The 126,258-nt window shown below is 41.6% G+C and overlaps 1 protein-coding gene across 1 annotated transcript; it reads right to left on the reverse strand.

Annotated features, from left to right (window-relative positions):
- Positions 1-47,407: 47,407 nt before the first annotated feature.
- On the reverse strand, positions 47,408-116,924 carry pcdh1a (protocadherin 1a). The gene is made up of 5 exons (XM_058412307.1): positions 115,986-116,924; positions 109,050-109,868; positions 106,407-108,593; positions 70,515-70,734; positions 47,408-51,257 (listed from the first exon to the last, which is right to left on the reverse strand). The coding sequence occupies exons 2-5, from the start codon at positions 109,839-109,841 to the stop codon at positions 50,902-50,904; spliced, it is 3,555 nt and encodes a 1,184-aa protein (XP_058268290.1). The 5' UTR covers positions 109,842-109,868; positions 115,986-116,924; the 3' UTR covers positions 47,408-50,901.
- Positions 116,925-126,258: the final 9,334 nt, after the last annotated feature.

The raw sequence follows: 126,258 nt of genomic DNA on the forward strand, positions 1-126,258 counted from the left end.
GTGATGAGTGGAGGTGTGTGTGATGAGTGGAGGAGGGTGTGATGAGTGGAGGAGTGTGTGATGAGTGGAGGAGTGTGTGATGAGTGGAGGAGTGTGTGATGAGTGGAGGAGTATGTTATGAGTGGAGGAGTGTGTTATGAGTGGAGGAGTGTGTGATGAGTGGAGGAGTGTGTGATGAGTGGAGGAGGGTGTTATGAGTGGATGAGTGTGTGATGAGTGGAGGAGGGTGTTATGAGTGGATGAGTGTGTGATGAGTGGAGGAGGGTGTTATGAGTGGATGAGTGTGTGATGAGTGGAGGTGTGTGATGAGTGGAGGAGTGTGTGTGATGAGTGGAGGAGTGTGTGATGAGTGGAGGAGTGTGTGATGAGTGGAGGTGTGTGTGATGAGTGGGGGTGTGTGTGATGAGTGGAGGAGGGTGTGATGAGTGGAGGAGTGTGTGATGAGTGGAGGAGTGTGTGATGAGTGGAGGAGTGTGTGTGATGAGTGGAGGAGTGTGTGATGAGTGGAGGTGTGTGTGATGAGTGGAGGAGTGTGTGATGAGTGGAGGAGTGTGTGATGAGTGGAGGAGTGTGTGTGATGAGTGGAGGAGTGTGTGATGAGTGGAGGTGTGTGTGATGAGTGGGGGTGTGTGTGATGAGTGGAGGAGGGTGTGATGAGTGGAGGAGTGTGTGATGTGTGGAGGAGTGTGTGTGATGAGTGGAGGTGTGTGTGATGAGTGGGGGTGTGTGTGATGAGTGGAGGAGGGTGTGATGAGTGGAGGAGGGTGTGATGAGTGGAGGAGTGTGTGATGAGTGGAGGAGTGTGTGATGAGTGGAGGAGGGTTAAAATCATCTCATTTTAAAGCTGTAGTGAATGACAGTAATAATGGAGGACTGTGTCACTCAGATTCACTACTAAATCTTAACACTTAGGCATAAAATGATCCATTTCTTTTTAGGAATCTCTTTAAATCCGTGTAGGAATCTGTACAAGATCCTACAAGAAGCTTCACAAGGATGAATCTCTGAAGCCAGACTTTCCAGCTCTCTGCTGGCTCTCACTCCCACCGTGACAAACATTTGCTCATCCCCACATTTCCTTTCGCACCATTAAACACTGCTCTCGCACCCTCAGTGCTGCATGTCAGGACTTTCAGGTGTTCAGGCCTCAGAGTTTCCTGAGCAACTCAATCAGCACTGAAGCACAGACCTTCCTCACTTCTGAGCTGTTTTGGAGGTTTGGATGGAAGCCAGATCTCACAAAAATAAATAAAAATAAAATAAAAAAAGACCTCCAAAAAAAAAAGTCACAACAACCTTGATAAGTAATGTTTTAATAAAAAAAAAAAGATATGTCTGGAATAAAAACTCTCTTTCTGCTCTCGCAAATATTTCAGCAACCTTCAACACATTTACACTAATTAAAATTCTCTAGCTGAATTAAAACATTCTCTCTCACACACACACACACACACACACACGGTTAAAGAAAGTCAGGCACAATTACAATTCAAAACTGACATTCAGCCTTTCATTTAGAGCAATCAGCGTGTTCGACGCTCTAAAGCAAACAACAATTATACAACCTCTTCATTCTCCATGTCCTGAACTAAAATGTAAACATGGCTGGAATTGATGTACTGTTTACTTTTCATATGGAAATCATGGCTTTTAAATATTTTTTGGGGGGTTGGGGGATGTGTGTAGATAGAGAATAATAAAAAGGTAATTACAAATTAAGTACTGAAGTGTCACCGGGCGTGAAGGTAATTTTATATAAAAAATTCCAATTTATTAATCTGTTACTCAGTAATATCATGTGCCGGGTTTGTAAACACGCACCCAATTCTCGGAACAACTTTCCTGCTTTGGTGAGCATTTGATTCAATGACACGTAAATAAAAAAACGTCTAAATTCAGCTTTTTAACGATTTTATTCACCGTCACGATTGAGGCATCATCGGGGGAAAAAAACGTGAGGGTGTGGATCTGATCCTGTGCCCTCTGGACGAGTGGAAAAAGTCGAGACGTCAAATTCCGGGAGTGAGGAAGAGATCAGAAAGATCACTCCGTCTCTGTGGGGCCCTATTCAGATGGGATCTGTTTACACCGGAGTCCATTTTTCTCCTTTAATTTCTACGCACTCTCGTTTTGTCAGGACAAATAAATGAAATGTTTAATTTCAAATATTTAAATAATAGCCTAAATGGTCATAAAAACAGTAGCATCACTGTAAAGAGATATCAAAAAGTGATAGGTTAAATCCGTTAAAGTTCAGGGAGACATGCTGGGATTCTGCTGCACTTCACTTTGTTTAGAACAAAAGTATTCGTCAACCGGAGAAAAAAAAAAAAAGAAAGAAAAGATTTTGAACGCAGACAAACCGACAACCTTTCCATCGAATAATCAGTTTGTTTCGCTGATGCTTGACTTCACTCCATTTAATTTTATAATATCTGCTGCACGCTCAGTGCGAATCGATGCTCTCACTCTTTCCACTTTATCGGCGTGTACAACAGCTTGTAATTCCCTCACGAGAGCGGAATACATGCTGGGAACAACAAGTCCTCCTTTCTGAAAAACCCCATGGAGGAATCAAATTCTTTGAATTGAAGAATGAGTGAAAGAAGAAAGAAAAGGGCAGAAATCTCTGCACCGAGGTCTGTACTGAAGATGTTTTGACCAAAAGCTTGACTTTATTTAATTCGGCTCGACACCTAATGATGATAGAGCACTGCAAAGGCCAGGTGAGATTGAATTTCACTGGAATCAGCCGAGCGAGTAATCACTTCAGATGCTATCTGATCATTTTCGGCTGTAATGCAGGATTACTCTATACGCCGTGTACAAGGTAAACACTTCACACTTTTAATGTCATTAATAAAGATGTGTATGTGTTTAGAGTACAACAGGAAACAATCCAAACTGACCATCAATCAGGAAAAATGATGATGAACGTCAAGCATATTTTCTCCAAGGGCTAATCACAGCTAAAAGACTAAAAAGGAATAAGGAACCTCACAACGAAAACCCCGTCCATCAGCCAGCTCATATCCCCTCAAAGCACTGAATGAGATATATTCACTTATTCAAGAGTTGTGAAAAGAGAGAAGTGAATCATAATCTTAAACTGATTCAAAGGCTTAAGCATTGACTGACACAGGAGTGTCAAAAGATTCATTGATCCAAAAACTGACTCAGTGTGTATAAAAGGAAAGTGAATCAGTTGTGGATTGATTCAAAGAGTGAAGCATTGACTGACAAAGGAGCGAAAATGACCAAAAGATTCACTGATTCTCTGAATAAGAGGAAAGTTAATCTTGATTCAGGGAAAAAATGATTCACTGGATTCAAAAACTGACTCACTAAATATTTGTGAATATTTGTTCTGGCACAAAAGATCCAAAAAAATGACAAAAGAGTGTCATCTCTCGTCTAGCAAAAAGATTCACTGATCCAAACACTGACTCACTGAATGAGGGGGACGTGAATCAGTTCTGAATTGATTCATAGACTGAAGCATTCACTGACACAGGAGTGACTCCCAGTTATAACCAAAAGATTCACTGATTCAAACACTAACTCACTGAATTAGAAGGAAGTGAATCTTGATTCTGGCACAAAAGATTCAGTGACCCAAAAAACTGACTCACTAAATGACAGAAGAGTGAATCTTTGTTCTGGCACTAAAAATTCACTGATCCAAAAACTGACTCAGTGAATAATAGGGAAGTGAATCTTGATTCTGGCACAAAAGATTCAGTGACCCAAAAAACTGACTCACTAAATGACAGAAGAGTGAATCTTTGTTCTGGCACTAAAAATTCACTGATCCAAAAACTGACTCAGTGAATAATAGGGAAGTGAATCTTGATTCTGGCACAAAAGATTCAGTGACCCAAAAAACTGACTCACTAAATGACAGAAGAGTGAATCTTTGTCCTGGCACTAAAAATTCACTGATCCAAAAACTGACTCAGTGAATAATAGGGAAGTGAATCTTGATTCTGGCACAAAAGATTCATTGACCCAAAAACTGATTCACTATATAAGAGGGGAACAAATCAAATGACTGTAAAGCCTTATTGACTCAAGGGGTGCAACGTAGGATCGACATATCGCATTTTCTCTCCTTAAACATGAAAGAATTTTCTGCAAATTCCCTAAAATCAATTTTAAGAAGAGGACAGGGGACATAAGCTATGTTTGATGTCAGAAAATCCTGTAAAATTTATGAGTAATTATAGAAAGAAAATGTCTAATGTAATGTTTGTTTAAAACTGAAATGACTGCAGCCCACAAAAATCAAGCAGACGTTATTTTCCGTTATTTTTATTTTTAACTCCATGGACGGCTTCGTTTCTCCATGGAAATCGTTCCACACTTGTTGCTTATTGTCCCTTCCTGTTGATCCTTTCAAAGGATTTATTTATGAATTAATGAAATGGTACGTGCCGAACATCTGTTTGCCTTTGCTATAAGCCCTGATGATGTGAAAACAGACTCGTGGCCAGAGGAGGACAGATTGCTGATGGCTCTCAGTGTAATTATGAACATGGAGTGGCTCGGTGAAAAGTGCGCCGCAATTTGGTCGAGTCAAAAAGCAACACATTAGAGCCATCTGGCCGCTGAGTGCGAATTAGCGAGCCCAAATGATGTTTTCGCTCCGAACTGTTAGCTGAATAAAGAGAGCGCGCTGTCGCGGTTAACTTTATTTGACTTCATTTTTATTTGTTAGGAGAGTGATGGAGATGTCGGAGGATTCCGGTCCTTCAATCATCCTGATGTGAAATGTAGGTTTTGATGGGATCAAATGAAGCCCTTGGGGAATTTCCTCACTCTTAATGCTCTCATAATATAGCAGCATTTATTTCATAACTCATCTCTTGAGTTTTAACCTCCTTTGATGTTAGCCGATTTACACTGTATGTAGGCATTTAATAAACCGAACCCTGGACCTGTATCTGTGTTTATTCACTTACAGTCATATAAATACAGCATAAAGCACTCAGTGACTTGCTGATGGAGGAAAATAATCAACAATGAGGTCAGGTGACGAAGCCAGAAGAAGGAGAGGACTTGTGACGCAGAAATTTACTAACAATTTAGCTAACCTATACATCGTACTGATTATAGCTACACGTAATGTGATGAAACATCATCGAAAACACATCATGTACGTTATAGCAACTACAGACAGTCGTTCCCTCATCCAAAAGACTGAAGTATCCCAGTCGAATCCCAGTCATGACCAAAAGATTTACAGATCCAAAGACTGACCCATTTAACAAAAGAATCGAGTGAAGTGAATCTCGGTTCTGAGAAAAAGATTCACAGATTCAAAACCCAACTCACTTAATGAATCACTCACTAAATTCTACACTGACAGAGAAGAGTATCTCAGTCATGACCAAAAGACAACTTACCAAAGTACATACATACACACAAAAAATAAATTTTAATCTGTTGGTGGGCAGCGAGTGCCTGTGAACGAGCCGTTACTATGGCAACGATCATACGTGCATGAATATATAAACCTGTGATTTTGTCAAACAAATGATTCGTCACCTTCTGACCAATCAGGGTTGAGAATTTAACAGCGCTGTGGTGTACAGTGATGAGTGTTCACTCACAGCACAGAAGTATCCTATTAGGAAGGAGGTGTGGCTTTAAGTTCTAGGGTGGAGCTGTATGTGCTGAGTATTTGGCGGCAGGTAAAAGGCCGCACTGTTCGTTATTTTATTGGCTCGGTGGTTTTTAATAGCACGTGACAAATTTCACTGAAGATTAAATCTCGCACGAGGCATCTGCAGCGTGTAAATTCTCGTACGCCCGAGCAAACATACAGCACATCATCGAGTTACGCTCCTCAAAGCCCAATTTGAGCTGGAAAAATAAACAGCGGCACGTCGGAGTAGTTATCACTCGGATCGGAGCCTGCGGTCGCTCATCTGTCTGAGTGAACATGAACGCATTAATCCTACATCACATCACATCATACGAGAGAGGCCTGTTCTCTGAGAATCTCCTCCATCAATCAGACAATATCTCACACTGACAGATGGACACACACACACATGCACACACACACACACACACACACTCAGGTATTTCCATACTCATGAGGTATTGGATATTCCAGCATCCTCAAACAGGTTAAAAAAAATCACACAGAAACAAACAGATGCATGCACATACACACACACACACACACACAAGCTGATGCTACTACAGCATTCCTTTACACAGGGTAAAAAATAAACAACAAAAAAAAAACAGATGCAGAAACAAACAGATGCAGTCATTACAAAATCAAACACACACACAAACACACACACACAGCATCCAGATCCCTGTTGTTTGGGATACCGTGTGTGTGTGTGTGTGTGTGAGAGAGTGTTGAGGCGTTGTGCTATCATAGGGAACGCCATCGTTTGTTTCTCTTGTTTCTCATTTTCGCCCCGTCACTCCAGATGTGACCAGCGCTCTGACATCTGTTCGAGTGTCTGCTCTCAGGGGGGAAAACAGCATGTTCGCAAACACACGGCTGAGAACTGAACTGCTGGCACTTTTATTCCACCCCACACACACACACACACACACACACAGCAGAGAGTCTCGCATCAAAGCCGATTCCTCTGACTGGCGCTGATTGAATGACTGCGAGATGTCAGAATTAATGAGAGAGAACAAACAGCAGAAGGAAAAACGATGATGTCTTCTCATAACACGCTCTTTCACTCTGTCGCTCTCTATAAAGAGAAACTTCCCTCACCTACTTTTTTTTTTCCTCCTCTTTCCTTTTCCCTCTACACTGAGCATCTAATGACTAAATAAGCAGCATGCTAGCTGCCATCTCCGTCCTCCTGAGACTTCTCAACTGCCAGTCGGCTTGCGGTGTAATCTCACACACACACACGAGCTGGACAGGAACGGAATATTATATTTGATTTTTCACCCCAGATGTGAAAACATGGCTCACGTGACTCGTCAATCAAAGCAACAGATGACGCTGCAATTTTGCACGGCAACAATTCCAAAAGGTTTCCTCAGATCGATTGCATGTGTGGTCTGCAGTTTCTTCAGTTCCCCACAAACTCAGTTCCCGCCTAAAATTGCTAATATTCTCAAAAAAATATATATATAAATAAATAAATTGTAAAAAAAAAAAAGAGAGAGAGAGAGAGAGAGAAAATAAATAATTTTATTAAACAATAATAAGAGGATTTCATTTAGTCAGCTAAGTTTTGTTGACAAAGAGGTTATAAAAAACTATTGTGTTTATATTCGTTAACTGGATAGGCCACGCCCACAAAACACACCCCTCACACTCGCTAGTGTGAACCTTAAGGATAATGAGTTGAGTGCGAAAATTTGTACGCGTATATTTACTCGTTTATCTTTAATACCTCGGTGAACCCGGAGCAGATGTTCCACAAGAACACAGGAAGTGAGGAATACAGGAATACACCTGAGGACTCAGGCTCATGATCAAACCAGGAACAAAGAGGAACTATTGATACCATTTTTTTTTTCTCTAAGGGTACCCAAACTTTTGCACTCATACCTTTGTAGTTGCTCGGCAACTCTGTGATTCATCACAACGTCAACGTCAGTGACCTCTGATTCAGCACAACCTCGGCTTTTCGCTCACGCCAGTTATCGAACACACATACTCGATGTAGATGATGACGATAACTTTGCACTGAAAAGAAAAAAAAATGGGCCAAAGTGCTAGCTTTGCTAAATTTGAATGTATAATCTGAGCAATCGAACATTATTAATTATGTGCACAAAATTTATTACAATTAAATTTACATTTTTGTTGTACAAAATAAAAAATTAACAACAAAAACGTGGATCATTTATTTTATTTACGCTGTAAACCTCACTGAAACATGTAACAAACTACAACAGTTACATCTAGTTGAAGCTCACTGCATGTATGTTGCTTTGCTAAAATCAGCAGCTGTAAAAAGTCTCATCAAATATCTGAAAAACTGCACAGGATTTCCCAGGAAATGTAGAAGCATTTTATATGAGTGCTATTGACACTGGAAACTCCTTCCAAAAATGTTCTGTGGTATAAATCTGTAGCTCTCACTGTCTGATTTCAATCAATCAATCAATAGGAGCTAAGAGATAAATAATAAAGATAAATAAGTGTGTATGCTCGTGTGTGTTGCATGTTCGGGATAAAAACCGAGGCAACAGGATGCAGGAAAAATCCACCATAACACAATTTGTGTTAATAGAAATACAAACCGCAATAAAAGTCCTTCGTCATGAAAAACAGCCAAATCTGGCTTGTAATATTTGATTGGAATCAAAGGGGCCATGTGACATGGAGCAGGCTATGAGGTCCACACACTCATACATGCACACACACACACACACACAGCACTCTCTCCAGCGCATTAGTCAGTGTTAGGCATTATGAAATGCACGATATAAAACGCAATAAGAGTCCTATTCACAATCCGTAATAAAGCTCCACTGTAAAAATTTAATTGCAAACAGCGGGGCTGTACACGCACATCACATTAGAGCTATGAAGAAACGCTCGGAGCGTCCTCGCCACTTGATGAGAGCATTACCAGAACTAATGGAGCAGGAAAAGCCAAAGCAAAAACCCCTTCAACGTTCAGAAGGTAATACATCAAAGTTCCACTGCTGCAAGAGTTTGAACTGAAAATCTGCAAAATCATGTGCAGTCTTTAAAAAAATGTAATAAACACACTCTATTTTATCAGCTAAAGATAAAATAGATCTAGATAAATAGATCTTACAAATCTAGCAGAAAATCGCAAACGAAACAAAATTTACAAATCAAATCAAACAGAAGCTACAGTTTTTTAAGTCACTTCCTGCTTTTAATGTCAAGGCCATGCCTCCTCCTCCTCCTCCTACACCACACCCACACACACACACAGAGTCCACCACCCAAGTCTGGCCTGTATTCAAAGTCAGTACTTTAAAACCAAAAGACACATGAATATTTACACAGGCAAAGTTCTGCGTAAAGACAGACGGATTACGCGAAGGCTTTAGTCGTTTTTTTCGGAGTGGCTCACTGAGGTTATGCAAATCTCCCACGTGCATTTCACACCTCTCTGCTTCCCAGAGACCTCGTCACAGGCCGGTTTTTTTCTCCCCACAGTGGCACTGAGCCCACAAGCATTTGCCTGTATACCTGGGGGGAAAACCTCGGGGATGGAAAATATGGAGCGGAAAAAATAATGAAAAAATTAATTAATATATTGATTAATATCAGTGAGTGAGAAGAGAGGGGGAATATGCGTCCACTGTCCTGATAATTTGGCATGCCAGTGTCATTTCCTGTCTTTTTTTTCCGGGGGTGGGGGGGTGGGGGTCTGGGGGGGGCTGGGGGGGTGCAACCTTGATCCAGCACATTATCATTTTAATTTTTTTTATGGTTAAATATATATTTTCGGCTCTGACAGATACTTAATGAAGCCATAAAGCAGTAAATCAAAGGGATATATATATATATACACCCACATTATATATATTTTTTTATATATATTTTCATATATATACACATATATATATATATATATATATATATATATATATATATATATATATATATATATATATATATATATATATAAATAATTCAATCCTGTAACTGAAACAAGACCCAAGACCCAGGACTGAATGATAAGCTGACCAAGCACTCTTCTGCTCCACTAACAGCTTCACTTTAATTAGGTTTATAACTTTAGCCATAAAACAAAACCATGAATCTGATTAAAATGTGAAGTGTCCTTCAATGTCATGCTGTATATTTATAAATAAACAAATGAATAAATTAATTTACAGTATCATATGAAAGTGTTTGTAGGAAAATGAGTGGATTTTTATTTTATTTCATTTATTTATTTATTTATTTTTCCTGAGTCCAACACTGAAATAGCTTTTTTGTTTTTTTTTGAAAAGGTGATACGGAGGAAAAGAAAAGAAATGGACACATAAAAGATGAAAAACAAGAAAAGTGCATTGTTCAGAGAAGCAAAAAAAGAAGTGTGGGAGTGAGGTAATGTTGAATATTTCACATGCAAATATTTTCATCACAGAAAGCACTATAAAAAGTAGGTCCTGAGCGTGTGGCATAGACATCCGAGCAGAATGAAGGAAGGTAGAGATGTAGGAAGGGATGAAGTTGAAGATGATGATGAGGAGGAGGAGGATGTGCACTCCACCACATCAGTCCAGCTGTGATAATGGAATTAGTGTGTTCTCCCAGGGAGACGCTCCTGGCAGGAGTTAATTCTGATAATAGCAGGCGAATCCGGCGGGAGGCCGAAAAGAGCGCTGAGAGCAGAGGCCAGTTGTGGGATGTATAATGAATGGACTGGGGCTGGGGGGCGACGAGCTCGTAATTGCTCTCAGAGCCGCTAATGTGCTGTAGTAAGAGAAGGCCAAGCCCTCAGCTCCAAGCAGCCTTCCATAAGAATGGCCCACGCAGGGCAGGGGCATTTGAGAATTAATAAAACATGCATGGAGACGGTTTTCTTCCTCAAACCAGGGCTAAATAGCATGGGATCGAAAGTGACGAGAAGAAATCGACGCTGGCAGTGACCGCAGGAGAATGTAGCTGAAATTACATCTGCTGCACCCAGCTAGCATCTCGCCTCATGTCGCTTAGTCACCATCACTTCAAATCAGACTGCGATGAATAAACTCATGTATATTAACAACGCGTCAAGCATTGAAGCAACAAAAACACACAAATCTGAGGCAGGGACACCTCCAGGCCACGCTGGGCGTCGCTTTAACACGCCGCAGCATCGCTCAACAACAGCAGCTTCAATAAAACTCTCCAGCTGAATGATGTGTCTATTAAATGCTGGCGGTGATGGTACAGGCCTCCGACTTGTGAGATTGAAACGAAACCCCCCTCCTCCTCTTCCTCTACCTCCCACCGAGAGCCTGTCCATCCCAGTGTTCTCACCTGTGCTGCTCCTGGGGATAATTGCCGTCCGAATTATTTCTGCACAAACCTCTGGTGATGAAAAGTTCAATTTACGGCTCAGAAATCGGCTCAATAAAAGACAATTGCTCCTGCAATAAGTTTAGACAGCTGAAGGAGCCCCGAGATCGTAGGAATAATGCCGTGCCTTACTTACTCAGAGGGAATGGGGTGGGGGAAGAAGCTCTGAAGTTTCGGAAAGGACATTTATTTATACATATATATATATATATTTATTGCTTCTTTAATGGCATGTCAGCATCAATGTGCAAGATCCAAGCAGCTAAAAAAACCCAACATACTGTAAATCTTCACAGTGCTTTCAACTTTTCAACATTGTCAAAAGCAATGACTATATAAATTCCTTCATGCTGAGACATCGTGGAACACTTATTTCCTGAATTAAAGCCTTGAATCACGGAGTTCTGAGTTTCTCCTGCATTTGGTAGAAAGTCTCCAGTGTCCAGTACAGTAATGCGTACAGACTCAGACGTTTTTGTAATCGCAAAGTGGATAAAAGTCACATAGTAGGAGTGTAAAGGTTTCTTGTGGACCAATTAGACAAGTTGGTTAATAAAGGCTTTTATTATATGATACTGGAAATATTCTGATTTCCAAAATGACAGCTCCAGGGTCAATGAACCCGGATTACTGACTGAAACCCTGTGGATAGAGGTTCATTATTAGGCTTAAGCTGACATTCTGGGGGAGCTCTCGAGCTTCGGAGAAAAGCTGCGAGGCATCCAGAAGGGAGGGAGAGAGAGAGAGAGAGATGCCAAACACTTCTCCGTCTCTAAACTGTTGCCTGTAATTAAATGATAAATGCCTGCCACAGAAATCACAGATTGTGCCTCGATGCAAAGCGAATAAATGGCTAAGCCGAGTCGTCGATGGCCGCGAAGGACAGATTAGCATTGCATCCTCACTCGTGGTCAATCCTATTCTTCATCAGTGCTCACGTGGCCGTGAATGAGGCTGATTGTCTCGCGGCTCGGAGTGGCAGAGACGCTCAGCGTGACTCGCTCGGCTCAGAAATCAGCCGTAATCTTCACCTCCAGTTAATTAAAAAGCCACCGAGCAGCCGCTTGTAGACCGCAGGAGCTCAGCGCTGCGCATTTACAGCTCCACGTTAATTGATTTAAACTGCAGAATGTCTTGCAGGCGTGACAGTCACTTCATCACATTATCAGATTCAGTATGAATCAGCGAACATCCGCAAATCACATTCACCACTCCCTCTGAAGTCTCTTTCTCTCTTGCAAACAAACAAAACAAACAAAATCAGATCACAGCATGTGAAGGCACCTTTTAGTCCACCAGCATAAATTGCACAAATATATCAGTTTCTGCTCTTCATCAAAGCAGCAAATAAACAATAACGTGCTGCTGCCTGATGGCGGAACGTGAAAAGCGTATCAATTTATCAGAGTCGGACGAAACAGACTTTCATCTGCGCTCGTTAAAGCGGACGTACGTGTGCACAAATGCCAATTGTCCTCGAGTTGAAGTGAGACTGATGAAATCATTCGGAATCGAATTCCTTTCAGGTTTAAGGCAGCAGAGATTCTGCTGACTTTTGCCTTACAGCAGACTCACAGATGTTCGCTTCCTTTTTTATTATTTATTCAAAAATCTTTTCTTCATAAAGAACTTCTGCAGGCAACGCCTTAACCAAGAACCCTGAAGTTCCATCTACAGTGGAATTAAAAGATCCGATCGCGATGGAAAGAATAACAGAATAACACATTCAGGGTCATGCGGTTACAGTAAAATAATCAGCGACAGATCTGTGCTTGAAATTTTTTGATTATTTTATAAAATTATTTAAAATTTCATTATTTTATATATATATATATTTAATATATAAATTTTATATAATTTTTTTTAAAAATCCATTTATAATTTAATGCTGCTAAATGTCTACAGAACAAGCTCTTGGTAATATTTATATAATAGCAGGTATAAACTTTTATTTTTGTTTAGATCAAATTCCTCACTGATTTAAAATAATTTTCTTTTGGCTAGCAGCGTATAAAATTATAAACATTTTTCTCATTTCTACGGACTGAAGCCACTTCTAAGAGAGATGGAGAATTTATTTTATTTTTTTTAAATGACGAGAAAATAAATGGTCATGTATATGTCAAAGGGGGAAAAATGGTACGAAAAAACAATACAAAGACAGAAAACCAATAGCACAGTGTGTGTGTGTGTGTGTGTGTTAGAGTGTGTGTGAGTCTGTCTCCAGGTCACATCTTTTTAAAAAGTGTCTATTTTAAAAAGATGTGGCCTGGAGACACACACACACACACGTTTTCTTTTCAGAAAGAAATAGAAAAATAGAAATTTTCTCCATTACGGCCACATAAATATGTTTTCCATGTAAATAGCTGGATTCTTACTGGTTGAAAGGAAAGTGAAGTCTTTCAAACCCAAATCCACATTTCATGAATTAACTCAGTTTTAGATGTGAATCAAGTAGCAGAGTTAAAGCTCTGCCTCTCCAGGAGGCAATGTACAGTACAGTGTGGCGTGAGGGAGCTGAACAGGGCGTGTTCTAATAAACAGCAGTGTGTGTGCGTGTGAGAGAGAGACTTGCCACAGTCGGAGTCGAGCCCGTACTGCAGTCATTACTCTTCAAAAGTGCTGACCAAAGTCAAGACACACACACACACCACCTGCTAGAGAAAAGCAAAGAGCAAAAAGAGCGAGTGCGTGGGTGGAGAAAGCGCGAACAGAACGAGACGCAGACGAGACACGGAGTTACGGAGAAAGCGACAGAAACATAGTGGAAGAAATTGTCATGAGGAACACGCTCCTGACCCGCCAGTCTAATCACGACCCCCAGTGAGAGCAGAGAAAAGACTGAGATTAATAATGTTGATGCATGAAATCGCAATGTTATGCCTCCAAATGCAGTGTTTGGAGAACCCTGAGCGTGGCTAAGTCAGGTTAGCGTCACGGAGCGCCATTAGCATAAATGCTTTTTAACACTAACGCCAGGAGTGAAGAGGCAACTGATGTCCATTTCAACTTCGTATCTTAACTATTGCAAAATATTACGTCAGTATTTCAGAATATGGCCAATGATTTAACAGAATATCTCATTATTTCCAGACATTTACTCATTAGCATGAACTTAATATCTCTTAGTTCTATCTCATTAACATAATTTGGCATTAATTCATCGCTATTTCGATACCTCAAGATAAAGTGCTAAGATTTTACAGAGTGACAAGGTAATATTTTAAGATACAAGATAAGACAAGAACGAGATAAGACAAAAGATCAAGATAACTTACAATTATGAGATCACTTGAAATAAGACATTAAATCAGAATGGAGATATTAAATGTATAAAAGGAGATAACAAAAAACGAGATATTAAGTCAAATGAACATATCTTGAAATAATGAGATATTAAAGGAGAAGCTCAATTCCAGAACAAAAATCTACAGGAAATTCCTCACCTCCTCGTCATCCAAGATGTTCATCTCTGTCTTTCTTCAGTCGTTAAGAAATGATGTTTTTTGAGGAAAACATTTCAGGATTTTTCTCCATATAGTGGACTTCAGTGGTGCCCGCGACTTTGAACTATATGGAGAAAAATCCTGAAATGTTTTCCTCAAAACCATCATTTCTTTACGGCTGAAGAAAGAAAGAGATGAACATCTTGGATGAGGAAGGGAGTGAGGAAATTATTTGTAGATTTTTGTTCTGGAAGTGAACTTCTCCTTTAAGTCGAATTTATGGGATGAAAACAATGTGGATATTAAGTGAAAGTAATCGGCTATGAAGTCGATGGAATTATGAGTTGAATTAATGAGATGTCTTCAAATAAGATAATTTACAATAACGAGATAAAAATAAGGAGATATCTGAGCATTAAGGATATTAATTCAAAGTAACGAGTTGAAATAGGATATCTTGAAATCATGAGCTGTATCCTGAAATGACGAGATAAGAGGAAATAGACATATTAAGACAAAACATCTTGAAATAAATGTGATATGAATTTGGATATCAAGTCAAAGTAACTGGCTTTGAAGTCAAAATAAGATTGAAATTAATGCGATCTATCTTCAAATAATGAGATAACTAAAAATAATGATATAAAGCTATGAAAATTGACATGGAAATGAATTCAATGTAATGAGTTAAGCTGAAATAAGACAATATCTTGAAATGAATGGAATCTATCTTGAAATGATGAGATAACTCAAAATAATGAGATAGCACTCATAATTACAGATATTAAGTCAAAGTAACAAGTGATTAAGTTAAAAATAACAAGCCGAAATAACGGTGTCCCGAAAAAAACTTTCATACTGGAACATTTCGCAAACTGAGAATCAGATGCTCCATGAAATCTGGTTTTATTTTTTTTAAATAAATCTTTACGAAACAATCAAATGCTTTACTTCACTTTTTCATTCACGTCATCATGCTGTACTTTATAATCAGATATTTTTACAGTTATAAGTCAATGTTTGAGTCGATGCAAGACTCATTCTGAAGAAATAAACAAAAATAAATATAAAACAAATTTTTTCAAAGTTATTTATTTCAATTCATTACGTTTAGCAAAATACAAATGAATTGATTTGGCAGATAAAGATATTGGATATAGATATTTATAAATGTTTTACAGTGGGAAATAAAAGCATTCACCACAAGTGTTGAATTTGTTCATTTATTTAATTAATTAATTTATTTATTTATTAATTTAGTATTTAGTAAAGGACAGGCTGTGGCAGAGCAGTGAGTGCAGCGTGTGGGGTTTTATTGTCCGTGGTGTTTTTGCCAGACTGTATTTTATTCATCGTGTTATTTGGCCATGTGGGTGTTGACAGGTAGCCATTTAACAGCGATGAGTGTTAGAAAATGAATGTTTACCTTTCATGTCTGTCTCTATGTGGGTGTCTGGATATCGCTTAAAGTCTGGAGGATTGGCTGTGTGACATTATCGGCTTATATTCTTCACATCTGAAAGCCGGAACCACCATTCTTTGTTTACGATGCGATTTCAGGGACGGGTTTGGGCAAAAGGATAAATATTTGATGAATATTCATAAAAGCCACAGAGCATAAACGTGGGTAATTGCTCTCCGAAGGAGTTCTGATGTCCAAATCTGAAGCGGAATGTCCTGTGAAATGAGCGGCCGCAAATAAACGATTTATTAAATAAATAAACGAGAGGACGTCAGTGTCGAATCCATCAGCGGGGTTTAAAAATAAGTAGCGTGAAGAATCTCACGATGACGCTGCAAATGGAACAATGTCCGTTTTTAACCCTGAAGAAACCTTCGATCCCTGCGGTGTTGCGCTAGCGTCCGCCTGTTTATTAGCTGAACTAGCATTCGGTAGCAACGCAAACCGGCGGGTCCATCTGACACGAACAACTCATTAACCTCAACCCTGTCGAACAACGGTGCAACGGTGTCACGTAGCCAGCGCCGGGTTTTAAATTGCGCCTCGCACGAGGCAATGTGCTGCAACGGCTGTCAGGAACAGGCACCTGAGAAGCCAATTATGTGGCCAAGAGAGAATTTATCCTGTCGTCGAAAGCCATTTGTAAGGGATTGCACCGATCCTTATTCTCAATGGTTTCCCATTAAACTAGGAAGCAAACAAGACATGCACGCTGGGAAAGGACTATTATTCCCAGCCTAAGAAGTGGCTATGCTGCAAAGCATCCTGAAAATTGAAATATTCCAGAAGACGGCTGACACAGTCGCGTACCGATTATCCAGAGGACGACCGGAACGTTCTGGAATAAACCGGAATTAAATGCTTTTTCCATGAACTTCTTGTGACCTGAGTTCTTCATTTCCGCTCTCGCTCAAATCCCTGTTACTGTCTAACACACTCGAGGAAAGTTTGTTCAGAAGGAAGGAAGGAAGGGAGGAAGGAAGGAAGGAAGGAAGAGAACCTCGTATAGGATGCAGAAAGGGTTAAAAATGACAAACAGGAAATGATGTATAGACAAGCATATATATATTTCAGCTTTCCGTTCTGACATTTCAATCAGCAGATAATCTAAAGGATTATATTAAAGCACTTATATTGTTTCCATAGCAGCAGCTCACTCACTTCTCGAGGGTCAGACATTAAAGAAGGAGTCTCCAGTCTCAGCACTGTGTGAGGTGAAGCCATAACGTTACACTGTCTGATGTCTTCATTACAGAGGAGTTTACGCTTCTTTGTGGTTTCATCAATAAAAAAAGACACAAGCTGTGTTTTATTTTATTTATTTTACAGAGTACAAGTACAGAGTAAAAGAAATACAGAATACAGAGAGCTGCTGAAGAAAAAACTATTTATAACTGCTGTAATGGACGTGACGTTTCTCAGATGTTCTACTAGGAAATAATGTACTGTATATGTAACTATAAATGGCTAAAAAATTGTCATTCTATATTATATCATTTTTTTTTAATTAAAATTACAACTTGATACAAAAGGAATTCTTTGGGACAGACTTTAGTACATTTTTATGCCAATTAGTGGACAACTTTTATTTTTTGAAAAGCCTAGAAAAATCCCAGAACAGTTCCATCACATCACGTTTCATTAGAAAGGTTGATCGTGTGAAAGGAAACGGGTTGTACTACACAGGAAACTGTATTCTGACTCAACACTTCTGAGTGATGAAGGGGTAAAAAAGGAAAAAAAAATATGCGATTGGAATGCAGGGAAAGGGAGAAGGATGGCATCGCGGTGTGTGTGTAATGTAATGAAAGCTGCTGCGTCTCTGTTGGTGGACCGAGCTTGGGAAAAAAAAATCTATAAAGCGAGTCTATAAATTACGCTTGGAGTAACATCTCATGCCACGCTGGTGACTGAACTCGCTGCTCGCTCAATTTCTAGCTGATGCACGTCGTCACCCGTGGAGCAGGAGGCTGGAAAAGTTGAAGCCGTGCTGCTAATTTTACATTCCGACTCCAGATCCTTATCCTAGTTATCTTTTCAGCCGCTGAACTGAAAACATTCGCTCATTGCTTTTCTTTTTCTCATTTTCCAAAGAAACGCCAAACCGATTTCCCTGGCGGTGAGGATGTCCGATCTCCAGAAAGGCACGGTCTGAAAAGGACAATCGCACTGGCTCTTACTCCTTCAGCTCCTCCAAAGCACTCTGGGAAATTTTTAATGAGCCCTAAGTGCCTAAAATATGGTGTGAGCATTCTTTATAGACATCCAAATGAGCTCAGAGAGTTCTGAAGTTTTAAAGAGGGCCATTTAGCTCAGTGCGGCTTGTTCGATGCTCGCTCTTTAGCATCCATTTGAGCTTTTTTCGGCGTTCTCGTGTGTCACTTAAAGCCTTGTGCGAGTGCATCGCTTCAGGGAGCGTAAATAAAAGATCGGCTGGACGTCCTGCGAAGAATTATTTAGCGACAAAGTAGGACCCGAGACAATACTGTCGGGTTTTCTTTAATGTGGAGGACAAACAGTTTTGGAGAATCGGTGCAGTTCGGAGACATGATACGATACGATATTCAAACGCATCCTCAATCGTCTCAGCTGGAGATGGACAAATAATCGATTCTAAGAGACATTCGCTCAAACCGATGCCACGTGACAAATGGTAACGAGGTTAGAGAAGGCGCTTTCATTATACTCGGCAAAACAAGCAAACGGATCCATGATTCTGTGCTGGAGTCATCTCCGTGTCTTCTCCAGCGCGTCAATTACCTCCACATCATAATCCATAGGCGTGAATCATGGACAAGCTGCTGCTTCTACTGACAGGGGAATGATGCGGCAGTGCTGGAGGAGTCTGACAGCCTCGGGTTCTCCTCTGCACAGGGTGAACTTTTGAGAATTTGTCTTTCTGGTCTTTCTTTCTGGAGTGTGTGTATGTGTGTGTGAATGAAAAGTCGCTGAGTCAGATCTGTCAGAAGGCTGGCGGAAATCTTTAACGTGTTCAACAATTAAAGCGTCCAACATGGAGTTTGAGAGAGCAAACAGAGTATAACTGAGTTACAACTATTTTGAGGGTTTTTTTCTCCTAAAAAAAATTGTGGGGGTTTGTTTATGCTTCAGAAATCCTGTAAGTACACGTGCAAACAATCGTCAAATAAATTTAAAAACATTTGAGAGCCAAGACAAGTTGGTAGAGAGCTTGACGCCATTTTTTTTTCCAGCTTTAGAAAAGAAAGAGAGGGAGACACAGACAGAGAGACTGAGAGAGAGACAGATAGACAGACAGAAAGACAAGGAGACTAATAGAAATAAAATGAGACAGAGAGACTGAGTGGGAGACAGATAGACAGACAGAGACTAATAGAAATCAAACGAGACAGATAGACAGACAGAGAGAGAGAGTAGAGAGAGACAGGCAGGCAGACAGAGAGAGGCAGAAAGAGAGACAGAGAGATATAGATAGATATAGACAGACAGAGAGACAGACAAAGAGGCAGAAAGAGAGACAGAGAGATATAGATAGATATAGACAGAGAGAGGCAGGAAGAGAGACAGAGAGATACAGATATAGATAGATATAGACAGACAGAGAGACAGACAAAGAGGCAGAAAGAGAGACAGAGAGATATAGATAGATATAGACAGACAGACAGACAGACAGAAAGAGAGACAGAGAGATATAGATAGATATAGACAGACAGAGAGACAGACAAAGAGGCAGAAAGAGAGACAGAGATATAGATAGATATAGACAGACAGACAGACAGAGAGAGGCAGAAAGAGAGACAGAGAGATATAGATAGATATAGACAGACAGACAGACAGACAGACAGACAGACAGAAAGAGAGACAGAGAGATATAGATAGATATAGACAGACAGACAGACAGACAGACAGACAGAAAGAGAGACAGAGAGATATAGATAGATATAGACAGACAGACACAGAGAGGCAGAAAGAGAGACAGAGAGATATAGATAGATATAGACAGACAGACAGACAGACAGACAGACAGAAAGAGAGACAGAGAGATATAGATAGATATAGACAGACAGACACAGAGAGGCAGAAAGAGAGACAGAGAGATATAGATAGATATAGACAGACAGACAGACAGACAGACAGAGAGAGGCAGAAAGAGAGACAGAGAGATATAGATAGATATAGACAGACAGACAGACAGAGAGAGGCAGAAAGAGAGACAGAGAGATATAGATAGATATAGACAGACAGACAGACAGACAGACAGACAGAAAGAGAGACAGAGAGATATAGATAGATATAGACAGACAGACACAGAGAGGCAGAAAGAGAGACAGAGAGATATAGATAGATATAGACAGACAGACAGACAGACAGAGAGAGGCAGAAAGAGAGACAGAGAGATATAGATAGATATAGACAGACAGACAGACAGAGAGAGGCAGAAAGAGAGACAGAGAGATATAGATAGATATAGACAGACAGACAGACAGAGAGAGGCAGAAAGAGAGACAGAGAGATATAGATAGATATAGACAGACAGACAGACAGACAGACAGAAAGAGAGACAGAGAGATATAGATAGATATAGACAGACAGACACAGAGAGGCAGAAAGAGAGACAGAGAGATATAGATAGATATAGACAGACAGACAGACAGAGAGAGGCAGAAAGAGAGACAGAGAGATATAGATAGATATAGACAGAGAGAGGCAGGAAGAGAGACAGAGAGATACAGATATAGATAGATATAGACAGACAGAGAGACAGACAAAGAGGCAGAAAGAGAGAGAGAGATATAGATAGATATAGACAGACAGACAGACAGACAGACAGACAGAAAGAGAGACAGAGAGATATAGATAGATATAGACAGAGAGAGGCAGGAAGAGAGACAGAGAGATACAGATATAGATAGATATAGACAGACAGAGAGACAGACAAAGAGGCAGAAAGAGAGAGAGAGATATAGATAGATATAGACAGACAGACAGACAGACAGACAGACAGAAAGAGAGACAGAGAGATATAGATAGATATAGACAGACAGACACAGAGGCAGAAAGAGAGACTGAGAGAGATATAGATAGATATAGACAGACAGACAGACAGACAGAGAGAGGCAGAAAGAGAGACAGAGAGATATAGATAGATATAGACAGACAGACAGACAGAGAGAGGCAGAAAGAGAGACAGAGAGATATAGATAGATATAGACAGACAGACAGACAGACAGACAGACAGAAAGAGAGACAGAGAGATATAGATAGATATAGACAGACAGACACAGAGAGGCAGAAAGAGAGACAGAGAGATATAGATAGATATAGACAGACAGACAGACAGACAGAGAGAGGCAGAAAGAGAGACAGAGAGATATAGATAGATATAGACAGACAGACAGACAGAGAGAGGCAGAAAGAGAGACAGAGAGATATAGATAGATATAGACAGACAGACAGACAGACAGAGGGAGTCAGAGACAGAAAGAGAGATAGACAGACAGACAGACAGCCTGAGAGCGAGCGAGCGAGAGAGAGAGAGAGAGAGAGAGAGAGAGAGAGAGAGAGCCCCCTTAAAATGGCCGACTCCTTGATCAGTGCCCTGACTCCTGAACTCGGGAGTGGATTGAGACACAGCCTGAGAGTGTGTTAGCGGATTAGCTAAGCCGTATGAAACAAAAAGCTAGAGGCAAGACGAACACTAGACACTAACGTTGCAGCCAAATTTGCATGTTAAGAGTCATTTAAATGTTACATTTCTAAACTCCTCACTGTGAATTATGGGTAGGACATGATGTCACTGTGATGGAGGAGCAAAACAGGGTGCAATAATTAATAATAATAATAATAGTTTGCTTTCATTTAAACCAATATATATATATATATATATATATATATATTATTCTTGTTCAGGAGTTTAAGGCTGATGTAAGAAACAATGGAAGCGTCTGAGCTCTGCCCCAGAGATGAGGGTCTACTGCTTCAAGAGATCAGCAAGATCCTTCAGCACTTTACTGCTTTAACCCACAGAATGGAGTCTCATCTGAAAAAGACTGAAAGGAACAGACAACCAGTGGAGCTGCAGTCAGTCCAGAAGAAATGTGCTGACTTTATTTTTCCAGCCCAGGACACTGATTACCGAACAAATCTTGTTACTGTGGCAACCAGCCAGCAACGTGCGGCTACGGCGCAGGCTATAAGTTATCAAAATATGTATAATGTGGTGTTGTTTTTTTCTCTCAGTGTTTGAGTTAGCTCATTTCTTTATTTTTCTCTCATGCTAAGCAGTTTTAGTTGGAAAATTTTCTTCACCTGGAAATGGCTCATTTGTGAGAGCGAAGTGGAACTTTTGACAGTCGGTAGATTTGGATAATTTCTGTGTAGGAGGCAAAGTGTGAATGGATTTAATACTGTGTCAACAAGCAAATTTACTGACGACACACACACACAAGTGCTTTCTTGCTTACTCTCCCTGTGGAGTAAACATGAATTCCTGCCAGTGCGCTTCGTTCGTTTGTCGTTAATCATTTGGAATCAGTGAAAGTCTAAACATCCTCATGGTGAACATTAATGCTGTACAACAACACGCTTTATCTCCAGTCCTTCACCTCCATATCTGAACGTCATCCAAAGATAGATAGATAGATAGATAGATAGATAGATAGATAGATAGATAGATAGATAGATAGATAGATAGATAGATAGATAGATAGATAGATAGATAGATAGATAGATAGATAGATAGATAGATAGATAGATAAAGGGTACAGGTACATAGAAACAAAATAAATAAAGCTATGGCAGATAGTATGTGCATAAGCCAGTTAGGAAATCAATAAATCTATCTATCTATCTATCTATCTATCTATCTATCTATCTATCTATCTATCTATCTATCTATCTATCTATCTACTGATCAGGCATAACATTGTGAGCACTGACAGGTGAAGTGAATAACACTGATGATCACCTCATCATGGCACCTGTTAGTGGGTGGGATATATTATGCAGCAAGTCAACATTTTTAGTTAGAAGCAGGAAAAATGGGCAAGCACAAGGATTTGGGTGGGGCCACATCTTTAAGACTGTAGCTCTTGAGGGGTGTTCTCAATCTGCAGTGGTCAGTATTTATCAAAAGTGGTGCAAGGAAGGCAACAGGGTCATGGGTGGCCATGGCTCACGTGGGGAGCGAAGGCTGGCCCATGTGATCCGATCCAACAGACAATCTACTGTTGCTCAAATTGCTGAAGAAGTTAATGCTGGTTTAGATAGTAAGGTGTCAGAATACACAGTGCATCCACAGTTTGTTGTGTATGGGGCTGCATAGCCACAGACCAGTCAGGGTGCCCATGCTGACCCCTGTGCACCACCAAAAGGGCCAATAATGGCCATGTGAGCATCAGAACTGGACCAGAGAGCAATGGAAGAAGGTAGCCTGGTTTGATGAATCACGTTTTCTTTTACATCACGTGGATGGCCGGGTGCGTGTGCGTCACTTATCTGGGGAACACATGGCACCAGGATGCACTATGGGAAGAAGGCAAGCTGGAGAAGGCAGTGTCATGCTTTGGGCAATGTTCTGCTGGGAAACCTTGGGTCCTGCCATTCATGTGGATGTTACTTTGACATGCACCACCTACCTACCATTGTAGCAGACCATGTACACTCTTTCATGGAAACGGTATTCCCTGATGGTTGTGGCCTCTTTCAGCAGGATAATGTGCTGTGCCACAAAGCAAAAATGCTTCAGGAATGGTCTGATGAGAATAACAATGAGTTTGAGGTGTTCACTTGGCCTCCAAATTCCCCAGATGTCAATCTAATCCAGCATCTGTGGGATGTGCTGGACAAACAAGTCCAATCCAGGGAGGCCCCACCTCACAACTTACAGGACTTAAAGGATCTGCTGCTAACATCTTGGTGCCATATCCCACAGCACACCTTCAGGGATCTAGTGGAGTCCATAGCTCGTTGGTTCAGGGCTGTTTTGGCAGCAAAAGGGGGACCAACAACCAACACAATATTAGGCAGGTGGTTATAATGTCACACCTGATTGGTGTGTGGGTGTGTGTGTAATATATATATATACACACACACATATACATATATATATATATATGCAAGTTGTATAGACATAGTATGTCTGCACAATATATACAATAACGAGCCTGAAAATAAAAACTAACTAAATAAATAAATAAAGTGCCCCACCTCATGCATCCAGCGCACCAAAGCCTCTGAGACCAGGGTCTTCATGCTTCAGATTCTGCCGTTAAAAAGACAAGACTAAGTTTAATGAGACTCAACAAGCAATTTCCTATAAATATGGAATATTCAGGGTCGTATTGATTAATGAAATGATCTCAAGGAAGCCTTTTGTTTGCCTCAATCCTCTAGTTTGCATGGAATCTTCACAAGACAACAAAACAACCAATTCTGATAAAAGAACAAACAACAAAGCCTTAATGGATGATTTGTTCTCTGTTTTTGACACATGGTTGTATTCTATGAGCCCACAGAGGCGCTTGTCTCTGAAGGGGCTGAATCGCTCTACAGGGCAAAACAAAGCTGTCAATCAAGAAGGCGTTTTGTTTTTGTAGATTTAGATTGTATGAGGAAGAAATTCTCTCTGTGTTGTGCTGCCCGAAGAAAATAATCACCAAGAGCTAACGGGATGATGAAGCGTAAGTTCAGTGGTGTCAGCTTCCATCACTGTGTATGGAGATGAAATTAAATACAAGCTCAATGATGGTTTAGATTTGAAGATATTCCCATTCAATTTGGGTAAATAGTAAAGGAACAGTACAGCCCTGTACAGATGTGACCCCGCCTCTTCAAGGGATCAAAATTTTTTTTTAGATAACCGGCAGTTGTTCTTGTTATTTTACTTAAGCAGATTAAAGATCTACAGCCGATTTCATCTCCATGGAATCTGTTCCTCTTAATATCAAGTCCTGTCACTGCCACTGATGCAAACTCAAATCAAAATAAACCCATCAGAGAAACAGCGAAAATACAAATTTATACAATGGTACCATGAGCTCATGAACATGCAAAGGTCTTTCTGAGAATTCTTTCCCTGATTCACTTCAAAACAGTTGGTCAGATCACCCAGGAGTTTGGTGGATCTGTGTAAAAGTCAACAACCAAGAGAAGATTTCAAGAGAGATTAGAACATTATGTAAAATCAGTGGTAAGCCTCATAAAAAAAATAAAGCTCAAATATAAGATTTTGGCAAGAACATAAAAAAAAAACAAGTCATACCAGACTGATAGGAAGAGAGGAGTATGGAGAAGGGAAGGAGCCGACCTACAGCACCTCATCACGGTGTGGGCTGCTAACTGCTAAGTGTATAAAGTGATATCGTCTGCTTGACAGTGCAGATGGACAGCGACTCAAAGCTAACTTCGAAGAGTTTTTAAAGGCACAAAAAGTTGAATGTTTTGCAGTGGCCATGTCAATCACATGAGCCGAATCCACCTGAGCTGCATTTTCCTTGCTGAAGGCAAAAAGCCCCAAGAACAAGCTGGCAGTAAAGTCAGCTGCAGTAACATGGGAAAGCTTCAGCAGGGAAGGAACCTGGTGCATGATGATGTCTGTGGGGTTCAGACTTCATGCGGTTACTGACTGCAATGTATTTGCAACCAAGTATTTAAAAAATGACAGTTTAATTTACGATTACGCTCATTTCTCTAATTACCTGCCCCTTTAAAAGGCAAACAGCATAATGCTACTCATAAACTGTTCACCTGATACATCGTAACTACCCTCAGGTTAGAGCTGAAAGTCTACACAGATTTAGGATGTTTAGGATCTCAGTACTGTGGTAATCAGGTGACTGTATGTACAGTGTGTGTATTTACACACCCACACCGCTACATTACTACTCTATTCATGGACAAATGTTGCTTAAAGCAATCATCTAATTCTCGGGTTCAGATACGCTGCTTGATGATAAATGACATCACAAATGTTTGCATCAGTTTCAAACACTTAACCTATTCACCTTGTTTGTGTTTTAGATACATATCTTTATTTGCTCCAAATATCCGCATTAGTCATTTTTCGGATTGGGCGTGGCCTAAACGATTTATTGAAATTTTTAATGGAATTCTATACTGTGCCACCTGCATGAGCAGCAAAAACCTCCTGTTGCATCTACTCACACAAGCATCTACAGCGGAGACAAACTTCCGAAAAGTTGCGCTTTAGTGTTTGGAAATGAGCCTGAAGCGACTGCATGAGCGTGGAGAAGCCGTATGGATTCCTCTGAAGATGAGGCTAGTTATCTGGTACACTGTGCGTTTCCATGGTGACAGTGAAAGACCGTCGCAGAGAACGAAGTGTGTGATGGATGCATGCACTTTCCTTGATGACACCGACAGACCCTGGATTGATTGTTTGTGTGCACGCACGTACAAACGTCCATGCGTGTTTGAATGCGTGTGCACATGCGTGTTTTGTAAATACATGCACCTTTTAACCACGTGGGCGGAATTGCACTTATGTGGCGCGTGTCACGACTCGGTCTGTGTGTGTGTGGCTGGAGGTGTGTGGGGGCCGCGCGCGTGTGTGTGTTTGTGTGCGCGTGTGGGGGTGTGTTGCAGCGGGAGCAGCTTTGATGAGCCCATCCATCAGTGCGAGCGCGGAGGACTCCGTCAGGCTCGCGCCGGGAGGAAGGAGGAGGGAGAGAGGGGATGGAGGGATGGAGGGTGTCACCCTTAAACAGGATATATGGCCTGTCACGGAGACACAAATTACAGAGTAAATACATTACAGCGGTGCCGCGCGACTCCTCCGCGCGCAACATCTCTCTACCAGACGCGTGCGCGTGCTCACACACACACACCACTCAGCGCTGCATACAATCACATTAGAAAGGCCTGCCAAGTTTACATACAGTTGCATTAGCCGAGGCGAGATGCGCGCGCGATTGCTGGGGAATGCGTAATAAACTCGCCGGACGCGAGTGATCGACCCGGGGGCGCGCGCGCGCGCACGCACGCCGAATGCAGCACTGTACCGACACAGCACGCGCCGTAATGATATCAATACCATGATTCAGCATGAGAGGGTCTGACTCGAGTCAACTAATCTATTTGATTTAGGAAGCAGACTTTCTAGTCTTCATTGCACACACACACACACACGCACGTTTGTCTTACTATCCTTGTGAGGACCTTCCACTGACATAATTATTAATGCAGTTAATAAACCTAATGCTACACCTGAGACCAACTCTAACCAAAAGGAAACAGTTCTGCCCTTTTAAAGCAATAACAAATAAACAATAAAAGCTGCAGTTTTTGTAAAAATAACCCTTTGGGGACGTTAGCCAGGTCTCCACCAAGATATAAAAACATGCCCACATCCGTGCCTACAGACATTATCTCACTTCTGTCTCCATCTCTTTCACCTAGTGCGTTTTTATTATTTACCCAGACCCCACTCACACACAGCTCTCAATAACTTGTAAATTAAATAAACAAATAAAAAACCCACAAAGCTACATCAGCTATTGATGAGGATCCTAAACCACAGCAACCTACAGGTGAACAGAAAACACAACACTTGTCCTCCAAACATCAGTAAACATAAACACCTATGATGTACCATGTTTTAACTTGGCTTGAATTGTGATGACCCGCTTCAGTGGAACTCCACTGTAATTGTAAAAATTACTCTAACCGAGAGCAAAGTAGCACCAGATTCTACAACAGAACAGAACTCTGACAGAAACTCTGGTTTTACTTCATTTTTACTCACAGAACAGTGGAAATCCTGCACATAAACTACATAAAATTCACTTTTACTGATTAAATAATTAGTGCTAAGAGAAAAGAATTAGGTTTGGTCAGGAACAGTGGTGATCAGTGATTGGTTTTTAAGTACAGTGGTAATCAGTGATTGGTTGTCGTGTACAGTGCTGATCAGTGATTGGTTGTAGAGTACAGTGGTGATCAGTGATTGGTTGTCGTGTACAGTGGTGATCAGTGATTGGTTGTCGTGTACAGTGCTGATCAGTGATTGGTTGTAGAGTACAGTGGTGATCAGTGATTGGTTGTCGTGTACAGTGGTGATCAGTGATTGGTTGTCGTGTACAGTGGTGATCAGTGATTGGTTGTCGTGTACAGTGGTGATCAGTGATTGGTTGTCATGTACAGTGCTGATCAGTGATTGGTTGTAGAGTACAGTGGTAATCAGTGATTGGTTGTTGTGTACAGTGGTGATCAGTGATTGGTTGTTGTGTACAGTGGTGATCAGTGATTGGTTGTTGTGTACAGTGGTAATCAGTGATTGGTTGAAGAGTACAGTGGTAATCAGTGATTGGTTGAAGAGTACAGTGGTAATCAGTGATTGGTTGAAGAGTACAGTGGTAATCAGTGATTGGTTGTAGAGTACAGTGGTAATCAGTGATTGGTTGTTGTGTACAGTGGTGATCAGTGATTGGTTGTTGTGTACAGTGGTAATCAGTGATTGGTTGTAGAGTACAGTGGTAATCAGTGATTGGTTGTAGAGTACAGTGGTAATCAGTGATTGGTTGTCATGTATGTTGGTGATCAGTGATTGGTTGTCATGTATGTTGGTGATCAGTGATTGGTTGTCATGTATGTTGGTGATCAGTGATTGGTTGTCATGTATGTTGGTGATCAGTGATTGGTTGTAGAGTACAGTGGTAATCAGTGATTGGATGTTGTATACAGGGGTGATCAGTGATTGGTTGTTGTGTATAGTGGTGATCAGTGATTGGTTGTAGAGTACAGAGGTGATCAGTGATTGGTTATCGTGTACAGTGGTGATCAGTGATTGGTTGTTGTGTATAGTGGTGATCAGTGATTGGTTGTAGAGTACAGGGGTGATCAGTGATTGTCATGTATATTGGTAATCAGTGATTGGTTGTCATGTATGTTGGTGATCAGTGATTGGTTGTAGAGTACAGTGGTAATCAGTGATTGGTTGTAGAGTACAGTGGTAATCAGTGATTGGTTGTAGAGTACAGTGGTAATCAGTGATTGGATGTTGTATACAGGGGTGATCAGTGATTGGTTGAAGTGTACAGTGGTAATCAGTGATTGGTTGTTGTGTATAGTGGTGATCAGTGATTGATTGTAGAGTACAGGGGTGATCAGTGATTGGTTATCGTGTACAGTGGTGATCAGTGATTGGTTGTCGTGTACAGTGGTGATCAGTGATTGGTTGTCGTGTACAGTGGTGATCAGTGATTGGTTGTCATGTATATTGGTGATCAGTGATTGGTTGTTGTGTACAGTGGTGATCAGTGATTGGTTGTAGAGTACAGGGGTGATCAGTGATTGTTTGTCATGTATATTGGTGATCAGTGATTGGTTGTTGTGTACAGTGGTGATTAGTGATTGGTTGTTGTGTACAGTGGTGATTAGTGATTGGTTGTAGAGTACAGGGGTGATCAGTGATTGGTTTTCGTGTATATTGGTGATCAGTGATTGGTTGTCATGTATACTGGTGATCAGTGATTGGTTGTTGTGTACAGTGGTGATTAGTGATTGGTTGTAGAGTACAGGGGTGATCAGTGATTGGTTTTCATGTACAGTGTTGATCAGTGATTGGTTTTCGTGTACAGTGGTGATCAGTGATTGGTTTTCGTGTACAGTGGTGATCAGTGATTGGTTTTCGTGTACAGTGGTGATCAGTGATTGGTTTTCGTGTACAGTGGTGATCAGTGATTGGTTTTCGTGTACAGTGGTGATCAGTGATTGGTTTTCGTGTACAGTGGTGATCAGTGATTGGTTTTCGTGTACAGTGGTGATCAGTGATTGGTTTTCGTGTACAGTGGTGATCAGTGATTGGTTGTCGTGTATATTGGTGATCAGTGATTGGTTTTCGTGTACAGTGGTGATCAGTGATTGGTTTTCATGTACAGTGGTGATCAGTGATTGGTTTTCGTGTACAGTGGTAATCAGTGATTGGTTTTCGTGTACAGTGGTGATCAGTGATTGGTTTTCGTGTACAGTGGTGATCAGTGATTGGTTTTCGTGTACAGTGGTGATCAGTGATTGGTTGTCGTGTATATTGGTGATCAGTGATTGGTTTTCGTGTACAGTGGTGATCAGTGATTGGTTGTAGAGCACAGTGGTGATCAGTGATTGGTTGTCGTGTATATTGGTGATCTGTAATTGGTTGTTGGCTTTTAAAATGTTACTCCCCAGCAGCTGTGCTAAAAGCTGTAGAAGAATATTAAATGCAGAAAGCTGCTCGAAAATGTTGCTAATTCTTTTTTTTTTTTCTTAAATAAAGGCACTACCAAGGTCTACAAAGTCACCAAATCAAAAGTTTGCAGCCCTGCTTCAGCAAATAACACGAGCAGACTACTGAGAGAAAAAAGGGCATAAAGTAGCAGGGCAAGCATAATGAATATCTTGAATAGATATTTAAAAAAAAAAAAAAAAAGAAAGAAAGAAAGAAAGTAGCTTGCAGGCATTTGCAGCGAGTTTAAATCGAAACGTACATCCTATTGATATGAAACCACAGTGCAAGCTTCCAGGAGACCTAATCAATTTAACAAGCAACTGCTAAATCCTGTGTTATGGAAGCGTTACCCAGACGGACCCTTGGCTCCTTGAAGAAGCAATTAGACACCCAGAGCTTAAACTGCGTCGTTTTTTTCTTTCTGCAGCTGCTTCTGCTCTAAACAACAGCGTGATGAGGTGGGAAGGAGAAGGTCAGTAAACTCACTGCTGTGGGACTAATAATGTGCGGCTGATGGGTGGAGGGGTGAAGAGGTGAGGCAGAGACGCCACGCAGACCTCGCATTCAGACGGTGCGAGAACGTGGTCCGAGTCAAAGGCTTCTGCTCTTCGCTTCTCTGAGCATTAAACCGAGAAGCTTCCCTCAGAACCGGGCTGGAGCTCACGCATGAACCCCATCAACCTTTCTGCAAAATAGAAAGCGGCACACCTGAAAGTTTTATGCAGCTCGGAAAATGTTTTCCACAAGGAGAATAAATGAAGAAACTAAGAGTTTAAACTTCCCCGATTTAAACTTTTGTGTCGATAGAAAAGGTCTGATTAGCATTCCGGCGAGGAGCGTGTCAAAATAAAAGCGCTTAAACAAAAAGAACTACAAAGACAAGCGCTAAAAAAGGAAAGAAGAAGAGGAGAGATAATTACAAGCTTGCTAGAAAAACAGCGTCAGCATGCAAGAGAGGATGCAAAACATGGTGAGAGCGCTCACGGACACAGACAAGAGACGAGCCAGAATTATTGGCACCCTTAATGAACACAGAGTGAATTATGCATGAGAGAAACTTTGAGTTTTAATGATATGGAGTTTGTTTGTTGCAAACTAATTATTGACGCGGTTTTTATTTATTTTTTGATCTTTTTAAAATTGATCTTTGAATCATCATTAAAACTGAATCCTTCTGTTCGAAAATTGAACAGAATGATTTGTTAGCAAATTGTTAGATAACTTTTGCAGCAGACTCTTCATTTTATTATTACATAAACGGCAGTAAAGTGACTCAGTGTTTGTTATAAACTGTGTGTGTGAAACACAGCCATCAAGAACAACTTGTTCGGGTTGGAGAGGATCTGAGCGGTTGAAGATGTTTTCGTAAAACGGAGATGATGCTGCAGCATGAATATTAACAAGCTGTGAATTTGCGACGGGGCGATTTCTTTATTCATGGGCAAAAAGTTACAGGCATGAAAAGTGATGAATCTATTGCTTTCGAAAGCTCTCGTAATAAACGCCTATGTGTCTATGGTTATGGGTTTTTTTGGACATGAAGTGGGATCAACACTTCAGAAAAAACAGGCATCAGATGGAAGCTCTGGTAATAAGCCGGCACTTCTCGAGCTCACAGGGAGAAAGAAGAGCACTCGTTCATGATATGAATCTCTTTCGAGTCAGACGTGTCGGCTGCTTTGCATGGACGGCCGTATCTCCGAGCTCCGAGCTCCACGCTGTGATTTGTCACTGGCTCCCAGTGTTCTCACTGCTCCACTCCACAGCACATATGAGTAAACGCTCTATATATCTGCATGCTCCAGCGGCACCGAAACAGCCCCAACCACAACAGGCCATTAAAGGTACCTCACCATGAAGAGAGATTAAGCTGCGGGGGGAAAGAGTGTGTGAGAAAGAGAGAGAGAGAGGAAAGACATTTCCTCACAGCCCTGGAGACAGACGGGGGGGGGGGGATCTTCTGCCTTCCTTCTTCACACAGGCAGAAGAGGGAAATGTAAAAAGATAGCGCCACTTATCTCATTCTCTGTCACTATTAATTGTTAGAGGAAAAGCAAACATCCTGCTCTTGAATAATTAGATATCGCTCTACTCATTTCCATTTTTCAGGCAAGAAAAAACCTGAGCAAGCCTGTCAGATTTTCACACACTCCTTTCTGAAAATGAGAGAGGAAAAAGAGAGAGAGAGAGAGATGGAGAACGACAGAGAGAGGGAGAGAGAAAGACAGTAAGCCAAGAGGTCCTTCCATTTCACGCGAAGGAAGAAGAAATACAAGTTTCGTCAAGCGTGAAGGAACAACTCATTATAAAACTGAAACATTTCAGTCCTGCTGTTGGAAATATATAAAAAAAAAAAAAAAAAAAAAAAAAAAAAAAAACAGAAGAAAAAAATGCCTCAACATAAGAAAATGGAGATAATTTAGAAATGAGTCTGACTTCCCGTCCTCCTCGACAATGGAACAATCTGAAGATGAACGATTAGCATTAAGCCTAAAAACGTCATTTTCACTGAGCGTTCAGAAAAAAGATGAGTTTCAGGGATCAGCTGGTTTATTGTCAGAGATTAAAAATATATATATATATTGAAGTGAACACATGCCACTGTGGGATATTCAGAACTTTGTATTTGATACTTTCACCTGCCAGGGTGATGATGTCATTCAGAGGTGTGATGAGGTCATTCAGAGGTGTGTTATTAGTTGTGTCCCCCCACTTCTTCTTCTCTCCAAGTGTGTCTCCACTACACACTTGGGAAGCTGCTCCTCTTGGGACCTGTGGATCCACCATCTGGTAGAAAGGAATCGAATGAGATGAAGGTGATGTGATGCTCCATGCTGGGCTCTGAATGGAAAGCCCAATTCGTAGCAGGGGAGCGAATGTACAGAACTGGAAATTGGCCGGCCAGTAAGAGAGAGCGAGGCACTGCTGAGGTGGTGAAGAAAAACTCGCAGCCTGAGGAGACAATGATCTGCAATTACCTTCGAGTCTCCGTCCAATTTAGCGCAGACATGAAAGACAGAATGGAGGGAGGGAAGGCGGAATTGTCTTCAGAGGAAACCTGTAACGAAAGGGTGGAATGTTTTTTTTTGGATTTTTTCTTCTCCGAAGCAGTGTTCATGTGGGATGATTTTCTTACGCGGATAAATGGATGGCGTACGGGCCGTACAGAGCGTAAGGGTACTAGGAAATTTTTAATTAGATGACGGACACACGGGAAAGGGGCATTTTAATTGGATGGGAATCGACTGGAGAACAGGAAAGAATTTATTGAGGGAGGGAGGGATAGGGAGGCCAGGAGCGAGAGCTAGTCTCTAATGAGAGGAGAGGATAAGAGCGAGAAATGGAGAGAGAATTTTTTTTTTTTCTTGAGGAAAGCTGCAGTGTTACTCACTGCCAAGGGAGTTAAGAGAGTGTGCCTATGGCAAATCTGCCGTTTAAGATAGCAACTAATGCATTAATGCAAGTTTTTCACAGCTGTGTGAACTGGGGACTATGAAACCTGTCCACACTTCAGCTAATAGTCACTTAATAGTTGGACAAAACAGGTAATTGAACGAAAGCATGGAAGAGCAGGAGACGGATCCGAATGCTGATCAGCTGGCTCGGAGCTCGGAGCTCGTCACTCCAGCGCTCCAGGTGTGTGGTTAATCAGAAGTGCCTTTCCTTTCGTTTTCAAATTGGACAGAAGGAACAGGTCCCCCAGGAGTCTCCTTGTCAGCATTCATCTTCTAAATGAGAATCTCTCCTCCACTCCATCATGTAGGCTGTCGAGGCGTTCTCTGGGAGGTGCCGGTTCCGCTCGTGCTGCCACTTATGCCGTTCCTCAGCTTTTTTCCTCACTGTACCTCCCACCAGCTTCGCCAAACATTGCAGTTATGAGGCTGAAAAATGGCCTTTTTCTGTGCACCAATATTTATCCATCAAACGTAGGCCGAAAATGCACCCGCCGCACTAAGGCTATGTCCGCATCACAAGCCCGGGTTCAGTCTCTCGGTCACTCTGTCTCTCGGCGGCTCTGGACTACCAAACAGAAGGTCAGAGGTTCTAGCCCCATCTCTGTCATTATGCCATCGTCAGGTCCATAAGCTCCAGGGGCGCTGCATCGCAACAGACCCTGTGCTCTGACCCCGGCTTCCTAACAAGCTGGCTTTACAAAGATAAAACACTCAGTACAGTATGTGCGCATGTGATGATAAAGGCTTTCCTCTTCTAATTTCTTACAACGTACCATTACACAATCCATCATCCGCAAGCAACAAACGAGTTCATTACTCGTTTACACTATTTTGCTCAGGTTGAGGTGGTTTTAGCTAGATGGTTTGCTGGAGACTAGCCAGCACTTATAGGACACACTTTAAAAGATTTCGAATAAAGAACAAGACAGTTTATTAAAGCAATTCGCAAAAGAGGCATTCTCGGAGCGAGCGAACACGTCTGCCTTGAGCTTCGCCGTAAGGATGTTTATTTGCAGGAAATAAATCAATAAGTGAACGTTTCTCTTGTAAACCCAACAGTAAGCATGTTTTTTGAAAGCATAGGCTTATGGGAGACAGTTTAGCCCAATGCACAACCCCCCCCCCCCAAAAAAAAAAAAAAAAAAAAAAAAAAAAAACCAAAACCAACCAAATCAGCGAAATGTTCTGTAACTGAACGATCATCAAATTGTTCTGTTCTTTTTTTCCCTTCCCGAGCAGCACGATGTCACTCTTCCACATTAGCCTGATGCTTCCTACCCCCTGGCCGCAGCTCTCAATAAAACTGCTTACCCCAACCACCAGTGTGATGTTTAATTGCACCCCCTGTGTCTCCCACAACAAAAGCTCCATCTTTGTTGTTTTCCTCCTCTTTCTTTTTTCTCCACTTGCACTTTTTTTCTTCAGCAACTGTTCATTCCATCCATTATGACAGCCTCCTCAGGAGGTTTCCCGCTTCTCCAGAGATGACTATTCTCAGTACGTTTAATAAGTTTTTTTTTAACGTTGTGTTACCATGTAACGGAATGGACATGTACAGCATTTTGGGGTGTGTATATTATATTATATATATATATATATATATATATATATATATATATATATATTATATTATATATATATATATATATATATATATATATATATATATATATATATATATATATATATATATATAAGAGAAATAAAGAAAGAGAAGTGTGTTTTTATTGCATGCTGTTACACAGAGCTGCAAATAAATGACTGAATGTGAGAAGAAATAATGGAGAGAGCATTATACAAACGACAGACTAGCAGAGCAGAAAGGAAGGAATGATTGACCATGAAATTGGATCTGAACAACTGACCATTAAAAAAAAGAGAACGACAGGAAAGGGTGCAGGGGGTGAAGGGATCTCAGAGGAAGCACGTAGTCCTAATTCTCTGCTCAACAGTGATGTGATGTGTGACAGAGGAGCTCCAGCAGTTACTTACAAACTTTCAGCTCCTTTGGTGATTTTCTTTCAGTTCCCCAGCGCTTCTGTGTTTTTGTATTTCAGGGAGTTTTTTTATGAGAAGGGAAGGGGAAAGATGAGAGGAAAAGGGAAGAGAATAGGAAGGTAGAAGAAGAAAGGGGAAAGGAAAGGGGAAAGGGAATGAGCAAGGTCAGAGGGATCAAAGGGAAGGGAAAGAGGGACGGGAAAGGGGAAGGGAAGGGAATGGGAAAGGAAAGTGGAAGGAGAGGAAAGGGAATGAGGAAGGAGAAATGGAAGGGGGAAGATCAGAGTCAGAGGGAGAGGGGAAACGTAATGGGAAAGGTAAGGGTTAGGAGAAAGGGAATGGGGGAGGAAGGGGAAGTGGAAAGAGGAAGGGAATGGGGAAGGAAGAGGAAGGAGAAAGGGAATGGGGAGGAAGGGGAAGAGGAAAGGGTCAGGAGCAGGAAAAAGGAAATGGAGAAAGGAGAAAGAAAATGTGAGAGAAAGGAAAAGTGTTTTGAATTGATTAGAAAATCTGCATGGTGAGCATGCACACTGCTCTCGGTCTCATCAGCAGCATGTGTAATTATTTGCGCTGGATATATATGTTGTAATTTATAACAGAATCCATAAAGGATCATGTCAGAAAAGGCTGTAGTACAAATCTGCATTCCTGTTCACCATGTCCAAATCCTCAAACAACATTAAACTTCACCAAATTACCTAACTAGCATGACTGGCCTTGACTCTACACTCCCAGACAGTGACAGATAAATACACTTCTTTCTTCTTCTCTATGGCCACCCAAGTCATACATTAACGTCTTTAAATTGATATGACATTTTTATTTAAGATGGCGCAGCAGGTAGAGTCGTTGCCTCACAGCCCTCATCCCTGGTGTCAGGTTCTTTCCATGCTTACACAGGTTACTTTCCTTCTACCTCCCAAAACATGGGGCGAACTGGTTGCCTCTAGGTGGGAATGTGAGCATGACAGACTGGCTGGATGTATTGCTGGATTGACTTCGGATATACTGTCCAGGATAAACGCTTTCATGAAGATGAAACCACAAGATTTCATCCAATCCTCGTCCTAGAACTTTTTATTCAGAACATTTTAGTATTTTTCCTGCTATAACCCAGTTCTGAGAGTCTCTCCGGATATGAGCATGTGCTGAACGCTGCAAATGTAAACGTTGAGCTTCCTGAAACCTGAACTCCGTGCTGTAGCTGAGGCTTAACACGCTGAAGGCAGTGTGTCCAGGTATGTTCCTGTCAAACACCAATCGATGAGCTGAAAGCAAAATCCAATAGCAAGTCATAAACCGAACACTTAAAGTTTTTCTCTTTTTTTTGGGTTGAGGGAAAAAAAATAGGAAACTTCTATTAGGTCTGAAAACCATGGAGTCATTGAGTGCCTTTACTGAAACAGCTTCTTCCCTCAGGCGATGTTCTGAGCACCTTCCTGCCTTCCACCTACACCCACCTGAACAGAACAAAACCCAATCAAACGCCACAGACTTTTATTCACACCTGCAATTTACAGCACAGCTTCACCCGTTTCCTGAGCTTCACTTCTTGAGCTTGTGTTTTCATCATTATGACAGATCAGACGCTCAGATTTTCCACATTATGCTAATGATCCAAATGATTTTTTACTCTGTTGGTGTTTTGATGATGATGATAATGGATAATTCTCGCCCACAAATCTCCAAGGTCCTAGCTTCAGATTCTGCTTTAGGGTGTTCATGCCCGGTGGATGGGGGTGGAGTCATGTTTGAAGAGACCACGCCCATTAAAATAGAAATCATCAGATTGGTCTGCAGTGATGATTCAGTCCAAGGGCACGAGTGGAGCCGAAGCATTGAAGCTACATGAATAAATGCCCCCTACAAGTGCATTAAGAGCTTCTCGTAATCATATCGTCCTGAGTATTGCGTTATGCCCCTAACGAGTGTCCTGTGAATAGTTTTTCTTTTTTATGTAAGCGTTCCACGCGAGCATAAAGCGCTGCTCGGAGAAAAAAAAGCTGTACACAAGCATATATAATAACCGTGATGTTTTTGCAGCACTTCTTTTCTGTAGAAAGCAAAAAGGTGATTTTTCGAGCCCTTTTCTCAGCTCATTGTGTGTGAAAGAGCACCAGTTGAAGCAAAAGCAAAACCCTGATCAGACAAAAGCAAGGCTGCAAAGAGCATCACATCAATATTGCGAAGGCGTGGAAGGCTGAATCGGTTAGCACTTATGAAAGAAAACCATGGCCTTCTCCAATTACTCTTTCCCTCAGTGCGACCGGAGTGCCACAGCAGCCTCGTGTTGCGATTGCCGTTTTCAATCCAACGTTATTGTCTCTGATTGAACGTCTCGTGGAACAGGAAGGTGATCAGTCTCCAGCAGCGCCGGGGAGACTTGATTATTGTAGAAGCACTGTGATCGTTGAGTAGGTGGCGTCGCTCTGATCAGTGAAGATTAACCAAAATGAAAACGTTCATCGGTGTAAAGTAGCGAGAAATGAGAGAAAATAAACATGACTCACACACTCGCAGAACGCACCATGATCCCTGGCTCATTCCTATTGTCAAAGAGGAATAATTACACAGGCTCTGTCTCAAATCGCAAATCCTGCCATATAATCTTTCACTAGAATCTCAACAATGGAAGGACCTGGGTTTTTTCTTTCCAGATCTCATCGGTCTGCGTTTCCTTACGCCTTCTAACCAAGACAACAACATAACCGGACATTTTGAATGCTCGACAATCATAGCCTAATTTCTGTCTGGGAATCCGTTTCCATAGTGACCGCTCATATAGTGTGAAACAGCAAGAGTCTGAGAGGAAATTGTATGGAATAAACATACAAAAGGGTAGTGCTTTAAAAAGGAAATTAAGCCAAAAAAAACCCCATATATACTTCTGGTTCTCTTGGCAGAACAGACAAATTCTTCTCTTTCTTGGGCTGAAACAACCACCACAACATGCTGTGCATCCGTAACTAGAGAGAATTTGGGATCTATAATCACGTCTTTACTTCTGTTTCCTTTCTCTCCGACAATACAGCTAGCACTACGAGCGAAAGAGAGAACACGTGTTGCTTGCCGGCGTGAACACAAGGTAACACGTTTAATTGACTCGTAGACTCTAAAAAGGTGACGCCTTGTTCCTGCGAAAATTGGAAAAGAAATACAGTAATACAGTATCAGAGGAGGCAACATCAATAACAAAAAACTCCTAGCAGGCAGAGAGGAAGGAATTAACAAATCATCGTAACACATCGTGACGATAACAAGACCAATACATCCGACATCAACAACTCAAACACTGCAGGTAAAATTAGCAAAGAAGCAAGGCAGACGCACAACTGGTTCAACTCTAATGGTTTTTACTAATCATTCATGTTAGCAAGAAGCATTTATATTCTGCACATGGGAGGAGAAAAAGAGATACATACAAATGAGATAAATCCAGGCAGCTGAAGCGATTCCTGGCACCAATCCCGTGACCCGACGTTACATCACTTCGCTACTCGCTCACCAAATATGCAAAAACAAACAACAACATCAACTCTGTAAACATATCTGTAGAGAAAGAGTACAGGAAGCTCGCTCTGCTAATCTGAGAACGCGGCATGAAGCCGAGCATGCAACGCTTTCAAAATGATGAGTGTTTTAGTTCATGTGTGGAACGAGTGACATTTAGAAGGTAGAAACTTGTGCATGTGAGTGTGAGTGGAAAAGGTCAAACACACATCACCAGACTAAATTAAACAAGACATACATGGAGAGATAAAACAAAGGGGAAAAAAAAAGTCTTTACTTACTTTGATTTTGTAAACTCCACATGTTTCTGGGGGGAAAAACCAGGAAGTCACCAGGAAATGCAAGTCAGAGATCATGCTACGATTCTGGTGAATGTGACCTCTGCTGGTGTGGAGGGGAAATGTCAACCACAATGACCACAACCACAACAATTAAAACTGCAAATACAAATAGAAGAACTACAATAACAATTACAAATGCAACAAAAACAACAAAAACATCAACTGCAAAAGCAACAGCTACTACGACAACAACTAGAACTGCAACAAAAACAACAACTACTGCAGCTGCAACAAAAACAACTACAACAACAACGTCTAGAACTGCAAATACAAATACAACAACTGCAACTGCAACAAAAACAACTACGAAACCAACTACTACAACTGCAACAAAAACAACCACTACTACTACGCAAATACAAATACAACTACAACTGTAACAAAACAACAACAACAAATAAAACAACATCTACAACCACAATAACAACAAATGCAACAAAACAAGTGCAAAAGCAACAACTACTAAAACTACAACTTCAACAACATCAACAACTACTACAATTACAGCAACAACTAAAACAACAATGACAACAACCACAACCATAAATACAAATATAATTACAACAACAACTAAAACAACAACAATTACAAATGCAACAAAACAAGTGCAAAAGCAACAACTACTAAAATTACAACTTCAACATCAACAACTACGACAATTACAGCAACAACTAAAACAACGACGACAACAACTACAACCACAAATAAAAAATAAAACTACAACAGCTAAAACAATAACAACAACTACAACCACAAATAAAAAATAAAACTACAACAACTAAAACAATAACAACAACAACTACAACCACAAATACAAATATAACTACTACAACAACTACAACTAAAACAACAACTACAAATGCAACAAAACTGCAAAAGCAACAACTACTAAAACTACAACTTCAACATCAATAACTACTACAATTACAACAACTAAAACAACAACGACAACAACTACAAATACAAATATAACTACAACAACAACTAAAACAACAACGACAACAACTACAAATACAAATATAACTACAACAACAACTAAAACAACAACGACAACAACTACAAATACAAATATAACTACAACAACAACTAAAACAACAACGACAACAACTACAAATACAAATATAACTACAACAACAACTAAAACAACAACGACAACAACTACAAATACAAATATAACTACAACAACAACTAAAACAACAACGACAACAACTACAAATACAAATATAACTACAACAACAACGACAACAACTACAAATACAAATATAACTACAACAACAACTAAAACAACAACGACAACAACTACAAATACAAATATAACTACAACAACAACTAAAACAACAACGACAACAACTACAAATACAAATATAACTACAACAACAACTAAAACAACAACGACAACAACTACAAATACAAATATAACTACAACAACAACTAAAACAACAACGACAACAACTACAAATACAAATATAACTACAACAACAACTAAAACAACAACGACAACAACTACAAATACAAATATAACTACAACAACAACTAAAACAACAACGACAACAACTACAAATACAAATATAACTACAACAACAACTAAAACAACAACGACAACAACTACAAATACAAATATAACTACAACAACTAAAACAACAACGACAACAACTACAAATACAAATATAACTACAACAACAACTAAAACAACAACGACAACAACTACAAATACAAATATAACTACAACAACAACTAAAACAACAACGACAACAACTACAAATACAAATATAACTACAACAACAACTAAAACAACAACGACAACAACTACAAATACAAATATAACTACAACAACAACTAAAACAACAACGACAACAACTACAAATACAAATATAACTACAACAACAACATCAACAACTATGACAATTACAGCAACAACTAAAACAATGACAACAACTACAAATACAAATATAACCAGAACAACAACTAAAACAACAATGACAACAACTACAACCACAAATACAAATATAACTACAACAACAACAACTAAAACTGCACCAAAACAACAACAACAACAGCTACAGCCATAAAAACAAATATAACAACAACAACTAAAACAACAACTACAACCACAAAAACAAATATAACCACTACAACAACTAAAACTGCAACAAAAACAACAACAACAACTACACATCCTCTCTTGTGCCTTTATCCACTTGTCTCTTGATACACAAATATGAAATGTCTTCACATAAAATGTTGTGCCTTTAATGATTTTTTTTTATCTTCCAGGTAAATCTTGTTTGTTTTTGACTGATATATTTAGCTGAATAATTAGATTTTTTTCTTTATTATATTGCGTCTTCCATATCACTGTAAAACCATAAATATTGGCACCCCTGCATTATACAGCTCAGATTGAAAAAAAAACAAAACAAAAAAACAACAAAACACCAACAACAAAAGTCAGATCCTGTTCAAACATATATGGAAATTCTTGTAAAACATTCTCTCTCTCTCTCTCTCTCTCTCTCTCTCTCTCTCTCTGTTTCTTGTGTTCAAAATAAAAATAATTAAACAAAAAACTGTTTCTTTCAAAGAACACGCCCTAAATGTGTAAAATTTATTAAAAAAAAAAAAAGTTTAAAATGCAAACCTCACAGTGTAAATTGTGTGTGTGTGTGTGTGTGTTTTGCATGTGCTAGAACTTTAACTTGAACAGGTTACTGTGTACTCTGTAATGTCTCTCTGATGAAGTTTTGCAGTAACTCCACCTCACTGTCACTTCTCATGTCTTCCCCAAGGTTATTTTTGGATTTTATACGTTTCATCCTGTCTAATGCCCACAGCGCAGCTCTCGACATTATTCTCTTGGAGACGTTTCGCGTAACCTTGTGAGGGAACGAGCCTGAAGAACCGGAAATCATTCGGATTGCTAAATTGTGGCTAATTGAATGGATCTGAAGTTGTCGTGTGGATTTTGGTAAAGTAAATGAGCAGCTTTAAGTGGGTGGGCTGGGAGCAGGAAGAGCCAGAGAGCTTTCCCGAAAGCTCTGGCACTCCTGCGGTCTCAGTCGCGTCACTGTGATTTATGTAATCCCGTCTTAATGGGCTGTGCAGCACGCACACACACACACACACACACACTGGCTTTTAGCTGCCAACATCAACAATAAGAGGCGAGAGATTTTTAACAATCGCTCCTTCAAGACCTGCGGCATTTAGCTGAGTCTTCAGAAATCCTTTCTTTTGTTTAAGAAATATCGACTGCTTTTATCAAATATTCAAGAGAAGGCCTCGGATTCAGGAAGTAAAAAAACAGCCTTAAATATATTCAGTCTTTCTTATTTTCTTCCCCTCAAAGGTGATGGTCGAAGTCTGTGTGAGATCATTGATCAGGTGTGTGAGGGAGAATGTGTACGAGCAGGTCGTCTGTAGGTTCTGCAGTGTCTTTGCTACCAGACAAAATGCAGGTGTGTGTGTGTGTGTGTGTGTGTGTGTGTGTGAGTCCCTGTCACTGCTGATGGATGGCTCTCAGGTATTTCTGGATCAGAGATGATTCAAAGATTGAGTTCAGGTGCAAGGCAATAGAGTGTTAAATGAGTTAGTGAGATGTTTCATAGACGCCATTGAGCAAGAGATGGCCACATTCTTGCCTTTGAAAATGAAAAAAAAAGAGAAAAGGACACGTGTGTGTGTGTGTGAGAGAGAGAGAGAGAGAGAGAGAGAGCAGTGTGCACAGTGGAGAAGTTTGCATGTGTCTATCATGTGACTGAAGTCTAATTATGGACTTTACTCTCGTCCTCCTTTAATGATGATGGCGTTTAAACGACACCATTGATTTAACACAGCCGTCACTTTCAAACCTGCAGCCTGCCTGGTCAGTCTGGTCAATCACGAGGGCGCAAATACAGACGGCTGACCGGGAGACTCTTCTCTTTAAAGATGTGTGATTTCTTTTTATTTGCCCTCGAGGAATCTAGAGGAAGGAGAATCTTCTGGAAAATAATTGGCGAGGGAGTAAGGTGATGAAGCTGATGATGTGATGGCTGCAGAGGGGTTGTTATTTTATTTCTTTTACATCAAAGAGATATGATGATTTATTTATTCATTTATGAAGGAAGCTTGTGTGTGTACTTTTTATCTGTTTATAGTTACAATGAATGATGTGAAATATTCATCCAATTGTTTCTGTTCTTGCTTATGTTATAGCAGCTAGAGTCTCACACTCTGTGTTCAACTCTGTCTGTCTCTCTCTCTCTCTCTATCTCTGTCTGTCTCTCTGTCTGTCTATCTTTCTCTATCTCTGTCTGTCTCTCTGTCTCTCTCTCTCTATCTCTGTCTGTCTCTCTGTCTGTCTATCTCTCTCTATCTCTGTCTGTCTCTCTGTCTCTCTCTCTCTCTATCTCTGTCTGTCTCTCTGTCTGTCTATCTCTCTCTATCTCTGTCTGTCTCTCTGTCTCTCTCTCTCTCTATCTCTGTCTGTCTCTCTGTCTGTCTATCTCTCTCTATCTCTGTCTGTCTCTCTCTCTCTCTCTCTCTCTCTCTCTCTCTCTCTGACACTGGAGACTCCTTCCAAATATGTTAAATAAACACACCAATCATTTTTGGCACACAGTCTGTTACTATAGCAAACATAACATATTAGAAGGAGCACATTAATATTGATTTTAATTTGAATATAAAAGCCGGGGTTTGAGTCAAAGCTGCTGACGAAAACAAATCAACCAATCAGAATCCAGGATACTTCAGAGCTACGCCCCGAAGCTGCGAGAGAGCAGAGAAACGAATAAGGTTAAAGGAGATGTGTATAATAACGAGCAAGCGTCAGGCTCCGTAGGCCTCGGGGCTGGAATTGCATCATCGACCTACACATTTTCATCATACTGTTTATTCCACACTTCTTTCTATTTTTTATTTTTTTATTTTTTTTAGAGGAGGAGAGGAGGGGGCTGTATGTGTTTATCATGGAGACAGGAAGTGCAGCCATGTGTGCAGGAAACAGAGGTTTTAATTGGAGCACAGGCTACAAGGCATGCAGGCTGTAATCTCTGAGCGAGCCGGAGTGTGTGCGTGGGTGATGGAAAGACACACACACACACACACACAGGGAAAGAGAGTGAGAGAGTGAAAGGTTGCCACAGCAACCACTGGATCAACAGCATGCATAGCCCAAGGGCAAGTTTTCGTCTTAGAGCAAAAAAACATGAACAAAACTCCCAATCTCCTCGAAACAACACGTGAGCCACTGACACCAAGTCAATCAAAAAACCCAAGACCTTCAGAGAGGAGGAGAAGCGAAAGACAAACAGAAGAAGACATCGTTCAAGCAAATGAGCACTCCCATTAGCACAAAGCACGCAGCGAGAGCATGAAAAGCGCTGGATCAGTGAGAAGACTTCAAATCAGCTCGCATTCCAGTACAACTTTCTCAAATAAAAGTTGATGTTTTTCTCGACTGCAGACGAATACGATATTTAGCTTCTGTTGGCATTTCACGTGTAGTGTTGATTAGCGCCATGCCTTCTGGGCTGATGAGCTTCATCATCTCTGTGTGAAAGGCAAGTGATTGGCCCACAGATTTATTTATTTTTTTTCCCTCCATAAATCATATCTTCTGCTGTTGTTTTTCCTTTTCCGCTGAAGTTCTTAGCCAGCTCACTGCCTCAGTCCTGGACACCACTGAACAAACCCTGACTCTGGGTTCCTGGATTTTTGTGGGGTTCTAACACCAAAGTGGACAAATCTTTAAATTCATTATCTTGCCCAGCAGACGAGTGAAAGCTCCAGTGCGCTTCCCAGGCTCACATTTCGCTTTCTGAGAAATCGAATTGACATGCTAAAATGTAATGTAATATCATATGGCGAGCATTTGCTAGTTAAGTGGATTAACGCAGACTAAGTGAAAGGATTATATAGCGTATATGAATTCCTGGAAATAGGAAGACTGTGTAGTCCTTATCCTCTTTCTCACAAACTTTCTCAAGTTGCAGTTTGTTTGCGTCTCAGACGAAGGAAGTTTGGGGTTATGAGCGCTGGGCTTTTCTCTTCACGCTGCAGGGAAACGATTAGCCGAGATGTTACTTCAGGGGGGACGAATCAGACAGAAAACTAATCATTTTTCCATCAATTGCAGAGAAAATAAAATATCTCACGGTCTACAGCCAAGTCCAAAAATCGGTGACTTCGCTCATTTCAATTTGGAGCTAAACTGAAATATTTGAGCTTTTTTCTGCACTATTTTTGGATGATGATCATGTCTAAAATGTCTAATCTCTCCTGCTGAAGTGTGAGATCAGGGCGACAGCGCCATCTGATCTGATGTAAACATGTAGAGGACAAATGTATGGAGTAAATATTGCAAAGGTTCTGCCCTTTTCTTTTTTTTGTTGTATTACATTTGAAAAGAAAACAAAATAGACACATTTTGACTTCTGGACCTGACTATGTCCAAAAATCTGTTCAGATTGTGATATAAGATACTGTTGGTGTCACACTTTATCAAACACCAATTCTAATTTTGCTAAATTTTACAACCTAGAACATGGATTTCATCTTAGTAAAGAACCATAAAAATAACCTTCTTGTCGTCTCCTTCCAGAAAAGGGTACTCGCTTCTGACTTCGGTGCCACCAAAACATCCGCAGCTTCAACGTGCTTCAAGTCCAGAACTTACGTCTTTCTTTCTAGTAACCGTACCCTTCATGTGTATGCAGTTGAAGTCTCTGTTTTTATCATTTGATCAGTCTAATCTGATCATTTACCCTCAACACACCATCAGTGCCAAGAATGTGAAATTGAACCCCAGAGGGAAGTCTTTGCGTTGGATTCATTAATCTTCTGCACTGAGATGAATGTGTAATCCCTCAGCTGCAGTTCTCCTGGTTACAGGTAGGGGCAGCGTGACCGCTGTCTCATCGTCTCACGTCCCTATCTCTCCTGCATGGCTTTCGCTTCCTCGACGTTTATTTCCATCTTCGGACACGAGCGTCGGCCGGTGCAGGGTGGTGTATAAAAGGCTGATTGATTTATCGTCTTCTATCTGCGGCGTATTATCTTTACTGCTTCGTCTTTATCTCGCTGTCAAGGCCTGCAAGATCTTTGGCCTAATATCCCACCCCCTGCCTTTTCAAAACACGCTTCCTGTTCCATCTCCCGTCTTCGGCTGCTATCTAAGCGCATTAACATTGACGGACATTTGGGGTTGGGTTACTTCCAGACGTAAGAGCTGCTCGCTTCCTTCAAACTCAATATAACTTTCGGCTTCCAGCTTCAGGTTCCGGCTGGAGTACAACCCAAACCCATGATGTCAGCAGGAGCAATGATACCACCGTGAGTCTGAGGTTGCTGCTCAGCAACCGAGAATATTTTAGATGATATACGCCGTATGAGTGAAAGTATGTGCACCCCTCATCACATTAACTGGAAGAACGTTGTGTGTCTGAGACGCTCAACCCTCAGTGATGTGAGCTGCGTCCCAAATGTCCTACGTCTAGTTTATGAGTTTTAGAACACTCAAAAGTAAACAATAATACTAAATCTTTTTTACTAAGGGTCAGTATAAACCATTTCCCAGTCTATCTTTCCCAGGTAACGTTAAAAAAATGATTAAAATTGAATTTAATAGATGTCTCGAAGTCGTCTCATACACCACAGTGTCGCCGGACATCTTGAAAATCGTGTCTCTTCCAGCATGACCGCCTGGTAGCTCCGCCCCTCTTTAGCTACGAGTGTCCAACATTCCACACGTGAAGAAATGAATCCTTAATGAATACTTCATACGTGTCTCACACCATTTATACCACAGAATGGAGTAGTGCGGCAGGTGTGATTTGGGACACATTGTGTTCAGGTTGTAGTGGATGTACTGGACAAAATGTACAGGAATTAATCGTTTATGAAAAATCTCTACCAGTTCATCGGCAGGACAGACCCTTTGTTCTATCTTATTCTTTCCATCATTCACCGAAAGCGAGTTTTCACTTAGAAACAACAAGTCCACACATGTTCATCTCTTTACTCATTTTATTACAAACTCTTTTTTTCTCCAAGAAGGACTTATTACAAGGGGTATATTCTCAACATGCGGAAAACAGAATGAAACATAACACACGGGAATCAAACGAACGGAGAGGATCGGACGGCCCACTGTTCACGATAAACGCAGAAAAGAGTTTCAGATGAAGCCCTGGGGAAGTGGGAGCCAGTGAAACGACTATGGTGCAGGCATAGAAACGGCCACATTCACACCGACTCAGCCAAACAATCGACTCGAACCAAGGCAAAGATGTGCACGTCTCAATAAACACTTTGTTTTTTTTTTTTTCTTTTTGTTTGTTTTTTTTGGGTATTTTTTTGTCTTTTACCGTTTTTATATGCCGTCGGCGTTTTTGTCGCGAGATTTAAAAAGCTTCACTTGCATGTACATAAAACTGTACAAAAAAACAGGGCATCACAAGCAGTTTTTATTCCTATATAAATATAACCAACAGTTAAAGATAACGATTTTTTTTTTTTTAACTCTCCTGTAAAATACATACTTTCAAGGCAGCTGTCTTTAGATTCATGTGAACAGTGAAGAGTGATGATGGGGCTGTGCGAGTGTGTGATTCGAGTTTTTTCGCTTTTTCAAACGGAGAGAGGAAAAAAAAAAAAGGTTTTTTTTTTCTCGTCCACCACTAACACCTCGGCGAAGAACAGCAAACGATTTCTACCGATTATCTTTGGAATTCATGCTAAATCGGCCGCAGGCTCGACGGCACACACCGGAGGGGGCTGAGAGGTCTATATACAAAACACCTTCTAGAGACGCTAGCCACAAAACAGCACTGCGTTCATCGGGGGAAAAAAAGGAAAAGAAAAAAGGATAAAACGTTCCTCTCTCACCACGACTGTATCACACCCAGAGTTCCTCAGCTACGGACACCGAACAGCAAGAGAGCACATGTCTAAACACCAGTTTTTTTTAAATAAACAACGACGAGTAAAGAGTTTTCACATTCGGCCTAAAGGACTAAAGAGGCGGCGTTCGAAATCGGATCGAACCCGTGTGTCGGAAAAGGTCTCAGGTCAGCGTGGAGAAGAGTCAGGAAACCTTTAAGGAAAAGTCCGCCTAAAACAGATGCCTTCAGGGCTGATCTGTTGGTTGGTGGTGTAGTAATGCAGCTAGTTTAAAATGTTTGTTGTTTTGGAGCGACGTCACGTTAATACGGAAATCCAGATCTGAAGTAGTAGAGACTCAGCTCGGCGATGATGATATCAGTGTGAAACATTCAGAAACAGTCTGTTTAAACACAACGTAATGATGAGGAGGTGAGAGAAACCGGGCTGAGTAAAAGACTAAAGCGCTGCTGCATCGCTGGAGATGTAGTGAGGGATCAATCCTGCTGCACTGCTCTGAGAAGGTAGGAAGTTCTAATTTCGTTAGCCGTTAATGAATATTTTAATAAAGGCGAAATGTTCATGGTGAATTTTTCCTTTAAGTGCAGAAACAGCGGCTTCTAGGCAGCATTAACACTCCAGCGCGATCTCGGTTCAGGTCAGAGAACTAGCGTTCAGCCACGTCAGAGCTGGGCACACAGAGAAACCAACAAGAAGTGCTAATTACGCCAGATCGTGCCTCTCGCTCGCTCGATTTATGTATTTATTTTTCTATTATCACAGTCACGAAATGGCTTCAAAGAAGAGCGCAATGTGCTTTTATTCCGCAAGGCGCCGTAACGGTTCGCCTTATTGAATCACAGTCGTGTCCATATGTTCTGTGTGTTAATTATTCTCCGCAAGGTGCCAGAGGGGGCGCCGATGAGGTAGGAGCTGTGAGTTAGTGTGGTGATCGTCGTCTCCCAGCTCTGAGGGTTCGCACACACACTTAAACACACACTCACACACACACTCCAGTCTCTAATTAGTTCTATGGTCACTGTACTGCAACTGCTCGCTCTCACACACACACACACACACACACACACCAAGGAGGTCACGTTAGCGTGGTGATGAAGATATAGTAATGCACCGTGACGCTCCTGGGCTTAGCAGCGTGGCTCGGATGACTCCTCAGTGTCAGACTGCAGTTTAGCTCGGGGAAAAGTAGCCACACTCGTCGTGTCATTTCCATAATCACACGTTAAAAGGGCAGTCTTTCCTGTAGCTGCACCGTCCAGCTGTTTATGCTAAGAGAAGTCGCCTTCGGAAATCAGTCCAATTTGAAGCAAGGACGGTGGGGTTGAGGGGGAAAAAAACGCAAGAATGAGTAAATAGATTGAGGCAATTTCGTTTCATTTCATGTCATTTCGCTTGTGACCTTTGAGTCACTCCTGACCGGAAACACATGCTCATGAGGTCAGGAAGGATTATCAATCGAAATCATCATCGATTATGATTGTTAGATACAATGATCTTTTTTTAAGGCATTGAAAAAACGTTCTGGAGACCTAAACAGGTTACAGAACACGAGGCTGTGACTATGGAGAAAAGAAAAACAAAAAAAAAAAACAGCCATGAGGGTGAGGCCCTGTGATGGACGGGACAGCAGATTGGCCCCGCCCTCTAATCCTTCTAAAACTCCGTGCACACAGAGGCTCAGTGCAGATATTTTTTTCCTGCTCGCCTCACTGTAGGCTGTGTGTTTGAGAAGCGTTACCTGCTTTCTGGGTGGAGTTAAGGGTTCACAGTGGCAAACATGCTCGCTTACACACACACACACACACACACACACACACACACACTAGTTAAGTCTGTGATAGTGTGCAGCAACTCCCAGTGTAATGTCAGTCTCATATACTGCAGTTCCAGAAGAAGTTTAGAAAGCCTAGCAAACACACACACACACACACACGCACACACACACACGCACACACACACAGACACACTCACACAGACTTAAGCTGAACAGGAGCTAAAGGTGAACCACCGACACCCGCTCCTCAGGCTGATAAAATTCGGAATGTACCATTTTTTTTTAATTTTTTCGATTTTTTTTTTATCTCAGCTCAAGCCTGCTCCTCGTATTCATATATACAGATCATAGAAATGTATTTACATCGCTGTACATGTACTAAGACCGCTCCGTGGTGACTCCCCGGTCCAGGAAGTGGCTCGGAGAGACTCGGAGAAGAAGTAGAAGAAGAAGAAGAAGAAGCCGAGCGAGAGCTTCAGGCTTATGGCACTACAGCACAGGTCACACTGTTCGGAAAGATCCGGTAAACATTCCACAGGCTAGCGAAGCTAAAGTCACTCAGAAAGTCCCCGAGCGCTTACATCACGGTTCATGGAGAAGAAGGAGGAGGAGGAGGAGGAGGAAGAGGAGAAGGAGAGGGGGAGGTGAAAAAGTAAAAGAAAAAAGCTCACAGTAATAAATAGATGAATTCATAAATAAATAGAAATATAAATAAACGTACACCTCTACCACACTTTTTTTTTTAAAGTTCACTAACAGCCCGAATTAGCGATTCGAGTGATATTTTCATTCCGTTCCTCAGTGCAGAGGTCAATCAATCGCCACTTCGTTCACAGGTATATTTCCCGTTTGGGGGCGTGGTTAGAGGTGGGACTAGTGGGCGGGAACTCGGAGGTGACACTCAGAGGCACCTCCTCCATCGGGACGTGATCGTTGGGGGCGTGGTCGCTGGGGGCGTAGGCACTGCGCGAGGGCGGGAGGCGGGGCCGGGGCTCACCGTTGGCCAGTCGTCCCAGAGTCCCTCCTCTCTCCTGGTAAGGCACGAAGGTGGAGAGTTTGGGCAGCGTGCGCGCCTTGCGGGCAGGTGAAGGCTGACCGGGCATCCAGCAGGCGTCCGAGTGGCCGAGCTCACTGCACTCCTGACTGCAGGTTCCCGTCATGGCCACGTCAGGAAGCGAGCGAACATCTGCCGAGAAAAGAAAGAGAGGAAAAAAACAGAAATTAACTCGGTTTCATCCAAACGTCAAGTAAATTTCCAAACAAATGATTTATCAAGCAGACGTCAATAAACCTTGCGCCATGATGGAGAGATTTAAACACGTTCATCACTCCATCACTCCATCATCCTGTGTCTCCTCATCTCTTTACACCTCACATATCTGTACGCTCACCATCACCCCCCCCCCCCCAACAGGTTTTTTGAATCGCTGCCGTTTCCATTCAGACTCACGGATATGCAAATCCACAAATTTGCATAAAGGCAAGTGTGTCACAGGGGAGAATGACAGAAAGAGAGAGAGAGAGAGACAGAGAGAGTAAAAGAGACAGAGAAAACGAGAGAGACAGAGAGACAGATACAGAGAGCGCTCCACCTCCAGCCACACACGATGATTAGGGAGCGGTTGCTAGGTGCTGTGGCAGCGTGGTCGCTATGTGCGGTGCAGCGGTTGCTATGCATCGTGGTGGTGTGGTCGCTATGTGAGGTGGAGCAGTTGCTATGCACTATGGCGGTGTTGCTATGGGGATCTCGGTGCAGCGGGGCTTTGATCAGCAGGTGATGGAAGAGAGCAGGTGATTCCTGTATGCGTGAGTCACATGCACAATGAAGTTCTGGACACACACACACACACACACACACACACACAAGAGTGCACTTAATGTTCACACACACAAACGGTGCACTTAATGTTCACAAACACACACACGAGTGCACTTAATGTTCACACACACACACACACACACACACACGAGTGCACTTAATGTTCACACACACACACACACACACGAGTGCACTTAATGTTCACAAACACACACACACACACAAGTGCACTTAATGTTCACACACACACACACGAGTGCACTTAATGTTCACAAACACACACACACACACAAGTGCACTTAATGTTCACACACACACACACACACAAACAAGTGCACTTAATGTTCACACACACACACACACAAACAAGTGCACTTAATGTTCACACACACACACACACACAAACAAGTGCACTTAATGTTCACAGACACACACACACACACACTTGTGCACTAGATGTATATACACATGCTTTAGTGCAGTAAATAGTTACACACACATACCCCCCCCCACACACACACATTCACACCTATTCTCAGACATCGTAAAACACATACTATGCACAATTACACACATATACACACACACACACACAAGAGTGCACTTAATGTTCACACACACACACACAAACGGTGCACTTAATGTTCACAAACACACACGAGTGCACTTAATGTTCACACACACACACACACACACACACATACAAGAGTGCACTTAATGTTCACACACACACACACACACACAAGAGTGCACTTAATGTTCACACACACACACACACAAACGGTGCACTTAATGTTCACAAACACACACACGAGTGCACTTAATGTTCACACACACACACAAGAGTGCACTTAATGTTCACACACACACACACACACACACAAGAGTGCACTTAATGTTCACACACACACACACACACACGAGTGCACTTAATGTTCACACACACACACACACACACACAAGAGTGCACTTAATGTTCACACACACACACACACACACACACAAGAGTGCACTTAATGTTCACATACACACACACACACACAAGAGTGCACTTAATGTTCACAAACACACACACAAGTGCACTTAATGTTCACACACACACAAACGGTGAACTTAATGTTCACAAACACACACACGAGTGCACTTAATGTTCACACACACACACACACACAAGAGTGCACTTAATGTTCACACACACACACACACAAGAGTGCACTTAATGTTCACAAACACACACACACACACAAGTGCACTTAATGTTCACACACACACACACACACACACACACACACAAACGAGTGCACTTAATGTTCACAAACACACACACACACTTGTGCACTAGATGTATATACACATGCTTTAGTGCAGTAAATAGTTACACACACATACCCCCCCCCCACACACACACACTTGTGCACTAGATGTATATACACATGCTTTAGTGCAGTAAATAGTTACACACACATACCCCCCCCCCCACACACATTCACACCTATTCTCAGACATCGTAAAACACATACTATGCACAATTACACACATATACACACACACACACACACGAGTGCACTTAATGTTCACAAACACACACACACACTTGTGCACTAGATGTATATACACATGCTTTAGTGCAGTAAATAGTTACACACACATACCCCCCCCCCACACACACACACACTTGTGCACTAGATGTATATACACATGCTTTAGTGCAGTAAATAGTTACACACACATACCCCCCCCCCCACACACACATTCACACCTATTCTCAGACATCGTAAAACACATACTATGCACAATTACACACATATACACACACACACACACGAGTGCACTTAATGTTCACAAACACACACACACACTTGTGCACTAGATGTTTATACACATGCTTTTGTGCACTAAATTCTCACCTACAAATGTGCACCTACATTCTCAGACATAACGTAAAACACATACTATGCACAATTACACACACACACACACACTTACCCACCCATGTACACAATCGCACACACCCACACGCAGAGACCCTAAAACACACACAGACTTGCAGTCTAATTCACTAATCTAGACAGTGCACACACACACATGCAGAGATTTATGGTTTAATATGAACACACACACACACACACACACAGAGTATAATTCAGTAAGCCGGACACATATAGTACATATGAAGCCTCGAGGGCACCCAAACACACACACATACGCTGTACATACACTCTTGGATACATGCCCACTCGTGACCACGCCCCCCTGTGTGTCCTATAAAGGCATGTGATTGGCCCTGGAGGCAGACGAGATGTTGGTGTATTGAGTGTCAGGGCTGAAATTAGCGCGCTACTGATTGCTCTCCATTTCCATCCCACTCTTCCTAATTAATTAAACACAGCCGAGAGCCGGTGACCTCATTCCAGCGAGTGGAGCCGCGAGCGCACCCATCTACTGTATCTACCGCTGTGTGTGTGTCCTCAAACAATCAAACTCTACTCAAACACACACACATGAAACAAAGAGTGCGCCGAAGCATGATGCGCTCCTCAACAACACATGTTCTCACAGTGTGTGTATGAGGACAAGCAGCGTGTAAAACGTGATGCTGTTCCGCACATCCAGGCTCCGAGATGCGGAGGAAGAAGAAGAAAAAGTCAAAGTTTCTTCCAATAAAGTTTACAGACGATTCACCACATGTTCGGTGTCTGACGATCGGGTCTTTAGTTTCGCGCCAGCATCAGTTACTGCGGTTAAATCATCCCCACAGAAGTTTCTGAATATATTATTTTTGAAAAATTTAATAAATAAAAATTTCCTGTCAGCAGAAGAAGAAGGAAAAAAAAAAAACTCAATAAAAACTTCCACTCTGGCCTGAATTCTAAATTCGGAAAATTAAGGCATCCCACGAGTGTCTGCCGTCTTTCCCGTCGTCTTTTAAACGCCTTTGGCTTGGAGGGAAATCACCAAATTACTGTCAAAAAGATAGAATAAAAAAATATATATATATTTTTCATACTTTCACACAGCTCTGACCCTTCCAGATAAATATTTATACATATTATTTCCAAAATTGTGTTAAAACGGGAAAATTGTGCAACACAACCTGAAGGTCACACACTCTGAGTAACAATCACACTAGGAGTGAGAACGCTGTTTAGATCCAGTGTTTTATAAAGAACAAAAACCTGATCGTTTTTATCCATTTACAGCTACGTTTCATGCTAGAAATCGGTCTGTGAACCTATTTGCTGACTCTGTTCCCACACCAGCCTTTCTTTCCTCTTAAAGTTACTCAGCTTAGATAAATTCTACATTACAGAGAATCTGCAGCTCCACCTCGTGTGTTACAAAGCGCTGAAACTGGAGACTCCATCCATCAAAATGAACTGAACTTCACCCTGACGGCGATGACATGGCCTTTACTCCGTTTCACTGGTGTGTCGAATGAGCTGTTGACGTGGAAACACTAACATCTGATGTAAACGTGCGGATTGAGCTACAATGAGAATGAACTACACCTTTAGCAGCATGTGTGTGTGTGTGTGGTGGAGGGAAAAGATGGAGGGATGCTGCTTTATATCACTCGCAGTTGTTTCATGATCGAATTGTAACACGAGTAAATCAGCTTCTAGTCTCCTGCTGTCTCCTCTGTGTGTGTGTGTGTGTGTATATGTGTGTGCGTGTTTGTGTGTTGGATATGAGAGTGTGTGTAACCACATGAGATGCAGAAATTGTGTGGACTGTGTGTGTGTGTGTGTGTACAAGACAGAGAGATGGAGGAAGTGACTATAACTCTGTGTGTGTGTGTGTGTGTACAAGACAGAGAGATGGAGGGAGTGACTATAACTCTGTGTGTGTGTGTGTGTGTGTGTACAAGACAGAGAGATGGAGGGAGTGACTATAACTCTGTGTGTGTGTGTTAGAGAGACAGAGAGAGAGAGACAGAGAGAGAGAGAGAGGAACTGCCAGAGGCTCTAAGCAGTAGCTAATGGGATTTAGTGAGCAGGTGATTGGGGGAAGACAAAGAAAAAGAAAAAAGAAGAAGAAGAAGAAGAATCTCTTCCATTTTCTCGCTCCACAACAAAAGCCTGAACACGTGCAAGTTGAAAAGCATGCTGTGGCATCAACCGAGAGAGAGAGAGAGAGAGGTAGAAAGTAAGAGAGGAAGAGGAGGAATGACAAGGGAACAGAGAGAAAGAGGAGAGGAAGAGGGAGGGGGTAAGAGACAGAGAGAGAGAGAAATTGAATTCTAACCAAAACTTTATTAAAACATATTTCTTAGCACCCAGCCAAAGCATTTCCATTATGATATGGTTAGTGAAGCATAGGGAGGGGGAAAATGAAAGAACAGAGAGAGAGAGAGAGAGAGAGACAGAGAGAGAGAGAGAGAGAGAGAGAGAGAGATTAAAGTGTTAAAGTGGGAAGAGAAGAAAGGAAATAAGATAAGGGAGACAGAGGAGAACCAAAGAAAGAAGAATGAGGAGAGAAGAAAAGAAATGAGACAGTGAAATAAAGATAGACAGTGGAGGGTAGAGACAGAATGGATAAACAGAATCGGAAGGAAAAAAATGTGATGAAGGGAAATATTGGTGAATGAAAAGAGATATCAGAGAAAGAGAGAGACAAGACGAGAAAGAAGCAACACAAGAAAGAAGAGAAAGAAAACAAACAAGAGAAATGATGAAGAAATGAAAGCAGGTGATAGAAAGGAGGGAGGGGCGGTAAATGAGGAATGGATAGACAGAGAAAAAGAAGAAAAGGGAAGAAGTACTGAATAAAGCAGCAAAAGTGTTGGGGGGGGGTAGACGGACTGAGTAAGAGAGGGAAAGAGTTGAAGCGATAGGAAGACAGAGTGAGAAATAAAGTAAAAAAGAAAGAAAGGTGAGTAGAGAGAATAGAGAGGAGAAAAGGATAGAATGTAGAGAAAAAGAGACAGGGCATGAGAGAAGACTGAGAAAGAATGGAAGAAATGAGAGTAATGAGAGAGAGACAGAGAGAGAGAGAGAGAGAGAGAGAGATAGAAAGAGTGTGAGACAGAAGGAGAGTGAGAAAGGAAAGAGTGAGACAGAAGGAGAAATAGAGAGAGAGGAAGATGGGGGGAAAAATGAGTGTGACAGAGACAAAGGTAGAGAGGCAGTCTACACACACACACACACACACATACACACACATACACACACACACACACATGTTGCGTGCAGTAGGTTTTGCAGTAGGCTTGCATCAGGCTCGTGTGTTTGTGACAGGTTTGTTCTCCATCTGATCTTCTGCTCAGGGGCACAGGAGGGCCGTTCTGTTTGATTCCTCTCTCTCTCTCTCTCTCTCTCTCTGTCTCTTTTTCCCTATCTTTCTCTCTCCACCTGCTGAGAGCGAGTGCTCCACCGTGCTCTAATCAACTGGAAGTTACAGCCCAGTTGGAGTCTCGAATGGGGAGACATCTGTCTTGATCCGCGGTCATTCACGCTTTTAATCCGTTGTGCAAAGCGTTTCTGAAATGAAACTAAACACGCTCTTTATTCCCTCCTCCAAAAACTCCAGGCTCCCTGCTGCTCGCGCTAAAGACAATGCTGTCGGTATGGAGATAATGACACGAGGAAACCATCTTGTAGGAGAAGAATGACACAAGCTGTGTGTTTTTTTCCTTTCTGGCATGCTGAGGTTGTTATCATATTCGGGAGCGGAGTCTAACAAGCTGACACCTCTGAGTACGTCATGTTCTCTGCCATTGAAAAAAAAAAAGAAGAGAGAGAGAGAAAACTCAGAGAGAAGTAAGAGAAGCGACTGGTGCACATGTTGGACCAGATCCGGGTGCGTCGACCTGCTTTGTCTTTATCTTTATCTTTATCTTCAGTGTGCCTGTGCTGCTTTTAAACATGTGCTGAAATACTCGGCTGGCATTTAAAGGAGACAGGTGATTCCTCTACGGCGGGAAATTATAGAACGGCCCGCATGCGGACGCCGAAGATGGCCTCTTTGTGTAAGCAGAGACACAAACAACAAGCTCTAATTTTCTCCACTGAGCCTCAGATACAAAAATAAAAGGTCTGTTCCGTGTTCTCGTGTTCCCGCCGGCTGCCAGGATGCTGAAGTTCCTGGACTGATCGAGGTCAGGCGGAGTGGATGATGGTATAAAGCCTACAAACTGGATAGAATAAAAGAAAAGAAAGGGTGTGGCACTGTCGCAGCAGGAAAGGGAAGTAGGGCTAGCGATGCGAGCTGATTAGCCTCACGGTGCTGCCAGCTTCTCCTGATCGCCTGCGATGCTAAGACCAGTGATCGTTTTCCTCTTGGCTGTGGAAGGCAGGCTCTTGGCTAAGGGGAGGTGGCACTGTGTTGGCCTTTATTATGGAGATGGCTGGCAGGTCCACCCCGCTTTGGCATGTTATCAGCTTGCTATTGGACTGTAGGGGAACAATTAAGGGGCTGGCACACTGCTGGATGGCTATATCATCTGTGTATATTAATGAACAAGGTAGTGGCAGTCGAGCAAAGCACGAACAGTCATAGCACAGAGAGGTGTGTAAAATATGGATGTGTGTATCAGGCTGCAGCTTGAGTTGTTGGCTTGAGAGAGAGAGAGAGAGAGAGAGAGAGAAAGAGAGAGAGTCAGATTGCCCTGTTCCTCAGAGCCCTGCGGAAAATAAGGGAAGTGCATGTGCATGTCAGTTCTGAGCAGCCCCAATCTCTCAAGTGGCAGCCATCATGGCAGGGCACCGCAGTACTTAGAGAGTGCTTGACTTGCTGTCTGCCTTTGTTCCTCTGCAGCGATGGAGGAAAATGCTCCAGGGTGTCTCCGTACCAACACGGCACACGGGAGACCCAACTGGGGCGGAAAGAGATCGGGCCACGAGCCAGCAGGATCCCTGAAGTGCCTGCTGTTTTACCTGCGCTTAAAAGCCAAGTCAGGATAATGGTATATGTTCACATTTAACATAACCATGCCTAATTACAGAGCAGAGGAAAAGATTATACATGTTGACGTTGCCGGTGATGTGCTGTTGTACAAAGCTTTTCATTCACCATTTGACATGTGGTTAGCTAGTTAGCCGCTAAAACCTCCACACCTGCTGCACATTTCTCTCCATTAGAACTTTGTTAGAAACATAATCGAATCTTTTGTTTCTTATAAAGCCTGAACTAGATAACTAGCTCATCATGTGTTATTAGGCATCAATTTGTAGCTTGGACACAATGGGGTTTTTACTTGCCTGACGAGTCCACTAATTAATTAACGATCTGTTCACCTGTGAATAGATTCATAATTTTTTCCTTTGCTGTCCACGTTTGCCACTGTTGCTTCCGCTGATCAAATTTTCAACTGCTGCTCCCCATCTTCTATCTGCAGCATCACCACGTTAGTGCTGCCGTGCTACCGGGCATATTTCCTCTTTATTTACTCCCGTGTATAAACACCTAGTCTTTTGTCTGAAGGCTCAATGTTTCAGACGTGGACAATAAACATCGGATTGACTTTATGATTCCTGGGATTGTCTAATTAACCCATTCTTTCACGTCTCCTGATGCGGCAATCCGCAGCTCAGGGCTACACCTGATGGAGAGACATTATTCTCCTGACCTCATTACGGAGTCGTACTGTCTTCAGCCGCTTGCTCGCTCTATAAAACACTGGCTCAGATAAACACAAGGCATCGGCTGAGGTTTTCCCCTGGTAGTAGCCTAAAGAATGCTATATAATACTCGCATTAATCTGAGAACAACAGCTCTGTTACTTCATACCGGAGAGGATATACGGAAAAGTAACCCGAGCCATATTAAGAGTGCAATATATTGGAAAGGTGATGCTATGCACGATGGAGGCTTGTTTAATACCATCTGGCTATGCGTAATTACAGGAAAGTGCACATACTATACATTACTTTAGAAGCTACTGTAGTCGACAGACCAGACTGGTGTCCTGATGTAGCTCATGATTTAGTAAATTACTAAAAATTCCAACCTATTATAAAAATGCAAATGCAAAATACCCTATTAGCCCTTGTTGCTTTGAATGACAGGGAAAGAGTGATTCCGATTTTACGAATAACGACCTCTCCACGATTAATGATGCGATACGACTCAAATGCGAAACGATGCAAATGCTTGGCTCAAATTAAAATACTCTTCCAGTGAAAGGCCTGTGGAGTCTCAGCAGTTGAGGCTTTGGTTACTGATCAGGAGGTTGAGGACTCAAGCCCCCAAGCCACTAAGCTGCCCCTTGAACCCTTGAGCGAGGCCCTGACCCCTCTCTACTCCAGGGATGTTGTAGCATCTCTGACCTATGCAAAGTAAAGAATTTCACTGTGCTGTAATGTAGTCTTCTTCTTTTCATGAGTATCTCAGTTGTCTCCAGTCTTGCCTTACTACTGAAACCAGCTGCAATCAGATGATGCCACATCCATTGATAAGAATCCAAAGATCAGAATTTCTTTGTCTGACTTCTAATCACACATGTCTGGCTCTTTATGTAGAGTTAGGATAGCTGCCTTTCAACATTTTACAGCTGGTGATTTGTAAAGGTACACTTTTCTGGTAACTTGAAAAACTTCTTGTTTGGGTCAGTCTTGTATTTTGATGCTTTCCCATGTGTACTCTAATTCTCTCTAAAATGCCAAATGAGCCTTGCCTGACAGTCTGATGTAACTTCTGGAAAACTGGATGTTATTTGGAGGACGCTGAACATAGGGAGCATGAAAGCGCTCCGAGCGTGTGCTCCTGCTATCTGACATGATAAGGATGTAATCAGTGTCATCATGTTGTCGGCCTAGCGCTGCCGCCGCTGCTGCTGCTGACGCTAACGTGCTGTAAAGCAGATAATCATCGGATTTTTATCAGTAAATGGCCAGGAGAGGAGCATAAGGATTTGCTGTCCCAACAGAGAAGACAGACAGGGATGCGAGTACAATTAGTTAAGAAAAATGCCATGTGATGAGGGCAAGGAGAAGGAATCAAATGAAAGGTAGAAGTCCCCCGGCTGTTGTTCCAGGGTTTCATTCATCTACCCGTGCGCCCAAAAACCAAATAAAAGGCTTCCTTGATGTTGGAGCGAGTACCGAGGACGTAAATTGTAATTCCGCCACCGTTCTCTCTGTGAACTTGGCATTAAGGACAATTACCAACAAAGCAGGAGAAAAAACTAAACCCTTACACAATGAAGCTCTAGACAATGATGCCAGATTAGTGGTGGAAACCTGTCTCACGGCTCTCCCACTATTGTCTGACCAAAAATCCCTCGCAGCCCAAATGCCCCTCACTGGGGGGTGAAACAGAAGAAGTCGGCTTCTTGCGGGCTCTTGCCCGAGGTGACAGGAGCTCAGGAGAGGTTGGCTCGGCCATCACAATCAATTCTACTAACAGGCAGGGGCTCTGATGAGGCCCGGCACCATCTGTGTGAGCAGAGCCGTGTCCCGCGTCGCCACGCCACGCTGGCACCCGGGCATACACCCAAGCTGGCAGCCACAAGACAAACAAGCCCCCTCAGACTCGCGCTCTGTTCCTCAGTCTGTCTCGCTCTCTTTTTTCCACACTAACACTCCCACAGAAAGACTAGCGAGATAAGGGAGGAATGAAGATTAAACATATAATGGAAACATGATGGAGCATACAGAAATTATAAGCGAGAGATGATGAAATGTTTTCGGAGGAGCCGTTACACTGTTAAGGACCTCGGGCTTGACTGAAACCACGTCGCAATGGGTGAAAGAATCGCGCCGCCTCGCTCAGACCTCCTCATCTTTATGCAAATGCCGTGTAAAGTCCATTTTATCTCAAACCCTCTCTGTGCTGTCCATATGTGAAGAGGCGCCTTCACTGGCTTCAAAGAGAAGTCGTGTTGCGGAGAGTGAGTGCACGTGTAAACACGTCCATCTGGGGCTCGACTCTCCCTGCCGCACAGAATACACAGGCCGAGGTCACGGACAGCCAGCAAAGTAAACTCTGAGTTAAATCCGCCATGGCGATACAGGTACCGACGCAGCTCGGGGAAGAGACTTGGCACATTCAGTTTCTGTATTTTTTTTTTTTTTAACATTCGTCACGAATCAGTTTTACAGAAATGTGGTCTAAATATCCGTTTATGTCCATCATGCAGAAAGGAAAATTCAAACCCTTTTTACCGGTACACTAGAGATCAAGTACGACAACAGAATGGAAATGGACTTATGGGACGTTTTCAATCAGAATAAACAAATGAACGATTTTCCGGCTGTGAGTCTGATCTAAAATGAGTCAGGACTCTGTTGGCTTTCAGTGTGAGAGTTTACCTCTGTTCTCATAACCTTAAACAGAATTTTAGTGGATCGAGATCAAATTTGAGCTGCTTTTTAGATGAACAAGCACTTGGATCATCTTAAAGAGAAGAAATGGGTTTGATATCAACATTTACTTTAAGGATACAAACCTTTGTGTGAAAAAGAACAAACCGCTTTTATTTTTCGGAACTTTTCTATGAATATATTGCCCCTAGGCTATACTTATGTAACACTACAATTCTTAAAGTCCTGAGTGGCTACTTTCTTATGAGCTTCATATTAACCACCACTGTGTAGTGGGACATGACAAAGACATTCAATCATCAACATGAGCACAACATTTTGGCCTCTGATGAAAAAAGAAAAAGTCTTTATTTATTCTGTTGTTTATGTATATATATATATATATCAAGGAAAATTGAAACAGTAAGAAATTCATTATAACTAACTACTGCTGCCTTCCGGTCCATCTTGAGGTGTAGAAGGGAGCTGATGTTTTTTTTGTTATACACAGCATCAGTATTTAGTTACTGACCTGCTAAAATATCACTGGAGTAAAATCGATCACTTCTATGCTGCAGTGAATGGTCAGTAGTTTCTGTTTAACGGAGCTGAAAAGATTTCTGATCCGACATTTCCGACAAATCGGACTAAACTTCAAACAGGATTGGTTTATAAGAGCGAGCCTTTTCACGAAGATTTAATTGTTATTGCGGTCGTGTTTGCTCGTGAATGCTTTACTTGATGTTTTATTTAGTCCTGTTTAATTTTTCTTTTTGTTTCTGCCCCATTTTTATTTCTTAGAAATGATAGAAATGAGATTAAAATTTAATTGCTATCATCGCTATCAGGGGTTCTAGTCCTAGGCCGTGAGAAATGTAAAAATCTCATCCTGTACATAACTCCTTGCACTGCATACTCGTCTTGAGCTATTCGTCCGTGCTCGTCTTTCAGTGAAACTCTGGAAAGAGTTTATTTTTTAATTTTTTTTACAGAGAAGGGTATTGCGGTAGACGAACACACGTGGGAGCAGACAGTCTTTGTAAAACTGTAATGTTCCATAAAAACACGCGTCGTCGCACTTTCATAAATCACAACTAGCAGCTCTAATTACTGTCAAGCAGCCTCTTGTAGGAAAAAAAAGTGACTCATCAGTACAGATACTTCATTCTTTCTTCCTCTCCAGAAAGACAAAGAGAAGGAAGTAGTGCGTTGGAAGGTAATAAAGCGAAAACGAGCGTCTTTAATGCATGTCGCCGTGCACTTGCCGTCACTCAGACGACAGAAGACAGACGCCGGTACCGCTCGGTACACCTGCCTCACCCAATCAAACGTGTCCAATTAGGTGCCACGGTGGCCGTGTTCACGTGAGATAATTGGCACCCGTCAAAAACCAAGTCGAGGAACAAATTCACAAGAAAAAACTAACGGTTTCATTACGATTGTTGCAGCTTTTAAGCGAATTTTTCAGGCGAAAAATAAAATGTATGATAAAAGATTTTCCCTTAAATCAGCCATGAATAGATTTTTTCTTTTTTTGTGCTACGCCGAGGCTGTGAGGGTGAACACGGCATTTAAAAAAAAAAAAAGCTTCCGGCTACCAATTTAGTATCATGTAATTGAGAAAGTGACTGAGACCATCGGGCCTGTGAAAGATAGCTGCAAAAGTACAGGGTGGAACCAATAAAATAGTAGTTTGGGTGGCAGATTAAAAAAAGGGTGCACTTGATAATATTCTCATGGCATGACGAATACATTTCATTATTCCACAGCGCTCTGGAGTTCTCCAATCTGATTGGCTAGAAGGTGTTGATTCATTTTCCATAACAGCAGCTCTGATAGCTTTATATACATTAATGCGCTCGTTCTAATATGTCAGCGTTTCCATAGAAACGGCTCATTCACAGGGACCTGTAAGGCTCCATATAACAGAAAAAAGTACACACACACACACACACATGTATCTGATTAGATTCAGATTGTGTTGCTTATCTAGCTGTTAATCAAATCCAACACGACTCCACGATCATTGTGTGCGGAAGGCGATCGGATGTTTTGTTGACGACAGAATCAGACGTAGCCTCTAATTAAACCGGATTCCTGATCGTCGGTGTGAATGTTGCTGTTTCGGAGTGCATAACTGATATCTTTTTAATCCTTCTCTGAAATATGATTTGCTAACTCGGGGCTGGCTTGCGTTCGAAAAATAAAACTTAACCTCCCGTTTTACAGACTTAATCTCATGGAGAAAGGCTCGAGGACGTTTAGCGTGGTGTTAGATTTCATTAGCAAATCATTAAAGAGTGATTAAAGAACGATCACGGCCAACACTGGCACGGAATAATGTGTTTGCAGCGTTGCGCTGGGGCACGAGCACGGGCAAAAAACGAAGGAGAGAGGAGAAGTGAGACACAGCCTGGCAGGGAGGAGGGGGAGGAGGAGGAGGAGGATGAGGATGAGGAGAAAAAGCAGAGCTAATGCACGAGCCTTAATAGAGACCTGCAGAAATCAATAGTGACAGATCGTGTTACATGAGAATCAAATAGAGTAGTGTGGAGATCAGCGAGCCTGCTTTAGACAACGCTTTGGAGGAAACAGCATGGGTGAGAGAGAGAGAGAGAGAGAGAGAGAGAGAGAGAAAGAGAGAATGAGAAACCAAGAGACCATGAGGAAACAAAAGGAAAGATGCATGTAAAAGAAAGAATGCTATCAAAGGATAATGTAAACAAAGCAAGAGGGAACAAAGAAACGTGTGAGACAGAGAAGAGAAAGAGAAGAAAAAAAAGACATATATTTTGGAAAAGAGAGACAAACAGACAGCGAGGAGAGAGAGAGAGAGAGTCTTGTGAGAGAGCAAGACAGAGATAATAAGGAAGAGGAAGGAAAGAGGCGCAAAAAAAGAAATAAGCCGAAAGATAAGCACTGTGATGTACAGAGGGAAAGAAGGGTAGAGAGCAGAAAGAGGAAGAAGCATGTGAGACAGTAAGACACAGAGAGACAGACTGATGGAATGAAAAAGAGAAAGAAACATGATGGAGGGAATGGCAGACGGAGAGAGAGGGGGGGGATAATAAACATAGGAGGAAGACCTAAAAGAGAAAGAGAAAAATATAGGAGATAAAGGTGAAAGAGAGAAAGCGTAAAATAATGAGAAATAATAATCAGAATCAAATCAAAACGATGGAGAAGTAAAACAGAGAGTGGAGATGAGGAGAGAGACACCAAGAAACAGAGAGATTTCCTGTGTGTATGAAACGCCACTCCCCCATCCCCTCCACCCGAATCCCCCCGGCTCTCCACAGTACACCATCGTACATCAACCTGATCCAGGATCAAAGGGCGATCACACCGCTACTATGGAAACAGCCTGCGAGGCTTATCTGTGATGTGGCGGCTCGGATGTTTCTGCACGTCGGATCGTGTCGCCTGTTTGGATGCACTAACCTCAGCATGGCCGTGGGGTAAACACTGCAGTGGCACCGAGCATGCAGCTTTGACACTATCGCTCACCGAGGCCATGCGCTATGACACACACCCAGGGCACAGGATACAAACTGCACCGTGGAGACATGAGCTACAAGCTACAACATAACATAAGGACATAAAGTGACCAAGCTAACCCAGGGTAACCTTAGCCATTTTGACTGTTTGTGTCCTTGCTGAGAAGTTTCTTCTCCAGAACTCCAGATCAGAGGATTTTCTACTTTGAACCAGTTTTTCTATCCCATATGGGACCGCGTTTTAGAATCCAAAAGCAAACTTGATTTTAGATATTAAAAAAAACAAAAAACCCAACAAACTGGTCTTTCCTAGAAATGAGAATTCTGAGGAACTCTTGACGACGTCTCCCATTAAATCATTTTCAAAGTGTTCGAATGTTAAAGAGGCAATTTCTCCGCCTTTTTTCCCTTTTCGCAGTCGTACAGTAACGCCAGGGGCAGCTTGTTGCTTATGATTCTGTCCAAGTGAGTAGAATGCTGTGAAATGAAATCCCATAATATCAGTGTTGCTCTGTTGAACAAGGTCATTAACCTTCAGCTGCTCAGCTTTCTGCTTGGATTGTATTTTTCTCCATTTGTAACTCGCAGTGAAAAAAAAAAAGAAGAAAATCCTGTATGAACGAGGAAGGCGGTCTTGGCATTAGAAGTATTACTAATTGGTTTCAGAGTCCAAATCGTTGTAGAACTTTGACCTAAATTATTTTCGCTACCAATTCCAGCTTCTTTGAAACGGTCTTCGTTAAATGAATAAATGAAATAAATAAATAAATATCTGTAATTAGCATCTGTCTGTCTTTCTCCAAATGTTTTTGTGGCTACAATGCCAAATAAATCGATGGAAGCTTGTTACCATTTTTCTTTTAAATTTCCATCGATCATACGTCATTGATTTGTTGTTCAGGGCCTATATGTGACTGTATAATTGCTGACAGCAGGATTAACCAGTTCTTGCTGCGGAGAACTTTCCAGCTGAGTTTAATTCCAACCTTAGTCTTTAATCCAACTAATCGATGACCTCAGCAGTGGCTGGAAATTGGAGCCAAATGGATCTGATCGGATTCGGAGCAACAATGTTGTGTGTGTGATGTTGTGCCGATATAATCCATGTTTTATTGAACGTTTCATGGAGACGATTACCGAACGGTCTACAAGGTTAAACATCTATAGAGTTACATGCTACATGCTTCCATCGTGTTGAGTCTACTCTGAATCTACTTACATCAAGCCGGATATTAGCTCAGCTGTCAAGAGCAGTGAGTGAACTGTATGATGGATGGAGTCCATTTAGCAGCTAATGAATTCTTTTAGTCCAACAACATGCCAACAGACTCGATACCTGTTTACAAATCATGTTAATGTAATGCCCCAGTGCAGGAAATCCTGGTAGCTTAAACTGCTATTGATGTATCATACCTGAGCGCGGTGGACGAATTTACTAGCGCGGATTTCATGTTCAGGGTATTCGTTATTTTAATTTCCAAAAAAGCAAAAAAAAATCCATATTTACTTATAAAAAACAAAAGATCTACTCTGGCTTTTTTTCCACTTTCCATGTTACTTGCTTTACAGTGTTGCTTAGAAGTGGTTCCACATCTCACCACCTGCTGCAGTCCACACATAAGACATGACTCTGACCGCAAGTCGCTGCTCCTGGGAATTTAAAGGAACCAGTTTAGATAGCTTGGGCACTTTATATACTGTAAGGAGTCACAGTACAGCTGTATCAGTCACGTCCCACTGCTGAGCGTCTCACTGGAGAATTCCAGTATATCACAGCTGTCTTGGGAATGTCTGATGATCCCCAGGAGGAGCTAAGGATAGGGGAGTCCATGACCTCCAGCAGAAGAAGGAACAGCAGAACGGATAAGTAAAATGGACGGAAGACGATCTGCTTAAAATCAGAGACGTGCAGGGTTGTGGTAAAGTGCAAAATGTATATGTCTGCTTTCTTTATGCTGTTACCATGGTGACAGGAAACAAAAAGAAGACACTAAATAAAGGCTTTACGTTATATGGGAGGAGAGAAGACCATCACATCTTTACCCAACGATGATTTTTCAGTACAGTGTTAACTAGCTTAGCGTACATTTTTATTACATTAGCTTCTACATTTTCTCCTCGTCACTCAGGTTGCTAGGCAACCAAACTTTTGGACTGAGCACACAAGAGCTTTTAATGTATAATTTGCTCAGCACCGAACACAACAGAAATTTGCTGTTGCACACAGCAGAAAGGATGGATGAAGAAAAAAAACAAACAAACAAACAAAATACACTCCTTTGTGTCAAAGGTGTCAAAGGCTACAAAAGGTCAGAGCGCATCACAAATCAGTGCTGCTGTTTGCACCGTGAGACCTTTGGGCGTCACATATGATTTTCATCCTTCTTTTAACACTGTGACTCGGCCCCTACCCTCCCCTCGAACCCACGTGTCAATCATCCGCATGGCCACGAGCAATAAAGGCTCTGCCAGTGCCGCCTGTCACGCTGCCACTCACATTCCACCTCCAACAAATAAACAGGTGGAGGGAGTTCAGGGTTCCGGTGACGGCTGGAGTGACGGAGTGGGTTCTCTGTGTTCTATATTTCTGTGTGTCTTGTCGGCCAGGGCTTCCTCCGTCTCCCTGAGGTGAGAGTAATGTTTTAATTAGGTCTACCTTTTCCTAATCTAGCCAGCGTACGTGCTCTGCCGCCGGCAGGAGCTCCGCCACGCTGTCAGCGTCACTCACTTTGAGCTTCGGCTCTGTCAGAATCAAAGATGCCGTCATGACTGCTGCTTTTTTCCTCTCTGTCACAAGCTGCAGAAGGAAGCACCAGCATCTCAATGCCACTGACAAAACAGCCAGCGTTAGCCTTCATGTTTTGTTTATTTCTATAACACCAGATTTTAGAGTATATTACCTTTAAGATAAAAGCTCATGTGTGGAGGTCTGGGAGATCCCTTTTTAATATATACTAATATAAAATTTCCTATTTCAATCTTTGCAGTGAAAAAAGGGGACATTTTAGATGTGTTTTTACTTTAACCTTTGTTTTACTGCAATGCCGTTGAACGACAATCCACTAATGGGAAAAGACAGCACTAAGATAACGACTTCTCGCTTTGATTAGCAGCATCGGCTATGTCATGTCTTTGGATATTCGTCTCATAACCTGAGCTAAAAGTCACAAAACGGGTAAATGAGGCCATGAGATAGCACAGTGTACTGGGCAACATGGAGCAGTGTGTTTGTGTGTGTGTGTGTGTGTGTGTTTGGTGGAGGTAGCGGGAGGCCACGTTCTACAGAGCGTGTTAAATAAAACACGACGTGTAAGGAAGAGTCCACATTTTTGGAGTTGAGCGCTCGCTAATTCAGCCCTGAAAGACAGTAGCAAAATGATTAAACTCGGCCATGCTAATGGAGGGAAACCCTAAAGCGTGCAAAACATAAATGGTATTAGAAAGAGCAGTAGCAGTAATGAAGATGAAATTGTACAGATGAGAATTTAAAGAATATATTTAGCGTGGAAGCGGCTGTCAGGACAATTTTTCTGAGGAGACGGACTGTAAAAAATCGCACTTTGTTAAAGACAAGAACTCAGGAGGTTCCTGCAGAAGCACTGCAGCGTTCTGCCGTTAGCAGACGCTCATTAGCATGCATGTATGACACATAAATGAGAGAAAAAAATAAAATAAATAAAAAGGGGGAAAAAAAATATAAAAACGCACTTTGTTGAGCAGGCAGTCGGCCTTGCAGAGACACAAAACAAGTGTTTGTGTGGGCAGCAGGCTGATGACTGGATGCTCACACTGCAGCGTTATCTGCAGTCCAAAAGCTCCATTAGCCGGGGGTTTTAATTAGCGTGTTGCTGTGAGGGAGCCATTAAGATGGATTTGGAGCGGTGATGGAGCGCCTACTGATGGAGAGCACACGGACTGCGGCTAACACCTGGCACACGCGCGCGTGAGGATCCACTACTGCAGAGATGCTGACACCGTGTTCATACAGGGATGTGTGTCAGATGCGGGAAAACTCGTCACCTTCATCGGACAAGCAGCTCGAGCAGAACAACGTGGTGGAAAAACAACAAAGAGAAAAAATCGATGTTGCAGAGAGAAGAAGAAACTCATGCAGCCACCGTGAAGCTTCTTGTTAAAATCTGCATCTATCTATCTATCTATCTATCTATCTATCTATCTATCTATCTATCTATCTATCTATCTATCTATCTATCTATTTACTTGCCTCTCTTTGTATCCATCCATGTATCTATCCTTCTGTTGTGCTATCTATCTGTCTATCAGTCTGTTTTTCAGTCTATCTGCCTCTCGATCTATTGATCAATCTATCTATCTGTCTCTCTAATCAGTGTGTTTGGTCTCTCTCTCTCTCTCTCTCTCTCTCCCGCTCTCTCTCTCTGTGCTTACTTGTCTGAATCTGTGTATCCATCCATCTCTGTATCGTTCTATCTAGCTGTCTAGCTGTCTGTCTCTCTATCCATCTGATAATTATACACCATATAAACAGTGAACATGATGCAGAAGCACAGTGAGGTGAAATGAGACACAGCCGCAGCTCAACCCAGTCTCTAAAGAAATCCCTCTCACAGAACAATAAAGTATATTCACACGTCTGTCTCTTTCTTTCTCTATCTAGCTATCTGTCTGTTTCCTTGTCTTTCTCTTTGAATTCAACCAAGTATCTGTTGGGGTATCTATCTGTCTTTCAGTCTGTCTTTCTGTCTATCTGTCTATTTATCTATTGATCAATCTATCGATCTGTCTTGCTAATCAGTGTGTGTGGATTCTCTCTCTCTCTGTCTATCTGTCTAAACAGTGAATATGATTCAGAAGCAAAGTGAAGTTTAACAATAAAGTATACACACATGTATCTCTCTCTCTCTCACCATTTTCAGGGTGCTCCATCTCTCCGATGCTGCCGTCAGGCGTGGTTCTCTCGTAGTGTTCCTCGGGCAGTGCCAGCGGGCCGAGGCGTGGCCCTGATGAGCTCTTGCTGCTGGGTGTCTCAGACTCCTCCAGGCCGCTGTCGTAGTAGCTCTGCTGGGACGAGTCCTGAGCATCCTGCACCGGATTGGCGGTGGAGAACGTCACTCTGCGGTGTGGCAGCTGTGGAGCGAGAGAAGAGCAGGGTGTCAGGTCACAACACGCTAATTACGTTCTGATACTAACTTCCCGGCTCCTAACTGGGCTAATTGATCACCAAATTTGTAATATCACACTTGGAGAGACACAGGCTTTTTCGGCCGCGCGGATGTTCCGAGGGGTAACTAATGAGGAAATGTTTCCTTCCCCCCGTTAGCCAAGGGTACAACTGACACACAGCTCAGAGCGGCTCGGCAGTGTGAAAAATCCCTAATTAAATTCATTGATATTAGTGTGAAGATGACCTCCGTCTTTCAATGAGACAGAAAGGAATAACAAACATAGACCCACAAACACACACACCTCAACAAGGAGCTCATAAAACAGTGGAAATCACTGATCCTGTAGAAAAACTCTTTTCCCCATGCTGCATTAGTTCCCATTACGCTGAGAGTAGGTGGGGATCAATAGCACAAAAGCACACACACACACACACACACAAACAAACATTCATTTCAGAGCAAGAATCAGAGCAAAGCAGGAATCACAGCCATTAAGATGGCCATATAAAAGCTCCATTAACGGGGCCATTTAAAACATATAGGAGTGCCATTACTGGTATGTTCTTCATCAGCTTCAACTCAAAGCTGGTTTGTGTGTGTGTCTGTATGTGTGTGTGTGAGAGAGAGAGAGTAAGAGAGAGAGAGAGAGAGTGTATTTATCCTAACACAGGATACCATCAGCTTCCTTCTGCTTCCTCCGTCTCCATCACCCCAGGGTGCTTATTTATTTATCTGATCATTTATTTATCTGTTTGTCTGCTCGTTCTCCTCAGTTCCCGCCTTCTCTTCCCGCTTTCCCTCCTTAATGTGTTCATATTAAATGTGCTGGTGCACTCACACACGTATCTCTACCACACACTCGCACGTATCAGTCATCAGCTAGCTCGCCGTGCGCTCCCTCTGGCTCTCCATCGCACGGCTCGAGTAGCACTGCAACTCGCAGGAGAGCATTTTGCTTGCGTGGTAATTATATCAGCTTCCCGAGGAAACGCAAATATGGTGCTGCAGAAATGAACGCTTTCAGTCTGTCACCATCTGCGCAACATGTGTCTGTATCAGAAATCCACGGTGTGTCTACAACTTTATATTAAAAAAGTCTGAGCGATTTCCTTGCTTGGCTCCTGTGTGCATTAGTAGCTAACTAACCCATCTCTTCTTTTCCCTTCGTTTTTTCATCCAATGGAACACGAGATTTCAGGATATTTGAACATTCTCTTAAACAGTAACTAGATTCTAAACATTGGATATTGGTAATGTTCAGAGATATATATTCCTAGCTAGTTGAGAGCTGCTCTATTTTCCAGTTCCTTTGGCGTTTTTCGTATCTGTTTTAGAAAAATGATAACATTAAAGTAATCTTAGTTAGCGCATCAAATGAACACATCTGAAGGTCTGGTCTCGGTCTTGACATGGACTCGGCTGCATATGGTGTTGGTCTCGCGTCCAGACTCCGGTGGCTCTGTTCTTGGTCCCGGTTAAGGTGGTCTTGAACCCAACACTAGTAAACAAACTCACTTTCCATCGACAAGCTTTTAGTGAGCATCAACAAACAGCAGTGAACACGACCAGACCTAAAGCTATGCTACGTATATATTTAAAATAACAATAACAACCCAGGCATCTTTTTTTTCCCCCCAATCAATCACCTACTTAGACCGTATGAACCCAGTGTGACCCCTTCCACTGACAGGCTTCTTGTTTTAAACCACAGAACATGAAATCCACATGGAATCCACATTTTTCTTCTACCTTTACTCCTTTCATAGATAAGGACTGCAGCTGCTCATTAAGTAGCTGGTATTACACCATTGCTTAAAAAAGTCAATAAGATGAAATCCACCAGCTCCACTCTTGATCCACCTTCAGTCAGCACACTCCATTGTCTTAAAAATGATAAATAAGTCATCCTCCTCTAGGGTTGCTACATGGTTTTTCAAGTTGGCGGCTCTGAGACCAAAATTATCGACCGATCTCCACAATCCCTGTTTCTCTAAAGTCTCTGAGACAGTTGTTGCTGTACAATTACGAAAATATTTGAGTTGAGAGGTCTGTGTGAAGTGTTTCTAGTCTGAATCTGGAGCATTTCACAGTACTGCATTTGTCACAGGTGTTAATGACCTCCTGTGTGGAGCCGACTCCAGATCGTGATTGCGCTCAGTCTAAGTGGAGTATTCAATGCTGTTGATTGCTTCAAACTTCTACAATGGCTACAAGACTTGCTGGGAATTGCTGTTTTGGTGCTAGACTGCTTCAATTCGTATTTGACTGGCTCAAAAGAATGTCACACTGCTTAAACGCTAATCACCTTTCGGTAATCTTCCACGGGGGTTTTCTTTAATTTAGTATTTCAAAGCATTCTTTAGATCACAGTGTGAATCCCAAGACCAAATACTGCTCCCTGTCTATAAAACAATATTGAAACAGCTCATAGCGCACTGCTCCGTAATATATAACAACATATATACGTATTATAACAAACATACATAGTATCCTTAATGCATACTTTCTCATGCATTAAGGCTGTAAATATTTGCTTATTTGAACCAATGATTCGCTTAAAAAAGGCAACAACTCAAATTATTGAAATTTATCAAAAAAGGTCAAACAACAAACTTATTTAGATTTATGCGTTAATTGACTAGCAAATGTAATTAGATAATACACCGTATATAATGTTGAATTAGCCCTTATTCTGCGAAGGAACAATAATAGACTCTGAAGGTACAGGAGGTTGAAAGGAAAACGAAAGTTCACTTTAAAACCAAAAGTCCAGGGGGTGGAGTCACACATGATCTAGCCCCTCCTACCTGGTTCAGAGTTGAACCAAAGGCGTGTTTCAAGCATGTTGTACAGTGACACCATGGGTTAGGGTTAGGACTTCTAGTAGTAGAATACCTCAGGATCCAGTATTAGGATTTCTGATACTTCAGCAAGGATTTTCTAAAAATGTCTTATTCTAGTTTTAAAAACCTCCAGTTAATCAGTAGAATAGATAATAATATGTTAATTGACTTTATGGCCCTTCAAGCTGAATTTGAGTTGACAGCCGTGAGCTTGGTAATATATCTAAGGGCTAGGATATCTCTCTTCATTGTTATGCTGATGACACACAGTTTTACTTCCAAACACAGCCTAATCTGCAGCTTGCCTTACCTTCACTACGATGTCTTACTGATATACAAGACTGGATGTCATCCAAGTAATTACAGTCGAATGAGAATAAATTTGAAGCCATGCTCGTGGGCACTTGCAGATAATAATAAAAAAAAAAAAAAAAAAGTTGGAAGACAGTTGCACTATCATCATTTCTTACTAACCTTGAGGCAAAAAATTAATTTTTCACTTTCATTTCACACCCACATTACATACATTATCTCAGAATCCTATAAAAGCTTAGGTCAGACTTGTCTCTTAAATTCAGAAAAATTCAGAAAAGTATTTATTTTGCTCAGACATAATGCTCAGACAGCTGAGTTTACTTACCACATTAATATGCATAATACTGAGGCACACTTTTTTTTTCTCATATTACACCAGATTCCTCAGCTTGTATAAAAATATGTCAGCTCCACTGAATTTACTAGAGTGCCTCATGTCTAAGACAAACTCTCTGCAAGCATGATTAGCATGAAAAGTATAAAAAACTCTCTTCGTGGGAGGGATTGTGCCCTGTCAATCACAGCAACACTAAACAATCAAGAGCATCTATGATGGATCTATGACAATTTCCTCTAAGTGTTCAGATTCACAGGTACATAGTTTGGAAATGTGTTGGTTTCTATTGTCCCAGAGGAAGCATGTGCTAGCCTTCACCCTGCCTTGTTACTAGCTGTTGAGCGATAGGGTAGAGTCAATGGGAATTGGCAAATTACAAAATTTGGAGAAAATGCGGATAAAAAACCCATACATCTGGGTACCCACATTGCAGCACATCCACAAGTAGCAGTCTGCTTGCCAAATTGGTAAAGAATAAATACATTGCATTAAATGTCATAAAATATTCTAGCAAATCTCATTTTTTAGACACTTTTCTTCAGTAGTTTATGAAAACAATGAGTGAATCCAGAAAAAGTAGGTCACCCTTGTTAGAAAAATCTTCTAAGATACTGTAAGAGACCTTTTTAGGTGTCAACAGTAATACGGATATAAATATCAGTCTAAAGTGTAGCATTATTTCTGTTATCCCTTAGTTTTCACATCTAATTATGTTTGACAGATAGACAAGGCAAAAGGAAATCTGCCTCTGTGCTGGGGCAATCCTTGAAACGTATTCTATCTTTCAATTTTTGCCTTTAAACAAGAAAGAGGAAATAAGCATTTAGAGTGAAATCGTGTTTCACTTAAAGCTAGAAACACACAGGGATGCATGAAATGTCTCTAACGTTGTTTACTGAGAACATTTCTACATGGAAGTGCATATTAGCATAGTTATGGCATTTCAATCAAGGACATTATGACCGTCTCAGACCACATCCTGCAGTTGAGGTATTCCCAGAGAGAGCGAACCGAGATTGCGATTAAAGATCTCCAGGCAGGCGCATTACTATTTAAATGTAGAGAGACCGTTTACTTGTATAAATATGGATCCTACGTTTAAACGACTCCTGCAGGCATCGCTCCAGAGTCAGCACTTACTTTTCTCCGAGCGCCGAGAGCTGCGGCTCTGCAGATGGAGCACAGATTCTCCTCTCAAACTCGTTTAACATTGCTTTCATAAAAGAATAGTGCGGGCCAGATAGGCTAAAAGCAGCCTGGGGTGGAGACTGAGCCAAAGAGGGATAGAAGCAGGCCAAGCCATGGGAGCTTGGGTTTAACTGGTTGGATGGAGCTCAGTGCTGGACTGATGAGGGGGAGTTTTGGAGCTGGATAGTAAAGGGATAACAGGAATTGGGCAGCAGCAGGGAGGCACCAAGCTGGAGGTAGATAAGCTGATGGAGCACAGTTGGGACAAGGCCGGACGTGGCTTCCAAATCGCTTAGAGAGCCAAAAAGTTGGCAGAACACAAAGCAAATTGGGAGCTGGTAAGTGAAGGACAAACAAAGCAGATTTGGTATAGTGACTGAAACCAGTAAACAGTACCTGAAAGAAGAAGAAAGGGTGCAATAAAAGATTGAAGACACTGAAAATACAAAGTAAAACTGGACCAGTGGCAAGTAATAAAAAGCTTGGTATGAAACAATTCAGAAATTCAGGAAGATGAATAAAGATGAGGAGATGCAAAGCCAGAAACAACAGAGTGTAAGGTTTAAGATTACAAGAAGAACTACATAAGAAGCCAGCAATCTATCGAGACCAAGCATGGAATAAACCAATTTAGAAATACAGAAAGATGAGAAGATGGCAAAACCAGAAATAAGGTTTGACTCGGGAGGGAAGAACTACAAGAAATGGGACCAAAGTACAATCTTTAGCATGCGGAACTCTGGCCAGTAAGAGGGATTTAAAGGCACTGGGTGTCAGGAGCTGAAGCAGTAGTTGCCTTGGGTAATGGAGCGTTGTCTGATTCTAGTCTATTCATCATGTGTTAGGTGTGGTCTGAGGTGAAAAGTGCTCCACAAATGGATGGGTGACACATTTCCTTTTCCATTCGCCCACTCCATTAGTCCTGCATGCTGTCATACACAATGATGACAATGGCCCAATCTATCATTCCAAGTGGCAGCTCCATCCTCAAGCTGCAGGGTCTCCCTACACATGGTCTGAATTTCTGACACTGTTTAAAACCAGTACCATCGAAGAACCAGAAGAAGCTTGTTTCCGACACGCAAGGTTACATTTATAGGCCGTTACCGATGCAATTAGCATGCAGTGAATGCTACAAATCTGACAGAACTACACCTTAACCTGTATTCTCACATTACTAACCGCACTCTTCTGATCATTGCTCATACTTTCCTCGTCACTCGTCCACCTCTTTGTGCTCCCGTTCAGCCCCCCCCCCTCTGTTTTGCTCCCTCTATCTTGTCTTCTTTACTCACTGTTTCTCTTTGATAAGCTTCAAGTCTTTGAAGACTCCACTGCTATGCTGTGTGCCTTCTAGCTATTGCACATGAAAAAAAAAAGCTCTAAAAAAAGGAAGGTGAGAGTTCGATGGAAAATACAAAAACGATCTGCATGCAACTCTCTCCCTTGTGCTCAAGTCTCTATGATTTTTTTTGCTTGCTGCATCTCTACAGAGTTGCACTCCTTCATTGTCAAATTTGTTTGTGCAGATCATTTTTTTTCAGTGTGCTACGTGCTTTCAGAGGAAACGGCTCATTGATCCTCACAGAAGCCTGAAGCAGGAAGAGCTCGTTCTTTCTCTGTCTCATGTATGCTCTCTTCCTCACTTTCACTAATTCATCTTATGCACAAACTTTAACCAAAGCAAGGATACACAATTGTAACCCCAACAGAATTCACAAGATCCATAACTGCAGAAATAACTAGTACTTCTTGTGCACTTTATTTTCATTAGGATTAATTTAGCATAGTTCGGGAACAACATGAAGCTCCAGGGTCTCCGGTTAGGACCCCTGAGTTACTGTTTGTACTGTGGTGTACCCCCCCCCAAACGTTCCCAAGTGGTCCAACAGAAAAGACTTCATGATGCCACAGCTATCTGGCCAAGAGTCCCTGAGAGCAAGACCAGCCATGTTCTCTGGGTGGGAGGGACGGCATACTCTCTCCTGTCAATCAGAGGATCACTGGCCAATTGTGGGCAGTTCTTTGGGATCTTGTATTGCAGAAAAGTGTAACTGGATTCATGTGTCTAGCATGTTGATAGCTGTTGTGAGAGGGGAGTCAGCTAGCTTCTTCAAATTGAGAGTGACCAAAAAAACCAAGAATTCCTGGAATGTAGGTCATTCCTTTTAGCTGCACTGTAGAACTTCACATACCACAGGTTGCGAACTCCAGGCTTTCATTCTTTGCACATTTCTTTCAACTCATCCGTGAACCTGTAATCTCACACTTTTTCATCCACCGTCCATCCTGTGGACGTGAAACGAAGAACACACACCAATCGACACTTACTGTTACACCTCTCGCTCTCACCTCTGTCGTCTCTTCACTTCTCCTGGACTCCGTTCCCTCCACCCTTCCCTGTCCTTCTCCAACATCTGTCATTCTCGCGGTCTCTCTCTCAATCATGCACCCTCTTGCCTCGCTCTACCTCCCCTACCTCAACCGCTCCATCTCTTTGGTACAGCAGCTTGCCATTGGGATTTGGAGGAATTGAGTTGAATTATGAAGGAATTTCTCGGCAGCACGATTGGCATCATTTCCCCCCTCACAATAGAACATCATTCTCATATCTTGCAGTGAGCGGGAATGAAAATAGGCCGCGCACCATTCTTTCTCTCATCCTTTTAAATTGAATTTTTCATATCGCGAGGCCGCGGAGACATCTGCCTTTTTCTTTTAAGAAAAACCTGTTTCATAACATGAGAGGTATATACCTGTGACTTGGTGTGAAAAATCACGGTTCCTTGTAGCATATATATGTATTTCTCCATGATAAATGATTAAAACACACACACACACATTCCTTGCAAAAATGAAAAGAAGGAGTTGATCTTTCATTACAGCCACTTTACCTTGACATATTGGGCAGATCTTTTCCTTCAATTCAACCCCACCAAACTATCCCTATTTTTTCTTCTTCGTACGAAAGAATGCACTGCTCATTCTCCCACTGTGCCTTTGTATTCTCGCCATGAATGAGCTCGGAGACTCTAGGACATAAATTGCATCTTATTTCATGATATGCAAAGAGGGTTTTCTTTTTAAATGAGTGGCAGAGGAAGAGGCAGGAAGTAGTGATCCTGCTAGAGGGAGAAAAATAGGGAGTATAGTGGGGGGTTGGGGGGGGGGTGCAGAGGGAGGGAGAGGCACTAGAGAAATTAATCCTCAATATCCACTCCCAAGGGGCACCTTATTCCCTCTCAAACTTCAATTTTCAGAGTTAATATCTCAATTCGTGGCTGGAAGGCATGCATGGAGCTCACTCTCCAATTGCTTTAAGGACGTAGTACATAATGGGATTGGAGGGCAAGATGACAAAGCTTTCAAGCAAGCTTAAGACTTCTGGGGCTATCTCCAGAATTGTTTTACGCATCTCTATTAATAGGCTAGTATGCTTCTATCTGGGAGGAAGCTCTGATTTGATGGTGTGATGACACGAAATGTCTTCATTCAGACCAGCGCTTCTATATGCAGAATTAATTTCATTCGTCCTCTCTCACTCCTGCCATCTAGTGACTAAGGCAATCAACCAACGGCTTGAATTTCCATAAAATGAGGGTGATGATATTAAAAAATAATGTTTAATTAGAACCAGAGCAGTGCTTTCATCTCCTGTTCAGAGTGAGTAGCCTGGCAGAGCAGTGGAACTAGGACACGTTTCCACTATTGATCTATCAGCACAAACCTCTGGCTTTGACAAGAGCTCTAACAGTGCTCAACGAAGCTGAGGGAGGAAAAAAAAAAAAAAACATCAGATCAAGAGAGCATTTTATCGGAGGCGAACCATGCACAATGTTGAGCCTGTTCAATCACAAGAATGGGCAGCCTGAGCCATTTTGGAGATATCAAAAGACTTTAAGAACACCAAATAAATATCACTGTTGTAGCTGTTGTGGTTGTATGATGCTTTTCCAAATCAATATATCCCCAGAGCTTGGCTAACACTATTGAAGCTACAGCTCTGTCCAGTGTTATGCTGATTAGTGATGACTTATTATGGCTGAAAGCAATTAGGCCTTTGCGACAGTCAAGAGAACAAAAACCGTAAAGCCTTGCAAATATGAAATCTGTAGGCTAATGCAGGTCATTGATTTTTCCCACTGTACAAGATATTGTCTAATGCCAATATTTTCTGTTCTTGCTGACTCCCTTTATATTCCATAATCTCCTCTACAGCTCATTCAGAATGCTGCTTGCCAGGTTTATACTTCTCCAAAGTTCAGGTCACCTCACTGGCTTCGTCTTGTCCTTACATTCCAGGCATCAAAATGGGTCTGCACCGCATTATCTATGTCTGCAATGTCATGTCGCTTCATCTTCTCTGAGCTACAACCATGCCTGTAATGTAATGTGATCCTCATCCTGGCACCTTAATAGCCTCATAGGTAGAATCCTTCACTCTGAACAACCGTGTGTCTCTAGACCTTTAGACAGTATCTAGGATAACACCATATTCTCTCTCTTCATCTGACTCACACAGACATTAATACTAAGGGACGCTGGGCAAATGCCGATTAGTTAGTAAAAGAAGATACATTAAACTCAAAGGAGGGCAGATTTAAGTACCGAATAATTCGGTTGAACCCGGTATTGTCTTTAAGTACAGGAATCCTGACAGATTTGCTAGCTGCTTGGTATTGCTGCGTCTTCAATGGTACATTTTTAAGTCGCTCTGCATAAGAGTGTCTGCTAAACAGCCTAATTTAATTATAAATATTTTAATGTAGCTGTGCAGATCTTCAGCATGCAAGCATAAATGTGCATACTAATTGACACACTGGGCTAAATGGTCTTAGTAGCTTTCCGCAATTAAAATAAACATATCAGCAGTAAATGTCTTCATGTAACAATAAATGCCAATAGTCTGTAATACAGTAGTGTCATTATTGGCAACTAGACATTCGGGAGGCAATTTAAAATGAGTTTTCTGATTTACTGTCTATTGTACTGTTATGAAATAACATCATTGAGTGCAAAAATTATCAGTATTATTCCTTAAACACAAATGCTGTGATATTAAGGTTAACCATGATAAACTGTTACATACAAACTGATACCAACGTGGAATTATTAAGTAATTATCAGCAGAGTACATATATTATCTCATATCCTTAGAAAAAGCATAATGGGGGAATGGAAAGCACAAAAGTGTGAAACAAACCTTCTTATGAAGCCTGGTAATCAGAAAGCATTGATCCGACATTTCCAATTAACTAGGAATGCATGTAGGGTCGAGGAGTTTGTGATTACGCATTCATGTGTGGGAGAGAGTGTTTGTCTGTGCTTACTGTGGTGTGATAATGGCTTAAGAGTCAAGACAGATACCCTCTATCTGCTGAGCTCTCTTTCAGCCTCTGGCTGCTCTGGCTTGTTCTTTATTTCGCTTTCCTGGCTCTCCTTTTGATTTAGTTTAAAAATGAATCACAAAAACCGTGCTTCTCAAATGTACTCTCTCTGTGAGGTGATGCAATTATCCATCCTCTACTCTGTGGTCTTGCAAACGCTCTGTTCTGAGCTAAGTGTTTTTGACACCGGCATGCATTCTTCGAACTCACAAATCTCATCACAGGAGAACTGAAGTGTGCAGGATTTTACTGGCACCTCAGCACTTAGGTTGCTGATTAAAGACACCGATTGGCTTAAGTGATCTTCTCGGTGCTTTCTAAAACGTTGATTAGAGCCACGACAGATTAAAGCATTATCCTGGAAACCTGAACATGCTAATGAGTCCAGCGGGAGCTGGAATTTCTTCAAAAGAATGCAAGGATTTGCACTTCCAGAACATCACCTGCTGTTTGACTTTTGAGTTATAAAACGGAAAGGGAATGACTTCGCTGACCGTGGAATAGCAGTCAAGAGATGTGAAGCTACTAGACAGCCGAATGGAGGCCCCAGTGTCCATTTCATCCTTGTTATTTCCAGAGGTTCTGAGTGACAGGAGCTGAGGTGTAGGCTGTGGAACTCCTGCATGTAGGTCAGTGGGCTAATCGGAGCCTCGAGGTAGTTCTTCAGTGAATGACCTCCATAACATGACTGCAGGATATTCAGACATGCAGACACTGAGATGGGCATTAGTCCCATACTAAGGCACATCATCCCAGTGAATCTAGGACCAATCGGTCTGAGACAGTGTATAAAAGCACAGAGGCTGAGCTAACACATCACCACTGTGGCTATAATGCTCAAGGGACCTTATTAGTGTACACATCATGTCAAATACAGAGTGTCTGTCGTTCCTTTTTTTGTCATGTGTGTAAGCAGAAGACAAATCCATTATCTTTACACGCCCATGCCGATGGAAGCTCTTTGGCCTGGGTTTAAAAAAAGAACATGATGCGAGGGATTAACCCTCTGTTCACCACTACAGTAGACCATGCTGTCTGGGAAACTGGCAGCCTATATATGAGGAACAAAACACTCATTAAGTAAATTTCTCTCTCTTGAAGAGAGAATGTTGTCATGTTACAGAGAAACCAGAAAGCGTAAACTCCACTGTCCTGAAGCTGTCAGAAGACATGAAGTTACACAGAGCTGATTCCGGAGACTTTCTTGAAGTCTACTTCACCTTATCAACAATTACAGGCATTTTTAAAATCAGTTTATATGAAGCTTCCAAATACATGTGAGATGAGATGGTATTATAGAAAGATTACATAAGAACATGACTCAACATCTTTTGACCAGTCAGAATCCAACTGTTCTACTAGGTTTCAATGGCGAACTGTTCATGATCAGATTAATGATGCCAATAGCGGTGATGCTGGTCAGCAGCTGACCGCATGCCGCTGATGCTTTATTATGGACTATGTATAATATATGATGCATTATAATAGGACTGAATTGAAACGGAATTGAAGTCTCATTTAATGTATGGTGCGATGTGGCCGGCACAGGAACAGCTGCTGCCACTCAACCGTCGTGAACTATTAAAAGTCAGATATATTCTGATGACAGTGATGAAAATGCTTTTAGAAGCGCATAACAATGAGTTACCTGTGATAAATTATACATCCTTGGTGACTCGCAGAAAGCGCAGTCATTGTCTAAATGAGAAATGCAAGCGCTGTGAATTTAAGGTATTATTCTGGGTTTTCATTTCCCTAAAATTAAAAGACTATTATAGCTCTACAATGTTACCTACTTCAGCACTCGGGTTTAGTTGCGGCTCTTCCCCTGAGTGTTGTGCATGGTTTCTGGTTTATTGCTAGAAAAACTCGGTACTGTGGCACTTCTGTTACTGTAAGCTCAGCTAGATGCTTGGATACGGTCTTTTTTTTTTAAAAATATGCTGTATATTGTTGATATACAGTAGCTTATAAGCAGGTAGCTCATCTGGGGAAGGGGGCGGAGCTTAAGATCTAAGATTGTCAATACACATGTCTTTTATTGACTCATCTTCTGTTTTCATTGGCTGAGGTTTAATGACCGCTCTTTTTTTCACCTGGTCCTGGGTGAGAACTCATCACACAGATGTTAAAATGGCACGTCTGGAGTCCTGGGATGTCCACAGGACACTCTTTACGTCTATAAGCAGTTCCAGGTGAGATTATGCACTGAAGCGAGAGTGAGACATGCTGGATTAAAGTGTCCGCCAAATGAATATGCAAATGTACACTGATATGGCTGGCTTTCTTCTGCTTTCCTAAGCAGCTCTATGCAAGTGTGCACACACACACACACTCACACACACTCACACACACTCACCTGTCTCATTTGGCATGGTTCACATATGATTAAGCTCTGTTCATATCTCTGTGAACAGTGTTAAGTGGTGAGGGAAACGAGGCACCAAGTAAGGGTTGAAAAATCTACATGCTTTCAGAGAATCACCTGAAAAATATCTAAATCTAAAGGCTGTTTCTTGCATCATATAATAATTCATACAGCATATAGCAGAAAACACAGCATATACAAAGAGTAGAATGATGAGGGGATTCTTTTGGCCCAATTTTGTACCTTTATCATTTTGTAGCCCAAAAAGGTACTCTACATCTATGTGCCCAGATGAACCATTATATGTGTCTATTTTCATAAAATCCAGATAAGTTGGAGCTTCCTTTGACCTGATGACCTCTTACACCAGAGCTGGAACCGAATACAAATACATCATTCAGATAACGTGTTCTAAACAGATACGACCAGGACATGGCGAGTGTTGTGGTGACTCTCTAAACAAAAGTGTATAGCTGTGGTGAATTCTGAACAGTTTGTACAGAAATCTGTTTTCTTCTGGAGCTCAGTAAGGCAATGTTTAGCTGAGCTCAGAGCACATCCTATTTATATCATGCTAAAGAGCATTGTCACGCATCACTTGGAAGTAAATACCTCGGGCTCATGTGATTTTGCGTCACGTGGGGTCCCAAAGCCAAATGCAAAGAAAACTACAATGTGGTTCGAAAATATGTGTATGCATTTACAACGCTCGATCGGTTAAAGCTAAAAATAATTTATTCATATTCAGTTACATCCTTAAATAGTAGCCTTCTTTTCAGAGCGTAGCTTTAGTTTCCTGTAGAGCTGCGCGAATTATTATCGAATAATTCGAATTTATGGTTTGCGTCGATGTCGAAAAACGAAAATCGATTTTACAATTTCACTTTGGTTTGGCAGGGAGAGCTTCCGTAGTTCTGCGACGCAAAGAGCTTGTTTCCAAGAGAGGCGCGGTTTCTTCATTCGGGATGAAGAACGCGCTGAAAGACGGGGAGGGGCCGAATTTCATATGAAACTTAAAGGGGACTGAGGCGGTCGCGAATTTGTGTACTGTTTATGGAGAATCGCAGAATTTTTTTTGGGGGGGGGGGTGAGTAGAAATGTTAAAAATGGTTAAAGAACTTGTAAAGACTGTTGAAAGTTTGCACTTTATTAATCCCAAAAAAAGGTTTTTATGTTGTTGTATTGATTACTGTTTTTCTAAAATAACAAAAAAAAAAACTTGTTAGCGAAAATACGTTTGCACTTTGCACTTTTAGTCCAAATTAGCAGTTCATATTTTTGGTTATATTGTTTTTGCTCAAATAAAAAAAAAAATAAATCTATCATATAGTCTCTAGTGTTTTATTATTTTTTTTTAAAAAGAAAGATAATCGTTTTAAAAATCGAATTTTGTTTTAAAAAATCGGAGATTCAATTTACAGGACAGCTCGCCCAGCTCTGCTTTCCTGAATTGCAAAAACTTAGCATCTGAGAGAATTGTTCTCTCTACCTCTCTCTCTCTCTTTTCCTCTCTGTGCTTCATCCTTGCAGAAGTCTGGGAGTCTGGAGAACAAGCTGTGCGTTCACTTATACATCAGCTGTGCTCGTGAAAGCTTGTGTAATGCCATGGTTGAAAGAGAACTGCGCCGTAACCTGTCAGCTGTAAACTGCTGTAAATCAATAACGCCACAGACAGGAAGCAGCGACTGGATTCGGTAACTCCTATGATCTCCCTATGATATGCTCTAGTGTTACTGCTCAAACCTGCCTCACCTGCTGGTGCCGTATTGGAACCATGATGTTTTCTGCATACACACAAGAGATGAGATGAGATGAAGCTCCATGATCATGTTTTACAAAAGGTTCAACATACATATGCATGACTTTTCTTTGCTTTTCTGTTTTTTTTTCTGTAACTCATTCATAATGGATATCCGAGCGGGGTCGTCTCCGAGCATGCTTTATTAGCGCTTTGACTCACAAAGGAGACGTAGCGTTGAAGAGAAATGACCAGGTGGCCCATTAGAGTCACTTTTCAAAACCGGACATTAATTAGTTCATCAGATGAATAAAACCCAGACGTAATTAACGCAGATACACACTGGACCTGACAATACCCCACTCTTTCTATGTTAAACTCTGAGCAGTGTTCTTTTCTTGTTCGTAATTGTACTGCTGATGCAGTATGGGTGTTTGTGCAGTTTTGTAAATAAGCTACCGATGGAGATTCGCTTCGTTTGAAGCAACCAAGTCTACTGTGTGCCTCTGTATGCTTCTACTGTACCTTCATACCTTCATTCATTTTTCATGCTTTCAAAATGAAAATAAAAAAAACAATGAAGCTAGAATAAGAATGATTTTTCTCATAGGTCTAAAATGTTCTTGTTTTTAGTTGGTTCTACTTGAACACAAAGTTTAAAATCAAATATTTATGATTCCCAAAAGGAAATAAATGCCTGGTGAGTGAACAGTTCACTTGGAAGTGCAAATTGGCTTTTCTACACACTCTGTTCTCTGGAACCTTGTTCTGTTTTCATAAAAGATATAATAAAAACAGGAGCAACATATGAAGAAGGTAATTTTTAAAACAGTCTAAATTGCAGCACCTCCTTTTTTTTTTCTTGCTTTAAATACAAAACTTTTTGGAACGTCTCGCGCGAAAACAAATGAACGAAAGTCCTGTCTAATCCTTTCCACAAATCGTTAACTATTTTCCGCTGCAATAAAAGAGCTATTGTGTCTGCCTGAACTTGCCCGCATGCATTAGCAAAAAAATTCTCTGAACCCATGAAGTCTCTAAATGTGACAATTTGAGACCCAATTATTATGCCAACTTGATATTAGCATTGACACGGTACTATCTGGAGGCTGAAGAGGTGTTATCTTCAATTACCTGATCATTTTTCGGCCTGAGCGGGTAATCCGTGAAATAGACTGTTTGGTTATGAGGATAGAGACACGGGGGCTATCTCATCACATCTTTTTTAACCTCCCCTTGCATCCACAGTTGGGGACATTTCATTAGCTTAAAGCCGAAGCAGTAGAAGCAGCGGCAGCTCCAGAAGCCTTGATAAAATGACACTTAGTTTGAAAGGCTTCCTGGGAGAATAACGCTGGCCTTGGTTTTCACTTCAGTAAGGAAGGAGGTGATGTACTATTAAGAAGTGGCATAGAAGATTCTTTTTTTTTCCAGAACAAATGGAGGGGATGTTATCTCCAGGGCCACAAGGAGCAGCACTTGGCTCAAAAAGAACATAGCACACAAACCTGTCATATGGCCCACACTCTAGTGTCTCTAGAAATAGACGTAAAAGCAGGTCATTATCTTTAACCCCATCTATCAGGGCAAAGGCAGCGTCTTCCATCAAAGGTCCACAGATGTCTCCCTCCGTGTGAATGCGCCCACTAACGCTTCTCTAAACTGCAGATTAATGAGGCCTGCCTTGCATGTGCTCTGTGCTCACTTTCAATAACAGGAACAGTTTTTGGGAAGCTGCACCGAACAACGGCAAGCAATTTAGCTGAACTATGCTTGCTTGCATTCTCCATAAATCTCTGCAGTCATTTGGCCTGCCACTGTATCTCCGGTGCCATAGGGAAGAGAGACTAGTGAATCTTGCCAGGGCTATTTAGGATCTCCTCAGCTGACTCATCATGTTTCTTTACACGTGTCTGTACGAGCACACCTTTGCATTTGCGGACATCCAACACCTTTCATTTAACAGCTACGCCGCTGTCAAAGACGTGGTATGTTTTTGAGCTCGATGGTGATGTAGAGCGCATTTCATTGATTTCACTGTGACATTCCCGCACTTCACCGAAAACACACAAAACACCCGGAGTAAAGTCGCTTATGCTCTACTACAGCTCCTGTCAAAGAGCCCATATTGGCTTGTCACGCTAAAAAAAATAAATAATATATAGAAATTAATTTAAGGCACAGCTAAAGATAGAAAGCATTGATTCAGTAAACACTCTGCCCCCACCTCCTGCTTCCTCCAGCTATATCAGGCGTCAACCTGCATTGTTTAAATGACAACCTAAGAAAATGAGGTTTGCAAACCGATAAAGCAGAAACGGCACTAAATCCAGCTCAGGATTTAATATGCATGGAGGAGTCTGATGGAGCAGATAAGGAGGATGAAAGGCGCTGGCATTTGCAGGTGGGACAGATAATGAAGGAGCTCTCGAGGAGAGCCGGGGCCGGCGGCGTCGCCCAGCCGCTCTGCTCGGGAAAACGGCGTCCTGGTGAATGCCTCCATTTCCCTGCTGGCATTTCGGTGGCATTTTGATATGAGCATCGGGAGGATCCCAAGGGAGAGAGGAAAGAAGAAATCCATTAGAGATGTAAAAAAAAAAGCCTGTTTTTTCTGCCATTGTAGACACTTGAGTTAACAAACAACAACGCAAGAAAGAATCTAAAAAATTGGATCAATACTGCTCCATTTGTCACCACTCTCGTGATGTGAAACAAACAAAATATACAAACATACTAACGCTGTCACAGCCCTGCCTTTCTTCCATGACTGTCTGACCTCTCTACTGTTTTCTCTTCAGAAATATTATGTTTATGTACACTTTCCGTTACATAATGGAGATGGAGCAATGGCGTGTGAGCAGGCGAGAACGCGTTCCCATCCTGAATAATTCAGCACGGCTGCCGGCACTCTCCTTCACCCGAGAACCTCCCAGCGCTTATTCATGAATGGAGGGGAGTGCAGTGGCCGCAGTATCACAGGCGTGCACTGTTAGCAGCTCCGGAAATCACTCGCCTCCGCTATGCAATCTCTTCCCTTCTCTCCCACTTTGGCTCATTCAGCCATCTCAGGGTGTGCAGACTGGCTCGCCTCTGCTATTCTCTCTCTCTCTCTCTCTCTCTCCTCCCCTTCCTCTTATTTCCATAGTCTTTCTTTCTTCTACCTCTTTCTGACTCAGTAGATCCAGCATGGCTGGCAGCCGCTGCAAATTGCTTCATGTAAAAGCCAACAACGGGCCTCGTTTATCAAGCTGCAAACACAAAAAAAAAAACGCATTCGCGAATCATTTACAAGAAAATATGCTGTTCATGAAAATCCAGTTAGTTGGGAAAAAAATGTTTCTTATCCTATGTTCACTCTTTTCGTGTAAATTTACATGTAATGAGACTCAGTAACATGAAGCACCGTTGATTGGCTTCCGACTGTAGAACTGGTGATGAGTTACTGCAATTTATTTATAGGATGTTTTCAATAACACATGAACGTAATGAACATTTTGTGAAACTCGATCATTTCATGTTAATGACTCGATGGAAACCAATCCAGAAAAATAAGCCTAGCCATTCAATTACAACATAAGTAATGGTACCCTACAAAAGGAGGAAGTGTTAGGGTGTGTCTGTGTTGGCTAAAGCGATCTTGCCTTTTATGGAGTTTTGTGGGCATGGCTAAATAATACTGCACTGACTGCTGTTTTGGTGTTGTTGAGGCCATTTTCTCACGTATCATTAACACTGATGATGCAGAAGGATTTTGTTCTCACATTTCTAAACTGGAAAGGCTTTTGCATCACCGTGCTCTGTTCTGGAGCTTTTTAACACGGGGACAATCAGCTATAGCTCTGCTGCTGGGTGAGTGTGAGGGCAAGGAGCTTGACGGTGGTGTGAAAGCCAAAGACTCATCTGTGCCATTGTGACATCTTCATCTCAACAGCCACTCCATATGAAGAGAGACCAGAATTTCGCTCTCTGTCTCTTGTCCCCTCTGTCTGACTCTCTGCACTGGCTGGAGGGATGAGTGTGTCTGTCACTCACTGTCGGCGGGGTGAGTCATGTAGGTGTCCGACATGCTTCCATTAGTGGAGAGACTGTTCAATTACCTCAGATCGCAATGTTTAAACCCTGCCAATTACTGATACATCTTCCTTCTAAATTATGCATACGATGGGCTGAGCTCATGTGTGCAATGATTTTCTTCCTTTTGACACCGCACCGTGTGTTCCAGACTGTCTGAATTACAGAAGAGAACAGAGATCTGGGCCAGCCGTCGCCACTCCTTCATTAAAGCAGGATCCCTTTGCCGTCTTGGACGTTAGCACATCTCCTCTGATGGCTCGGCAATGGCTGCAGGCACTGGCACCAAGCAGGCAGTGTACAGACTGGCACCCTATCCCTCTCTATGCTCTCAGAACACACCTTGTCTCATCCCCTTGTCTCCTAGCAACAGTGGCTGTCTCAATGGCCCAGGAGGCATCCCTGGATCTTCGCTCAGTGTGACTTTATCCCCTTTTATTTGAACCCCCTCCCCTACTGCTAGACGGTATTTGGGATATGACCCAGTATCTTTCAGGATGGTTTTCCTGTGACTTTGATTTTAGCATGTTACTGTGAAACCTCATACATAAACTCATACATGTGAATCATAACCCTATCATGTGGCCTATACTGAGATTTCTGATCTTCATGCCACCCAATATTTCCGACCAATTTTATATTCCTGAGCACAGACAGATCAAATTGTTACTTATTCAGACCTAGAGACCCTGAAGAGAAATAAACTTCAGTGTGTGACAGGGGGGTAGTGTGTATAATATCATTACGTTTTCAATATAATTCATCCACAAATCACTTGTCAAAGATGTGCACACGCAGTATATAGAGTTTTACACCAAGCACCAGGCACTCGGGGGCAAAAATCTGCTGCTCATCTGTTTCAGTTAATGCACTGACATACAGGCAAGCAAGTAGAAAAGTTTACTTTCTTTCCTTTATATTCTATGGGATGTACAGCAACTAATATCTGTTCAAAGTTAACATTTCCATTTTACTCTACAACTTAAACAGCCAAGCAGCAGCTTTGAGTATCTGGGGGTTTCTGTAAAACTCTATATATATATACTCACACCATGCTTGTGCTGTTCGAGCGAGTGATGCAGGAGAGAAATAATATATTTTTAAACTCCATTATTATTATTATTATTATTATTATTATCATTATCACCCTAATGTGTTAGATACAACACTTTCATGACACAATGCATATTTAATCTTTTTTTTCTTTTTCAGTAGTTTCTAATGCCAGCTATATGCTTGTCTAATGCTGGAGCAATTGTAGAAAAACGAACTCATAACATTCCCCATTTTACCTTGATGAAAATATTTCTAATATGAGATGGGGGAGTGGGCGGGGCTTCCAGGGTGTCAGATTCAGTAATATCAGAGAGCTTAAAACATAGATGCTTTTATTGCTGGGGGAAAAGAATGCAGCTTTTTGTGTGTTTTTTCAGTGATAACTCATAGCAGAGCTCCTATGCAAGACGCGTAGAGGCTAAAAGACCTGCTTATTATCAAATTGACCAGTAAATGATACATTTCTGCTTGGCAGGACACATCTTTGATGCCTGACAATGCATAATTGCAAAGCATGCAATAATTGATTAACAAATGAACGTAAACAGATAGTAAAGCTAAGCCGATATGACACCCAGATGTCCAGTGTAATAATATCCATCAGGTTAGCTGACTTTGCTAGCTAGAGCTCTTGCCAGACTGCTGTCATAGTGATCCAGCCACTTTAGGATATAACAGAACATTTATTTATTTCTCTGTTGTATTCTCAATTCTCTTACTCATTTCCAGGCAGGCATAAAGCACCACTGTGAGGCAAGCATTATTACCAGTGAAATCAAGGAGAATTAATTGAATCATTTTCAAGTCAGTGAGGTCCCCCATAGGTAATTGTTTCTGAGTCAGTGGCCATGGTGTAGAGTGCGGCTGTGGAGAGATGACTGCCTACACACACTCATGCAGATCTAAACAAAGCCTACAGCCAGCGATGCAGGCCCACCCTGGGCCATAATACAAAATACAAATGCACAATGAGCTCTAATCAAATTCACACAGGCTTCATCAAATCCAGCGCAGCCCCTCGAGTTAAACAGCACACGGAGTTGAGCGCGTGCCGAATGCAGATCAAATATGTATTCCTTATCAAACTAAAGCCGGTCTCAACTCATTCTCTAGGCGTTCTCTAATGGCACACGGAGCCATGACTAAGGATTTGGGTCTTATTAGATGAACACGGGATCTATAATCAAGGATTCTGCCTTTGAAAAATGCGACTGAACCGAGATCAAAAGCGCGAGTTCCTTCCCGATATATAGAGTGGAAAAATTAAAGACACTGACTTCCAACCCACATACAGTCCTGATGAAACAAAAAAAACAGCATGATATCATGCTAATGCAACTTTATTACATGCAAAGCTTAAAAATATGTGGAGGGAGAGAGAGAGAGAGAGAGAGAGAGAGAGAGAAAGAAAGAAAGAAAGAAAGAAAGAAAGAAAGAAAGAAAGAAAGAAAGAAAGAAAGTCTAAAAAATCTAAATAAAAAATTAAACAATGAGCTCTCGCTGACCAAAAATAGATAGCTAACTAACTAATATAGAAACTAATGAATGAATGATTGAACAAGCAATTAAATTAAAAAAAAGGTATTGATTTGTTACACACAGACCGTTCTGCTGAGACAAAACCAGACTTTCTGTATAGAAACTATGAACACAGTTAAAAAAAATCTTCACTTTTAAGAGCTTTTAATACAAGATACACAGCCTACAACTTCTCATAAAACCATTACAGAACAGTTTTTCGGTTCATCAGCTAACCATCCACTGAATCTATACTGAGAGATTAAAGTTGGAGGTTTTGTCCAAGGGGCGTATAAAGCAAATGATGGCTGAAGGCCATGGCGAGAGCACAGACAGAATCTACGCTGGAAAGATTGAAATTCATCCCAGTCAGTCTGTGTGAAAACACATCGATATGAGCTAGGGCAAATATTTCCATGCTTTGTTGTGCAAGTAAAAATAAAAAGAGCAGTCAATTGTGGGGTTTTTTTTTTTTTTTTTTCAATTCCCATTTTTGAAAAATTCTTTTTATTCTTCCCCGGAGAGTGCTTCTTAGAAACAAGGCCAGATTAAGACCGGAAGCTTGAATTCATTCCTTGCGCTGCGTCTGGCTTTGAGGCTTTGAATCGTAGCCGATTTTAGCCGAGTGTTTTAAGATGCAGGATAGATCAAGCTGTGCTGTGCGGGTAGCGCCTATGTGGGGCACTGTAGCCCTCACACACCACACTTGTGCTGCCATGGCAACTCGCAACGCAGAGCCATGCTGATCTGATCCCCAGCTGTGCTGCTATGGCAATCGTGGAACACGGGACGAGAGCAGTTTATCAATTCAGAGCCCAGCTGAGCTGCCATGGTACTGACAAAAAATCAGGACGGCCCCAGCATACGCCCCTGAGGAATCCCAGCTGTGCCATTACAACGAAATACTGCCCAGGAGCCATGCAGATGTGCTCCGTCCCACAGCAGTGATGATGCCAGAACACAAGACGCACAGTGCATACATTCTTCATATGTTTATACTGTATGCTAGTTTGCAATGAAATTGATGTTGAGCACGGGAAAGCAACAGATAACTAAAGATCCTGACAATACATCCTGAAGCAGATGCACGACGTCGAGCCCAAATGACCAAAGCTCTAGTGTCGGCTTTGTAGCTAGTAATTAACTTTATCAGGCAATGACACGGGTCGCTCAGGACAGCATGTCTCTCACAAGTGAACAATAGCGTACAGTATGTTTTGGTGCTTGAGAAATCTCCAGTGGGGGTTTGTCTGCTGCATATAGTACTTGTCAAATCCTAGATGACATTTTATATGGAGGCTAATCAGAAGCAATATGTCCCTGGGCAAAAGCCTTCAATTTCTGTGAATCGTTTTGCTGTGACATGAGAAGCAGAAAAGAAAAAAAACAAGGCAGAACAAGAGCAATAATATTAATGCTAAGGCTAATAAGAAGAATATCAAACAAATTAACATAATATATAGTCAGAAATGCACAAATCTATACATCCTATAGTGAAAAGTTTGTGGACACCTGATCATGACACCCATGTTGAATGTTCCGTCTGCTTCTACTAGGAAGGATTTCGGTGTGAGAATAGTGAAGGTAATCTGTAATGCTACAGCATTTGTGATGGCAGTTTTCGGAAGTACCACATTAAGGTGTTAACAAACCTCTGGCCATACAGTGTACATGTTTTCTGTCTATCATGTTGCTTTTTGAGGGGGTCCATTAATTAAAACGACAAAAGTTGACGTTGAAAATGTGTTCACTGTACAGTCTGTACCTTTCCTTTCCTTTTCTCTGATGAGGTACAGTGAAACTTAAGCTACATAATCGGCAGGTAATAGTAACAGAGTGAACGGCTTCACACTAGGAGCACTTTTCTGGGTAAAATACACATATTAAAGGCACAAAAGTTGAATCCTTGATGATCCACTTGAGCAACCGAACAGTTTGGTAGCTTTTTTTCTGAATGTGCATTTCTATAAAAAATGGGACATTAGCAAACCGTGCGAATTTAGATGATGAATAATGCAAATGTTTTTCTATTTTGGTGATTTTGGTGGTATCACGCTTGCCTTCTCTAGCCTGAAATTCGCAGACGGAAATCGGAAACAAGACCGTTTCTCTGCTCTCCAAACCCAACAATTATGTGTTGTTTCACCACCCCTTTTTACCCTTCAGACTCGACTTGGTTTACAACGTATTATTTGCAAGTTTCCAAAAATGTCATCAGGCAAAGGACTACACTACGCCCACGCCCACGCCCTTCATCTCTGAAAATCTATTACCACTATGTATAACCATATCAGATCATCATGGGAGCGGGAACCTATTCCACCTGCTGCTGAAGCGATTGGTTGAATAGAATTATTTTCAGAGGATCAGATAGAGTACCTGGGCCTTGGTCCAGATTTGCTCTTAGTTAGTGTATCTTCAGTGTTGTCAAATCTACCTAGTATTTCCTGTTATAAGATTAAAAATTAAATAAAATCTAGGACCATTAAATAAATTTCGAAGCTTTTCATTTATTTTACTTACATCTAGAAAGAGGAAGCTAAATGATCAGTGGGAGCTGGAAATCTGTAAAAGCATCTACAAAATCTTGATTTTTTTTTTTTTTTATAATTTCAAAATAAGAAATATTAGATCAATTTGCCCATATTCAACTTGTTAAGATATTATTTGTGTCTGATTCCTCTCAAGGTTTCTTCCTCTTAAGGGTGAAAAAAAGCAGTACCACTTCAAAGTGTGCAGTATTCAGAGCATACAGAATAATATAAACTTGTATTCCCCAAAATGATAAAATGATATGAATATTAAAAAAAAAAAAAAAATCAAGGGTTTATTGGGCATTAAAGCACATGCCCTACACTGGGAATTCGTTCATAAGAACGAAGCAGTCTACATCCTAGGGCTCTCTGATTACACTTCGGATTACATTAAGGTATTACTGATTGCTTTCTGTCTTCCCCAAGGAAAACAATCAATATTATTCTCGATTCTCTGTGATGTAAGAAGCAATTCAACATTAATTGCTCTTTCGGGTATACTGTTGTGTTTTGCCTTGATATTGGGTGTTGGATCGTTTATGCTGTAATACTCTTGCGTGGACCTAAGGTGCACTGTGCGGCTCGGTGTATGTCTCTGAGCATGAGGTGGTGGAGAGGATTTGACAGAGTGGGGCCATGGCATTAGCATAACCGTGGTGAGAGTGGAGAGAGGAAGATAGACAGGCTCACTGAGCAGCAGGGCAAGTCTGCTGCTCACCTCCCTTATCAGTCTGCAGGGCCAGGCTTCAGAAAAGGGTGGGGGTGGGGTGGGGTGAGAGGGGGAATCTGGCAGAGAGAGATGGAAAGAGAGAAAGACAGATAGCGAGATGCAAAGAGTGAGAAAGAGAGGGAGAGTGAAAGCAGAAACAGAGGTAGCCAAGCAATTAATTGTCTTCACAGCCTGGCATTTCATTTCAACACTCAAGCAAAGAAAGTCTATTACAGGAACAGGATGATCATTAAAACCCACCAGTAATCACACTCACACAGAAAAAAAAAAAAAAAACACCTTCCCCCCTTTCCTCCATCGCTGTCATCGACCCTCCAAAAACAGTCATTTTCCCCTGCTTCACAGTCACTGGACTGTAACCAGTAGATTGAAAAATAATAGCAGTTCTGATGGCCCTCTAGGCGATCGCCATGCATGCAGATAGATAAAGAATTTCAAGTTTGGAACTTGGGTGAACACAAGAGCAAGGGAGCGTGGGCTTAATTTCTGAAATAAATGTCTGGCATGGGTGGAAGGCAGGGATCGAGACCCCGCCTTGGGCTCTTCCACTTCCGGACATGCTGAGCCGAGAGAAATGCAAAACTAGTGGACAGGAGAAATATGAGTGTGGGCAACGAGACAGAGCAGGAGAGGAGAGGAGGACAGCGGAGAATTGCAGGTGGATGAGGGATGGGCATTGGCGGTTGGAGGAGCGACAGAGCAGTTCATTTGTCACTGTCAAATTGGTTCGCTTTTCGCTCATAACTAGGAGGACGGCACAGGGCCCGTGAAACCCCTCTGGAGGGCGGCGCAGAAAACTGCATAGGTTTCTTACAGAGAGCACGGGAAGCCGTCCTTCATCTGTGATACGCAGCTGCACGTCTGATTCAGCATGCTGACTGCAGGGTGGATGTGGCGTTTTTTCATTGCTTTCAGGCTAAACTTGTAAAAGCAAATGATTTTGTTTGTCGGACACCAGAATGAGGACGGAATGACACGTACATGGTACATCTGGAAGTTATTTATTTATTTATCGCCCTATCTGGAGACAGGACAATAAGTAAATAAATAATGTTTTCTTTTTCTCACTATGCAGTATACAAGGTCTTGGTGCGTGCTGAAGAGTCCGGACGCTGACGTAGCACTCCTCGATGCGTTGCAGGCTAAATTGCACGAACTTGTTTATTGGCCCAGTGTCCAGACTGAGTGCTGAGTGCATAATGAATGGTGGAGTATATCTCCTGCAGTAAACATGCTCTCCCAGTCTCTCTGACTCACACAGTCCCTCTTTCTCTCAGGCTCTTGCTATAACTCTCTCTTTCGCACTCACACGTTCCATCTCGCTCTGATTCATTTTACAGGTCCTGAGGGAGGCAGCAGGTAGGCCTGAGGTCACAGGTTCAGCCCTGACTGGGGACAACATTGCATTTCCTTCAGCAAGATAATTAACCTGAATTCTTCTGGGTATCCAACCACGTAAATGATAATGAATAAACTGCAAGCCATGTAAGTGAATCTGGAAAAGGGCATCTGCCCGCCAGCACTAGGTTTCATACACATGGCACAATGTATTCTCATCACCAATAATTTATCTATTTCATATCAGTTGCGATGATACTTCATATTTTTAAATGTGGCTGTAAAGAATTACAAACGTTTTATACACATATTGAGTGTCCTTCAATAACAAGTCAGTAACAGAGAAAAACAATAGCACTTACAAAACAGACTGTTACAGGTCCCAGGTCACTACACCTACACTTTCCCTTGAAATGTAAACTAGTTCATTAAAATACTGCTATTACTTTTGCTCAACAGGAAATCAGATCATTTGAATGTTCTGATGATCAAGTGAAGAAGAAAACACTGTCTCCTTCTCGATGAGGTCATCCTGATCATAGATTTAATTTTTGTTAAGTTTAATACCCTTCATGTCTTATACATCATTACATTTTGTCTATTTGCTAATTCTGTGCTAAAATTCCATTCTCTCAGCAAGAAACCATGTAAATAATGACGTTGGTGTCAATAGTTACTGTATATGCACCTTTCTCTTGGATTCGATGCTGTAAGATGTGTTTAAAAATGTTTGAGCATTACAAGGGTTAAAGAGCAGTGCAGCTGTGGAATCAGCCATGTAATCGTAAAGACAGCAGATTGTTGGTATAGTCATGGAGGAGGCAGTGTTGATTAGGTTCACTATAACTGAGTCATGGAGCAAGACTCAAACAAATTGTCAGTTAATTCAAATTGAATTCTAGCATGAGAACATGACTACCTCCATGTGCGTGTCCTCTCCCATTGCTTCTCCTACTATTTATCCAATCTCCTTGCTTGTTTTAATGCACTTTAATTGGATTTCATCATCCAGACAAGTGCTTTTAGACAGACGATTATCACTGGGGCTTTGTCCATCGCTCTTCCTTGCTGAAGAATGCCTTCGATACTGAATCATCTCTGAATGTTCGATAGTCAGCCTGCTCACAGCATCCAAAACTCAGAGAAATAAATGGATATTTGGGTAGATCTCTCTCTCTCTCTCTCGCCTGTCCGATGAGGGATATTCCAACATGGTGGAAAATATCGACCGCGGATCAAGTTCAGCCAAGTCATCCAAAACCAGAGATTATTTTAACATACGGTGGGAGGAAGCTTCCGAAATCAATGTTGAAAGGAATATCCCCCACATCAACACAAACACACACAAGCAAAAAAAAATCTAATTTCATAGACAATATACTACTATTGTGCCACACCTCAAGACTGGCATACTTTACAGATAAAACTAATTCTGGGAATGCATGTGAAGAAATGTTGCCAGATAACTTAAATGTAAATCAGATTCCCATAGGATAAGCAATTTCTGTCTGAATTGCAAACAATGTAACTTCTGATACTCATGCAAAACAGGGCTTGTTGTAGAGAGTGTATCACAGTAAGCTTATCTTGATCAATAGCGTAAGATTTACATATGTAACCTATGCTTGGGTACCTGCAAGTCCTGCTGAACATACACCAAAAGTTTTGGGGCAGCTTTACATGCACATGAATGTAATATGGATTTGCCTGCCTTTTGTAGCTATATAACAGCTTTTGGGAAGGCTTTCCACAAGCTTTAGGAGTGTGTTTATGGGAATTTTTGATCATTCCTATAGAAGTGCATTTGTGAGGTCAGGTACTGATATTGGACGGGAAGAGAGCATGACGTTGTACAAAATGTCCAAAAGGAATTCACTAGGGGCCAAGCCCAACCCCTGAAAAACAACACCTGAGTTCAATGACTTGGAGGGGTGTCCCAAAACTTTTGCCAATATAGTGTATCAAAATATATTTCTATATTTTGGTGTTCATCTTTTGAAACAATACCTGGTTTTGGTTTGTTTTAGGTTTTAGCAAAGGCAAAGAATAACGCTTTAAGGAAAGTCTCCATACTTAAGATAAAATAAATAACTAAATGTAGTTACCTCTACTGGCCAGAAGGTAAAATAAGGCATGCTATTTACAGGTCTGTGCACACTCAGTCTGTAACATTACTGAAAGATTTAAACAAGTCTAAAAGCCCAGAGAGATATTCTGGTAATAAATTCACTACTTCACCCCCATGTGCAAAACTAACCCTGTCCAATTATGACTTTACAGCGAAACACATCTAGGGCCTGATTCCATTAGCCATTTTTGTCTAAACTCATTCAAAAGCTCTATTTCATCTCTGGTCCTTGATTACGCTGAACTCCACATCCCTGCCTTTTGACAAATACAAGCTGACACTTCAGAACATTTCACATTGTGAGAGACATCTTTCAACCTTCTTTTAAAGACTTGTGCAATTAAGCACCAGTATGAACGGCGGAGAACATCTTCCTGCAGCAATCCAAGAGCAAGAAAAGTTCAATATTCATGAAATATTCTAATATCCTGAGCCCCCAGTAGGATGAACAGAGAGAAATAATGATCATTCCTCATGTCAGCCAGCACGGGCGGCCATGGAGAGAGAATTATGCAACAGCACACTTCACAAGCACTTCTCTGTGTTTTTCTTTGTTAGGGTTTTTGGTAAGTGGATTATTCCCCCAAGTGGGACATGTGGAAATTAATGTTCTCACACACGTCAGAGACTGGAATCATTTGCAGCATTCGATATTTAACATCTCTGCCTGTAACCATGACCGCCCTTCTAATATGCAGCTCAAACTGTTTAAACGTAGGGAGTAATCAGTATTTTGCTGGTAGATCTTTAATCCAGGAAGTCAGCTCCCTTGGAGATGGTGCTAGTTTGCATTTCGTCTGGAATTCTCCTTTGGTGAAGCCGTCAGTAGAGTCCATTGGTCGACATCTCAATGCTGGTGAGACAGCCTCAGAGCAGACGAGCGGGTGATTGACAGGCCTCTGAAGATGGCTTTTTCAAAGATCGATTTCTCTTTTGCTTTCTTGTTTATTTGGTTCCTGGGGTTGTGATGTGTGATTGAATTACTAATAGCTCAGCGGTTCAATGGGTGAGAGGGGGGGGTATTAATTTTTGCATAACTTGGATGGAAACCCTATGTACTGTTCGATAGACTTTGACATTTACAAATGTAACAAGTACAATGCACTAACATGCAATTAAATTAACAGCTAATAAAATTTCCTGCTCATATAATGCCTTTAATACAATACTAAATTGCAGATTGAGCCCTAAGGCTAATATAGCCTCAAATATTATATGCATAACATGCAGTGTTCCCCTTAGTAGCTTGTAATCTGCATTATTTATGAATGAAGAATTTGAATAATGAACCTGGATTGCATGTGTAACAGCACACTGCCCTCAGTGCATGGCCTTAGAGGTGTCCGTGTGATTGTATACTTCCCTAATGGAGCTTAATGGATTGTGTGCAGCTCTCTGCTGCTCTAATGGGGTGAGATGCCTGAGGGATCTTTGTTGCCTGGCTTTCTTTCTCTCTTGCACCTGACCTGCAGTTAAAATCTCATCACTAACGCAAGTGTGAAAAACAGACTTGGCTTCCTGAAAGACATGTCTTGCCTGACAGCATTGTGAAGACTAAGAATGTCTGGCATTTATTATTCTCCAAAATGACAAACTATCCTTTGTAAAATGAAGAAGCCAGCTGTCCATCAAATCTCACACTCATTTTAGAGAAGTGAAAACAAATCAAGCTAAGGGCAAAAGTCAGACTGGAAGAGATCAGTTATTTGCTTTATTTATGACATTTTCATTTTTTAATAATGCTATGAAATGTAAAAACAGCTAGAATAGCACTTGCTGTTCTTGCTCACCATGGCAACACAAGGAATGAATAAAAGCTTATTCCCTCTATCATGCAAGTCCAAATGACGGGACATTTACATCATGCAATGTTGATCATCTTTCATACTGAGAAGATAGGCCTTTTAATTTTTGTAATCTAAAACAATCCTGGGATGTATTTGTACAGTGAACAAGCAGTACATGCTAGAGGGAAGTAGAGGAAGAGAGATAGAGAAAGAGAAGGAGGTAGAGAGAGAGCATAGAGAACAGACAGACACCAAAGAGAGACAGAGAAAGTCACGGAAAGGAAATATCGTAGCACATTATTGAAGCATGCTTTGGCAGTAAGCTGCTTATTGATAAAAGCACTAATCTGGCTGGTGGAAGGTAAGGAGCGTGGCATGTGTGGTGATGAAACATTTGAGCCAAACACAACACCATCAGGGAGCTGAGTGTCCTCAAACCTCACCTGAAAGTTAGTATCATGTTTATTTTTACCCAAATGTGTGAACCTGACCTCAGACTGCACACAGAATTAGATCCCATGGTTCATGGCCTTAGAAAAGCTAATTCACAATTTACGATTCTACTTATCTTGTTCCGCATACACACTGCAAGATGGTAATTTGATGTGATGAGACATTTCAGATCATTGGAACTGTGGAGATATTAAAAACCTGGGCAGATAATGATAAATAAAAAAGATCCTTCTGAAACAAGGTTTACACAAATCATGCTTCTCGGGGTGTATGAAGAAATATATTAAAAAAAAAATTAAGCTGGGAAAAACAAAATAAACTGAGTGTGAGCCCTTGGATATTAACATAATCACTGTTATTATTGTCATTCTCATCTGTGCACACACCGCCATTACTCTCACATCTGCATACTACCACTGTGTACTCTTCCATCCATTTCTACAACAACATCAGGAATCACATCCTCAATCTTCAGAGCGGGTCTTTTCTGCCCTTTAAGTATTTCCTCAGCATGAGCTGTAATCTCTCTTAACAGGTAATAACAGGGATGTTAGATCAAATCTCCACCTTGCTCACAGGGGCCATGGCAAGAGCAGAAGGTTTCGCGCAAACCATTTCCACTACTCCACCATGCAGTTTTCGGACAGAGATGCTTCGGAGAGGACAATTATCCAAAAGCACTGTGAATGTTTTGCTAGGCAATCCCAGTGTGCTTGTCAGGATCCTGAAAATTGATTAGACTGGACTGAAAACCAGCCTTTTGCCCTTGTTTATTTCCAGTAGAGACGCCTCACATTGGTGAGATGTTATGAAGTGTTCTGGCAAGACCGCTTGATCTGAATGTACTGGGCTGGACACAGGCCAGAAAGTAAGTTGATTCATATAAAACAGTGCTAAGAGAAATCGACAGGTTCTGCCTTGAGTGCTTCTACTGTCTTATTTCCACAAATGCTCTGGACAAGATCACTCATTTGGAATATGTCTGTCCAGTGCACTAAATCCCTGAGCACTTGTCCAGGGCAATCGATTTCAAAGTGTCAGCCTAGACCATTCGATTGGTAAGTGCCTGCAGAGACTAGACCTTTCCTAAGAGACAGTGCAGAGAACTCCTCAAACACCAATGCATAATAAGCTATTCCCTTTCCTCACCTTATTAGCCTTCCCCATGTTGACAAGATCACTCAAATAAGGTGCTGCATGTAATTGCACATAACAACGGAATTCCTCATTAGTGGCTTAATTTCCCTAAGTGTTAAATGTCTCAGTTGTAATTTATTCAAAGCATATTTGTTTATAATTGCTTGCTTACGTCTTCCCTGCAGGCAACAGACAGTCTTGATCTCTCCCTGTCTGAGCCTGGGAGGCCAGTGGATCTGATGGTGGATTGCCCCCCTCCGTGAGCGAGGGATGCAGGCATTGTGCTCTAATGAGCAGCAGGCTGAGGGCATTATGGGATGGATCCACCGGGGAGCGGAATTTGAAAAGGTGGATACCAGGTTTGAAGGGTTTACAAGTGCATTCTGTTATGGATAACTGCCAGCTGGAGCAGGGAGAACAGATGCTCAAAAATTGGGGATTCTGAGACAGGTCTAAAGGCTTTCTGCACGAAACTGTGTGGGGAAGGGAGTAAGCAGGAGAGGGTCAGAGAACATTGCAGTATATTTTATGGTTTCAGCTTCTTTACTCTGTGACACTCAGTTCCAGACAGGCTCAATTCACAGTATGGTGGAAATAATTTGCTCATGAGCAACTCACAAAGAAAATAACTTGCACAGAGCAAGACATTGAGAGGTGAAAAGCAAAACACTCTCATAAGCTTTTGATGACAGATCTTCCAATTCTACAGGCTTACATGTCAAAGAGAGTTAACATATTCATATTTAGACTGAAAAAATGATAGAAGCTGTGTGTAACATGGCTTAGTTTCATGACATTTTTTTCAGCCGCAGCATATATAAGGGAAAAATTATGAGCTGCCATTGCTTGCTTTCCTCCTGTGGAGTAGCACTGGACAGTCACAGCAGGCTGACAGAGGAGGTTTTGGGGAGTAATCTCCTGACACTCTAGCTGCTGGAGTTCACACTGGGTGACGAAGGTTAAGCGATGTGTTCCATTAATTAAAGCCTGCCCCACAATCCCTCCCGCATCCCTGCTTCCCAATCCTGTGGAACCAGTGGAGTCTGAAGTTGTGGAGAGATGAAGCACAGAGCATCACGGGCACAGCACTATACTATCTACATGTTGTAAGGGATTTTAATTGTGTGTATTTAATTTTAGCACAGATTTAATGCTTCACAACCTCTCACCATACCCACTTAAAATAACTGGAAATGTCTTTCCTTGGTCTTTCTTTTTGCAAACATCTCAGATTATACTAAATGGGGGAGGAAGGCATCATTAAAAATACAGAACTGTATCTTACATGTGAGTATTTAAATAGAAGTGACCAAAACAGATTCTTCACTTTCTTCCTTAATCTACTTCATCATATTAGGTTTGTAGATTCTATAACAGACACTTGGTTTAACCTGGGAAAGCGCAGGCTTTTCTTATTTTCATTAAATATTTATTCATACGCTAAAATATACTATGAGAAAAATGGGCTGTGAAACCTGTACTGATATATGAGTCATACTTCTGTATGTTACACAGCCACTAAAAAGCTGTGTGGGGAAAAAAAAATAAAAAATACCAGGTCAAATCAGTAACTCTGACAGCTACACAAGTGTTCTCCTCAGCAACCTTCACAAAATCCAAGACATTTTGAAGGTGGAAAGAACAGGCACAGGGAAAACCCTTGATCTGTCACACCCTGACATACAAACACACACATACGCAGCCTTACAAACAAATCCCTCTTCACAAAGTAAGACCCAGGACTGTGTGAATTGACCATTCAGTGGGCTTTTTTTTGCACCTTTGAATCAGCCTTCCCTGACAAACAAACTCCCTTTAATGATCATTTAAGGAGCAGGACGGTGAGTAGCGAAGCCCTCCCTGGCAGTACGCAGCAAACAAGGCTGCTATGTTTACAGTCTTCACTGCTGAGACTAAGGGAGCATGCCTAACCAATACTAACACCTGAGTACATCTTCGCACCCCATGATGACACATTGTGAAGTGTATTACCATTGGATCCACCAAGCCCTCCGTGTCTGTCACTCCGCTTGGCTTCTGTTTTTAATATTTATTTTGGTCAATCTGTTCAGCCTGATGTAGGAAAAAGAACCCTCACATGAGTTCACATCTGCTGAGAGATATCGCATGAGTTAACATCTGTCCCTGTTTTTGTAACCCTGTCACTCATCTCTGCCATGAATTCAGACATATTGCGGGGTAATAATCTGATGTTTAAGTGACTACAGGATATAGACCAGGCAGTAGTCTTCATTGATGTGCAAGCATGCAAGCAATTTTAGACTCAGTGGCAGGCACACATGGTATGCATTGCTGGAGTCTCTTGTCACTTCCATGCCATATGCTGCCCATCACAGTCCCGGTGCTGCTCTGGGTCACTATTCTCTCCAGTCAGTAAGTCCATAGGGCCTGCATTCACCCCAACTGTCAGCTAGCATCTGCTGGTATTACCAACCAGCAGACTGGGACTGACAAAGCCAGAGCCTACGCATCCTCACACTATTTCTCATGCTTATCCTCTGCCTTCTAGCCATCACTAACATGTTCACTCAGAAGAATAAGCTTTACCTAATAGTGCTCCAGCACCCTGCCACCCCACGCCTCCCTAACACACACACACACACACACACATACACACACACACACTGTTCTGCTTGAATAACTTAAACATCATTTGCTTGCCTACACAAAATTAGGGTATTGGGTTAGCATCATTCAGCGAAAAGTGCAGAGAAATTAGCCATGGACTTGCTTAGTAGCAAAAGATTAATCAGTCAAATTATATTGCATGAAGGCTGGCACTGCACATACAATTTGTGAAAGATAAGAAAGAGAAAAGAGAAAAACTAAACCTATACATCATATACGTAGATAAGTATTATCTGGTCCAACATTAGATTTTTAAATGATTAAATATCACAATTTGAGGTTGTGACACTCTGTCACATTCAACTAACCAATTTAGCAAGCAATGCTGGCATATTTGCTCTGACGTCTGTCTGATAAACATATATATATATATACACTATATTGCCAAAGTATTCGCTCACCCATCCAAATAATCAGAATCAGGTGTTCCAATCACTTCCATGGCCACAGGTGTATAAAATCAAGCACCTAGGCATGCAGACTGTTTTTACAAACATTTGTGAAAGAATGGGTCGCTCTCAGGAGCTCAGTGAATTCCAGCGTGGAACTGTGATAGGATGCCACCTGTGCAACAAATCCAGTCGTGAAATTTCCTCGCTCCTAAATATTCCACAGTCAACTGTCAGCTGTATTATAAGAACGTGGAAGTGTTTGGGAACGACAGCAACTCAGCCACGAAGTGGTAGGCCACGTAAACTGACGGAGCGGGGTCAGCGGATGCTGAGGCGCATAGTGCGAAGAGGTCACCAACTTTCTGCAGAGTCAATCGCTACAGACCTCCAAACTTCATGTTGCCTTCAGATTAGCTCAAGAACAGTGCGCAGAGAGCTTCATGGAATGGGTTTCCATGGCCAAGCAGCTGCATCCAAGCCATACATCACCAAGTGCAATGCAAAGCGTCGGATGCAGTGGTGTAAAACACGCCGCCACTGGACTCTAGAGCAGTGGAGACCCGTTCTCTGGAGTGACGAATCGCGCTTCTCCATCTGGCAATCTGATGGACGAGTCTGGGTTTGGCGGTTGCCAGGAGAACGGTACTTGTCTGACTGCATTGTGCCAAGTGTAAAGTTTGGTGGAGGGGGGATTATGGTGTGGGGTTGTTTTTCAGGAGCTGGGCTTGGCCCCTTAGTTCCAGTGAAAGGAACTCTGAATGCTTCAGCATACCAAGACATTTTGGACAATTCCATGCTCCCAACTTTGTGAACAGTTTGGAGCTGGCCCCTTCCTCTTCCAACATGACTGTGCACCAGTGCACAAAGCAAGGTCCATAAAGACATGGATGACAGAGTCTGGTGTGGATGAACTTGACTGGCCTGCACAGAGTCCTGACCTCAACCCGATAGAACACCTTTGGGATGAATTAGAGCAGAGACTGAGAGCCAGGCCTTCTCGTCCAACATCAGTGTGTGACCTCACAAATGCGCTTCTGGAAGAATGGTCAAAAATTCCCATAAACACACTCCTAAACCTTGTGGACAGCCTTCTCAGAAGAGTTGAAGCTGTTATAGCTGCAAAGGGTGGACCGACGTCATATTGAACCCTATGGATTAGGAATGGGATGTCACTTAAGTTAAAGTTCAAGTCAAGGCAGGTGAGCGAATACTTTTGGCAATATAGTGTATATATATGTATATATATATATATATATATATATATATATATACGTATATATATATATATATATATATATATATATATATACATATCAAAACTTCAAAAGCAAACTGTCTTTTGTATATGACAGTTTATCATCAACTGAGCAGTACTTATAGCTATTTTTGGAGAACCATAAGCATGTAGAACAAGCTACAGACAGTGACTAGTGACCACTACTCCCTGTGCTAGAAAAACTGACTGTTAAATGCATTATTCTAACATCCTAACTCCAATTGTGGAGAAAGGGAGAAAAGAAATAAATACCATGCCAATTATATAGCAGTTTACTGAAGCATGTGACCATAGTAATCTGATCTACCAAGGTAAATACCTGGGTTAGATTAGTTTTTCGGGGGAAAAAAAAACAATATCTTCAGATAATTACATTTGTAAACACTCACTGATTTTGTGCTGTATTTTGGCTGATTGGTCTTGTAGCTGTAATCCGAGTACTGGTCAGAGCCAGTAGAGTTGTCATCTCGTTCTGTTCCCACAAAGGTATTGGTAGCAGGCAGCTCCTGGACAGCCTGATGCTTCTGGGAAGCAGATGGAGACTGGGCCTGAAGCTGAATGGAGGGCAAGGGAGAATTTGAACGGTAATGCCGGCCCAGGTCAGGGCTGCCAGGTGGGTAGGTCAAGGGCAGATGGATCCTAGGGCTGTCATTAACCCCATCAATGTTGAACTTCAGACTCTTTTGGAGGCTGACCTCTTCATCTTCCCCAAGAGGTTTGGGTGATTTTGGAGGCTTTCCCTTTCTTCCCTTTTTACCCTTAATGCTCTTTGGTCCTTGTTTGGGTGCATACAAGTCTTTAGTCTCCTTTTTGCCAGCTTGATAGCCACTCTTGGTTTCTCTCTGGAGGCGATGTCTGATGAAGACCACCACTATGATTACAGTGACAACTCCTGCCACACCAGCCAGGCTACCATAGAGAATGTTGCTTCTCTGAGCAGCTAGACCATAGTCAGGGTCACCCGCAATGTCTGTGTCCAGTGGAGTGTATAAGCTATGTCCCACTAGGCCTTCCACCAGGCTGACATTGGAAATGGTCTCATTGACATAAATGTGCACCAAGGCAATTGCATGGCGAGAAGGCTTACCCCTATCACTCACCTTAACCACCAAGCGATGTAGACCTCCATGTTTCCGAGTCAGTTCCTTTGTTAGTTTGATCTCTCCGTCAGACGGAGATATATAGAACAGCTCATGGGGGTTCCCCCCAGCAATACTATAGACAAGCTCAGCATTGGAGCCGGAGTCCATGTCTTCTGCCTCCACCACCTCAACAACAGTATCCGGTGCAGCCAGCGGGGACAGAGGTTTGAAAGAAGAATTGGAAGGTTTGGTAACAACAGGTGCATTGTCATTCTCATCAAGTACATTGATGGTCACGCCAACATAAGATGACCTAGCGGGTTCTCCTCCATCTACTGCTTTGAGTCGGAAACTGTAGCTGCTTTCTTTCTCCCGGTCAAAGGATATACTTGATAGGATTGTTCCTGTGCCATTCTGTACTACAAACTTTCCAACATCAGGTTCAACAGAAAGCTGCACTTGGGAATTTTCTCCTTTATCCATATCTAGTACAGTCACCATGCCAACCGGACTTAGTGGTGGCATGTTCTCCAGGACAGAGAAGCTGTAGCTACTAAGCATAAACTTGGGATCATTATCATTTCTATCCAGTACTTTGATCACAACAGTAGCGGTACCCTTGTGGCTAGGAACCCCTTTGTCGGTTGCAGTAACACGGAACTCATAACGTTCTTTGTGCTCACGGTCAAGTGGACTCCTTGCTCGTACTTCACCTGTGCTAGGGTCAATCTCAAAGAGCCCCCTTGTTGAGGAGTCTGCAACAATGCTGTAGATGAGTTCTGCGTTGGTGCCACTATCTGCATCTACAGCAGTAACATCAAGAACCTTTTCCCCAGGCTGGTTCTCTTCAGCAAACTCTATTTCAAACACCGGAGGTGAAAATATGGGAGAATTGTCATTAATATCAGTCACTTGGACTTTCAGGGAGTTGGTGCTGGACAGAGCTGGGTTGCCTGAGTCGACAGCTACGATCTCCACCCGGTAGTCCCTGACACGCTCATAGTCTAGAGGTGTGGTGGTCTGCAGAAAGTACTTCTTCTTGTTATCAATAGAGGAATCACCAGCTGGTCGGAGCTGGAATGGAACATCTCCTGCTACCACACAAGTCACGACAGCATTTTCTCCCTCATCCTTATCTGACACTTGCACCAGTGCTACTGCAGTGCCCACTGGCATATCCTCTGAGATGTTTGCAACCCCATCACTATGGGTCCTAAGACCAATACCACGGATCTCCACAGCTGGTGCATTATCATTCTGGTCGGTTACCTCAACAGAAACATATGCTGTTGAGCTTTTAGGTGAGGGACCTTTGTCCCGTGCAATAACGTGAAACTTCAAGCTGTTGATCTCCTCACGATCCAATGGGCCTTTTACATATATGATGCCTGTGGAACGGTCAATCTGTAGCAGCTTTGGCACTGGATCACTAGCTTGATGAATGATGTATTCAATTTCACCATTTGGGCCCAGATCTGAGTCATTGGCCTTGACCTGTAAGTATAAAAATAAGTTAAAAAAAAACAAAAAACAAATAAGTAAAGCTTTAATGAGAATTAATTGCCTTAATAATCTCATCTAAAAACTCTAAAGTTTCATTTGTAAAGTAATTTAAAAGATACACTTTTTTGTTAAATTTTTTATAGCCACTGAAGAAAACTGAGGACAAGAACTTGTTACATCAACAAATGTACTCATAAAGAAATAAAAAGCACATAATAAGGACAGAGCTGCTCTAGGAGAAAAAAAATGTTAATTTATTCTAGATTTTTCAAGCAATTAAGCTAGGTGAACTCAGCCAACAACACACTGCTCTGTTTATAAAAAGCATCAAAGTAAAAGGGAGGCAGTTGAGGGGGTTGAAACAGCAGTGCTCATTAAAACACCTCCCACTCTCCTTTTCTCCTCTTGCTGAGATCTAAAGGTTAATAGTACTGTATAGATTTTTACCTGTAATACTGAGTGTCCAACAGGACTATTTTCTGAAACCTCTGCTTCATAGGACGATTTCTCAAACTTGGGTGCATTGTCATTGGCATCAGTGACGACGACTCTCAGCAAGGCACTACTGTAGCGAGGTGGGCTTCCCCCATCCACTACTTTGATGGTTAGGTCATAGGAGTCTTTCAACTCCCTGTCCAGGTTTCCCATCACAATGAGCTGAGGCAATTTCTCACCCCTGTCATCTGCTACTTGTAGGCCGAAGAGTGCAACAGCCTCTGGTCCGGCAGTGAGGGTATAGTCAGCTACACCATTACGCTCTGTATCTTTGTCAGTAGCCAGCGGGATGGAGAAGGTGGCTCCCATGTGAGTGTTCTCCTGCACAGAGAGAGTGAGGACAGGTGATGGAAACTGTGGGGTGTTATCGTTGATGTCAAGCACCTCAATCCGTCCCTCGATCAGCCGGGGGCTTTGGTTCTGGATGAGATCCGTGACAGACACCTCAAACTCCAGAAAACATGGCTTTCCTTTCATCCGACAGTCCTTCAGAGTCTCTCTGTCTATGGGGATTTCAGTGGTGAATATTTCCCCTGTTTTTCCGTCCACTCGCAAGTAAGGGGTGCCCACCTCCAACTTGTACAGGTGTCCAGAGTCTGGTAAGCCCTGATCAGCTGCCAGACTGCCTATCAGGGTGCTTGGCGGCTGCTCCTCACGCACCCGGTACAGGATACCACCCAGTGTGCCATGCCCAAAGTCCAACACTAATGCCCATAGCAGATACAATCCCACTGAGAAGTCCATGATGCCCCAGCGTGGTAGCAACTTAGTCTGGAAAACATCAAGTAGGAGAAGAAAACAGGTTAAATAATAAACATGAGTATAGTGCATAAGGATTATCAACAGACTTGTAAAAATAGATATTTCATAATCCTAATGTTCTATATTTATGTTGTAGCAGAGACTATCCCTGGATGAAACTGATCCTGCTTACACAGAAAATCTTTGTTTTGTGTACATTGTAAACAGTAAATTCATGTAAAATCTTTTTGGGGAAAGATGGGTTTTATTTTCCTTGGTACTACTAAAAGGTTCCATTCTTATTATCTTGCATTCTAGTACGAAAAAATATTTTTTCAATACATAGTTCATTACTTCTCTTCAAAATAGTCAGAAGGCAATACTGAATGCGTGTTTATAAAGGAATTTAATTGCTTGAAATGTTCTATATTCCTCTGACACAGCATATCATAATATTCTTCAATTTAGCCCGTGCAACAAATTCAGTGTTTCTCCTAAGACTCATCCTCATTAATGCCACCAGGAAACTGCTAATTATTACCCTTTTGAATGGCTGTCCAAGATAAGCTGCTTTTGGAAATTAATGATTTAACACCAGTAATAAGGCAGTTCTTAATGGGCTTTTTATTAAGAATGTATGGGTGACTCTGCTCAAAAACAACAACTCAGCATAGTTTCCATTATTTACAACCTCAGTAAGACTCAGCTCGTAACTGGACTATAATGTATTTTTCCCCAACATGTACTTAACTTAATACAAAATTAACTAGCAACAACTGTCTTATTAGCATAGAAGACTATGGATCAAGAAGAAGTTACTTGGGCAGGGGCTTCCGATTCATCTGTAATGCTAAACTGGAAGAGTGCTGATGAGATGACAGATGTGGTTAAGCAGAAGAATATTTACACAGCAGGGCACTACTGAGCATCACAGAGTGAAACCAATCCTTTAGGATATTTAATTCAAACAAATACTTTTTCCTTTGAGCTGAGCCTAGCCTTTATCTTAAAGCAAAGCTTTACTGTACATTTTACCAGAGATCTCCATTTCATCTCAGCTCTGCTGTTTTTCCAAGCTAATTTACACACTGTAATGGGTAATGACAGATTTCTAACCTGCTATGCCTCTCTTAATGAATACCCTCTATTGTAGTGTCTGCTTTTATCCACATTCCCCAAGCTGAGGCATTCAGCCTCCACATTATTTTCAGACTCTAATTATTTCCTCGGTGAGCGTATTCCTTGTCGTTAGTTGAAAGAGGAGCAGATGGTTTATTGAGTTGAGTCTTAATGCTTTGACAGATCACTCCTTGACAAAACTTGTACACCTATGTGTAAACAAAGTACCAGTGGCACCCTGGTATGAACTAAAGATCAATACGGTGTTGTACCATCATGCAATTGCTCTTGGTCTGAAGCAAAGCAAATCAAATGAGTGTAATACAAAATAGCTAAACACCGGAAAGCTTTGTAATCCAATCAGAAATCCAATTCCTCTGTATCTGCCGAGATTGGGATTGCAGGATATTGACGAGCTAATTGCTCATTTATTGATGTGTTGCTTTTTTTTTTTTTGCATTTGCAGGGCAGCCTAGTGCCCATTTGCTTAGAATGACTACATGCTGGGTTAAAAACATGATTCGAAAGTGGGGCATAAACCCACTTTCTAAAGGCCCAGGCAGTAACTCGTGCTACTTCAAGCAATGAGATGAGAAACTTTACAAAAAAAAAAAAAAAAGGTTAATGACTGCCTGGAGACATGTTACATGAACTAGAATAATACTGTTTTGGAACAATATAATGTAAGTGTATAGCTTTTTGTAATGTGACGAAACCTCTTACTAAACATAACAGTTTTAGTTGCTGCAAAATGGATCACTTCCATGAGAGAAGGGAAAATATTTATTTAAATGTTTGAACTAGAATACATTATCTTGACATCAATTAACGTCTTCATGCACATACATTTATTCTGAAAACAGAATCGGATTTAAAATGCTGCTTTGCTTCAGTTTTTATAATCAGTAGTTTAGTGGATTATAATAACTTGCCGATACCTTACTTGACAGCGATCATGTATTTGTTTACAGACACGGCGGCTCAAAGACAATCCTTATATCCAAGGAAACCTGATCCTAACCTCTGCCACTTTATTCTTAAAATTGTGTTGTTGTTTTTTTTCTGCTTACACTTTTCCTGCTACAGCACAGTCATGTATACCGACTCAATGTCCGACTTCATCAATCAACTGGAGAACACAAATCCCTGAAAGATAGTCAATACATTTCCTCAACAGCCAAGGTAAACAAATGTCTTCCTGCATTTGTCTTGCTGCATTCTTGTCCAAACCAGAATAACCATTAACCTTAAAAATATTCTTAAGATAAGAGACATACCAATCCCCACCACTCGTGTCCATGTGCTCCATGTGGTCCAAGATAAGAATAAGACAATTTATAATGTGCTTGATTGCGTTATTCATAGCTGCTACTAAATAAATAAAAGCCTATTCTAACAGTTCTAATTCATCTAGAAGACACAATATATATATATATATATATTTTTTTCTTTTCTTTTTTTTTTTCACTCGACTTTTATCCTGTGCATGGGTGTGGGGCAAAATCCAAATCCAGTTGAGGATTAAAATCCAACAATGGCATTCCGGCAGTCCTGAGGATTGATCTCATAACTCAATGTACCTAGGAAACATCACTCCAATTCTGAATGCTGTCAAGTGTAGAATATAAACAACTTCTTAAAACATTTCTATGTTACATCCATCACAGATATATACAAAACTTCCAGGAAAATAGTAAAGTTGCAATTTTAACTGTTTATATAATGTTATTGCCTGAAAAAAAACGAATTATTTAACACACTAGGGTGATTTCAAGTGAAATAGTTGCTAGCGTTGGAACAGTTAAAAGGACTTTCAATTGATTTGACATTATTTTTGCATAATACTCCTGGTGAGAAGGAAGAAAACCTTCCCAAGTCTTCTTTAAAAGCTGTATTAGTTTCCATCACATGGTCTCAAGGCTACTTAACTATTAATAAACTTTCAATTGAAATGCTTGATGTGCTAAGCACCTATCAGGTTAAAAAAGAATTCAATTCCAAAGCAAATTTCCCATTTCAATTGCTTTAATGATCAACTTATATAATTATCTTAGCTAGGATAGTTTTCTTGCAGGTTGCTCTACACCGCACAATAATGCTGTGGGGGGGGGGGGGGGGATCAGGGTTGAATTCCTTCGTTAAGATTGATGGTGTCAGAATGATAATATGACTGCTAATTCAGTGCCTTTGCAACCAAAGATCGCCTACAAACAAGCGATGCATTTCAATCAGCTTCCTAGCTCTCTAGGTCATGAATCAGTGGCTCACTACTCATTGGGACACTGATGACTCAATTTCCGGTGACATGACTACGTACTTGTGTTGTAAAACGTCACCGCTGGCATTTATCATCAACATAATCTGGATTAAAATATCGGTACAGTATCCAGGTGTAGAAAGAATACAGACAAGAAGTGCTCTATTGTGTTGAAGGGATGTTTGGTAGATTTTTTTTTTCAGGATCCAGGTGAGATTATCCAGCACAATGAGTTTGAGACTGTGGGCTGTTTTTAGGTCATGTGAGTCTATAGGGTATCTAGGCTTACGGCATTTGGCATTTATCTTATGCATAGGCTTGAGCAGTTGAAGGTAAAAGGCCTTGCTCAATGGCCCAGTGGTGGCAGTGCTGGCATCCGAACTCACAACCTTCCACTAACAACTTAACCACTGAGCTCCCACTGCCCCGGGGACCAGCCCCAGCAGAAGATGGTGAGTCACAAGGGTATCTCCAGTCTCCAAGCAGAAGATGAACGATCTAATTTGTAGATTGACACAGGAAAAATATACCTAATATCGAAGTGTGAATTTTAGCTGATAACCTCATCTGTTGTGTGTACTTTCTCCTGGAAGTGTGGGTATAGCTAACCTTTACAAGTTTTCTGCTATGTAAAGGATACATACTATACGTACAACAGATACCCTTAACAGTACCAACCCAGTGTCAAGAATAGGTTTATTTAATACACTTTCTGCTAAGAATGCGAAGTGCAATAAACCTATAAGTTCAGTCTTATCACAAAGTGGAAGGCAGCTTGTACTGAAGGATTGAATAAATTGACTTACAAGTAGGTGACCGTGCTTGCTTTGCTGAACAGTTCAACGCGCAGCATTAACCAATCATTTCGTCTTCGTCACGCTTGAGATTTGTTTTGTTGTGTTTCTGCGCATTGTTTCCAAAACAGCAGAAGTCACAAGGATGTACTTATCAATGTAGATGTGTTATAAAGAAATCTACCCCACTGTACTGCATAGTGGTGGTGGGGGTCAGTGCCGGGGGTAGGGTGTAAGGGGGTAGAGGGAGTAGTCAGAGTTCAGATGGAATGTCTACACCACTGATAACAAAAAAATGTGCCAGCATCTCTAGTGATTCCTGTGTTATTACATAGAACTATTATGTACATATAAAACAAAGTGCCTATTACCATATAATAGGTTGGAACCTGAGTCTTAATGATACTTAATGGTAATGAGATCTTATGGGATGCTCTGTTTTGCCAGCAGTGATGCTCAACAAAAGCAGTAGCCAACCAGGCATTAAAAAAAAAAAATCCACCCTTCATTCCAGATCTCAGTTTAGTAATCCTTGACACATGATGCACTGGCTTCATTTCCGTGTACAGCACCTGAAACTTAATATGCATAAAAATGCACAAGCACCTTTCAAATCCCACGGCTCAGCTTACCGTAATTAAAGTTCATGCTGGACATTTTATCGCCCTTAAGTGTTGTGACCTTTTGTTTTTTTGGTCTTTTTTTCCCTTCATTTTCCACAGCATCTGTTATCACATTCATTCAGGTTCAACAGGTTTAGCATTTTAGCGTGGCATGCTTCACTTGTTTATGCACACGCTTGCTTCCCCCCACCACACCACCCAGCAAATCCACTCAAGCTTGGCATCTCGTCTCAGAAACGTGCATTTGCATCCAGTAATTAATTCATGCATGCATTCATTCACCCAGTTATTCATTATGACGGCTCGCTATAATGCATCGTGTCGTTCGGAAATGAATTTGATGATCTTTATCTTTAATGCTTCACGTTTTCATGATACATATTTAATGATGCCAGCTTTACATTAGGGCTCTTTATTTATTTCCTTCTACTACTGCAAGAAGTTTAGCATTCATTCGTTTAGCAAAGCTGCATTTGGCACTCCGTTAAGGCAAATGGATCAGTGAACCCTGGGCAAGTTATTATGTGAAGGATTGAGGAGATTTTTGGTCCAAATATGGATATTGTTATTAAAATGAATTACTCCACCATAATGTTAAGCTTTTCTTTTTTTTTTCTCAAGCAGGCTGGTGATCTTAGGGTTGCCTAAAAATGTGCCATTATATTAAGCGGGAAAGCAGAGAGATCTTGGGGTGTTCTATCGTTGTTCGCCTCATTTTGTCTGATTTGTTTGAGAGTCAGTCTGTATTTTTGTCCAAGCATGGAAATCAATTACTCTCTAAGTGGATCAGAGTGGTATTACTCAGGAAATATGCAGTGTAATGTTACTCACACGGCACGAGCCTGCACCCCTATGGGACTGAACATAAAACAATCCAGACCAAAAAATGTTTTACGCTATGAGCTGTGATTATAAAACGACATAAAAGTGACATATGATTTCATGCATCTCGATCCAATCGTGCCATATATATAGATATATTCCCCACAGGACTCACCAGTGCAATTGAATCGCAGGCAAACAAGTGTCAGTGGGCTAATTATGCAAGCAAACTGCATCCCATATCCTCCAACGGATCTGAAGCGTAAACGTACATCATCTACATCCAAAACCCCATGACGCAAACATGGCACGATTTCCCATCCTAATCGAGATGTACATTTCATTTCATTTCTCTCTCTCTCTCTCTCTCTTTTTCTTTTCTCGACACCGTCTGAACGATTCCCCTCAGCCGCAGCTACGCCATTCAGACGCTTCCTCAAGTGAATTCCTCAAGTGACATCCATCCGAAATGGAAAACCCGATGCTTATGACGCCTGTATGATATCTTATAAAGTTGGTAATATGAGCTTACCTCCGTGGACCACTTCTTCTTCACTTCCACTGAGTCTCGGTGTAAGGATGGAGATTAGCCTACTGCTTGCTCTCGGGTGTCTCCAGACTCAAGTCGCTGGACAAAAAAAAAAAAAAATCCGCCACAGCCCCTTTCATATACACAATCCAGCCATGGAAGAGGAGAAAAACACAGCAGCAGCAGCAGCAGCAACAAAATCCTTCTCGTCGATGAAGAAAATCCGTTAAGTGACCGTTTTATTCGCCTCCGCCATTCTGACGAAGCCCTGGCCGCTCGGAATAACGCAGATACGCGTCTGATAAATGTCTACAATTCTACACGATAAAGAGAACAGGTTGAAAATGAGATATGACAAAGTCTTGACGTTTCTGAATACCGAAACACGACAGGACACTGCACTGGTCAGAGAATCCACACTTTATCTGAAGTCATTTCGGAAGATGTTTCCTCTTCGTAAGAGAGAGGATGGGGGTAAATAAAAAAAACAAAAAAACACCGTATTTGCTCGGATGTGATGCAGTTTATCAAAAGTGTCCCCTAGAAAATGTTATACCATACTTATCTGACTGCGAATGCCGGCGGGTTTCTTTTTTCTCCCCACAAGAAAACGGAGCAGAGTTTAATCCGGTATGGTGCTTCTCTTCGCGTAAAAAAAAAAAAAAGACTGAGGCGATGATTCTCCAGCGCTCGGCTCTGCGCGCGCGCTTCCCGCCGGAACGCTGGAGTGCGATGAGGAGGAGGAGGAGGAGGATGAAGATGAGGGGGGGCGGGGCTAACAAGTCCCTCAGGTTCAGTAACTAGTTTCCTTCAAGACTGTGGCAGTTCTAATACCGATGTATCGAACGATAATAAACGATAACGAGCCGTTTAATAAGCCTGGTACTCCATCCAGGCATCGATCGAATTGTTGTTATTATTATTATTATTCATATTATTTGTAAAAAAAAAAATGGACATGTTTTCTGTTGGGTCTTGTCAAAAAACGCGTCATTTCCACAACCGGTTTGAAGATATGCCCATAGAAATATGGAGCTCGATCGCGTCGTGGTTGCGTCGGATGACCGCGCGCTCAACAGTTCAGAAGGTGCGCGAGGGCGCTCCTTGCTCATTTGGCGCCACCCGCGGGCGCTTCGGTGAATACCTGTAAAGATCAACAAAAACAATAAACAAAACAAAACAACACACTTGCTCCTAAATCCCAGCATCAACATCATCCAGACCCAGCACCCTGCAGAGAGAGAGAGAGAGAGAGAGAGAGAGAGTGAGACTCTACCCACACAGACACACACACGAACACACACACACACACACACACACACACTTGTTGCATAACATATAACCAACTTCCTAATTGTTTATCACGCGTATGTCCTATGATATGAACTAAATAGGTTCACCATCTGACAGCATACATGAGCAGTGTGTGTGTGTGTGTGTGTGTGTGTCAGTTCTTTTCAGATGTATGTAGCTAATGCGTGCTCATAAGGGCACTGGATGACATCATAGACTAATTTGCATACTTATTATCCATTTATTTATTAAAATTTGTTTCTTGAAGATGAGAGAGATGCAACAATGCTGATCAGTGATTGGTCTTTCGGATCAATGGTGGTCAGAGATTGGTCTTTCGGATCAATGGTGGTCAGAGATTGGTCTTTCGGAACAATGGTGGTCAGAGATTGGTCTTTCGGAACAATGGTGGTCAGAGATTGGTCAGTAGGAACATAGGTTCACATAATCGCAACTCAGTCAGACTATACAGACTGCAGGTGAGTTAATTGAACCTGCTCTCTTAACTCATTAAACTAGCAGCTGTGCGCTGAAGTGCAAACCCGTACCGAGTGCAGGACCATTATTGGCATCTGCTCAAAAAGTATTAAGCCAAGGTCTCTAAAAAGTCGTATAAAAATCTGGCAACAAAGTCGCAACATTGCCTTCAATTCAGGATGTGTATTATGGCAAGATTGGGGAGCATCTAATACCCCAACCTCAAATAAGATCTTGACCCCTGGGTAAAGACCAAACATTTGGAGAGATCGCACAGTTAACACCTGTAGAGCAGCATATACAATTATTAACCTTCTACACTGCTTTCGGTTACCTCATAACATTATTATTCATCTGCAAAAAAAAAAAAAAAAGGTTTCTAGGGGCAGAAATCTTAATAAGCTAGTTATATCATATCCTGTGCAATATCATATAATGTGCAATATGGCCTTAATGCATTTTGTATACATAGCATACTTCATTTATATTTATTTCTCTTGTGTATCTGAAGCGGTCTCTGGCAAAAGAATTTCCTTCTGGGGTTAATAAAGTTCTATTTTATCTTATCTTTGGCAAGAAGGCATGTGAAGCAGTCTATGCTCCACTTCATGCCAAAATCCCAAAGGTGTTCACTGGGGTCCCAAGTTCTTCCAGTCCAACCTCCGCACACCCTATCTTCATGGAGATCGCTGTGTGCACAGGAACATGCTGGAACAGGTTTGTGCCTTAGTTCCAGTTGAAGGGAATTTGCAATGCGACAGCATGTCAAGAGTTTCTGTACAATTTTGTGCTTCTAACATGGTGTCAATTTTGTGCTTCTAACCTTTGTTAAAGAACCACAGATGGGTGTGATAGCCAGGTGTCCTTATACTTTTGACCATACTGTGAATCTCTTATTCACCATTTATATGATGCTTACACCAATTGTTTCTTCTTATTTATTATATTATATATAACTCTCCAGCTAAGTCAAACCTCTGGGTAACAGCATGATGCTCATAGGTTTGTCTGTCATATTTGGCTCACATCTTGTGTAGATATAAAATTCATTACACAGAAATAGTAAATGTCTGTTTGACAGAAACCTTCTGCTACTATATGTCTGTGAAGCCCGAGTGTGAGCAGTAGTATCAGTTGGATATCAAGGCTGACGCGGCCGTGTTTATGAGGGTCACAAGAAGGGGCAAAGCGCACAAGTTAGTACATGCTGTCTTGGCAGTAGTGATGTTGGTCTACTTTGATGGTCACTAGCTCTGACAGGAAGGACCCAGGATGCCTTTCAGTTTAAACTCTGAACCTGTTCGATTTCCGATACACTCTGGATTTCAGTAGTGTGTCTACCTTCTGTCTGTCATCCATTTACAGCTTATACTATGTAAACAAAGGGATAAGGATGCAGACTGCAGCTCTCTGCAGCTTTCAGTAGAAACTATCAGTGTGCAGGATTGTTTTTTAACCCCCCACCTGCAACCCAATGAATTCTGACCGATTCCTTCCCCACTCCTGCAGCCAGTCTTGACCAATCCCTCGGTCTCCTAAAGTAATTCTTACCAATCCCATCTGTTCCTGCAGACACACATTAAAAAATGTAAGCAAATTAGTCACTTAAACCTCTGTGACCCTGTCCAGGATGAAGAAGTTACTAAAGAATTGCAGTCACTATCAATGCCGTGCCACATAAGCTCCCAGTACTGCCCCATGTTAATGAACATGATCACACCAGCTTCATATTTGATATGTGTAAAAGAAAATATAAACAGATCCCATTACTTTTTTTTGGTCCTATGATAACCAGATACAGACCTTCATATATCTGGATGTACTTTGATACTTTTAGTTATCTAACTGACCAAGCCAATTTTTTAAAGGCAATCTGGTCTGGTTACAACGCATTCTCTCTACAGTCATCTACAATGGTGTTAACATGATCCCTCATCTAATGATTGTTTGAGCTGATAAAGCACTGGAACAACCCCTACGATGGCAACGTAGACACAACCAAGGTAATATTTCTAAGAAGTGGGATAATGCAGGTAAGGTCTCCCCTAAACTGTCTGAGATCTGGACTCAACAGCTCTCTCGTGAAGCTTTCGAGATGATCTCAATATTGCCCGGGGATGCGTTATATGTTTTCAACTCTAGTTTAATGGTCCGTATGGACATTTCTCTAAAAATACATCTGTTCTGCCATTGGCCTTCTGCTGAGTCAATACACTTGTAACCTAATGGTGGCGTGCCATGGCCTTTGGCAGAATGCTCACACTGTCTGATTTAACTAAATGCTATGTTTACACAGCAAAAAAAAAAAGAAGTACTTCAGTTACTAGCTTCTCGGTATGTGCAATTTAATATATTTGCAGTTGTATTGTTATTAACATATTTCCATTGTGGTTCCTACAGTTAATATGAAATTGGGGAAACATTCATATTTAATGTTCCCAGTTCTCAGTTCACTGGACCACATCAAATTGTAATTAACAGAAAGTGCATCAGTGGATACAATAAAAATGATTAGACGCTCTGGATTGTTCAGCATGTCCACTGCACATGCTGAATTTGAATGTGCATCTTAAGTGAGTGCTTTAGGTTTAATATTTTTCACCTGTACAGCTTAATGGTGAAAATCAAGGCAATGTCTGTGGAGTGCCCTGTGTGTTTTGGCATACACTTCACGTCTCCTGCAGCAGGAGTACATTTTCTGGCCACCTGATGCCGTCTGCTAAACGAGGAGGAGCTCTGAAACGGGGCAGAGACAGCAGGCTGTCTGTGCTCTTCAAAACCCACGACAGACATCTAAGCATTTGTGGCTGGAAAGCGCTCATTTAATTACTTCCACCACGCTGCGGCAACTCTGTGAGAGCTCCGAAAAAAGAAGGGTATGTTACCGTACAGACAGAATTGCAGCAATAGCTGACACAATAGCAGCCTTTCATGATCCACAGCACAGATCCTTATTAAACATATACCCCCTATCAGTTTTGGACAATCCGTTAGAAGATTCAAAGAAACCAACTTATTTGCTGGCTTTCCAAGCCTCCAACAGGTCAGTGGAAACATGTAAACACAGAGAATGTCCAGGAAAACAACACAACAGCCTCAGACCACCTACATTTCACATGGATCAATCATCAAATATAATCAGCAGTGGGTAAGCCCACCTTGTACCCAAGCTTCAGGATGAAAACAAGAAAAAGAAGTCTATATCAAACATCTCCAGCATGTGATCCGGGCGTCTCGACCAATCCTCATTAGCAGCAAACAAACAGCTGTCGGCTTGCCTCTCCTGGGCTCTCATTAAGTGCTGCTTGTCATCCACTGCCTGACGAACAACCAATCAGGGTACAAGCCCATGCTACACTGCACCCGCCCATCAGGGTTAAAGGTAAGGCTCGGATGAAGCAGCATTCCCGGCATTCAGATTTAAGGTGATTTATTTCATGAAAGACTTTGGTTGTACCTGCAGCACTCCACCGCACTACTTTCTGAAAGTTTCATTAGTAGCCTTATGTAAGTATTGCCAGACATGAACCAAGAGCCAACAGGAATTAATCAAACTTTCACTGATATTCTGGCACCTGCATGCCATTCTTAGCCATATCCTATATGGATGTAAATTCCCGGCTCTAATGAAAGGTGAGACTCTGTAAAATCACAAGGCCTTTGTTCTCTGATTGTGAAATCGTTATGACTCACTCGCCTCTCAGTGCTCGGTAATGACAGCCACCCGCCGTCAATCAGTGCTAATCAGAAATATTCAAAGGGAATAAAACCACATAATGGGCTTGCTCAGTCCTTGAGGGGGGTTAGGCTGTGGTAAGTGCACAACAGCACAAACAAAGCAGTTTGATTATGCAGATTTTAAGGTGGTTGGGAGTGTTTTCTTACATCTTTAGGATGTACGGGAAAAAACTGACAGTCAGATTTTCTTCTCTCTTTCTCTTGTTTATCTCTAACTCAAAACTCTGTTTTGTCTGCACTGTTGATCCTGATCTCATAAAAATGTACAAATCCAAACAAGTTTCCAATTAATATATAAGTTAGAATAAGTTAGAGTAAGACAGTGGTTCTGCAGGAAGCATTGGCACTTCTGGGTTCCTGGTTCGATTCATGAATATTTGTGTTGGTTTCATCTGGGTTCATTGGTTTCCTCCGAAAAAATATTCTGCTAGGAGTATATGCTATGCTAAATTGCCCCAGGGGTGAATCATTTTGTGGATGTACTGCATGTGTGGTGCCATGGGATCTGATTCAGTGTGTATTCCTGCCACATGTCCAGTGTTCCCAGTAGTCTGGAATGCTCCATGACCAAGAAAAAGTGCTTACTGAAGAGGAATGAATCAAAGAATAAATATAATAATAAAAAGAAATGGCTAACTCTATCCCTAATCCTAACCCTAACTTTCTTAGCATTTATGCCTCAACATGATAGCATGTTGATTCTTTTTCGACTAGACTTTCTTCTTTTCCTTCCTTCCTTCTCTCATTATCTCTGTTTTCTAAGGGTCTTATAGAAAATGAATTGAAAAGGCTCATTGCATGTGGCTGCATTTTTTTTTTTTTTTTTTTGACATTCTTGGGAGAACAATTCCTTTTTTGGGATTCAGCCCTGCAGGCAACCCGCACAGCAAGGCCACTGGAGAACAATTAACTCAGCTTATGAACCAATCCTTCCAGAGTCATTTTTGAACTTTGAGTTCAGGGTCAATCACCATGTAACCGCAGCAAAGCAGCTTTCAGCCTTCAGCCTTCAGCCTTCAGTATGCAAGGGAATCCTGTCCAAAAAGCAGATGCAATGCACACTCAGAAACAAAACAGCGATGGATCTATTACAATCATGAACATGGCACTTTGAAGTAGTTCAAAGCGAAAAGCTGGGAAATGCGTCCACCAGCCGTTTTCACTCATACGCCGTTTCTGCTAACATGTTGCTAATCGCCTGGAAGGTTGCACAGTCAAACCTGTGGCAGATGTTTCCCTGGCGAACATTTGGTTTTGATCCTTTAGTTGTGAAATGAGGTGGTTTGATTTCTTTGTTATAAAAGATGATCATCAGACGATTGCCTGCTTCGAACCCTCTGGCAGAGGAACTCGTTTTCTTTTCCACTGAGAGCTTAGCCAATCTGTAATGTGAGAAATGGTGGAAGTCCAAAGCAAAATAGAGAACGTTTGGAATACTCAAAGTGCTCAAATGGCCTTGGTGGCCCCATCACTCTAATGAGCTCTCTCTCTCTTTCTCTCTCTCTCTCTCTCTCTCTCTCTCTCGCTCTCTCTCTCTCTCTCTCTCTCTCTCGTCTGAAGCAATAGTTAAGCTCTCGATGACTGTCCAGCATCACTAAGAAGACGGTTAAATGAAGGCCTTCATCAAGGGCTTGAGACACAAAAATAGAGCCCCCCTACTGTGAACAGCTAAGAGGAAAGAATGGAAACCTTTCATTGCAGCACAGTGTAGCATTCAATATAATATAATGGAGCTTTTATATCACATGGTAATTATAAATCCTACCTGTGGTGGTTGCAAATCAATGAGCTCCAAATTATAATGGGAACAATTAGGAGAATAGTTACAGTATCCGTGTGAGGCGAGTGATTGTGCGCATGCTCAGGTGCCACCATGTCCGATGGCAAATTGTCCGTTTTTGTTGTTATCGTCATTGTTTTTGGGCACGAGCGGAGGCTGCTAGCAGAGGAGCTCATTTGCATGGAAATTGTTGTTGATTGCGAATAAAGCATGTTTCACTGTATGTACATAAACAGTTCCATTGAATGCTGAGCAAGTAGCACGAACACATTAGACGAAATCAGATCATGTATTCATATCGTGCTGTGATTGCAAATGTTTTTTAAATTGCAGCTACAAAGGACCATCATAGGCTTGAATACATAACACGGTATTTAGCGCAGACTTCTGATGCCAGACGAGCAAAACTTTTTGCTGAAAGTTAAATTGAACCCTTTTTTGTTAGCCTCCGCAACCTTAATATGGCCTTGCTCCATTCTCTAGCCGGTGTTGTCATTCAGAGGAAGAGAATTGTAATATTCTGTAGCAGTTACTTGAATAGTGTTGTGTCATTTCATTTATCCGACATAATTGCTTTCTCTTGGTCAATTGCCAGTGACACATATTAGATCGTTGCAAGCATGATTCTGTCAGTCCTTATCTGTCTCCTTGTCTCTGATAATTGCGTTTGGCCTTTACATCTCAGAGCAGCAAAAACAAAAAAACAAAAAAGCAGAGTAATTGATTTTTCTCCCATTTGTGAGATATGAGGATCTTATTTGCTCTGAGATGCTGCTTCCGCATCAATGGAGCTTTTAGGCATCATGCTGATGTCTTTGATAGGTAAAGTTGCGAGTGCATGAGTGTGCTTGTACGTACACTGTCAAGGCTGCTAAAGGATCGATGGTAGTCCTAAGGTTAAAAATCTACACTTCATTTGAGCAGTCTCATTTTCCCCCCGTAATGTGGTGGTAACCTCCACCACATTAAAATGTATTTATATTGATGTGTTTAGTTTGAATTTGTTGATTGGTGCCGTATTTGTAGTTGATTTTCATGCTGATATTAAAGGGAGATGTTGTTATTGCTAGCATGCTAAAAGTGGTGTTGAGGAATTCAACAAACTTAAACATCAAGGTTTTGCTCAGAGCTCCTACAAACAAAGGAGCATGTTTTGTCACTTTCTATTTACCAGCTGAGTTCAACATCATATTAATGGGAAATCCAGCATAGAAGAAGTACAGATGTTGGAGCAAAAGCAGGACTCAGTGTCCCAGGTGCAACGCTACAGCTACACAGCAGTGACTCGGCTAGTTAGCGATCTATGAGTCGACAAGCTTCTTGGTGATGACAGCAGTGTTAGCATGAAAGTTGAAGCTTTGCAAGCTGTACAGTTGAGGAAGTGAGAGATCTAGACAAAATAAGGGACTAAAGTGCTGCTGCATCGTTTTGTTTTTAACCAGAGGACACCACTGAATATTATGCGTTAATTATAAAGATGAATTCTGTTCACAGTGGAGTTTTCCTTCATGCTGGCTAGACACTTACTTGTCAGAATTGTTCCTCTCCTCTAAGAAAAAGCCCCGGTGCTGCATGAAGGAGCCGAGGACAGAGGATAAATACTGAAGAGAGCAAACAAACAGCTATCGCAAAAATAGTATATGAGCACCCGAGCCTGGATGTGTGCTGTTCAGCAATGTTTAAGTCGTTCTCTTGGCTGTCAGCCGATGCTGCTGCGGCAGGACCAAAGCTCCAGCCATTTGTCTCGATGAGAAATGCCGTGTCAGCCGGCCCAGATGAGCTTTTAAATGACTGTCACTTCTCCTTCTATTTCAAATGGCTGTGTGTTATGGCATCCTATAGGCATTCACTTTATTTACGACCTTTACCCTACACCACTTTCATTTATGGGCCAGAATATAAACTTGAGCAAAAAAAAAAAAAAAAAAGTAGAGAGGAAAGATTTGGCCTTGTGTTTTCCCAGCCAGACAGCCTTTCTTTTACGGCGTGAATAACAAGCAAAGGAGCCGTGGCGTCTGCTCATTAAAAGCACATTACTGTTTAATAAGTGCGGTGAAGCTGAGAGGGAGGTGTGCGAGATGAGGGGATACGAGTGTAAGAAGAGTTTAGAAGTTTGTTAGATGAGTACAGTGAGTATACGAGGAATGAATATTAGCAGTATAGACTTGACAGGACCAGGTGGCCTGTGGGGAGCTCGCTGGGTCAAACGGAGCACTCTGAGAGTTAATTAAACCACTGCCGTGCTGGAGGTAAGTTGGGAACTAGGTGATTACGCACTCTGGAAAGGTTGATAAGACAATGTAGGGCAGAAACAGCAAGGAAACGTGAAGAAGAAGTGTAGAAGAAGGATGTTTTTTAGCCTATTTTTATCATGGACATGGCTTAAAGAGAATGCAGTTGCTCTATAAAACAATCCCTGTGTTTTATTTTTTCCTGTTTGCTTTTAAAGGTTGTTCAGTTGCCTCTCTGAACAAGAACAAGCAGAAACTCTTAACGATCCAATTAACAATTTATGAACATCTCTAAATATGTTCTCTCGCATTTATTTATGCTTTTTCTTGTGAAATCTCAGCTCCTCAGTCTGAAACTCTCATTTACAGGTCAACAGGAAAAGCAGAGGTTCCCCCATTTTTTATTCTCATCAGTTTTCTGATGTATACAAGCAGCAACAAGCGATGTTCAATATATTGGCAAATATACGTATATCATCTACATGCTGTATTAAACAAACCAGCAGACTGGATTGCTGTAACTATATGGTTTCTTTTTTTATAAAGAAGTTTTTCCTCTCCTATTCTGGAATTATTTATAAGGCATATAGTAAGGCTCAAATTTTTATATTTTAGAATAGAATATTACTAAAAAAGTGAGTAACTGTTGATATGCTGAAGGAACATTCAGGGAAGGAGTCTCCAATGTCAGTCCTCTGACATCTTCAGGACAAAGGAGATTTTTTAGCATTGTATGTGTCTGGACTGGTGCGGGTTT

The sequence above is a fragment of the Hemibagrus wyckioides genome, linkage group LG16 (genome assembly GCF_019097595.1).
Source record: "Hemibagrus wyckioides isolate EC202008001 linkage group LG16, SWU_Hwy_1.0, whole genome shotgun sequence".
NCBI classification, from domain to species: Eukaryota; Metazoa; Chordata; class Actinopteri; order Siluriformes; family Bagridae; genus Hemibagrus; species Hemibagrus wyckioides.

Coding starts and splice junctions, on each gene's coding strand:
- pcdh1a (XM_058412307.1), bottom strand. CDS start 109,841: ATGGACTTCTCAGTGGGATTGTATCTGCTATGGGCATTAGTGTTGGAC. Junction 108,594..109,049: donor TTGGACACTCAGTATTACAG/GTAAAAATCTAT, acceptor TTATACTTACAG/GTCAAGGCCAATGACTCAGA. Junction 51,258..70,514: donor GATGGAGCACCCTGAAAATG/GTGAGAGAGAGA, acceptor TTTTCTCGGCAG/ATGTTCGCTCGCTTCCTGAC.